General features: G+C 38.4%; 2 protein-coding genes across 2 annotated transcripts; both read right to left on the reverse strand.

Annotated features, from left to right (window-relative positions):
* Positions 1 to 15,604: 15,604 nt before the first annotated feature.
* SLC12A1 (solute carrier family 12 member 1) lies at positions 15,605 to 104,888 on the reverse strand. Its single transcript, XM_055319582.1, has 26 exons — positions 104,240 to 104,888; positions 93,213 to 93,347; positions 92,997 to 93,072; positions 88,154 to 88,249; positions 84,815 to 84,954; positions 83,620 to 83,730; positions 81,394 to 81,505; positions 78,996 to 79,123; positions 72,714 to 72,798; positions 70,072 to 70,223; positions 68,812 to 68,919; positions 68,371 to 68,494; positions 66,489 to 66,590; positions 64,403 to 64,558; positions 61,226 to 61,325; positions 60,349 to 60,460; positions 52,145 to 52,285; positions 49,521 to 49,627; positions 45,725 to 45,807; positions 34,652 to 34,795; positions 31,460 to 31,591; positions 31,131 to 31,242; positions 29,278 to 29,364; positions 20,327 to 20,462; positions 18,166 to 18,233; positions 15,605 to 17,182 (listed from the first exon to the last, which is right to left on the reverse strand). The coding sequence occupies exons 1-26, from the start codon at positions 104,657 to 104,659 to the stop codon at positions 17,047 to 17,049; spliced, it is 3,303 nt and encodes a 1,100-aa protein (XP_055175557.1). The 5' UTR covers positions 104,660 to 104,888; the 3' UTR covers positions 15,605 to 17,046.
* A 5,204-nt stretch (positions 104,889 to 110,092) lies between these two features.
* Positions 110,093 to 110,338, reverse strand: CTXN2 (cortexin 2). Its single transcript, XM_055319669.1, has one exon. It carries the CDS (start codon positions 110,336 to 110,338, stop codon positions 110,093 to 110,095), a length of 246 nt encoding a protein of 81 aa, XP_055175644.1.
* Between the last annotated feature and the right edge of the window lie 20,085 nt (positions 110,339 to 130,423).

Genomic DNA, 130,423 nt, shown 5'->3' on the forward strand with positions numbered 1-130,423 from the left:
AAAATCAAGGTATTGACAAGGCTGCCCTCCTTTCTAGAGTCTCTAGGAGAGAATCCACATCCTTGCCTTTTCCAGCTTCTAGAGGCTGACCACATTCCCTGGCCTGTATCGTTCACCTTCAAAGGCAGCAACAGAAGTTTGAGTCCTTCTTATGCTGCTGTTTCTCTGGTTCTCTGATCACAACTGGACAAGATTCTTTGCTTTCAAGGACTAATGTGATTAGATTGGACCTTCCCAGATAATCCAGAATACTCTGTCTCAAGGGCAGTAGTCTTAATCACATCTACAAAGTCCCTTTAGTCATGTAAGGTACTATATCCTTGGGTTCTATCAATCAAGGTGTGCATGTCTTTGGGGGCTGTTACTATGTTTACCATAAACACCCAGAACAGATATTTTAAATAATCAATAAGACTTAACCTTTAACTGGATCAATGGCCCATAAAGTCAATTTGGTATGGAAATGCACTAGAAGAGGTAGAAGAAGATAACTGAGATCAAGCATGAGTTATTTGGGTAATTTTACCCTTTTTTAACTGTTCTAAGACATGTGAAGGTCTGTCTGCCTACTGTCATTAATAGGAACAATCTGGTAGTCACAAAAGCATGAGTGTCTTAGGGAAGCTTCTAGATCTGGGATCAAAAAGCCTTATAAAAAAGCAGGCCTTGTCTGTTTTTTTTTTTTAAAGATTTTATTTATTTATTCATGAGAGACACAGAGAGAGAGAGAGGCAGAGACACAGGCAGAGGGAGATGCAGGCTCCCTGCAGGGAGCCCCATGTGGGACTCTATCTCAGGATCCCGGGATCATGCCTAGAGCTAAAGGACACCCAGGTGTTCCAGGCCTGGTCTGTTCTTGAGTGTTCCCAAGGGTGCATTTATTTTCTCACCTTCCCTGGGAGCATTGGTGCCTACCCAGTTGGCTCCTAGTTGCTGAGGACCATCTATCTCCTTCTGTTGCTCTTCTCCAATATGGGCCCCATCTCAGGGGGCTTCCTCGATGCTTCTTGGATGAAACAGGTCCAGGGAGCAGGTATGGAGAATGAATGTGGAAAAAGAAGATGATATTAGGGCCACACTGGACAATTCTGGTGTGAGTAGAAACCCACTAGATGGTTAGTTTGGGACAAGTGAATGTGTGACAATAATTCTGAGCAAAAAGTGAGCATGAGAGCCTTACTATACCATTGGGGGTGGCTCCAGGAGAAAGGGTGCCTAGTTAAAACACTACCTCAAACAGTTTTGATCTCTTTATTTCTCAGGTCTTGTTGGTTGCACCTGATTTCCTCCATGACATTAAACAACTGTTGTATGATTTCTCTGTTGGTAGCACAGTTTTTCCAAATTAAGGGAAAAAAAGACAGGAACAAAAAGGTTATGCTTTTCATCTATGTCTGTGTAAACAAACCCAGTAATTACCATAACTTAAATTGCTGCTGAAATTCTCCATATTTTAATGTGCACACTGTCGCTCTTGCTACTAAATCTCTGCATATATCCTGGGAAGTTAATCCTGAATTAGGAAACAGAAAAACTGATTAAATAAAATTGGGCCAAGTCCATGATTTTTATATTCATAAGATTCAGAATATCTGTGAGGAAATGTGAAATGCAAATTGAATTATCTTCCAGAGTAATAACCAAAAGAGAGAGAGAGACAGAGAGAGAAACAATGGTAAAATATGGGTATCCATGCAGAGATGTATGAATTAGGCTTTCTAAGGTTTCAGTTGATTGTGATTCAATATTCTGCTCCTCTGAAACAACCTTTACTTACTAGGCTGCACAAACTCAATTCTCTTAGACTATAGTGGATATTATCCAGGTTTCATGTAGCAACATTTTGTCAAATTTTATACTCTTATCAAAAGAGATTTTTTGCTGAACTTTGAAGATAGCATTATTAGTCCTTATAAGTGTTTCAATCACTGTCTTTCTTGATTGGCTTTAGCACAAAAGGGCAGTTGTAAACGTTCAAAGAAAAGTCAGGATGGCAAAAGAGCATTGTTTTTGTGCCTATAGGCATGGGGTAGGTGAAACAGTATTAAGGAAATAATGTAGAAAATTCAAGACATCATTTGTCTCTAAGAAAAGAAAAAAGAAAAAATTCAGGACGCCACATTGTCTTTTTTTTCTTTTTAAAGATTTTATTTATTTATTCATTAGAGACACACACAGAGAGAGAGAGAGAGAGAGGCAGAGACACAGGCAGAGGGAGAAGCAGGCTCCACGCAGGGAGCCCGACATGGGACTCGATCCCCTGTTTCCAGGATCACATCCTGGGTCCAAGGCGGTGCTAAACCACTAAACTACCAGGGCTGCCCTCCACATTGTTAATAAATTGGACTAATTGGAATGTTTTTACTGTATCTCTTTCTTTTTCCCCTCAGAGCCCCTCTGTGTCCCTCTATGCTCTCTGCCTCGGGAGGCTGAGCTCTTTGGACCTGACCAGGGAGCTCTCTTGTCATCTGGCTTGCCTTGGGGTCTAACAACAGAGAGCCCCAGCAGGAAGTCAGAGGGAGAGGGGAGGTTAAGTTCTGGGTCCCCTCTAGATGGCTGTGTCCCTCCACTGAAGACCACTGCTTTTGCCAAGCTTGCCCTTTTTTCTAAGCTCTGGAAACTACTTTTTTCCCCTTTCCCTTCAGGCCTGGCACTGTTATAAACTTCAGGGTACTATACTCTCCTTGGTAGTTTTGATTTCCCACATCCTGGCCCACAACTTTTAATACCCCTTTAGTCAGGAGTCCCACACTGGCCCAGAAGCACAGGGGCTAGGCTCTAGCATCCCTGATGTGAGCACTTCAGGACTACCTTTCATGTGGGACGGAATATGTCTACTGTCACAGGTTGGCTGACCTGTGTGTGCGCGGCCATTAGGATCTGTCCCACCACCTTCCAACCACTACAGGGAAGTCCTGGCTTCCCCCTCGCCTCAAGTGCATCCATCCCTTCTCTGTGTCACATGCCTCCCCATGCCCTAATTAAAAAAAAAAAATACCCCCTTTAGGAAACTCTGCTCGAATTATCCTGATTTGACTGTGCTCCATTTTATATTACCACGCCTTACAGAAACCAACTCTGGTTTATCCAGTCCTGTATTTAAATTCTCCTCCCATTCCTGGACCACCATCATCTCTTACCAGGACTGCTAGGAGCTCTCCACTTATACTCTTTATTGCCTCAAAGTCTTCTAAAGGTTTCCTATCACAAATATAAGATCCAAATCCCTCTTGTGGGCCAAGACCCCATATGGTTAGGCACTTAATCAACTTCATTTTGAGTCATATTCATCTTGTAGGTTCTAGAACACACCAACTTCTCTTTTGCCTGAGGACCTTTGTCCATATTATTCACTCTGCCTGGACTGTTCTGCTCCCTGTTCTTCATGTGGTTAGCATGATCAAAGACAAAAACTGAGTTAAGTAAGGAGATAGATTTTATTCAGTCCATTGCAGAAGGGAAAGTAACCCAGATCTAAAGATTAGAGTGTATATTATGCTTGTTGTAACAAATTACCACAGAATTAGTGGCTTAAAATGATAGAAAGTTATTCTCCTATACTTCTGGAGGTCAGAAGTCCAAAATGAGTCTCAGTGGCTAAAAGTGAGGTGTAGGCAGGGCTGTGCTGCCTCTGGAGAGTCTAGGGGAGAATCTGTTTCCTTGCTTTTTCCCACGTCTAGGGCTGGATTCCTTGGCTCGTGGTCCCTTCCTCTATCTTCATAACCAGTGTTGTAGCATCTTCTGTGTGACTCTGATTCTCTCTGCTTCTATCACATGACCACCTTCTGTCTGTGGTCAAGTCTCCTGCATCCCTCTCACAGGGACATTTGTGAATATACATAGGGTTGACCTAGATAATCCAGGATAATTGCCCCATTTCGGCTCTTTAATTACATCTGCAAACACCTTTTTTCATATATTAAAACATTTATAGATTTTAGGAATTAAGACCTGGATATCTTTTAGGGGTCATTATTAGCCCCTATCCTTTATTCTAGCACAGTGTTTTTGCCCTAGATCTTTATAGGAAGTTGGAACAGGAAAGAAGAAATGTATATTTCTGTGTCTAGCTCGTTTTAGGGGGACAGTCAATTCTAGTGTCAGCTAATTATTCATGAGACAAAGAACAAAGAGAATCTATGTCTGATTTTTGTCAGCAGATGTAGGCAAAAGGTTTGCTCTTGTCACAGGTAAACATGGTAGTCATCTATAAGTTTTAGGAGTTATAAAAAAGAGTGGACAGCAAGTCTTATCAAAGCCATGTGGGGAATGGTGGTTCATCAGTGAGCCATTTTCTGGAACACAAAAGGGTAGCAGACTTGAGGGAGGGGGGAATGTTGGGGAGATTTCTTAACCATCACTGTCTTCCAGGAACATGGAGTTCAGGTAGTCAGCACCTTCTTATTCTTAAATCTTTTTGCATAGATGCCCTCCCTGACCACCCTAAGTGCTGCATTTCCATTATTCTTTCTTACAGTTTCCTCTTTATTTCTTTCTGATAGTTTCCATAATTCATAATTATTTTGTGTATTTGTTTGCTCATCTATCAAGACCATAAACTTCTTGAGGACGAGTGTGGTGTCTTACATTTGAAGAGCTTAGAGGAATGTCTTTGTATCTATAGAACATTTTTGTTGAATTGACCAAAAAGGAAATATCAGATGACCAATAAACTCCAGGAGAAACTGTCTAGTAATTACCTCATTGGTAGTTAAAAAAACAAAGAGAAGAAGAAGAAGAAGAAAAGAAGAAGAAGAAGAAGAAGAAGAAGAAGAAGAAGAGAAGAAGAAGAAGAAGGAGAAGAAGAAGAAGAAGAAGAAGAAGAAGAAGAAGAAGAAGAAGAAGAAGAAGGAGAAGAAGAAGAAGAAGAAGAAGAAGAAGAAGAAGAAGAAGAAAGAAGAAGAAGGAGAAGAAGAAGAGAAGAAGAAGAAGAAGAAGAAGAAGAAGAAGAAGAAAGAAGGAGAATCACAGTGAAATAAACAAAAGAGAGTCAGAAATCCTGGGCAGGAGGACCCACATGTTCAGAGACACACAGAGGTGTGTGTGAAATGTGAGTCATAGCTGGCGTGGGATGGGGTCTGAGCAGGGTGGGGTGAGGCTCCACAGTGAGTCAGCGATCAGAGTCCAGAGGAGCTTGGGATTTATACTGTGCCTTGCATTCATTCACTCTATCAACAAATATTGTGTTTCATGTGCAGGGCACTGGTCTAGACTTTGGGGACAAAGCAGGGAACAGAACAGACAAAAATAAGTCTGACCCTAGGTAGAAATGATTGAAATAAACAGTTCTTTCAAGTTTTTTTTTTTTTAGATTTTATTTATTTATTCAAGAGAGACACAGAGACAGAGAGAGGCAGAGGCAGAAGCAAGCTCCATGTAGGGAGCCTGACATGGGACTCAATCCCAGGTCTCCAGGATCCCAGCCTGGGCTGAAGGTGGCACTAAACCGCTGGGCCACCCAGGCTGCCCCAAAATAAACAGTTCTAAGCATTAAGGAGAAAAGTAAAGCAGGAGAGTAAGATGTGGAATGTAGGCTTGTGATTTATAGAGTGGCCAGATAAGGCCTCAGTGAAAATAGACTCTGCCAGGTGTGGAGGTGAGGGCAGGGGGCCCTTAACCAAATTTAAAGGAAATGATATCCTGGGGAAGGGTGTTCCAGGCAGGGGGCACAGCAAATAGTCAGATCCTGTAAGATGGCCCAACTGGTCTGAAGAGAGTGATGGAGGGTCTCAGAGTTGTAGGAGATGAGGTCATGGAAGTGGGGTGCAAGGTGTAGTTGTAAGGCCTTGTAAGCTTCTGTAAGGACTGTGGCTTTTCCACGGAGTGAAGTAGAAGCCACTGGAAGGTTTTGATAAGAAGAGTGACATACTCTATTTCATTTAACAGGATCGCCTGGGCTGCTATGCTGAATGAGACCAAAAAGGATCAAGGCCTGATGAAGGAAGACCCTTTAGGAGGCTGCTCAGTGATCCAAGGGAGAAATGATAGTGGTAGCATGGGTTGGGAAGGTTGCAGTGGAGATGGTGAGAAGTGCTAGATTCTGGATATATTCTGAAACTGGGTCAGATGTGAGGTGAGAGAGAGATGTCAAGGATGACCCCCCAAGATTCATGGCAAGGATGAGGGTTGCCATTTATTGAGATTGAAAGAGTGCCAAATGAGCAGCTTTGGGAAGGAAGGTCAAGTTTTGGACAGATTAAGTCCAAAATGCACAAGTAATACTTTTTCAAAAGAGAATTCATTTTTTAAATGTACTTGTGAGCATTAGGAAATCATAGAACTGGTGATCATATCTCTCCAGTGTGCTGATTGCCTTAGTGGCTGGCTAGGGTAACACCTTTTGAGACCTGTTATTGCTTTCTTCCTTGGACTTTCCACCTTCCCTGAGAATGTTTCTACCTCTCCTTTGTTGGAAGAGGTACAACAGGAAATTTAGAAAACCCAAATATATAACTGCTTTGGAAATAGCAATTTTTTGCTGTTAAGCAAAGTCCATCTGTGAAATAACTCCTTTTCTTGACCTCTTGGACACCCAGAAGAACAGATGAACTGTATTCAGAAATTCAGGAAAGCCACTAGCTTGGGGGAAAGAGCTGTGTCAGGACAGAGGCCCATGCTTTGGCTTCCAGGGCTGTGTCGCTGAGTCCACAGCTTGGCATAGCTTTCTCCAGTAAGTCAACTGCTTAGCTTTGGCCCCAAATAGCCCTCTGCTGAGTGGTTGTCCAGGCTGAGAAAGCAAGCAAAAAGGCTTTTTGCTCCAGATATCATTGCTTTCACCTTCTCTGAAACAATGACATTCATAACCTGGATCTTGGCCTTAACCTCTGAGTTCCCCTTCCACTTTCCTCATCTTGAACTACCCAACCTTAAAATACACTCTCTAAGTCTTATGCAAGAGTGCCATGCATTCTGCTTCATCCGAGTCATTCCGTGTAAATTAATTTTCCAAATAACTGAAGCTTAGCCATCCCTTGATATCAACTATATGAAGGAGAATTTTTCTGAGGATGAACTATGTCTATTCTTACTGTCTTAACCAGAGTACATGGAACAAAATTGAACTTTCTGCCATAAGGCTGTCTTCTCACAATGACAATGTCTGAGGCTCTCATGAAGTATGGAGAGTCTATGTCTGTGTCTGCTACACTGGATGACCTCAGATTGCCATGTTTTTGAGGTGTGTATTTCTTCTTAAAAAGGTGTTTTTCATGTTTTATTGCATCATTCCTGCTGACATTTGTTGTGTAGTTGCTGCTCATTTAACATGCTGGAAAACACCGAAAAACCACATAGTCATAAATCATCTGTCTGAACCTTGATTTAGTGCTAGAGAATTTAGTGCACTGAGGTCGTTTTCAGCTTTATTTTTATGGTTCTAGATTTCCTGAAAAATAGGCATTATGGATTATGCATAGATAATGGGCTTTTATTTGGATATGACTTGAGCATTTTTAACTTATCTAATTCCCAACTTTACTCTTAGTGGCTGATACATGATCTTAGAAATGTGAGATAACATTTGTAATAGAATTCTAATATTGCTCTTCATGGTCACCCTATGTAAGCTCCTTCTCTTGAGTTTGGGCAAGACCTAGGAGTATGATGGGATAGCACTCTAGTGATTAGGTTACCTTATATGTTTGGCAAAGGTGAAGGGATTTTGAATATGTAATTAAAGTTTCTAATCAGCCAGCTTTAATTCAATCAAAAGGGAGATTGACCCAGATGGGTCTGGCTTATTCAAGTGAACCCTTTAAAAAAGGGTCTAGAGGGAAGCGGTCTTATCCCCTGCCAGCTTTGAAGAAGCAAGCTGCCATGAGTTTATACAGTTGTGAGTAAATTAATTTAGCCAGCAATCACGTGAATTTGAAGGATCTTGAACCTCAGATGAGACCACAGCCCCAGGCAACACCTTGACTGTAGTGGGAAACCCTGAACAGAGGACTCCCTTAAGCTATATCTGTACTCTCCATCCATGGGAGCTGTCAGATAATAAATGGGTATTGTTTTAAGCAGATAAATTTGTGATAATTTATTATAAGGAATAAAAAATTAAGACAGCATCCTATTTGGATTTTGTGTTTAAAAAGGTAAAAGAGCATATTGCACTTGCCATGCATGGGTTCACACAAACGTAATCACATTATTATAATGACCTCATCCTATTATGGATAATATAAATTCTCAGTTTTAGTTCAGGAAATAAAACCCAAGAATTTATTAAGATTATCCTTGTCCTTTCCTGAGCTTCAGTAAATAAAATGTGCAAAGTTGTAGTGAGTAGTAAGTCCAAGTCAACATTTCTGTATCACTGTTTTTACCCAGGAGAGAATCGTAAGCTTTAAAAAAGATCTCACTTAAAAAAAAAAAAAAAAAAAGCTAAACTAAACAGTGTGTAGGAGGTAGGATCAAAAATTTTTTATGGTGGTGTTTTTGTTGCTTATTTATTTTGTAGGTAAGTGCAACAGAATGTAATGATGGTAAAATATCTTACATTTTTCTGTGCTTTATAAATCTTTTTAAAGGTTGTTACATATGGCCCTCATGATATATGTCACTTCAACATGAGTTAATTAAGTACAACCTGGCAGGCAAGTAGTTTCGTTATTTATGGATTTCATTTTTAAAATTTTAATTCCAGTATAGTTAAGATACAGTGTTATATTAGTTTTAGATGTATGGGATAGTAACTCAACAATTCCATACATTATGGATTTCATTTTTAAAATATTTTTAAGGAGTCATTTCAATATAGTAGAAATTTGATCTCTCTCTCACACACCTGTCCTTGATTCATCTTGTTTTCCTCTTTAGAGTCCACCCTTATCGGTTATCTGAGCATTCTATGGAGGTATTCTATGTAGTAACAATTAAATATTCAAATAACTATGCATAAGTAAATGGTACCTAATGCTCACAAAGTGCGATTAATTAATTTAACTGATTTTCTGACAATAAGGTATATCTGCATTTCTAATTATGGCAAATTATTACTTGAATATATTGATAAAATTGAGTTATTAGTATTTTATTTGGGATTTTTCTATGTTTATTCATGCAAGAAAATTATTTGTCCTTTCCAGTTTTTATAGTCTGTCATCTTTTGGTATTGAGGTCATGAGAGTTTCCTAGAATAACTCAAGAAGAGAAAGACTTTTTATCTTGCTCCATTCAGCAACAGCTTAAATAGAATTGTAATTATCTTTTCTTTGAAAGTTTAAAAGGTATCACCTAAAAACATAAAAAAATAAAAGGTATCACCTAGAAAAAAATCCTTTGAGTTGATATCTTTCTGCAGCTAATTATTTGACAATCTTTGTGTTTTATTTTGAAGTATTAGATTTTGTCAGGTATTTTGTCTTCTTGTGTTAAGTAAAAAATGTAAATTTTACTGGAAATTGATATATTTCACTAGAATTAAAAAATTTTACAAGGCAAGGGTTTTGAAGAGCATTCTCCAAAGTTGTACCAATAGTCTCTTGCCCAAATGTAAATTTGTAAGTATTTTTATCTTTCATGCTTTGATGTGCCTTTTTGTTTTAGCAATAGCAACAAACAGCACTTGAGTTTGTTAACTGTACTGTCTCTGTCTTTCTTGAAAATAATAATGTCTAATGCTTAATGTCTACCACAAAGTGCTCAGCTTTTAATACACATTATCTCATTTCTATGCCACAACCCTCAAAGGTAGATTTTTAAAAATAATCTCAAGTTACATATAAGAAAATGGTTTCTTCAGGAGGCTAGGTCATGATCCTTCTACTGCTAAATAGGAAACTGAGACTCCGCTCTGTTCTTTGATTCCAGATACTAAGCTTTAGATTTTACTTCCCTGCTTTTCTTAATTTTTTTCTTCATGTTTTCCTCTAGTTACTTGGCACAACTTCTAACTTCTTTTTTTAATTTTTATTTATTTTATTTTAATTTTTTTATTGGAGTTCAATTTGCCAACATATAGCATAACACCCAGTGCTCATTCCACCAAGTGCCCCCCTAAGTGCCTATCACCCAGTCACCCCAACCCCCCGCCCACTTCCCCTTCCACTACCCCTTGTTCATTTCCCAGAGTTAGGTGTCTCTCATGTTTTGTTTCGGAAAAGGACAAACATTATATGGTCTCATTCATTTAGGGAATATAAAAATTAGTGAAAGGGAATAAAGGGAAAGGAGAGAAAATGAGTGAAAATATCAGTGAGGGTGACAAAACAACTTCTAACTTCTTGAGTTGCATGTTAACTTTCATTTTTTCAGGGCACCTGGGTGGCTCAGGGGTTGGGCATCTCCTTTCCGCTGAGGTTGTGATCCTGGGATCCCGGATCTAGTCTTGCATGGAGCTACCCGCAGGGAGCCTGCTCCTCCCACTGCCCATGTTTCTGCCTCTCTTTGTCTCTCATGAATGAATACATAAAGTCTTAAAAAAAAACTTTCATTTTTTATTTATGAATGAATCTATTTATAGGTATAAATCTATCTCTGAGTTCCACTTTTCTCAGATACATTTTATGTGTAATTATCAATGTCATTTTAGCTAAATATTCTAAAATTGCATTATTTCTTTTTTGAATTGAATTTAGAAGAATTTTCTTTTCCCAATGAGTAAGGTTTTTGATGTTGTTTACATGATGTTGTTTATATCTGTAAATAATGGTAGTTGGATTTTGATAAAAATAATATTTACTATTTCCATATTTGGCATTTACTGAGGTATCTAATATATAATTTGTTTTTAAAAACATACTATAGATTCCTAAAAGGCAATGTATTCTCTGTGCATAAGCACTGCTGTACCCATTAAATCTATTTTTAATTTTTATATTTATATATATACATATTTAAAGATTTTATTTATTTATGCATGAGAGACACAGAGAGAGACAGAGGCACAGGCAGAGGGAGAAGCAGGCCCAATTCCAGGGACTGGGACTCAATCCCAGGACCCCAGGATCATGACCTGAGCCAAAGGCAGACGCTTAACCGCTGAGATACCTAGGCATCCCTAAATCCATTTAAAAAAAAAGATTTTATTAATTTATTTGAAAGAGAGAGAGAGAGAGGGAGAGAAAGAGAGATGGAAAGCACAAGCAGGGGGAGCAGGAGAGAAGAAGACTCTCCGCTGAGCAGGGAGCCTGATGTTGGGCTCCATCCCAAGACCCTGAGTTCATGACCTGGACAAAGGCAGACACTTAACCTACTGGGGCCCCCAAACCCCCCTATTAAATCCTAATTAAATTTTTAAATGTAGTTTGAATTCTCTTATCCTTGGTCTTTCAAGGTTGTGATATAGATGAACTGTTTCCCAAGAAAATTGACTCTCTGTGACTCTTTTTGTTTCCAACAATTCTTATGTGATTTATGTCAATATTATGCTAGTTATTTACATAAAACTCAGTTATTATTATAGCTATCTTGTGGCTATACGTTTTTTGGAAACACAAAACGATACTCTCTTTTTCTTCCTAATTCTTTTAGTCCTAAACTTTTAATAATACTGCCAACTCTACTTTTTGTTTGGCTGTTTCTGTATTTTTGTTTATTCTTTTGTCTTTAGCCTTTTTGATATAATTTAGAATATGATGCTAGAGTTTGACTATTTTTTGTTAAATTTGAGAGTCTTCATTAAGAAAGTTAAATACAGATAGTTTCTGTTTCTTTGTTGTATGTGTGATCTTCTGTTGTATGATCCTCTGATAAGATTTCCCTTCTCTAATGAGAATTTTTTTCTGACTCTACTCCTGTAGATTTTTTTCCCCAGTTTTTGTGCTCTTTATGTATTAAAATTTACATACAATGTCTTACCTTCTACTGGAAGACAACTTTAAGTTATTTTTTAAAAAATCACGCTTAGACTTATAGTTATCCAAAATATTAATGCCAATAACAAAATAGTGTCTATTGGTTTTCCCTTGTAAGAAACTGCATTGTTAGCTCTCTTGGTGGCACCAGAATCCTGTCATGTGGAAAAATGGGGACATCAAATCTGAGTATAAATATGAATAGAAGAGTGGGGCGCTGAAGTGGAACCATATTTTACTTCTTTTCCCTTCTTTTTATATGCCTAAGAATGGTATATGATTTAAAATTCTACACTTACATAAGCCTTAAAAAGGTATCTCAATTAGTATAGCAAAAATGTCAAGTGATCAAATACCATGTCATAGTTTAAATGGCAGAGATTTTTTCACCCTTAGTGGAACCTCAAATAATGGTGTATTTAGGATGGTGACATAAGTGAGAAGAAATCTTGTAATTTTTTGGAAAACATTTTTCCTGCATGATAAAGGAAGGCTGAGATCATTGTTTCAACCTCGGAAATCCTAAAAGAGATAAGTAAGATTGGCCATACCTTGCTGTGGAGAGTTGGTTCCACCTGTTGACCCAGGCTGACAGGATGTAGGGGAGCTGGTGACTCTGCAAGAGCAGTTGGGCCACCTGCTGGGGCTGGAGCAAGAATCTAACTTCTTGGCTGTTACTGCAACTGGTGGGGGTGTCATGATCTGTCAGCAGCTGGGATATAATAGCACTAAAATGAGTTACACCACCAGAGAAACTTCTTTTCTCCTCTTGTGGAGTCTGGACAGATCTCACCCTTATGTCATGTGTCCCTAAATCTCTGCAGAGGAAAGCTTTAGAAATAAATATCTAGGTGACCTGGGTGGCAATATCCAGTAAGCATCCCCATGGGCTTTTAAGGACCCAGTGAGTCTTTTAAACCATACTGATGACAAGTAGATGTGGCGGGACTGGTGCTTGACACAGGGCCCTTTACCACACCATCTAGTTATTGTGACAGTGTTCCTATTTAATCTTAGCTAGAGGTCTGCTTGATAGCACCTTGCAGTGCCTGTTTAGTAACCTGGCAGCCTGAGAACAGAGACCAAGGGCCAAGATTGTCCATCTCAGTGACTTTTCTTTGTATTAGGAGAAGTTGTGTACTGAGAGTTGATTTTGTCTTTTGCTCAGTCTCTATGGCAAGCACAGATTTTTCTGGTAGCTCTCACAGGCATTCACGTCTGTTCTGGGCACTTGGGTGGCCCCTCTGAGTAGGCTTTTCTGAATATTCTTTGTATTCAGCAAAACAGATCCCACTCACTGCTGTACTCAGTCCCATCTCTAGTTTCTCATCTCCAGATGCAAACTGGGGGAGGGGTTGGTGGAAATCTTTCAGGGTCTTCTTGTGATTTTTTTTCTCTGGAGTATTGGTTACAAGCTGACCTTTGATAGTTTCCTTTAATCTTGTCCCAAGTAAACTATAACTTGATTTTTTTTAATGTTATCATAAGGATGGCATCCTTCCTTAGTTCCTACTGTGATACAGATCTTTCCTATTTTTATGTTACTTTGGTCATTTGGGGGGTGAGGAGCTGTAGACAATGGAGAAAGCCTTTGCTTCAATTGTGTGTTTTGGCTGTTTTTTTTTTTGTTGTTGTATTTGTTTTTGTTTTTTTTTTTTTTGAACAGAAGTCTGGTCTTCCTGCATCTGTAGGATTTACAAAGAGAAACACTGTGAAAATTACTAATTCCATACTTGTATTGAAGACTTCGGGGAGATGTGAGAAATACAAATTGGGGAACAGGGACACCTGGGTAGCTCAGTAGTTGAGCATCTCCCTTCAGCTGAGGCCGTGATCCCAGGATCTAGTCTCTTGTGGGGCTCCCCGCAGAGAGCCTGCTTCTCCCTCTGCCTATGTTTCTGCCTCTCTCTCTCTGTCTCTCATGAATTAATAAAAATTAAAAAAAATTAAAAATAAAATAAATAAATTTGGGGGACATCAGCCTATAGTGGCAGTCAGGTCACAGGAATAGGAGAGACTGCTGCGAGCAGGTTCCAAAACCTTGCAGATCATTGACTCGTCTCCCAGATTCTAATTTAGCAGATCTATGGGTCCCAAGAATCCACAATCTTTTTTTTTTTTAAGCTTCCAAATAAAGATTTCTAGAATTGGGTGTTAAGAGAAGAACTTATTAAGACAATGCTCCCAGAATGGTCCTATTTAGATAAGAAAGGTTTATGTCTACCACACATGGATATGTTGTAGGGATGACGGCATGGTCATCAATTGAAAAAGTGATGAAGATTTTGAGAAGTCATTGTGAGGAAGAAGTGGGCATGCCGATGAGAAATGTAAACAAAGTGAGAGGGCAGAGAAAATTTGACATCAATGCATGTGATTATGCAATTTTCTCTGTCCTGCTCTGAAAGCTGAGTGTAGACACAGAGATGAGTAGTTGGCTTAACTGAGTTGAGTGAAGCAAGGGACAAGGGCAGGACACCAAGGGCTACATGAATCTGCAGGTGTCTGACCACAGCCTCTATATGTTTAATTTTATGCTACCCTAACCTATTCCCAGTATAGCTACCCTGGACCCCAAAACTGCCAGTCCCTACTCCATTCACCCCTTTTTCTCAGGCTGTCTACCCTTGTTTCATTAACCTGGAGCCCAGGGACACTTCAGTCCATCTCTTGCATTTAGCCCTCAGAAAATTAAATAACTAGTTTAAGGCCAAACCACTAATAAATGGTAAGACTAAAATTTGAACTCAAGCCTGTCCAAGTTTTTGGGCTTTTTTTTGGTGTGTTTTGTTTTATTTTAGACCACTACTTTATAGGACTGCTGTGGTGGGATCGCGATGTCCCACCAGACCCTGTTTCAAGGACTACCCAGCGGCAGGGAGTGCGATCAGCAGACACACTTCAGCTGTCTGGCCCCTCAGAGATGCTTCTGCAGCAAAGAACTGCCTCACCCTGCTAGTGACCGATCAATGCATGAGTATAGAGGCTTGGCACTCTCAGCCTGGCTTGGGACAACTCTGAATGAACTTTGTCTCCAGAGCTCCCTGTGGAGGTGGCTGAGGCTGTCCCGGGCCCACATCACGCTTTCCTTCCCCTTTCCTGCCTCCTTCCCAGCCCTCCCTTCCACAGGCGTTGATCCCAAGGGCACTCCTTAATAAACATGCTCCATGTTAAATGTTCTTCGAGAGTCTGTTTCCCAGGGAACCCCACGTGCAACAGCTTCTCAAGCATGTAAGAGCCAGAATTCCCTGTTACAGAAGTCCTATGACTTCTCACCTTTCCCAGAGAAAGTGTTTCCAAAAGTGTTTCTGAAAATTGTGAGGTCCAGATGAAGCTGGATGCTCCTTCCCCTGGTCACTGGGATCATACCTAGTCTAGTCTTTAGGTTTTGGGGATATAGGGCTCAAGAGGGATGGTTTAATCTGGGGCTGAGTGAGGCAAATGTCCCAGATTTAGAGTGGCTAGCCTGCTACTTAAGTTTTGGTGACTGTTTCCTTTTTCCTCCCTCATTATCCTCCTGAGCTGAGTTGGGGCTTAGAATTTTGATTTTTTTTTTTTTAAGATTTTATTCATTCATGAGAGACACAGAGAGGGAAGCAGAGACAAAGGCAGAGGGAGAAGCAGGTTCCCCGCAGGGAGCCCGATGCGGGACTTGATCTTAGGACCCTGGGATTCCGCCCTGAGCCAAAGGCAGTTACTCAACCACTGAGCCACCCAGGTGCCCCTAGAATTCCAAATCTTAATTCCTGGTTTTAGGCAAGCATGAGACGAGGCAACTGATTGAATTTTTTTTTTAATTTTTATTTATTTATTATAGTCACAGAGAGACAGAGAGAGAGGCAGAGACACAGGCAGAGGGAGAAGCAGGCAGAGGGAGAAGCAGGCTCCATGCACCGGGAGCCTGACGTGGGATTCGATCCCGGGTCTCCAGGATCACGCCCTGGGCCAAAGGCAGGCGCCAAACCGCTGCGCCACCCAGGGATCCCAACTGATTGAATTTTTAATGCTTACATCTGATATGCCGTTGCACGGTGATCTTCATCAACTTGAAAGCAAAAATGTGACCTGGGCCAAAGCATACAAATTTCAATGCTTTTATTTCAGGTTCATTGTTTCCCTTGTATTTTATCAGTTAGAATAAGCAGTCAAATGTGTTAAGAAAAAAAAAATCAAGTCATTCATCAGAAAAAAAAATTGTTGATTTTTCAGTATGATTATTATAGGAATATTAACAAAAATAAAAAAAATCAATTCTTGTATGTTGTCTACAACACACAATTTTGTAATTTTGTAAGTTTCTCCACTTCACATTAGATTATTCCTCTCAATCCATACAATCAGTATATAGAGTAACTAAGTATATGATTCAGGATATATTTCTTTATAATGGTTTGAAAATCTGGGTATTAGGTTTTCAATTAGACATCTAAGAAGATCTCATCTGTGCTAACCACTTAATTAGAAACAAATATGCAAAGAAATACTATGATGGAGATTTCAAAATAGTAGGCAAAACAAAGTCTATATATTAAAAATGGAATCTAGTTCATCTAATTTGAATATTGTTGTCTTCTGATCCAGCTGACATACTCTTCAGTCAGCAGCAAATTGAAGCCATATGTTATCAATAATCACTCAGATCACTCTAAGTATATACGCTGTGTTACATTAAATAACCTTATTTAGGTAACTGCTTTAAACATGTTGTAGACTCAAGTACTTCTTAAAGTTTTCAGTTATTGATTTTCAAATCTTCTTTGTAGGTATAAGCCTCTCAGAAGGCCAAATGTAATCGAGGTTCCTGCCCAGTCTGTCTTTTCCTTTGATAACCACCCACAGTTACTCTACTAGCCTGTCAATAAGCATTTAATGAGGACCTGCTGTGGGGCTGAGGCCTCTACCAAGGCCTAGCAGCGAACACAAGATTAGGTTTGCCTGGAGATGCTTACAATCAAGTTGGTGGTTTTCATGAGGATAAGCCAGCATGGTCTCCTTAATTTTCTTGTTTATCAACAGCAACAATAAAGATGTTTTCCTAGGGGTAGCATTTCTAGGATATCAGCTTTGATACCCTCTTAAGCTGATAGAAAAAAAATAGCCCCCAATAACTAATAAAAAATAATGACAGTTTCTATGGAATCCTGTAAGAATGTCTCAGAGGTTTGTAAATCCATAGATCAGATTTACAACATAAAGTACCAGAACATGTTTCCTAATTTTTCGTACATTAAAATGTGTTCCAATCTTTCACATATTAAGAGTAAAATGTCAGAACATTTTTGTGGTTTCCTCTAACTAGTAAAACAGGAGGGAGGTTCTTTGTGAGGATTTCCAACCAAGCCATGTACAACCAATCTGATATAGATCCTTTTCTTGCCACTGGAAGGCTCCTGACAGCATGGAAGAAAAATTTAAAAAGTGACAATTACTATAGGCAGTAACATCACTAGTCATCTGAGCTATTTAATAACCAATGGTCTGAAACTTTTGTAACCCTCCCCCCAAACATGAAAGCACTGAAATTATTCTGAACATAGATATTAAACCAATGTATTTCTCAGATAAGACAAATATCTATAAACCAGAAAAATAGTCTTAGGCATTGTAGAGCAGCAACAAAATATAACCATAAATTTTTACTCCTCTATAAATAGAAAATTTGATCAACCAATATCTCTCCTTTTTTTGATGGAAATGATTTTCACTATATTTTAAAGCTCTTGTATTTGGCAGAAGCCTCAGAAAACAGCTACCCAATTCGGGAGACTGTTCTAGGTCTTAGATGGATAGTCCTCTGCTGTAGACCTGGAAGGCATATTAATCTTTATACATAGGAATCATATCATGGGGTAAAATGTGAAATAGCTGTTTTTCATGTTTAGTTGTCAATCTTTAAGTAAGCATTCCTATTTCCAACAGGTACACCTCTAAAATTTGTGAAGTGAAGGGCAAGAGTGGAAACAGGAAGAATCCTATGCCTTTTTTTCCTACCTTGGTCTCTTTCAACATAGCAGGGAGCCACATGCTGTGGACTCTACCTCAGGAGCACTACACAGGGAAGAAGCCCATGAGCCTCAGTGGCTGACTTGAGGCCTGTTAGGCAGAAGGTTCCAGGGTCAGGTTTCTGGAGCATGGGCTGAAAAGGGAGCCAAGATTCTATGTGGGCACATGCCTTGGCCCTACATGTGGGGCACACCAGAGAGAAAGTCCAAGTGGCAGGGTCTCAGGGTGACTTTTTTTCTCACTGTCTAAAATCCCACGTGTTCCAAAATTTTAAAACTTTCCACCTGAATAGTCATTATTTTTTAAGTCAATTAACCCATTTACCTAAGATTCCCCTCTAATATTCTTAAATGTCTGCAGTGATACTTACAGAACAATGAGATTAGCAGCTCTTGAGTGCTCCTGTAAGAGTTCATTCAGTCGAACTTGGCGGTAGCTCTGTGGACAACATTTAGATTTTGTTGAGAGCAGTTCCACCAGAATTATGAATGTGAATCTACTTAAATTATGGAGAAGTAAAAAAAAAAAAAACTCACTTCAAAAAAATTACAATTATTTCTTTCAGATTTGGATACTAGTAGTGTTTTAAAAACTCCTGGGAGGGGCACCTGGGTGGCTCAGTGGTTGAGCACCTGCCTTTGGCTCAGGTAGTGATCCCAGGGTCCTGGGATCAAATCCTGCATTGGGCTCCCCACAGGGAGCCTGCTTCTCCCTCTCCCTATGTCTCTGTCTCTTTCTGTGTCTCTCAGGAATAAATAAATAAACCTTAAAAAAAACTCCTGAGAAATTTTGGAAATATAAAGAATAAGATCAGGTTGTTGTGCTATAGTGGCTTATTGAAGTCTAAGGAAAAAAAAAAAAAAACAAGTGAGCAGAAAACATGGTTAACAGTAAAGAGAAGGTGAGAATGGCCAGATCTGGGAACAGATTAGAGGTAGAAGAACTAATAGAATCATGATACCAATTTAATATCCTAAGCACATAAATTATATCCTAGTCTACATTATATAGGCTCTTTGAATATTTTATCAGCACAGCAGACTGGTTTCAACTAAAATGTCAGCCAAAGACTCACTTGGAAAAATAACTACATTGACAATTTTGCAGGGATGAGAATAATACTTACCATTATACTTCATTGGTTCAGAAATCAAGGCTTAGATGTATGATTTGCTCAATTAGGTGAAAACTCTTTTTTAGAAGTGGGCAGTTTATGAAAGAGAGAGAGAGAGAGTGAGAGAGAGAGAAAAGAAAGCCAACTCTTGACTAGAGAATCAACAGGGTTGCTGGAGGGAAGTGGGTGGGGGATGGGCTAAATGGGTGATGGAGATTAAGGAGAACACTTTTTTTAAAAATTAATTAATTTATTTATGATAGACATAGAGAAAGAGAGAGGCAGAGACACAGGAGGAAGGAGAAGCAGGCTCCATGCCGGGAGCCTGACATGGGACTCGATCCTGGGACTCCAGGATTGCGCCCTGGGCCAAAGGCAGGCGTCAAACTGCTGAGCCACCCAGGGATCCCAAGGAGAGCACTTGTGATGAGCACTGGGTGTTCTATGGAAGCAATGAGTCACTAAATTCTATACCTGAAACTGATTATACTGTATGTTAACTAAGTGGAGTTTAAATGAAAATGTGAAACTAGGGGTGCCTGGGTGACTCAGATGCTTAAGCATCTCTTGATTTTGGCTCAGGTCATGTTCTTAGGGTTCTGAGATTGAGCCCCGCATCGGGTTCTGTACTGAGCCTGGAGTCTGCTTAAGATTCTCTCTCTCCCTCTCCCTTTGCCTCTGCTCATCCCCCAACTCTCTCTCTCTCTCTCTGCCTCTCTAAAAATTTAAAAAAAAAAAGTGAAACTAAAAATAATAAAAATAAAAATCTTCCCAACTTCCCCTAATAAACAAGCAAACAAATAACTGGCCAGTTTTTTATACAGTTTATCAATCTTAGTTCAGTATTTTCTCCACTAAATTTGAAAAGCTTTAGTATCTCTCATTCTAATTTGTTTCAAGTTCAGCTCCTAATGTAATTTATTATATCCATCCTACAAAATGTGCCCAACCCAACTTTGATAATCATTATTCCAATTATGTATTTTCTCAGATTACTTTGTTAGTTTTCATAACCTCATCAGGTTAAAATTTTTTGTTACTGTGTTAAATTGTGAGTCACTTACCTTTAACTTGGTACACATATTGACTTAAGTTATTTTAGAATGATGGATCTATCTCCTGGTCTATAAAATTAAATCTGAAAGGAGACTTTGCAATATATATCAATAATCTGATATTTTTTTTTATCTTTCAAGAAAAGCACTGATTTTATATTAAGAAATGGAAACCAGTTTCTAAATCCTCATATCCAGTAATATATGATTGAAAAGGACTTGAAAAATGCAGAAACCCTGGATCTGGAATAATGAAATTCTATAACAGATACATCGTTACTTCTTGATCTTTAAATCAACCACTGTTTTCTTTTTCAGCTAGTTAGACAGTAAAGTAAAAATTAAGGAAGACAAGTCCTTACCTTTTCCTTGACTGCTTCCAGTTCTGCATCTGTAATTTTCCATGGGGTTTCTCTCTTTAATTTCTCAGCAGTTGTTAAATCTTTGCAGCTTTCATGGAGACGATATGGTTCAATCATCTCTTCAAAGACTTTCCAGCTGAAATTGGAATTATAAAGGAGGGCTCACAGTGGGAAACTAACTCATTATTTCACAGATACTCCAGGTATGACTGACTCTGCTGGCTGCAGAATCAGAGCTGAATGTCATGCAAATCTTTTAAGAATTATCTTTGCAGTGGAATTACTGTGAGTAAAGCCATGGATATAGTACTGCCTCCCTACCTAAGGAAAGGCCTTAACATGTTTGAAGCCCTGTTAGCCTACTGCGCAATAGACCCTCAATAAAAACGCATCAACACATAGATAGTAATTATTCTGCAAATACGTTTTCTACACAGTATAGTCAAAGACACCATTGTAATGTAAACACTTTAGCTCATAAATAAGTTTCCATCTGCTTAAATGAGTTTCCATCTGCTCATTGTACAGACTGTCTAGGAGACATTCATGAATTAATGTGGGAGATGAACTAGGTTACTTGGGATAGGATTTGGCTGGGCTTTCTCTCTCCTTTTAGTCCAAAGGGCCCTTTCCCTGCCGGCAGGGGGCGGTGGATGGGCAGCTTAGAATAGCAAATTTTTTTTTTTTTTTTTTTTTTTAGAATAGCAAATTTAATGGTTATAGAGCAATTTGGATGTTTGCAGCAAATAATGCAGCTTTTGTCCTTTTCATGTCTACTGTTGCTGTCTGAGATGTTTAAATGACTATTTTTCAGGTGCATGTTAGAGGAATGAACAAAAATCAATAATATTTTTATGTCTAAAAATCTGAGGCCATTTTAGAGCAATTAAGAAGAAATCATTGAGTGGAAAACTAATAGCAGTATCTCACAGCTGTGGAACATTTTAAAGAGTGCCAGAAAATCTCATTCTTGTCTTTTGTAAGAATCTCAAAGATTTTTTTAAACAGTAGTATGAAACAAAGCTTACAATTTATGAGAATGGTTGTCTTCAGTGTGCTACTGTAAGATGATGCCAAATAATACAATATATTTTGATTTTATATAATATAGCTTATAATTTAGTAACTTTGGAATGAGAGGTAACTAGAATTAATGTGCTGCTGGGTTAAGGAATTAAAATATGAGTTCAATGATCTCATCGGTTGCCCTGATTTTGAATTTGCAGATCAAAGTGCAGAGATTATAAAGGAGAACCTGCCAGTGCCTTTATTAAGGGATTGAAGAGATAATGAATGAAGTAGATTTCTGACACTTTGGTTTATTTAGAATAGACAACAATGGGGAATGACTGATATGCCCTATTCTTTCAACTACATGATACTTTTATTTGCTATTCCTTCCAACAGTGCCATGCCTTCAGAGACCCTTGGCTGTAATCTGTGCAATGGAAAGGTGCCAGCCTAGGAAAGAAGAACCTGGGTTCTCACTCCCACACTTCCATTGTCCTCCTGGACCTGGATAACGTCGCCTATAAAAGGAGATAATGGTGGCTGCTGAGAGCTGGCCTGAAGATTGGTGTCATGGTTAGATGATGATTTGGGTGACAGTGTTCTGTAAGTGTATAGTGCTCTGTAAAACCAAGGTGTCTTGGTTATATAGTCATAGGACTGAGGTTAGCAGTTGAGAGGCTCTCTGTTTAAGCTCTCTATATACTTATTTTGATCAAGATAAAAGTTTTATTTGCATCTCAGCCCAGGTGCTTATTAGAAAAACCAGTTTGAAAACAGTTTCCTAAGAAAGGAAGTGGAGTGCATGTTGCTTGTTGTCTCCTTGGCATCCATACTATCCTCCCCAATGCAGTTTGGGTGAGAGTGACTCCATCCCCAGCATAAGCTAATCAGCACAATTCTATTCCATCTGCCAGAGCCCTTTGGCCAGGGTAGGCACATATCTCAGGCAAACTTGACCAAAGGGCACCTAGCATTTCACTGACCAAGTAAAATGGCTTAGTGGCTTAGGTAGGTGCAATGGAGCCCATGATGTGAGTTCAATGACTAAAGAAGAGACAAGCTTTCTGTCCCACTGAACATAAGTGAGCAAGTATGTAGTCCTGGTTGCTACTGGCTGTCATCTTGTTTTTATGAACAAAATCAATTTTGATTGATGCTTTCATAATGGAAGGTCGAGTAAAGATAATGGAAAAGACTTAGTCCTTGATTACAAAATTAACCTTCTAGATCAAGCTTTGCCTGAAAGCCAAAACATAATTGGATTTTTTCAGTTATGTTTACCAATAATTAGCATCATTTAAGTCACTTTTTATTTGCATCAAAACATGCTGAGTGACATAATGGGTTATAATGGGACTGTATTTGCCCATTTATTTTCTCTCAACTCTTACTGTTCTTTGTCTATGTTCATCTTGACTTCTTTCTCCTAAGGTTTATCCCTGAGCTGGCCATTTTCCATTCTCCTAGCTAGATGATGCAAAGGTGGCTCAAGATTTTTATTCTGATTCTTATGAAATCTGATTTTTTATATAAAAATTTCCAAAGAGTTTATTTATTTATTCATGAGAGACACAGAAAAAGAGGTAGAGACATAGGCAGAGGGAGAAGCTGGCTCCCTGTGGTGAGCCTGATGTGGGACTGATCCCAGGATCCCAGGATCACCACCTGAGCCAAAGGCACATACTCAACCACTGAGCCACCCAGGTATCCCTATAAAAATTGTTTTAATTGACTCCAGAATAGGCCAAGTTTTACATGCCATTGAATGTAAATGACCATTAGTTCAATTTAAAAAATTAATTTACACCTGCCCTGCCTTCTTCATCCTTGTTCTTCATGACACCAAAGTATAAAAATTTGTTAATTGTAAAAAAAAAATTTCCCCCTAAGTTCATATAAGATTTTTCTCAAATTAATAGGCTAGTTGTTTTGTGACCACTCTAGTATCTTTTTTTTTTTTTTTAAGATTTTATTTATTTGAGAGAGAACATGGGGAGAGGGGCAGAGAAGGAGGGAGAGGGATAGGCCGATTCCCACTGAGCACAGAGCCCCACACAGGGCTGGATCTCATGACCCTGAGATCATGACCTGAGTCAAAACCAAGAGTCAGCTGCTTAACTGTTTAACTGCTTAACAGAATGGGCCACCCAGGCACCCCATGACTCTAGTATCTTTAAAGTATCCAGTTAATTGCTTCTACTTTCTCTTTAATTTCTATGTAAAGATTGTTGCCTTTTTGGCCTATGACTTTTAAATCAGTATATTCAATAAAAAATAAAATTTAACCACAAGAGATTTTCAGTTTCTCCAGGCTCAATTATTTTCTCATTAACTTTGCTTTTGTACTCCCTTTCACCCATGCCCAGCCATATTTATAATGTTTCTATGATAAAATATCTCCATAATACTGATGTTTTATGAGTAGTCAAAGGATTTATTAGAGGCAATCTAGGTACATTTAACATTAGCCTCCAACATGGAAATCATTCTCAAACTATTTTTGACATTGTATGTCACATGATGACCAAGAAAAAGCAGTGTTGGGGAGATAATTATTAATGGTAGGTAGGGGCTTCCTGGCCAAGAGAGCTGAAATTGAGCTGGCACTCTAATAAGTGTTAGGCCCTTGGACAGGGCCTGGATCAGCTCAGAGGAAGATTCTTCTTTCTCTAATTGAATTCAGAGGAGTTGCCTTTTAAAAATGATCCAAAGGCCTCAACAAAAGTAGGTTTAGAGGGAACATAACTCAACATAATAAAGGCCATATATGAAAAACCCACAGCTCATTATAATCAATTGTGGAAAATTGATAGCATTCCCTGAAAGATCAGGGACAAGACAAGGATGTCCACTCTCACCACTTTTATTCAACATAGTACTGGAAGTCCTAGCCATAGCAATCAAACAAGAAAAAGAAACATAAAGCATTCAAATTGATAAGGAAGAAGTATTCCTTTTTTTTTTAAATTTTTTTAAATTTATTTATGATAGTCACACACACACACACACACAGAGAGAGAGAGAGAGAGAGAGAGAGAGAGAGAGAGAAGCAGGATCCATGCACCGGGAGCCCGACGTGGGATTCGATCCCGGGTCTCCAGGATCGCGCCCTGGGCCAAAGGCAGGCGCTAAACTGCTGCACCACCCAGGGATCCCGGAAGAAGTATTCCTTACACTATTTGCAGCTGACATGCTACTACATATCAAAAAGCCTAAAAATTCCACCAAAAAAACTAGACTGATAACTTAATTCAGTAAGGTCACAGGATATAAAACCAATGTACCGAAATCCATTGCATTTCTATACTCTAATTAGGAAATAACAGAAAGAGAAATTAAGAAAGCAATCCCTTTCATAATTACACCAAAAATAATAAAATATCTGGGAATGAACACAACCAAGGAGGTGAAACACCTGTACTTGAAAGTATAAAACACTAATAGAAGAAATTGAAGATGACACAAACAAATGGAAAATTATTTCATGCTCATAACTTGGACAAGTATTGGTAAAATGTCTATACTACTTATAGCAACCTACAGATTTAATGCAATCCCTATAAAACTACCAACAGCATTTTTCACAGATAGGACAAATAATAGTAAAATTTGTATGGAACCACAAAATAGCCAAAATAATCTTGAAAAAGAAAAACCAAAGATTGAAATATCACCATTCTAGATTTCAAGTTATACTACAAAGCTGTAGTAATCAAAACAGTATGGTACTGGCACAAAAATAGACACATGGATCAATGGAACAGGACAGAAAGCCCAGAAATAAACCCATAATTATATGGTCAATTAATCTTCAACAAAGGAGACAAAAATATGCAATGGGAAAAAGACAGTCTCTTCAACAAATGGTGTTGGGAAAACTAGACAGCTACGTGCAAAAGAATAAAGCTGGACCACTTTCTTACACCATACACAAAAAATAAACTCAAAATGGATTAAAGACCTAAATGTGAGATCTGAAACCACAAAAATCCTAAAAGAGAGCACAGGCAGTAATTTCTCTGACATTCACCATAGCAACCTTTTTTCTAGGCATGTCTCATGAGGCAAGGGAGATAGAAGCAAAAATAGATTATTGGGACTACATCAAAATAAAAACCTTTTGCACAGTGAAGGAAACAATCGGAAAAACTAAAATGGAATCCACTGATGGGGAGAAGATATTTGCAAATGACATATCCAATAAAGGGTTAGAATCCAAAAATATATAAAGAACTTACACAACTTAACATCCCAAAACAAATAATCCAATTAAAAAATGGGCAAAAGACATGAACAGACATTTCACCAAGGAAGACATACAGATGGCCAACAGACCAGTGAAAAGATGCTCAACATCACTCATCACCAGGGAAATGCAAATCAAAACTACAATGAGATATTACTTCACACCTTTCAGAATGGTTAAAATAAAAACAAACAAACAAACAAACAGGATGTGGAGAAAATGGAACCATCATGAACTGTTAGTAGGAATGCAAACTGGTGCTGCTACTCTGGAAAATAGTACGGAGGTTCCTCAAAAATTTAAAATAGAGCTACCCTATGATCTAGTTATTGTAGTACTGGGTATTCACCCGAAGAATACAAAAACACTAACTTGAAAGGATATTTGCATCCCCCATTATATTACTCAGCCATAAAAAAGAATGAAATCTTGTCACTTGCAGCAACATGGATGGAAATGGAGATTATAATGCTAAGTAAAATAAGCTAGTGTGAGGAAGACAAATACCATGTAATTTCACTTATATGTGGAATTATGAAACAAACAATTGAACAAAGGAATAAAAAGACAAACCAAAAAAACAGACTCTTAACTATAGAAAATAGACGGTTACTAGAGGGGAGATAGGTGGGAGGATGGTGAAATAGGCCAAGGGGATTAAGAGTACACTTATCATGATGAGCACTCAGTAATACACAGAATTGTTGAATCACTCTATTGTACACCTGAAGCTAATATAACTAATATAACATAGTTAACTATACTGGAATTTAGATTAAAAACTTAATAAAAAATTATCACAAAGGTACCAGATGTACTACCAATGGCCATCTGTGAGATTTACCGACTGATCATTCTCTGTTTTAAAGTAGGATTGCTTTTATATATTTGAATATCATTGCCAATGCCAGATATGTGACTGTTTGACAAAGCAATATGGTATCAGTTATGGTGGAAGGCTGAAGAGAGGAGAATGACTCTTCCAGCACCCCTTTCCTTGGTGGTATTTTTTCTTCACACCAGGGTACATTACCTGCAAAGATTCTTTTACTGCAGTAAAAATAGGGTTTTTTTTCCATTTTCCTCAAGACCTTGAACTATCAGAGAAAAATATCCCCCAAATTGTGAAATATAATTCATTTTGTTTTTCCTGAGAAAGGGAAATAGATTTCTGCATTCATTGCAGGATGATAAGGATATTTAAGAAACACAAATTAAAATGGTGTCTAAAATTAAATTTAGACACCAGTACAAGAACAAAAATGCCTGGTCCTTCATTTTTTACTACTCTCCATAATATTTACTGTCTGAAAAAAGAATAACAGGGGCATCTATTATAACTCAGAGGTTGAGGGTCTGCCTTTGGCTCAAGTTGTGATCCTGGAGTCCTGGGTTTGAGTCCTGCATTGGGCTCCCCACAGAGAGGTGTCTGCTTCTTCCTCTGCTTGTGTCTCTGCCTCCTCTGCGCGTTTTTCATGAATAAATAAGTAAAATATTTTTAAAAATGAAAAGAGCACAAAGTTCAGGGTTAGTAAAATAAATTGATGGGCACTCAAACAATGGAAAAGCATTAATGGAAGAGGTACATTGACATCCTTGGTGATAGGACAGATAGGATAGCTATGCAGGGAGTAACTGTGGCAGCATGGCAGAGACTAGCATGAAAGAAAGGGAAAGAAACTTGAGAAAATCAGATTGATCAGTAAAGAGGCAAAGGATATAGGAACAAAATTAATCAGCAAGCATAGACAGTCCTTAGTTGCTGTTAAGACAAATAACAGCAAGAAGAATTTGACTACAAGGAGTAGATGACTAATTTGTGCCCAGCGTTGAGCCAGGGCTAATAGAAAAACTGAAGTCATTAGGGGACACCACGACTACCCTCCAGACAACAGTAAATAGTCCTGTGCTTACAGAGCTCTGGCAGGCTCTGGCCTGTTGCGAAGTGGCACATGCTAGGAAATCATTGTACCTGCTGTGTTATGAAATAGAATGCATTTCCACCAATTAGAGACGTAAGAAGAGCCTGTTTGATCACATCATTGCCAATTCCAATGACTTAGGAATTAAAATTCTTCAAATGAAATGTGGAAAGCTACCAGAGAGTACTACATGACGACCCAGTTCATATCAGAATGTTAATTACATTTAATAAGAGGTATTATTAACTGCATCTTAATTTTAGTATTTAAAACTGTAGAAATATAGGAGTAGAAGGCATTAGTGGTTTATATGATATGAGGAAATATTGCATAATCATAGCCAGGGTGAACTCTGTTGATTATAGTTTTCTTATGACAATTAGGATGTTTTGTAAAGCCATTTTAACTGACCCACAGCCTTGGAGGCATCATGAATACCCTCAGATGACATGAAGTTCAAGGTAGTGTAGTTCCTAAGGTTGCATCTTAAATCTGGATGCTTTTCTGGTAGATATTTGGTTCATATAGGATTACAGTGAATCAAAAGAAGGGAAGAATAATAAGATTTGAGTGTGGAATTGCAACCCATCAAGAACTGCAGGAGGAAGGAGAAATGCTGGTAAACAGAAATAAGAAGACGTCCAATGGGCTACTAAGAACCTAAGCTCTACTAAGATCCTTGTGTCCCTTTTGTACTCTCAACCTTGAACGCCCCACTCCACACCAAATCAAATGTATTAAGTCATATGCAGATGCAACAGTAAATATGATTTTGGACTGTAAACAATTGAAAAATATTATAATTGGTAAATTATCACTCAAAGTAGTTTGTTTAACATCAGCTATAATTTCCAGACACTCTTCTTGCACGTCTGGGAATTCCTGTGAGGATCTAGCCTACAAGCTGTTTTCAAATACCATGGACTTGGCAAATCTAATAATTAATGAGGGTTAAAATTATGCCACGGTTTGAAGACATTTAGACAATTATTTCAATTTAGGCATTTTAAAAATTTGGAACCAAGACATTTCCTTGCCAGGTTTCAGATAGTTTTAGAGGACTCCCAAAATTTCATAGCTCTAAGGCATGGGCCCTTAGTACCTAAAAGTGAAAATAGCTGTGGAGGGTCGGCCCTGTCATTGTGCAAGGAAAACTCAAGCTGTTTCTCTCTTCTCTGTCAGAGCTCCCCATCCAAGATGTACCACCAGTAACTTAAAAAGAATTTTTTAAAAAGATTTATTTATTTTAGAGGGAAGGGAGGGACCGGGGCGAGGGGAATGAATCTCAAGCAGACTCCTCACTGAGTGAGCGCAGAGCTTGAGGCCCGGCTCCATCTCAAGACCCTGAGATCACGACTTGAGCTGAAATTAAGAGTGGATGCTTAACTGACTATGCCACCCAGGTACCCCACCAGTAATTTTAAATAATGAGACCTTGCCCTGACAGCTCAGTCCAGAATTGGCTGAGCTTGTGCTTCCTGCTACTCTTGCCACCAAAGAAACCAAGAACATGAAGGGCAATTCTAAAATGCGAACTAATCTGTGTTTCAACAAGTCTCTCTCTCAAGCTCAACTTTACCATAAAACCTTTTCCTCCTATTATAATTTATTTGATAGCTCTGCATGGTTATCTGAAGTAAGTCCCTTTTAATTATATCTTATTAGGAGGTCACTGCAGTTGATAGACAACATATTTACCCTTCAATAATCAACATAAAAGAAAATGAGACAGTACCAGCAGTAAACAACGGATCTTGTTAAATGTTTCATACCTCTCTTTGTTTGGTTTAATGTTGATGTCACCAATGATATGGATATCTGCAAATTTTATCCTAAATTTGCTCAGAAGGGAAGCCATTCTGGAAATATAAGAGAGAAATACTTCATCATTGCATAGGCGACTATTTACAGGCAAAGAGTTCACAGCTTATTTCAGCTTCATGTTCAAAGGCTCTGCTTAGTGTTTGATTTCCATCACAGTATATTAAATGCGACCAAGCTATTCCACTGATGGCAAAGACAAATTCTTGTAGGTGCAGATCCTAGGAAGAGCAAACCCAACTCCGCATTCGCATTTCAGGTAAGATAACATAGAGCTGTACATACTTCCTTATCATTTGGGAAAAAAGAGGACAAATTTAATATTATTGACTATCATCTTGCTGATAATTTTTAGAGTTACTGACAATGTACTGACAGACTAATAATTATGATATATTATTATATATTGGCGGTTCTTCCCCTGGCAACTGAAATTTTTGATACAATTTCAAAGTTACAGAAAAGCTGCAAGGACAGCATACACAAAAAAATCCCAGATCTTGCCAATTGTTTATATCTTGCCCCATTTGATTTAACACTTTTTCTCTTTATATACAGCTACAGCTGTCTATCTATAGCTTTCTTTCCTTTTCTTCTTGCTTTCTGCTCACCTACCCACCTGCCTAGCTAGCTTCCATCTAAAGTAAGCTACTGCTCTTAGGCTCCTTTATCTATAAATATTTCAGTATTTTCTAAGAATAACAACATTCTTTTATGCAAACAAAGTACAGTCTTTGAAATCAGGAAATTTAACGCTGATGCCATGCTATCATCTAATCCACCAGCCATCTTTAAATTTCATCACTTGCCCCCAGTAAGTTACTGGAGGCCTTAAGAAAATACAAATTATTATAGCCATCATGTTAGTTTTCATTATAATATGACTCTCTTTAAGAGGAATGAAATATATTAATCATATAATATATATAATAAAATTATATATTTAAGCATGTATAATATATTTAATATATATTATCCTTCCAGGATGGGGGAGAAAATATGACAAATTACTGAATAAATGTCTGCCATTATTTTGTGACTTTTGGAAGGGCTCAGGACTTAGGCTTGCCATGAGGGCTGCTGAAGGTCTCTCTCCAGATTTCCACCAGAGACGTTTAGATGCACCACATTCTCAACATGCTTGCTGCTTCCACAGCTACATATCAGGCTCTCCACAGTTAAATCGATGACAAAGATGCAAATTTAGTTCCCAAAGATCACTCTGAGGACTGATTTGAATTTTTTAAGTAAAAGAGTTTTCAATAGTCATCCTTTGAACTCTTTCAAGCCACAGATGAGAAACAGAGGGCCTAGATCTGTGCCCTGACTGTTGTTGCAAGGTCCTGCAGCTTATTGGGGGCAGGGCTGGGACTAGGACCAGGTTCCGTCTCTCAGTTCTATTTTAGGGTGCTCTGCTGGAGTAACCACCACAAATTAACAGGTTCCACCCGCCCCAAGGAAGCTACTGGACACAGATTCCTTTGGGCTTTTCCTTTCTTGGATAGTCACTAGTCAAAGGAAAGCAAACATTATACAAGACAATGATAGTCTCATTCAAGACTTGAGATGAGGCTTCTGTGTCAAACTCCTTTTTGAAAGCATTTGTGGCAGGGGATCAAGGGACACAAAGAGAGTGATTACAAGAATTATGCAGATAATTTAATGACCAAAAAAATAACTAAACACAAGGCCTATCACTATGGCTTTGTCTTTAAATCTCTTGTGTCTCAGAAACACTTAAAGTTCTTAAAATTAAAGCAACAGATATCCAAAGTGTTCTAACACAGAGTGATGAGTTACTTACGCAATTTTTTCTTCTTCAATGCGATTGATCTTCCCTCCAACATAGATTCTTAATTTACAGTCTTTCCATTTTTTTCTGAGAGTCAAGATATAGGGGATAAGGAGTGTTAACCCTAAAGAAAGAGTAAATTATGACAGAAGGAATTATGAATAGCTTTACATCTTTATTCATTCCCACATTCATTGCTCCTAAATAATTTAAAATCTTTGGAAAACACAGAAATATTATTCTTTAACTGATACTGTGTTTATATACCTTCCCGTGCTGTTTGTTAAATTGATCAACATAGTACTTCTGCTCCCTAGTGTATATTCTGGAATTGTTTTTACCTCCATCATCAAATAACCACCACACATCAATTGTGCCTTTTCCTTGCTTCTTTTTAAATTGGGTGCTGGCTTCCACCAATTTCTGGTTGAACTCCCCCACATGCATTGATTGGATCGTGTTCATGCTGCTATCTGTAATGAAAGAAAAAGTAGTATACACATTTGAATTTTGAAGAAAGAAACAAAATAACTAGCCAATAGATCTATTCAGGGAAATAGAGGAAGGGTCATGGATCTGTATTTTCTCATACTTACTGGTAAACAGTGAGCTCTGAAAAGAAGAGATAAAGGTCAAGTCCCACAGTAATTTAGGTCACCTTTAAAAGTTCGAAAAAATTTGATACTGGTTTCATGATTACAGTTTTTATAATAAAGCAGTAGATTATTTTCAGGTCTCTAGTAATCTCAGGGTAGAATTATTATTTAGGCAGGTAATAATGCTAAATTATCTGATACAATAGCTAAAATATCACCATTTTCCAAAATTTCAGATATAACAACTTAATCATATTTTCAAATTTACTTGAAAGTAGAAGATGTGGTGATTGGTTTTCTAGAGATAAGCAATAGAAGCAGAATTATTTCTTCATTAGAGCATTCATTTGAGTGCAATGGGTGTAAATTCCATGAATGTCTGGATTATAAAGTTGGCTAGGGACCAAATGCATCTTGATTCTATGCCCCTTAGGTCCTAATATCAGGCTGGCTTGATGCTTTTCTGTTTCCAAGGAGACTTGTGAAGCAAAGGGAAAGCCACTGAACTATTTGAATCTCAGTGAATGAGATGAACAAGCCAGGAAATACAGAAAGACAAAATTCCTTTACTTGAGGTAGAGATAAGGATGTACAGAAAGTTCTTCAAATTTTATTTTTATTCCTTTTTTAAATTTTTTTTACTGCACTTTCCACCCTCTCAAGGATATAGTGAAAGTATACCAGGGAACTAGGCCAGTGTTTGAGCAGGACCCTGGCTCCTATTTGCCAGTAGAGATTTTCATTGCTACACCATATATATTATTTCTCATTTCCACATCTTTTAAAGTTGTGACTTCATTGCTCTGTTTCAAAGGGATGGTGTCAGCAAAGTGCTTAGAGTAGGGCTGACAGCTGCTTCAGAGCTTCCTCTCTGATCTGAGGGGTTCTGAAGATGCTTTGTTCCGTCTTTTGCTGCTTCCATGTTTAGGGCCTGTCAGTTCCGAAGCAATTATCTTACATGGCTTCTATCTCCCTAGGACTGCTGAGGGAGAAAGTAAATATCTTGACAAAATGGACCAAACTCTGCCCCCACTTACATGCAAATCAAAGCATCCCGAGGACTCCTGTATTAGTGCCTGGAGGTAGGGCTTGTCCTGATCTAGAACTCAAAAAGAGTTGTCAACCAGTGAAAGCCCAGAGCTGTGAAGGAGCCTACTTTAGAGCTGTGTTTGAAATTTGAGGTGTTGGAAAGAAAACCTAACATTATTTTGCTTTTCTGAGCAATGAGACATGCTGACTTTCGGAGGATGTATTTTTGCCAAAAGATCTGTGATCCAGAAACAGGCTTCTAGAAGAAATAATAAGTCCCTTTTCATTAATAAGAACATTGATGCTTCCCTTCTCCCCCATCAGCCAAAAAACCAGTATTGGGCTATGACTTCTGAATTTTCCATTGCTTTTCCCAACTGTAACTAACATTGAATGATTGAATGGCAGAGCGGATTCAATGAATAGTTAACATTTCTCATGAATAAACCAAATAATTGAAAAGGAAAGAAGACTGTTAGCATCCAGATGGTCTTATTCTAATATTTACACCCTGAAGGTCCCGATGTACCTCCAGCTTGAGATTTAAACACATTATTTTCCTAGACAATGTCATGTTAAGGTATGCAATACTTAATAGGCTTTCCTATAGCCCATCAAATATTCCAGGAACCCAAGGGTATTTTAGAATTTGAGTGAGGGCAATGTTTATATTTCATGTTATTCTATGTAAATATATAAAAAATATTATATTACAGGTGAAACTTTGTCCTTGGGTGACAGTAGGAAAACAAGCAAAGAGAACCAAACCTCTCCTGGGGTATTAGAGAGCCTCATTGAAGGACGTCTTTAAAAGGTTGGAGCTTGTCAGACTAGACTGGAATTTTAAATGTTCATTTATATGAAATGAAAATGGTGTACATCTGGATCTTGCTATTTGACTCAAAAACTCTCCCAGAGAAATTATCTTTTCTGGGGCTCACACCAAGTGACTTCAGGAAGTAGAGGATTGTGTATGTTAACATTCTAATTTTCTACCAGCAGAGGTCGCTATGGACCTCATTAAACTCAACCTGCAGTGTTTCTGAGAAGGAAGCAATTTTCAGTTTTCAAAAAACTCAGATCACCTGTTTAAAAGTTGTACAAAAAGCTCTCAGTCTGTGGTCTTCTATTCCTGGGGTGCATACTGGACGTTCAGAGGTAAGTGTGCCACTCAGCTGAAATCTACAGGTAATCAGTATCAAGAAAGTTGCAAGGCCAGAATTCTGTTTTGTGTTAAAGACAGATGTTTTTTTGAAATTAGGGTTCTAAATGGATCCCTCATTTAATTGTACTGGTTACCTTTCAGTCTCCTGAAATGTCTGCAAGGGGTGTGTGTGTGTGTGTGTGTGTGTGTGTGTGTGTGTAGATAAGTCCACATGGGCATTGGTTCTAAAATTCCTATCCCCTTTCCATCTTAATTAAGAAATATCTATTTTATGGCACTCAAATCTCTGTAAGCACTATAGGACTCCCAAACCAAATACTGCCATTTTATACTTAAGTTTTTACAATAAGATGGTGCAAAGAGCTTAATGTTACTGATAAATAACATGCACATTTCATCTATACTACTGTCTGGAAAGAAGCATCTCTTAAGTTCTTCTCCAACTCATTGCCCCCAACATCTTAGATGCTGACTTCTAAACCCTAAGATACTTAAGCAGTGGCTCATTTTTGTCTATTTCTTGTGAATTTTATTTTATTTTTAAAAAGATTTTATTTATTTACGAGAGACACAAAGAGAGAGGCAGGGACATAGGCAGTGGGAGAAGCAGGCTTCCTGCGGGGAGCCTGATGTGAGACTTGATGCCAGGACCCCAGGATCACCACCAAGATCCCATGAGGGGAGACACTCAACCACTGAGCCACTCAGGTACTCCTTTACTTGTGAATTTTAAAAGTACTTACCTTTCTTAGGAGTTGGCTTAGTAATGTTCAACTTGCTAGCTTTTTTAAACAAGCCTCGGATGCCTCCACTTCCTTCTTCACATTCGTTATCTTTGATAGTGGCTTCCAAAGCCAGCCTCTCCTGTTCCAATTTCTCTAATTCATCTAATGAAAGAAGACAAAAAAATCACTTATTTAACTCAGAGTGACAAAGCTTCTAGTAGTGACCTTATAAAAGATTTTAATATAAAAAAAGTGTCCCATTTGCAACGACTTGGATGGAGCTAGAGAGTATTATACTAAGTGAAGTAAGTCAGTCAGGGAAAGACAAATACCCTATGATCTCACTCATATGTAGAATTTAAGAAAGAAAAAAGATGAGCATATGGGAAGGGGGAAAAAGGAGAGAAGGAAACAAACCATAAGTGACTCTTAATGATAGAGGACATACTGAGGGGTGATGGAGGGAAGAGGGTGGGGGATGGGCACTAAGGAGGGCACTTGTGATGAGCACTGGGTGTTGTATGTAAGTGATGAATCACTGAATTCTACTCTAGAAACTGATACTGCACTGTATGTTCACTAAATTTAAATAACAAGAAAATAAAAAATAAAAATGGTGTCTATGTAATAAAATCATACATCATATGGTTTTTTCCAAATGATTATTAAAAAGTAATATACATCAGCAAATTGTATTCAGAAAGTGATAACTAGCTCAGGAAAATAGCTCTATGTGTGGTTATAATACATGAAGTTGATAGGTTTTTATGTGTGAAGGTAAGGAAGGCTATGTAATGATATCTTCATTCACATCTGGCAAAACCCAAAAAAGATCCACGGTACATAAGATCTTGTACACTGTACACCACTGATTTACTGACCTACACTACTGGGTCTGATATTTGACAAGTGGAAGTGCCAAAATTACCAAAGTATACCGGGTATATATCAGGTACACGACAAAGCCTCCTAAATTGCAGCATAAAACTAGACAGCAAGAGTTAAGGAACGGTAACCAAACCTTATTATAAAGCCTTGTATGGGCTCCAAATAAAAATTACAGTGAACCATGTCCACTAACAATTCTTTTTTTAGAGAGAGAGAGAGAGTGAGTGAGCATGAGTTTGCACACGTGTGCGCTGGGCGGGGGCCAGGGATGGGGCAGAGGGAGAGAGAGATAGAATCTTACTCAGGCTTCACACCCAGTGCAGAGTCCTCACGACCCTGAGATCATGACCTGAGCCGAAATCAAGAATTAAACACTTAACTGACTGAGCCACCCAGGCACCCCAACAATTCCTTCTGATAAGCAAAATACTTTCTGGAATGAGTGACCCAAGAGTAAGAAAGAAAAGCTTAGGTTTCTGTGTGCCTATCAGATTTCAAACTGCTAGAAAGGGTCTCACAACACTCAAGTCTGGAATAAGAGGCAAGCCTTGCAGCTTTCTGTCCAGGGCTTAGACCTACTGTCCAACCTTTGATGTTGCATCTGGCTACCTTTTATCTGTTTTGGATTCTGATTGTGACGAAAAATTCCTAACTGTTATGTAATGCCTTGCATCTGTCTCTGACCTCAGCCTGCATTGGGTCAGGGTATATAAGACTTCAAAAGCAGTCCCGGGACAGCGCTAAAGCATGATGGGCATTCCTGCTTACAGGAATGGTGGGCGAGGTGGCCTCTTGTCAGATCCCCTCATCTTCTTGCTCACTGAGAACAGACACTTAGAAAATGAGCAATATTCTGAGGAACAGAGTAGAAAACCTAGCTTCAGTGTTACACAACTCTGGTAGGGCTTCTGTAAATGTCAACCCTTAGAGCCTGTTGCCTTATCTATCTGGGAAGCGAAGCTATACAAACTCTAGATTTATCAATTATGTACTAACTAAATCTGTCAGGACAGTCACATCCCTAGTCGGTGGTGTTATTCAGCTACACAGAGTTGTCTGGCCTCTTTCCAGGTCTTAGCAATTAATCTTTTGCCAGTGGCATGAGATTTAAGGTCAAATCACCCATGTGATTTCCCCAAAGCTTCAAAGGTTCTCAAGATCAGCAACTATAGAAAAATCTGAGAAATTAGACTGATGGTATTAAAGTTCAGACAGGAGTTGCTTACCTCTGACGTTCGAAAGGTGAACCCAAGCTGCATTGCACTGGGGGTCGTGACTGATTACAGCTCTGTTGCGGGCTTTATGTGACATTAAGCAAGTCATTTACTTTTCCTATGCCTCTGATTTCCTATCTGTGAAATGGAAAATTGTAACCCTTCCCCTTTCCAACTCTCTCAGCTCCACAAAAAGAAATAAACACCACTTTCTGCATGGTGCTTTGTTGCTCCTGAAAGAACAAAGCAACGAGCGTGTTCTATAGGCAGTGTATTTATGCAACTTCTGGAAATGGGCTCAGTCATGCAAAGCATATTGGGTATTTTGAGAAGCCTGGGAGTTATTTTAGCAGTTACTATTTATTGCGCACACTTTGGGTGCCAGGGACTGTGCTGCATATTACTCCTTCCCCAATGACTCAAGATAGTTACTATTACTACTCTCATTTTGTAGATGAAGAAACCAAGGCTCAGAAAGGTTAAGTAATTTGTCTGATGTCACCCAGGTTTCAAATGCAAAGAGGTCAGCTTGACTCCAAATGCTGCATGCTTTCTCCTCTGAAGACCTTTTGCTTTTTTTCTTATTACTATTATCTCAGAGCTGTTCCATTAACCTCCAACACTTCATCACTGGGCGAACCCATGCACTCTCAGGCAAATGGTGTAATGCCAAGTTCCTTCCCCAAACTACGGCCCTCACACATGTCATTTTCAAGGGAGGACCCTAAAAATATATGTGACAGACTGCCCCAGGGCAGCGACACTGGCAGCATCCCTGCCCTGGGTAATGGCCCCCTCACTACTATCTATTGTTTGGGAGGCTGTGGGGTCACCTCCTCTTTGCAGGTGTCTGGAAGGTGCATATTTATGAGCTTCTTTGGAGGCAACTGCAAGGGCCATGCCGGGGAAAGTTTCTTTTGCTTTACTTTTTTGGCAGGCTCCAGCACACCCTGAGATTAGGCACTAGTTGCCATGTTCTTTGTCTTCTAGGTTGGACAAGAGAGGAAAAAAGATAAATCCTCCTTTGTAACAGCTGGCTGAGTGAACCGGGAGCTCCTCCAACTATTTGCTCAAAGGTATGTAAACAGCCCATCCTGGACAGAGCAAACCGCAAAAATCCCAGGTCCCAGAGACAAAACCAGACCTTGCTTGAATGCGTCAGATTCAGCAGTCCCCTCAAAGACAACAGACAGAGGCCAACGGAGACAGTCTGTTCTAAGGGGCTAAAATCTGCTTGCCTGGCCATCTTGGGTTTTCACATTCACACAGTGATCCGATCACTTGCACAGTGATTTTGCAAATTCTTATTAGAGCTAATTCTTAATTATTCACTTTGTAGGTGATCTAAGGCCTCCTCCTGTGCAATCCATCCTTTTCTAATTTCGGTGCTAAGCAGAAGTGACGGTTTGATGATCTGTTCTGAATGATCTATCTGGTGTACTGCTTGCCTCTGCTCACGTGTGAGTCAAGAAGAGTAGATAGACTTTGTCAAAATCCTTTTGAGAGTACTGGCTAGCTGATTTGCAAAAGTGTGCCACTGGCCACAAGGGGGTGAGCCAAGGGGGTATGAATGGATAGATATAAACCTATTTCCACGGGGCTGACAATAAAAATTACTCATTCCATCACAATCACATTTGTAATGTTCTGGATTCACAAAGCCCTTTCCATGTGGTATCTTAAATTTTTTTTTTTTTATTTATGATAGTCACACAGAGAGAAAGAGAGAGAGAGAGAGAGAGAGAGAGAGAGAGAGAGAGAGGCAGAGACACAGGCAGAGGGAGAAGCAGGCTCCATGCACCGGGAGCCCGACGTGGGACCCGATCCCGGGTCTCCAGGATCGCGCCCCGGGCCAAAGGCAGGCGCTAAACCGCTGCGCCACCCAGGGATCCCCTCCATGTGGTATCTTATTTGTTACCAGTGCCAGTGCTGGGATGCAGGCAGAGCTAGTGGCATTCTCCCCATTTTACTGTGAAGGAAACAGGCTCAGACAGTTCAAGGTTGCACAGCTGGTGATGCAAGCTCCTGCTTCCAATTCTAGCATTCTCCCTTGTTACCATCCTCCCTCAGTGATATGCTCTGACTGCCAATATCTGCCTATTGAAGAAATACACAGTCTGAATTTTTTGAAGAAGCCACCCCCCAATTTCCCAAATGGAGAAATGTCTACATTTCCATGATACTCTGCTTCCACCTTTATTCCACTAACTATAACTGTATGACAGGGAATAGAGTTTTAAGATACATGTTTATTTTACGCCCTCTAGACCGCAAATTCTTGGAGGTAGCTTATGTCATATTTCATCGCCTCCATATATTGAGAGCTTATTTTGTGCCACATACAATGCCAAACATTTTGTGCAGCTATACTACCTTTAATCTGAAACAACAAATCTGTGAGCTAGGTGCTATGATTATTTCCATCTGAAAATGTGAAAAGTGAAACAGAGAAGATGAGTAATCTGACTAAGGCTACACAGACAAAAAGTGTCAAGCTGGAATTTGATCCCAGTTCTGACTGACTTTAAAGCCTATGCCTTAGACTTCTCACATCCTTAGTTGTGTCCATGCCTCCCTACTAGAGTCTACCACTGAGAAGAGTCTGTTGGAATAAAAGAACAAGTCAATGCTATTCAACACAGTTCAATATATTTGAAAGTATCTCTGGAGAGGAAGGAAAACAAAAGGATAGTTGTTAGGGATGAGCATGCGTAATGTACTGTGTTGCAAGGAAGCAGGGTTAATGCTGTATACAGAGTTATAAAAAGAGGGCCTAATAGGGGCCTAATCAGGGCTTCAAGGCAGGCTGGAATGTGACAGAAGTTAGGACAGGCAGGTTTGAGCCGAAGAATGAGAGGCAAGGAAAGGGATCCTTTTCTTGAAAAGATCCACCATCTGGGTATCAGGTGGGAATTTGAACTTTCCATAGTAGAGAATCCTATAGTTCTATCACCACTGACAAAACCACAATGTGAGAGAGAGAGAGAGAATAAAAGCCTGCCTGTCTCTCAGTGCCCTGATAATCTGTGAGGTTCTAATGATGGGGGAAAAAAAAGCTTAGACCTTTATAGTCTCTCAGTTGAGTGGTTTTTTTAAAAAATATTTTATTTATTTATTCATGAGAGGCAGAGACACAAGCAGAGGGAGAAGCAGGCTCCATGCAGGGAGCTAGATGTGGGACTGGATCCCAGGACTCCAGGATCAGGCCCTGGGCTGAAGGTGGCACTAAACCACTGAGCCACCAGGGCTGCCCCAGTTGAGTGGGTTTCTAACCAATTCTTTAGATACACTCCCCAAGCAGTTCTCATAATAAGAACAAAGAGTGACCCTGAGCCATGCCTTCATACAAATGCCAAAACCCCTTGAACAGTAGTTATCCATTTTCAAGTGTTTTATAAATTGGTTGTATGGTAACTAACTGGAGTACTACAGTTTGAAATTCAATTTAGTTGTCAAGATTGCTTCAAATATTCTATCTCCTGTCTTTTTTTTTTTAAGATTTTATTTATTTATTCATGAGAGATACACAGAGAGAGGCAGAGTCATAGGCAGAGGGAAAAGGAGGCTCCCTGCAAGGAGCCTGATGTGGGACTTGATCCCAGGACCCCAGCATCATGACCTGAGCCAAAGGCAGATGCTCAAACACTGAGCCAGCCAGTTCCCCTTCGTCTTTTTTTTTTTTAATTTTTATTTATTTATGATAGTCAGAGAGAGAGAGAGAGAGAGAGAGAGAGGCAGAGACGCAGGCAGAGGGAGAAGCAGGCTCCATGCACCGGGAGCCCGATGTGGGATTCGATCCCGGGTCTCCAGGATCGCGCCCTGGGCCAAAGGCAGGCGCTAAACCGCTGCGCCACCCAGGGATCCCCCCTTCGTCTTTTTTTAAAAGATGTTTTTAGAAATAGGCAGGAGTCTACAGATTACGATTCACTTTGAATCTCTCAGATGGAGAGCAGTCAATTATCTGACAGCAGAAGAGCTAGCAGGGAAACCCACTGAGGAATCATGTCCCCTCCCACTTCACAGCATCCTTACTCTTCATTAATTATTAAATTATGATTCTTTCTCGGGTCAATCAGCTCAGAGCTGTAAATGCTCACATGAATCAACGTGACTTACCCCAGGTGAAGTCTCGTTGAATTGAAGGCAGGAAGCAATCCTGCAGTGGTCGTCTTCCAATCAAGTAATTATTTACTACACTGCCATCTGTCTTTATTTTGCTAAGCCACTCCATCAGACACAGCAGAATCCCCATGCTCTGAGATGGCCATAAATCGTGTAGTACTTACATGGAACACTTGACCGCAATATATTGCGGATCACGTTTCATCACTTTATTCCTACCAGTACAATTTGGACTCTTTGTTGTAGTTGGCAAACTTGCTAAATACCCCTGGGAAGCAAACAATATGAAATACCGCATTTTTGGTGTTGTCAGGCAATAAATTAATTTATTACGAGAAACTATCAGCCATCAGTATCGGAAGAGTTGCTGCGGTATACAAGTTAGAATGTTATGAGCATCGATCTTATTTATATACAAAAGTTATTCTCCTCACATAAGCCTGTGACATGGTATAGAAATAATTGTCATTAGCTGGTAAATTACCTATAAAGCTGATTTCTATTCACTGCTTTATTAACTACAGTATATGGGCACTCTGAATTGCTAATATTTCCTTTAAATTATAATCTGTGATGACACTGTGGTGCCTGTGTTGGAAAAGCTATGATGATAATCATTAACATAGTGTAATGCAATACTTAAGATTTATCAGGCTCTTATTAAGCCCTATATTACAGTATAATATAATGAAACACAAGCTTATTTCTTCCAATTCAAAATCTAATATGAGGGTGGTGTCATAAATTACATAAACTTCAAAACAATGCATAGAAGTGTGGCGTAAAGTTAATTTCTATCATTATGCTGTTGTTTTTCTGCATGTTCGTCATGTATTTGTATAATACTGTTTTTCGTTTATCCTAGATAATTGGTACTTATAATTATTTTGTTAACATCCAACTGTATTTTTCCCTTTCTTGACTAAGAAGCAGAAATATTTCAAACATCAAAGTTGATATAAATTGGATACATCCCTTGGGAAATTAAAAAGGGATGCAGTTCACTGCCAGGATTCTTTCAGAAATACTACAAAATTTGCTTGCTGTATCACCTTACAGGACTATATTGATGGTTGCTTTTTGGCAGATGGAGAAGTGAAGGTGGGAGCAATATTTTCCAGCTACATCACATCTTTCGGCTTGAAGAGATCAAGATAACGTACAAAGCAAATGTGTAATCTATATACAAATTGTATTTTGTATTCTCATTTTTTAGATGGGAAAACACTATAGCACAAAAGGCAAAAAAAAATTAAAGCAAAATGTAGAAAGTTAGCAACAGAACAGCTCTCTTAATATTAGATTTTTGTAATCGTTGTTAACATCATGTCTATTTTATCATGAACAACAGGCAGTCCCTACCCCCACTTTAAAGGAATTGTTCCATCCCCATATCTCAGATTTCATCATTGGTTCTCCTTATCTTAGTCATTGTCCTCTCTAGATCTCCTTCCTAAAAGATAGAAGAGTAGTTTCAAATGGACATGGGTCTGAATCTTACCTCTACCAGTTGCTAGCCTTGTGCATCTTGGGTAAATTAGCCGTAAAATGGGGTTAAAGATAGTACATTCTTCATTCTTCATAGGGTAGTTGGGATGACAAGTGTTATGGGTGAACATTAAGTACCTACATGGCAATAAGTACTCAAAAATGGTTAAGAGTGCCTGGCTGGGCACAGAGCATGTGACTCTGGATCCTGGGGTTGTGAGTTCAAGCCTCATGTTGGACATGGAGCCTACTTAAAAAAATGCTAGCTGTTGCTGCTAATGTATTAAGTTCTACTACAAAGAACTATGAATTAATCATGAACACTGGGAATTAGTATATCCATCTGGAAATGTAAAATGTCCATAAAAGACAATAGGGACATAAAAAAAGGGAAGCCTGAGGCACCAGAGTATCCTCTTTGCTACAGTTTTGCACAGGATAGACTCTCAGTTTTATTTTTTAAAGCTATTCATACATAATCATAGAGTATACACATTGGATAGTGATTCTCTATCCTATGTAAATGCTTGATCTCCAGTTTCCTCTTCTTTCTCCTTCTCCCTTACCACACACCAGAATGGCTGCATCAGGAAGTTGGCCTAATCCTCGCACGCTGCCTGCTGTTATGATGGAGGTAATCATACATGGCCAGATAGAATCTGGACCGTCAGGCACCAGCACTCTCAGATCCCTTGGAGGCTTTTCCTTTCAACTGAACCGATCCTGCAAAATTCAGATCTTCCTCTATCTGATGACCAACTACCACTAAACAAAAACTGGACAACCAGCAAGACTCCTCCACCTTCAAAGAGACTTGAGAGCATTGTGCATGATCCTCCTCAATATACCACTCCCCCATATCTACATACTTCATAATCAATGCTCACCTCTCTTGCTCTAATTTTAGAAGATGAAGCATTTTTTAGTTTTTCTCTTTCAAGCTGCCTCTTCCATCCACACCCTTCCCTTGATTCATCCTGTTCCTCCAGAATCTTACTCCACGGGTTGCCTTTATTTTTTTTCTCCCCCTCTACCTTCAGTCTCTCACTTTCTCTTGGACCCATTTCCCCAATCTAAAATATCCCCCTCTCTTCCATTCTAAGGTCGATGGGTCTTCCTATGATAAATCTTCTCAATCTCACTCTCCCTTGCATCCAAACTTCTAAAGGTGTTGGGCCACACCCATATTCTCTGCTTCATTGTCTCATATTTTCTCTTCAACCCACTGTGATCTGGATCCTGTCAACACAGCTCTATAGATAATATTCTCACTAAGGTTATCTGTGCCATGTCAATTGCATTTCATTCACAACCTTACTGGTATTTCCTGCTGTATTTGACAATAGTGATGATTCTTATTTTGAGCACTCTGCTCCCATGGCTTCCATGACACCACAGATTCCTGATTCCTTTACCTTTCTGAATGCTCCTTTCCTGTTCCTTCTTTGGGGCTCATCCCTTGTGTCTTGGGTCTCTTGACTACATGCACTCTTTGGGTTATATTTTCCAGTGTCGCTGTTTCAATTTTCATCTTAATTATGATGTTTTCTGTATCAGTCCACTCAGCTTGCCACAACACATACCACAGACTGGGTACTTAAACAACAGACATTTATTTTCTCACAGTTCTGGAGACTAGAAGTACAAGATCAAGGTGTTGGTAGGATGGTTTCATTCTGAGGCCCCACTCCTTGGAACGTAGATGGTTGTCTTTTCCCTTTCCTCTGAGTGAATCTTCTCTTTTGATAAAGATATTGGATTAAGGCCCATCCTAGTGATCTTATTTTATCTGACTTACCTCTTAAAAGACTTTACTTCCAAATACAGCTATATTCTGAGGTTTGGATTTCACCATAGAATTCTGAGGGGACATAGTTTGACCTATAGCATCTCCTAAATCTGCATCTCTAGATCACATTTCTCCTTAAAGACCAGGACTAACTGGCTATGGGGTATTTCTGGTAGAAACTCCCAAAGGAGATTATTTAAATCTACTCTTCCTCTGTGTTTCTCATTTCCACAGGTAGCACTGTTTGAAAGTACTGTTGTTCTTTCCGCTCCATCCCTGGTTCTAGTTCAGGCTGTTGCCTTCTCTGCCTTTGATTATCATAAAAATCTTTTTTTTTGATTTTTGATTTGTCTCCCTGTTTCCATTCTAGTCCACTTTGAGTCCATGTCCCCTCACTAAAATCTCTTCAATTGTTCCTCATTGTTTGCAGAATATGTCCACACTTTTTAATATGGCTAATGAGGCTTTTTAAAATCAGGATCATGTATCAGCCGCCTCAAATTTCACTACTGTCTGCTTCGTAATTTCTATTTCAGTAACACATATCTGTTTTGGGTAGCCCATATACCCCATTCTTCCATAATCTCATGTATTCACACCTTTGCTGATGCTTTCCTCTTTGCCAGGAATGCTGATCCCCAAACTCTCTCATTTCTCTCTCACCCAACATTGCCTAGTTAATTCTACTCATCTCTAGGGTAATTTCCTCCAGAAAGACTTCTTAGAGTATGATGACCCCCTCTCTTTCCCATTATACTCTATTAATATACTTGTTAGTACATGAATAATACACCCATACCCATTTCTAGGCTGTGAATCTCCTGAGGATACAAACTCTTATTAGGCTTGGTTAACCCAGCACTTCATTTACACCATGCCTGGTACACAAGAGACATCTAGAAAAATATCCCTTTGTTTTAGTGTCAGTCATCAGTAGACTCTATTTTGAAGTTCATAGAAAGAGGTAAGTCACAAATTAGTGCCCTGTCCTAATTCAATGACTGTTTAGATGTGTCCTTTATTTCATATGTAAGAGAGTATATTTAAACCCTTAGGACTAAACAAGTATACTAAATCCTCTATAGGGAAAAAGCAGAATCACTAATCTGAATTAGTGTTTCTGCCTTGGACTTAGATTAGTGATACACAGTCTGATACATTCAGGCTCATTTCCATGTTAGCTGCAAACCAGATCATAGACTCTGAAAAAAAAAATACATGGTTTTTCAAGGAAATAATTAATCTTTGTTTTCTTAAACTTCTTGCAGAAATTAATTCAGCAGTTTATTTCACCAAAGATATTCATTTTCAGTGATGCTGGCTTTGTGGTTTTGTGATAAGAAGAATAATTTATGACTGTCCTGGATTATTCTGTTTTTTTATTTACCTAGACAAAGGCCTTTTGTGTTAGCAATGGAGAAAACACCAGGGGAGTGTACACATCTCAGATCAGCACAAGAATGTAAGCTCCATCGTTAGGGGTTTTATCTGTATTGTACACTGCTGTATCTCCAGCATACACCTAGAAAAATGCCAGGTGTGGAATAGGTGATCAACAAATATTTGTTGGTTAATAAAGAAAGTACATACCTTGCACTTGAAGAACCTGAGAGATGTCAAACCCTTGGCTGATTCTGACTATGACCACACCAATCTCAAAATCAAATGCATCACTGAAAGTAAAGGCAAAGTGGTTAGTGATTTAAAAGACTCCTTTAATCCTGAGGCTTTGTACTACTAATAAGAAATACTAAGATTCTCAATTCTAAGATTTTAATGGAACTAAACTGTGAAAATTCCCTTAGAATACAGCCAAGAGATGATGCCTTTTCTGTTAGTTTTTCTCCCTTTCTGCCTTTTAAAAATGTCTTTTGGCAAAAGGTAACTAATTCATTTACTCTGGAACCAATTTATTTAAATAATACTGTCACCTAGAATTTTGATTAAGAGTTTGTCACATACTTTTAAAATAATTGTTTCTTTTCTAATGTAAGCATATATTTAGAACAGAGAGTTTCCAGGTTGCAAAGACCCTTTGAAATTATTAGCTAAATCCCTACTTATTGAGAAAGAATCCTACAACATTTCTGACATCAAGTTCCTGGCTAAAAATATCTCCAGATCCTCCAAAGAACTTTCACCATTGACTCTGGGCAGAGCATTTGAAGTGATGCTTTCTCATGATAATCCTGTGCCATTGAAGTTGGCTGTTGTGCATTATCTACACTGGATTCAATAGATTTGGATTATTAGAAGGAAAAGAAAGTCTCTCTTTTATTTCTCTTCTTGTAGGATATTTTTTCTTAATATTTGCCCTAAATATGGGGCAAACCAATCAGTACTTTTGAGTTCATTTAAAATTTTCTCCTTGGAGGTTCCTTTGTTCAGTCTCGAATGAATCTGAAGCCTTGCACACTTCCCATCGGAGGTCACCCTCTACCAGAAATAATGCAGTTTTGATTGTCTTACCACAGGCAAACCAGTTTCTAATAGCCAAAGTGAGCCTGAATTATCAAATAATGATATAAATAAATTCAGTGTAATATGAACATCCATGCAAAATTCAAATTGTAAGTGATCTTCATCAAGCAACATAGACTCATTGTAGCAAAAGTTGCCACAAGACAAATTCATGGTAAATCTTGTTTCCAATTGTCCACAATTATAAAATTTAGACAATGCTTTCCACAAGAAATATTTGGATCCTTCCTGTATTAGGCAGAATAATTTTAGACACCCGCCCCCCGCAACCCTGCCAAGATGTCCACATTCTAATCCCTCACCTGTGAGTATGTCACTTTATATGGCAAAAGGGACTTCGCAGGTGTGATTAGATTAAGGACTTTGACATGAGGAGATTAACCTAGATTATCTGTGAAGGCCCAGTGTAATCACCAGGCTCCTTAAAGTGCATTGGGGAAGCAAGAGAGAAGGTCAGAGTAATCTGAGGAATATTTGACCCATCAAGAGCTTTGAAGATGGAGGAAATGGGCAATGAGCTGTGGGCTGCCTCTAGAACTTAGAAAAGGCAAGGCTAGGGATTCTCTTGTAGAGCTTCCAGAAGAGAATATAGGCTAGCCCACACCTCAGTATTAGCCCAGTGAATTAGTCTCAGACCTTGAGCCTATGAAATTTGTGTTGTTTTCAGCCACTAAGTTTGAGGTAAGTTCTTCACAGCAGCCAGTGAAAACTAATACAGATTATAATTAAAGTTAAACCATATCTAATAATATTATAAACATTTAAAATCTTTTACTCAAAGAAAAATGATAAAATATTATACTATTGTAACAATACCCTTATGTTAACAATTATACCATGCTTTAAGTCATAAAATAAAACCAAACAGAAAGGGAAATATAACACAAAATGGATGTATGTCTTCCTTCTATGTTGACCTCACTGCTGTGGTAGTAAAGTCATTTAACTTTATTAAGCCAGCTAAGTTTTATACTAGTACAAATTTGAGCCACCTTAACATTGAACTTTACTACCGAGAAGACCAATTATTAATTTGGTATAAAACCCAGAAGTCTCCTTGGCCTATTATTACTGGGTTTGATTATTTTGGTATCTTTGGATTTCTAGAATGTTTGGAATTATGGGGAGGGTGGACGACAACCCCAGATAATTTTGTATCAACTAAAGGACGTTTAATGACTGAAGGTTTACATATGTCTTTCTGTTTGCTCCAACCCTTTTCTTCTGGAAGATGAAGGTGAAATTTCTTTTCTCTCCACCCTTTCCCTCCCCTGGTGGTAAAGATGAAATTTTACTGAAGAATCTGGATAGCAGAGAGCAGATCTAAGCTATTTCCAAGAATGGTCAGCAACTGACTATGATTCTAAATATATCAAAATGCTGGTTGCTGAGCATGGTAAAATTCTGACCTTGATCACCTGCTTTAGCCTTAACCTACTGAACTTAAGGCATCAGCAGGGGCCACAGTAGGTGGCATCCAGACCTCATACCTTCGGAGAACACAATTTGGGCAAATGCATTTAATACACAGGTTTTCAAAAAAATAATAATACACAGGTTTTCCATGTTAGGAGGATTATTAAGTGAATTACTGTTTCATAAGTAATGCATATAAATTTCAGAAAATGAAAATTATTGTCTTATACTTCTTTTCAACAAACTAATACTCGAATGCTTTTGTAATGTTCCCCAAACCTCCCCCAGATAATGATAAATATGATGTTTGTTCTAGCAGGGGCCAGCAACACAGCCTGGTATAAGAAGCACTGTGTGTGTATATAATTATTTTGAAGATGTGAGGATTTGTTTCCTGTGTATTACAGACTTTTAAAGTACAGCCAGACTTCTCAGGGCACACTCTCTGCCCTGTGGTATTGAATCAGAGCAAAGCCAGACTCCAGACAGAAAAATCTTCCATTTTCAGAGTTGTTGACAAAAGATGGCTGTTAGCATAGCTAACATTGCTCCTCATGAGACAAATCTGATTAAATATTTTCAGGCCTGGAAGAAAGGCTATTTTCTAGAATGGTCGGTCACTGAGGACACCCTGAGCCTTTCCATATGTGAAGAATTTGTTTTCCCTTAATTTAGAAGAAAGAACTAAACTAGGTAATACTTTGGGTATACACGTACTTTGGGAGGCAGCAGAGCATTGTGGTCATGAGTCTGAACTTTGAATTTGATTGTCCTGGGTTGATATTCCAGCTCTATTACAACACTGTCATTTTCTGCAGGTTATTTAATTTTTAACATCCATATCTACTTATAAAATGGGAACAGTATTAGTATTACAAAGGCTCCTTGTAAGAATTCAATGGGATAATTCATGCTAAGGACACTAGCCTGGAACCTGCTAGTCTTTTAAGGACTATCATCATTGCCCTTGTTCTAAGATTTTCCCAATATTTAGATATTAGATGTCACATCCATTTAAAACTCCCCTTTTGTCTTAAACCAACACAGAGGCACTGATATATGACAGCCTCATATCAGCCAAAGGGGTTGCTGAGGCTCTGGGGTAATAAACTCTTGATCCCAAGGCTCGGGAGAAGACAATGAGTGAACTGGGCACACCAGCCAACCCAAGATTCCAGATGTTTTGAAAGAACATTTCCTTCCTCACCTAGCTGTCGTTTGCTTTTAATCTTATGAATTGGTTTTGAGATGGTAACCCTTAATATTTATCTTTTTCTTTGATGTCAAGTTTCTTCCACCCTACCACCTCTGACACTATGATCCCCCCTCCAGTTCTATTAGTGGCAGTATTTTTTCACTTTGGTAAAGAATTCAGGGTACTGGGGGAATGTCCTCCTCTTAGGCAATTTAATCTGGTACAGCAGCACCTGTTATGTACCACCCTGGGTAGTGTTTGTAAACAGAACCCGTCTCGAAAGCCATTACTTACTGTATGATTCCCACATAGTTCTCAATCTCTGTCAAGGGAGCTTTCCTCCATTTTTTTTTATATCCAATCACCAGAGTGTTTGGCTTCATTCTTCCTAAGCCCGAGGCCTAAACAGAGAAGATAAACACATTGGCAATCCTTTCCATACCAGGAAACTACCACTGCAAATGAAAAATAATGCCCACAAGAGCACTGAAGTAATGTCCTGAAGATTCTGAAGATTAGATTACATTTTAGTGGATGTCCTTCATGCCCGTACCCAAGCATAAAATAGAAAGATTAGTTCTAAATCATCTCAGCCATAAATGGATTTTAGATGACAGAAATGTAGCTTTTCCAAATTAGCAGTCATTTGCATTTCTTCTGACACACTCATTAAAATGGTTCAATAATTTAAAATCAAGTGAGGGTCGGCTTAACCGTTGGCATGCATGTTGTAACTTAGTGGTTCAAAGCTCATTTCCACCTGTTTTATCCATAATGTCATTAGCTATAAAATCCCTGTTTGGAAAATTCTTAGATACAAGGATCACTGAAACTTCTAGTTACATTATTTATTGACGAGTAAGTGAGCTATGTCTCCAGGACCTAATCCTCTCACATGACAGTATCGTTAATAGTCATCTTCCACCTCAGGTTTCACTCCCCCCATTAGATGGCAGGATATGGCTTCCAGTTAATTAAACTTCATTCAGCAATATTATTGAGCACCTATTAATTGCAGAGTGTTATGGTAGGTGTGGTGGAAGAGCAGTGAGGCATAATCTTTGGCCCTATAGAGCTCAGAGTAATGTGAAGGAGGCAAGATATACACAGATAATTATAATTCAAGCGCACATGCAGTAGGAACTCATCTGGAAGCAAAAAATGAAGAAGACTTGAGTTCCAGCTGTGGATTCATCGCTGGCTTCAAGGGAGAGGTGATATTTGTTCCAGATCTTACAAGTTGGTTAGAGGTTGACAAGCACAGAAAGGAGAGCAGTGTGAGTGAAGGAAGGACACTCTTGGGTTACAGGAAGAGGGAAACCAGTCACCAGAATGGGACATGTTAAGGGGGATACTTAGAGAGCAGGAGGAGACAGGCATTGATGGAAGGGTTCCTGAAATAAACTTTGTCTCCATGGTTGTTGTGTTTCTCCTAGAACTGTACAGGTAGCGGGACAACTCCTTAGGGCTGTCATTTGACGCTTGGCAGGAGGGAGCTTGTCTTTTCTGTGACTACAGTTTGCGGATGTGATCATTCGTACCTTAGGATCTTAGATGCAAAGAAGGCTTTATCCAAAATGGTGTAAAGACCAGTGCTTTCCTTTAATTCCACCCAATCCTGCTCTTTTGTCCTGGTCCCTCTGTACTCCAATTTTCTTTGAGGAAATTCTAGTGAACAAGCTTTCTGCATTGTCAATTTTTTTTGGCTTCTTCCAGATTAATATAACAATTATTTTCAAGACCTGTGTCTTTTCTCTCCCTGCTCATTCTTTATTGAAACTTCCTCGCTGAGATTTTTGTTTACCAATCTTTTGGGATAATTTTACCTTAGGTTGTGTAACCTTCTCAACATATTTCACCAAAGAGCTACTGAAAAGTAACTCACTACAGAAAATCAGCTTCTTAAAATGACATGTATTTCCATGGCTTCACAAATTAATAACAGATGAAAAAATGCTCACTGGGGGTAAGAGGTCTTTCAGAAATGGTTTCTCTACATGTGCAGCTACTTTGCAAGAGTTCTTCAGGAATATTAGAGACAGGAATGCACCAAATACTCTTAATCTCCAAAATATTGCAGTTTAATCAATGTTTTTTCTTTCCTGCTGCATCAGAGAGACCTGGACGCTGTCCTGAATTTTGACACTCCTGGAAACGGTAACTCTGAAAGTGAATACAAAATTTGGTAGATGTAGAATCAGGGCTTTCCAACCCCATAAAGCCAGAATGATTAGAAAGCCAACCCCTACAGTTTCTCAGGATCTCTTGGGTTATTTTAAGGATACTTCAACAGTCTAAGTTATGATGGGAACTCAGGAAAGATTCTATGTACTTATTATGGGGGGGGGGGAAGGAAGGAATAAGGGGGAAGAAGATAGAACTGCAGGCTTGAGTGTTGAGCCACAGAGATTATTACATTTTATTCAACATTCTGGAAATAATTTAGAGGAATAGGAAGATTTTACGCCCAGATCACCACGCATTTATTTAGTCGAATCTAGCAGCTTGCCCTCACGCCATTTGCAAAAGAAAAAAGGAGCAGAATGCCTGACTTGAGCATTGCTATATGCAGTATGAGATGCAAAAATAGTTTGAAGTTTTAATAGGATCCTGAATGTCGTCAACCATCAGAACAAATTTGCATTTCAATAAGTGTGGGGACAGAATGTATGCTGGTGGCCAAAGGCAACCTCATTTTCCATTTTCAGTGTATCATCCATAGTTCATTGTAATAGAACCTCTCTGCTTTTGTTTTAGCTTTGCCTCTCCTCAGGAATTCAAAATGAATTCCTTAACCATCTGCATTGATCTCTGGTGCTATGCTGCCTAACTGGAGCCATTCATTTTGGGAGCTTCATTAACAGAGGAGTGCTAATTGTCTTTTGCCTCTGTACTCGTTCACTCAATGCCAGCCTTACCTGAAGGAGACTTCGGACACCATCTCTGAAACAATCTGCCGCTACTGCAGCATAAAAAGCCTTGATTTTGTTCTTTATAAGCCAGGCCTGCTTTTTTGCCATGCCACTGTTCATCTCTTTAACGCACAGCTTGCGCGGTCCCTGTACAACACAATGAAATATTGGTTAGAAGCCCTGCTATCACCCATCGCGCTGCTGTTGTTTTCTAAAGGACAAAAATAGCCAGCAGTGCCCCACTGAGCTACGAAATGGGAAAGAGGGGAAAACACCTCACTAAACATGGTTCCTGCAGATCCAACCCCTTGGAGTGGGCCTTTGCTCCTCCCATCATTCACCTGCCACCCAGAATGTCCAGATGCATTAACACTTGCTTAATTAACTGCCTCGTGCCAATGAAAGCAAGAGTGGAGGGCATCACAGCACAGGAAAAAAATACTGAAAATGCGACTGAAGAAATTCAGGATAAATACACAATCAACCTTTGACTCAATAGCAAGAGGCATGTTTAGGAACACTAAGGAAATCTCAGCTGGAGCCCAATTTGAAGAAATGGACAGAGATCCTGGAAGCCAGAACATGGTGAGTTGCCAAGTCCTGCCATGAACTACCACATCTATTAGGCCCTTCATTGCTTTTTGTGTGTGGTTAAAACACCCTTGCACCATTATGTTGACTTACTCCCATCCAAATAAATTAAGATTTCCCTCTCACTTGATGAATTTGGTAGGAACAAAAGTTCATATACCTAATGCATAGGAAGAATAGGAGAGCTTAAGAGAGAAGGAGGCAGGTGTTATTGTGGTAGCTTTTAATTTTAAGATTGGAGTTCTGGAAACACATTTTAACTTAAATTTTGATTATTTTTCTTCTCCTCTAAGCGTCCAAGCTAGCTCTTTTCTTTGCAAGTTTCAAATCAAACCCAAAAAGGGTTTCTGGTGACCTATAATGTGGCTGATAGGGTATGAATCCAATATTTTAGTAGGAAGTTCTTTCAACTCATGGAGAGAGTAAGTATGTTGTTGAATTGTCTTAGATTTCTTACGAGCTACCTGGGATCTTTTTTTTTTTTTTAAAGATTTTATTTATTTATTTATTCATGAGAGACATAGAGAAAGAGAGAGGCAGAGACGCAGGCAGAGGGAGAAGCAGGCTCCATGCAGGGACCCTGACATGGGACTTGATCCCGGGTCTCCAGGATCACACCCTGGGCTGAAGGTGGTGCTAAACCACTGAGCCACCCAGGCTGCCCACCGCCTGGGATGTTGATGAAATGCAGTCTGTAGGTAGGTCTGGGATGAGGCTTAAGTTCTGCATTTCTAACAACCCCCCAGGTGACATGGATGCTGTTGGTCCTCAGACTATGCTTAGAGTCAAAGTCTCAGACGGTCTTAGATTGGAGAAAATGAGCTTGAGATGTATGAGAAAGATGCCAGGCTTTGTGATCTGCAGAACTGGTTTTAAATCTAAGCTTGGCCACTTTGGAAATTTCTGATTATTTCTGAGCTTTGATATATTTTTCTGAAAACAGGGATAAAATCTCTACCCTGAAATGTTGTTTTGAATAGTAGTGATAAGTGCCTAGTCCGATGTCTGGAATACAGTAGGTACTCATCCAAAGTTGGATGATTTTTATCATCTTAAAATGAGTGCTTACAATCTTGTTAAAGCCCCAGACCTTTTTCTACCATTGTGTTTGCTCTACGACAGAGTGCTGAACTGGAAGCCAGAGTATTGGGTATAGAGCTGGCTCTGGCACTGACTGGCTAATACCCCAGTGTGCCATTTATCCTTTCTTGGTGTGGGTTCTACATTTATAAAAATAAGAGAACTGTCTAGTTCATCACTGTCCAGTATGATAGCCCTTATCCATTTGCTGTTGAACATTTGTAATGTGTCTGGTCCACATTGAGATGTACTGGAAAAGTAAAAAACATACTGGATTTCGAAGCCTAGGATGGAAAAAAAAGAATATAAAATATCTAATTAGTATTTTTATATTGTGCTTATTAAAATAATAATATTTAAGATGCATAGCATGAAATATAATCTACTAAAATTAACTTCTTTGGCTCCTTTTACTTTTTTTTTATAGCTACTAGAAAATCTTAAATTACATATGTGACACATACTATATTGCTATTCCACAATACTAGATGACCTCTGTGGTCACTTCTATTTTAATATTCTATTTGAATTGGATCAGATTCTTTGTGTACTTGTTTTTACTAGTATACTTTCCAGAATTCACCAACTTTTCAAAAGACATTTCAAACAAGAGCCTTCAATGAAGATGGGGTAGATAAAATTATAAGGGATGGTAGTTATTAAACCAGAACACCTAACCTAAAGAAACATATGTCATTATGGATCAAATTTTGCTCAGGGTTCTAGAATGTCAATGCATTTTGAACCATTAGATCTCCTTGGGCATTCTAGACTCCATCAACTGCAAAGAAAGAAGAAATATTTTATTCAGGGAAGTTCAATGGTAACATGAGAGAGAAGAATAACCAACAACTAGAAAAGGTATTGGGCCATCAGTATATTGAGTTGTACCACAATGACTGTGAACCCCTGGGGAAAGTGGCATTTATTTAAATAAATACAGTCTAATGTATGTCTATTATTGCTACAAAAATCCAGATTAAGCATTAATTGTGACAGAAAGATTTACTCTAATGCCTGAATTTGCCATATTGAGAAGTCATAAAAATATTTCAGGCAGAAACTCTCTTTGCTAAAAGTGATTATAATATCTTTCTTGCACACTTATTAATGTGAGGCAAGGCTGTAATACAAATGTAGTAGAGAAAAACAAACTAACAAAGAGAGAAGACATACTGGAATATAATTATTCAACATTCAAATATATCATAGTCACAAAAATGGATTTTACCACTCAATTAAAACATTATAGAGATTGGCTCAGTTAGGATCCAAAATATCAATGCATAAATTAATTCAGAATTTGAACAAAGAAGGTCTAAAAATCTTGTATACATTATAACTTTGACATTGATTGAGAAAAGGGTAAAGAAATTCTAATTATTTAGTCTGGATAAGTAGTTGATGTGATGCTACTTCAAAGAAATGAATATTATGAGAAGAATTTGCAATGGACTTCCAATATCATTAGGATCAAACAGAAATTTGGGCCGAAAGCAATGTTCTTTCCAGCTTTCATTTTTTAAGACATTGAGAATGTTTCTGTTCTGTCTTTGCTTTCATTGTTGCTCCAGTTGGAATGGTGGGAAAGAGAATTTTTCCTTCCTGATTTGGGCTATATTTCATTTCACCATGTGCCTAGTGCCCATTCATAGGTCATTTCATTTTTCCCACACTGGGCCATGTCACTGTCTCATACACATCATGACAGAGACTCGACGGCTAAAAAGAATAGATGTAGCTATAAAAATGCATCAACTTGGTGGTTGTGAACGTTGAGATTAAGAAGAGGTTGAAGATAGAAGAAAAAAATGAGAATTTTAGTTTCCCCTGGTTCATCTGTGCTTGAACTGCACAGGAATTGGTTGTATTCCCTGGATTTTCTGTAGAGCATCTTTGAATTCAAATAGAGACTTAGGGTTTATGATGATATTTTATAAATTTCAAGAAAAAAGGGAAAGGCAAACAGTAAGGGTGAAATTTTGTTAAAAGGGCGGGGGGTGGGGGTGAATGGGTGACGGGCACTGAGGGGGGCACTTGAGGGGATGAGCACTGGGTGTTATTCTGTATGTTGGCAAATTGAACACCAATAAAAAATAAATTTATTATAAAAAAAGGGGAGGATCTACATGAGGAAACTGGCCAGAAACTGTCATCTCCTCTACTGTGAGAGGAAAGAACAAGACACTCAAGATTTAAAGGATGTGAAAGAGTAGGAAACATTAATCAAAATAGACCTACATCTTGGCACACTTAGGTGAAATGAGTAGAAGAATACCAATAAAACTCAGATAATATTGCCTTTGGAGAGGGAGAGAGTCATGAAAAAGTGGTTATAAGAGAGACTTCAGCTTAAGCAATGATGTGTTCCATTTTAAAAGTGAGAAGGAATATCTATGATAAATATGTTAACAGTTATTAATTAAAATAAGTTGAATATGGGTGTCATTTAATCCTATATAGTTTAATCATATGAAATTGCCAGTGTTCCACAGCTTTGACTAACAAAAATGGAAATTTCATGATTCAACCTAATAGTTTTCTTACAGTTTCAAAATAAAAAAAAAATAGAAGCAATCTAAATTTTTTAATTTTTCTTTTTTAGACACTGTGAGAGCAAAATGGACTTAATCAAATGTACCACAGCATACATGAGAGCCTTTTGCAATTTTAGGACAAATGAAATTTAGAAAAGAGGTAAGTGTTGCATTTGGAGGATAATAAAGGCTTTCTCTGATTTGAATCTAAAGCCCAGATGAATTGGATCAAGTTCCCATCTTTAATGTATACTTGTCTTTGTTTTGTTTTAATAAAAAATACCTGCCTTTAAACTAAAACTCAGAAGTGTATGAGCGACTGACTGTTGACGCATGCGTGACGTCTTCTTGCATGGGGAAGAGAAGCGTGAGCTGGCATCATACAGTTTTTAGAACCAAACATAGTGTGCCCAGAGAAATAAGCCCAGACTAAGTTATTGCAATGATTGGTTTTATCATCTTCCTAACTCCTACAAATAAGTGAGGAAACTGACAAAGAAAGCCAGTCTGTTTTTATGTCATGGTACACAGGGTGGAGCTTGCAAACCCTGACTTAATACTTCCGTTGCTGAACCCACTGAACTGGGCTATGCTTGACAATTTGAGAAGATACTAGAAGGTAGAGTCCCACTCCCTTTGATCTTTCTGTGATGATAGAAATGAGGCAGAGAAGAAGAAGAAATCACTTTTGTTCTGTACATGGCCTCTTGGGATATAAGTACGTCAATGATTTATCACAAGTAATCCAAAAGAGAAGAATAGATAATACTGTAAGCTGGATTCCTTAAAATAAAAAAAAAAGAAAGATGCCCACATTTGAATGATGAAGGATATTTCTAAAATGTTCAGGCTGGTTAGGAAAGAAGCAAAGAGGAAGAGGCTCTGATGGGTGGGTGTAAGAGTTAGTTGGAGAGTTTGAAGGACACAGTGAGAGCTTGGGGTTCAGCAAAAAGAATTACTCTTTGCATTTCAATTTCAGGAGCTCTGAGAGCTATGATGTCTAGTCCTTTAAAAATGTCTCTGTTTTAAAAAAAGAAGTCTCTGCTTTAGAAAATGGCAGCTGTAGCCACATGCTTTCCATCTACCCACCAGAAATGAAATACCAATGAGCTCTGAGTTTTGTTCCTTCCTTGTAGTATAACCGCAGTTCAAGTTAGCACCTAAATAACCAAAGACCACCAGAGGAACAGAGCACAGAGCCCGCAGTCCTATGATTAGTCAGTGGGAATACATAGCTCACTGTTCTATCATAATCATATTGGACAACTAAAAAAGTCCAAAATCCAGCATCGGGATCTGGTTTCCCTAAGAAAGGACGTTTCCAGTTTTTGTTGAAAGGGATATATTTTTGGAGTGAAAATGGCAACTATGGATACCTAAAATAATAATGGTGATGAAAATACAAGTACCAAGAGTAACAAGTACAGTTAGTTGAGCATTTACTATCTGACAGGTGTTGTGCCAAGCACTGGAAAACTTACCTGATAGAATTCTCACAACAGCTGTGCGACGTAGGTGCTCTATTGTGATGATTCCCATTTTATAAAGAAAGAGAGAAAATTGAGGCCCAGAAAGACTAAATTCTGTACCTAAAGAACTCACAGCTAACAGGTGGCAAAACAGTGATTCAGAACCTGACCGGATGTCTGAAAAGCCTGTGAGTACCAGCTTCCCAGGGTTAAGAACTGCATCGTCACCTCTCAAGATCATTACTCCCAGTTAACCTTCCAATAAGATTGGCCAAACTACCAACAACTGTGTTTTTGGAAAAAGTTTTCTAATGAAATGCTGCTGTCTTCCCCATGCCCCCTTCCATCTGTTTCTTAGCAAAGATGATTGACGACTGAGCCGCTGGTTGAAAAATGCTGATGGCATCTGCAGCCCCGGGGACTCACAGAAAGTAACCACCTGGAAAGTCATTAACTAATGCAGTAACTATTTTCTCTCCCCAAGAGAACCCCAGAACCTGGGAGCATGACCCATGGGCCCTACTCAGAGAGACGAACACAGCAATATATGGTATGGTCCAATATACATGTCACACAACAGGGCCATCGGAGGCACAGACACTGGTGCCTACTTCACATGAAGGTCCACAATTGCACTCTTTTATTAGAGTGAAAGCAGCAAAGGGTTAATTAAAAGCAATATCTCCTGTCTCTATGAGAAGACCTTTTCTCCCTTGCCAATATATATATGACTTTATACTCCTGGTTCATTTCTCCTGTCCTAAAGATATTTTATTGCCTGCTAAACTAAGTTTTCTCTAAATTGCTGGAGAAGAAAAACACCCCAAACTGCTTATTCCATCAAAACCAGCTCCTGTATTATATTGGCCAAAATGAAATTCAGTAATCCAGGGCACCAAAGTTGATAATATGAGGGAAGAGTGCTTGATAAGATTTTTAAAAATCCTCTGGAGTCACAGCTGGTCATTACTTAACCTGTCAATCTCATGTAGTCAGTAGAGTTCCTTTCACTCCCTTCCAGATAATTGCGTTGAGTTATATTATCTCAGTTCCTAGCATATAAGCACTGAGAGGAAGAAGAATACGACCAATTGCTTCATATAGCATTTAGAGTATTGCCAAGTATAAAAAGATGTTTAAAAACTGGTCATGATGATGTGTGGCAAATTTGTCCGCGCATCATGGCACAGCCAACTGGCCCCAGAATTACACAGGTCCCTGTCAACCTTGCTCCCTATTGGAATTTTGGGTAGTGGCACTTGATTCTTTCAGCATTCCCAGGGACACAAGTCTGCTAAGATTTTCTCCTCATGAAGAAAAACACAGAGCACAGTTGGGTGGCCTGGACTGACATCCTAGTTCTGCCACTTGCTTATCACATGACCCTGTGCAATAATTTAATTTTCTTTTTCTTTTTTTAAAGATTTTATGTATTTATTCATGAGAAACACAGAGAGAGAGGCAGAGGTATAGGCAGAGGGAGAAGCAGGCTCCATGTGGGGAGCCCAATGCGGGACTCGATCCCAGGACCCTGGGATCACACCGTGAACTGAAGGCAGATGCTCAACCACTGAGCCACTCAGGCATCCCAATAATTTGATTTTCTTAAGTCTCACTTTTCCAACCAGTAAAATGAAAACAGAGATTCTTTTTCCTTTCTGCCTCACTAGGCTCTAATATAGATCAAGTAAGAAAAATTGTAGGAAAATGCTTGGAGGAAGAGGTATGTACTAAAAAAAAAAAATACATTGAAGTAGCTAAGGATTTTGAGCAGTGTGTGTGCCTGTGAGCAAGAAAGAGAGAGACAGAGAAACTGTGATTATTATGGGAACACAAGTAGACATAGACTGGTTTGGAGGACCTACTATTTTGTTATAATTTTAATATTTTCTTTTCACTTTAGAGATTGGTGATTGGTCAATGATTTGGTTAAATTTTTAGCATCTACTTTGAATACCTCCTGGGAACACCACCAATAAGTTCCCATTAGTCTACCACAAACTTCCTGAACAGAAAGGAACTCATTTAACTCTGAATGTTTATCTAAGGCAGGGGAAACTTGGCTTAATTCCCTAGATATCTATAGCGTCATCAATTTTATCCAAATATTTAATCTAAATTCTATGTGCTGTCATTTCAGGACATTATGTCTGGTTTCCTCCTCATCAGTTAATCTATATAATAGCACTCTCTGGCTCATTCCATCCTTTTATATTTCTGTGGACAGTTACCACCCCAAATGCTTTCATTTTATTTCTGAGCCAGTTCTCTTTTTCTTGTCTCAAAGGCCATCATTTTGGAAATATTTATCACTTTTAGTTGGTCTCCTATGAAATCTGAAACACTTTTTATCCACTCATTTAAATTCAGGATCACGGCCCTTGCTAGTTCTTCCTCTATGAATCAAGGAAAAGGACTCTTGTCTAAACTGGCTTGCCACTTTCCTATCACTGCCTGTACCCACTTGGCTCACATAAAATAACACAAGGTGAGTAGAGAGGGAAGAACCTTCCCGGGATGAAGTGGCTCTTACCACAAAAACTTCACAGCAGATGCAAAGGCCACTGTTCTTGGTAAAGGCATGCGTAATGTCCAAGAGAGCAGGTCTTGTCATAGGTCCCCCTGTTAAGACAATGCATTGGGGCCTGGAAATGAGAAAAGAGGATGTGAGAACTGGCCTAGGACCAAGAACATCCCCAATGGAAATGGCAGGAATGGGGAGAGTTTGGCAAAATGGGACAACTTCTCCCCTAAATATTTCTTGGGTTTCTCATCGGAATTCTTGAACCATCCTGCTTGTTCATCTTGCCATCTTTGTATTCTTATTTCCTTAGTGATGGCAAAAATGTGAAGTAAGAAAAGGTGGTCTTGGGTTCCCCCTGTCTTTTATTCTCCAGGCACTACCATATCCTAAATCCCCAATTCAAACTATCACTGTCCAGCTGGTATCTTTATGCTGCTTTCCTTCATCTTCCTTGCAAAGCCTGTTTTTTTTTTTTTTTGGTTCCATTCAAAATAAAATATAACTAATGAAGAGTTTAAAATATTACTTTTCCTAAGAGAATTCAGTAAGCCACAGAGCCTTAAGCAGAATGGAGATAGCACCAATGATTAAGGTATTTGGGGACATCTCTCTGAAATCACACCCTTAGATAGCCTCTCTATCTCTGTGCATGGAAGGTGACATCTGACATTATGATGGTTTATAGCTGGAAGTGGGCAAATCTCAGAGCAGAAGAGAAGAAGCACTCATTCACAGAGATGTTGTGAAAATGAGGCATTTTTATATGACTCCTTATTCTTAGAATATACCCATAAAGTGTATCACTACTCTAGTGCATTGGTCTCCCATAAAGGAAAGCCACTTCTAATATGGAGCAACACTAGAATGCCTGGGAAGTAAATTTTACCTGAAATTTTTCACATGGTCTTCCACGGTAGTTAATTCCAGGGCATTGTCTAATGCACTGATGTAGGAAAGAGCCTGCGTGGAGGAGCCCCAGTTCACATCTGTGGACAACAGAAGAATTTGGCATTAAAAGCATTGCCCTTCCCTCTGTATATGAACAATTTTTATAAGTCATTGCCTTCTATGATTTTCCTTGGCCGTGTCATCAGTGAAGAGTGCCCAAGTTAGAGAAAACAGTGTACTATTTCCTCAAAAGAGCATTGTGTTCTTCTATGAACACTTTATGAATTCTTAGAAGTGAGAGCTCTCTTTCCAGTTAAGGATCAGACTTAGCCAAAGACCTAGAAGTTTTGCTTGGTGGGAGGGGCTATGTGATAACCACACTGCAAGTGGATAGACTTGGAAAAATGGTTAGCCCCTAAATAAATTAAAAAGTTCTTCACAAATTCTTCAATTGAAAAGAGGCATTTCTGTAGACACAGATAGTGTGCAGCAATCTTTATATTTTGAATAGTAAAACTGAATAGCTCAGAAATTCTTACTTTCTTGGGTATCCATGAAGAGGATTCAGCAAGCATTTTAATCTGATTTGTAATGAGGGAGGTAAGTACTACCATCTCCTAACTCCCCTTTTTTTCCTACACTTTTTTGAAAAAAGAAATAAATTGAATATTAGATGGAACTACCCACCAGGAAATGCCTGATGGGAATGTACAGATTTACTCCAGATGGCAGATAGAGTCATCTCCCTAATTTTGCTTGGAAGAATCAGGGAAATGGTGAGGACATAAAAAGGACTGATATTGCCTAAGGTTGACTATGCAACAGGTATTTAGCATACTTTAGGTTATTTTATTTTAATAGAAATCTTACTAGTTAATTAGATATTTGAAAGTAAAAAATGAACTTTGAACCATTCTTCATGCCATATGTAAAAATTAACTCAAATTGGAAAATGGACATAGATTTAAAAACTAGAGCTTTAAACTTTTAGAAGAAGTTTGTGACCTTGGATTAGGGAAAGATAGATGAGAAGTAAAAAAAAACATAAAAGCAAAAAATGATGTATTAGACGTTATAAGAATTAAGTATGTCTGCTCTTCAAAATAAACTGTAAGGAAAATTGAAAAGGCAAGTCATAGTCCTACAGAAAATCTTTCCAAAACATGTACAACTAAAGATTTGCATCTAGAATACATAAAGAACTCTCACAACTGAATAATAGGAAAACAACTAAAAAATATAGGCACAAGATTTAAACAGAAATTTGACTGAAGATGATAAATAAGAAGATGGTAAATAAGATGTTCAACAACATTAGTCATTAGGAAAATACAAAGCAAAGCAAAGTGATAGTACTCTACATCTATTAGAATGTTTTTTTTTTTTAAATCAACTGACAATACTAAGTGCTAACAAGGATGTAGACAATGAGGACTTCCATTTATTGCTGGTAGGAATAGAAGATGATACTGCTTCTGTGGAAAACAGTTTGGTCGTTTCTCGTGAAGATATTTATATATACGTATGTATGTATACACACACACACACACACACACACTTATTATATAATCAGAAATCCCACTCTTAGATATCCTACTCCTAGAGAAATGAAAACAAAGGTTCACATAGAGTTCTGTGTGTACATGTTTATAATAGCTTTATATAAAATCATCCCACGCTGGAAACAATCCAGATGTCCATCAACTGGTGAATAAATTTTTTAAAAAAATTTGAGATATATTCATATAATGAAATATTACTCAACATAAACCACTTACACATGCAACATCATGGATGAATCTAAAAATACCATGTTAAATGAGAGGAAGCATACACAAAGGCTATATGCTACAGGATTCTATAAAATATTCTGAAAAGTTGAAGCTATAGTGACAGAAATCAGAACAGTGGTTACTAGGAAGTAAGTTGAGGGAAGGAGATCAACCATGTAGGAGTGTTAAGGGAACTTTTAGCAATGATGGAATAGTCCTCTGTCTTGATTGTGATGGTGGTTACAAAAATGTTGAAGTCTGTCAAAACCTATAGACTATACATCTAAGGGGATGAATTTCACCATATGTAATTTATGCCCAATGCAGTAAGTCATAAAGACAAACAGCAAAAAATCCCTCAAAGGTAGTTAACTACCTTCTCTACTTTCCTTGTGCAATACAGGTAAGGGACATAGGAGGGTACTTCAGGGCTACCCGGCTCCTGAGACTGGACCTCTCTCTACCATGCTCTGTAGTCTCTAGTCTCTCCCAGCCTCAGTCCATCCTTCTCATCGATTCTAAAGCTAACTTCCAAAGTTCAGATACAATTGAGTGATCTCTGGCAGCCTTTTGTTCACATATTCCTTAGCATGACATTTATGTTTCTTATTTATCTGACCCCAACTACTCTTCTAGGCTCACCTCATGCCTCTTCTCCTTAACACCCAAGAACTCCATCCGTATTATAGGCACTGGAGCTTCCAACTTATGCCATGTTCTTGCATGCCTCCTAATTTCACTTATGCTTTTCCTTCTGCCCAGAATAACATTTCCTTGTTTTATCTGACTAACCAATCCTTAGTTTCTTGTCTCTTTTTTTTCCAAGGCAGTTTATTTGTTCATTCAACAAATATTTATTACGTATCTACTGAGTTTTGGCCCTGAGAATACAGGCCATGAACCCGAAGAGTCTTCTTGGACAACTCTAATGAGAGCTAATCACTCCCTCTCCTCTTCTCAGTACCTCTCTTATGCCACCGCATGTTACTTACTATATTGCATTATGGCTAGTTGCTTGTGTGGGGGTCAGTGAACTCCTTGAGGACAGAGACTATATCTTATTTATCAGGATTTTTAGAAGGTGATATAATGGAAAGCGTGGGGGAATTTGGTATCATACACTCTACTTAAAATGTCAGCTCCATCATGTCTGTTACCGTGGCAAGTGATCAACTCTTTGAATTCTAGTTTCTTCATCTGTAAAATGGGTCTAATAATACCTAATATGTAACATTATTGTGAAGATTCAATGGGCGCATGGTATATGATTATATTATATTATTAATCTCCACCACTCACATCGCATACTTAAGCACATAGGGGCTGCTCAATACACATTTGTTGAATGATTGAATAGGTAGGAAGTGCTTTCAAAACCCCTTCCTATACAGTCCTTATCTTACCTGGCTTCTTATAAGTCACATAGATATAGAGGAAGAACTCAATGACGTAGGTGATGACAGCTGCCCACCAGTTGATGACAAACATCACTGCACAGCACAAAATGGCTCCAAAAAGAGATACCCACATGTTGTAAATTCCATATGCAGGTCTCCATCCTGAAAACAAAAATCTCGGTGCATGACAAAAACTTTCACACTATAGCACTACACATGATTAGAATGCAGGCAACAGTTTTTCTTAGTATAAAAATCAGAACTTTTAGGTCAACTTCCCAATTCTGTTATTAGTTCTCTGTGATCTTGGGTCCCTGGCTTAGGAAGGTATACCAAATAAGAATGCTGTGAAATACAGAAAATGTGGCACTTAGGGCCTTTTCATATTTCCTGTGGGCCACAATTGTCTCCCCTCAACTACAAGACCTTAAGCTTTTGATATCTATACTATCAGGAGCTGAAAGGAGGCAAGGAGAGATGAGAAGAGTGGGGTCTAGGAGAAAGGAGGGGAAGAAACTCCTTGGTGGCCCAAGAAGGAGAAAGTTAAGACAATGGGCCTATTTTTCCCATGAAGAAGGCAGAGCATCATCGAAAGTCAAGCCACTAACTCCCTACTAGCTCTGTCTTTACCTTAAGAGGATAGTACCTGCCCTTTCAGAAATAATCATCTAAAAAATAGTAATAATCATATATGGAAAGGGTGTGTGTGTGAAATTTTTCTGCAATGGCTTCTCAAACTTGATGCATTAATAAGTTTTGCATTTTACAGTGAAAATATTTCTCATGGATAAACACAGGGAGTTTCCTGTGTTCTATTATTTCTCTGCAATACAGAAACTGGGAGACAGCACGGTCAGGCTGGGGAGACTCTGAAGGGCATTTGGCCTATGGGTGAAGTACATTTTACATTTGAAGTTGCCAAAACACAACAGAGCTTTCAAAATCTTCAGGAGCAATTCCTGAAATGGCCACAAGATGGAAATAGCACTTTGATAACATCTCTGGAAATGTCATTTTTCCAGTCTGGCTGTGCGTGTGTCACAGGGGCACTGTGTGTGTTGTTTTGTGGTTTTGTATATCTATGTGTCTCTACGTGGTCTTCTCTTTTTCTTCTCTCTTTTTCTCTCTTCTTTTTCCCTTCATCATTTCTACTCTTTCCCTTACCGCCTCTATTATTTCACCTTGTTTTTCAAAGACAAACATAACATGGCACAGAGGCACACATTTCTATGACTTGTATTCACTGACTAGAACTTTCTGTTCACTGCTTTAAGGAAGATGACACAACAGAAATCAAAATTCCTCAGTTTTCTTCTGGAGCTTAGTGGCCTTGGGTGGATGAAAGCTGTCCTTCCATCTGTATTTTGTCTTATCGGCAGCAGGTTTTCTGAAGGAGGCTTGAGACCACAACAGGCCCTAATGGAAGGGAAATGAGCTTATATCCCTGATAAAGGTCTTCATGGTGAAGAACTTTCTGAAGGTCAATAGTGATGAGTATCTATTCTGGTGGAAAGGCAGAAGGAATTCTAATAGCCAACGAAGGAAAGGAAGAAGTGAGAGGTGACAAGATAGGAAAGTTTCTTTGGTGTGAAATTTTGCACCTCTTTCAACCACAGTCTGCGGAGGGCAGGGATGTCACTGGCTTCAACACGAATCTGCATCGACTGTACTCAGCAGGTAATTATGGGAACTACTCATCCCTCTCTTCTGCACCATGGGCAGGAAACAAATTGATAGTAAGGAAGTTTCAAATATATACATTTATTCCACTTCTGTGGTCACTTTCACCCTGGAAATAAATAGTGGTGTTTTTCTACTGCTGAAATAAATGTGGTTTCTCTTGCAATGAATAATTTATTGCCGCAGGAGAAAATTGACTTTACGGTTGGTCAAAAAGGCCATTGCTCAAATGACTCTTTTTCTATTTCAGAAGTCCCCCCACCTCAACTCACCAAAATAAAGTGGATTACGTTGCCCACTAGGATATAGGGAAACATATGAACACCGATTGAGCACTTTTCACTGACTTATTTCATTTTATTGAGACAAACTGTCTGCTTAGGCTTCTTTTACTTTTGAAGAGTCAACTTACCCGGAGATTTGGCATAAGAGGCATGGAAACAGGAGAAATTAATAAGTGCGTATGAGGCCAGGAAGAAGTTGGAGATGATGGGGGCGATGGTATTCAGTTCCGCTGTGAATGAAGCAGAAGTTAGCATGTCCGCGTGAGTGATGAGACCAGGGGCTGAACAGCTGTCAGAGCCTGGAAGCTCGACTTTATTTGGCAATTGAAAACATAGCTAGCTAGCATCTGTCAAAGTTTAAGAAGTTAGTGATTTTTCTTTTGGATTGTATTTATTTAAAAATATTTTCTCAGGGTTTCCATAAAGCAAGAAGCAAGAAAACCTCCCAATGAGAAAAAGACAATATATAAGGCCTCTGCCTAGCAAACATTCAAATGGGCACGGGTGGAGGTTTTGGGTACTGGGCAGATGATAAATTTCCCAGTCACCCTTCTAGAGGTACCAAATCCTGCACTATTTCTCTGCTATGGATATAAGCAAAAAGCTCTACAGAGTGACAGGTTAGTTAAATACCAGGGTACCAGAAATGCCTAACTGGAAATCTCTATACCCATCTTGCTCTCCCTGGCTCTCAAAACCCTTGCTAGTCCTAGGCCCTTTTCTTTTCTTACCATTTCTAGAGAGTTCTACCTCTCAAGGTTCGCCAAAAAAAATGATTACCCCAGTAGCTAAATATCTGGTATAATTTAATCGTAGTTGAATGGTTTACTGTATGATATAAGAAATAATTTAGAGACATTCTCATTTATCAACCTCTGTGATGCAAATGCAGGTGGCAGCTGGGTGTGATTCTCGACCATGGATGCCAGCCAGGAAGTAGGCAAAAATAGCTGCCTTGAAGCTTGTGCCATGAAGCTAATCATTGTTCTGAGTGATTTTTAAGGATAATATTTAATTTGTACAATTTCTTTTAACACTTTGGCTATTCGATCACATACATGCATTACAGGGCAATGATTTGAGGTCTTACAGTTTAGGTTTTGTAATGGAAACATTTCTGTACATTATCACTTTTTGTTTAATTTTTTTTTAAAATCTAACAAACATAGCTATATTTTCCCCCTCTTCAACCCTGTAGAAATCTTATGACGATTCAGGAATTACAGTCACTTCCTGAGCTTACGTGATGACGATGAGCCTTTATTGTTTGGTGCCACTGTGCTGAGGAAGGCTTTGCCCTTCTAGGCAGAATTAGCGTGGCCTCACTTTTTGATTCTTCTCCTCTCATATGCTCACCAGCAAAGGTGGCACCTTGGGGAGGAATGAGGAATGTGCAGGCTAAAGTTGATGAATGTGCCTCTCCAAGATTATGCAGCAGTTTCTATGTTGCTTAGGGAGAGGGAGCCGAGATGATAGTCTTGGCAAGTGGTTCTCAAACCTCAGTGACCTATGAATCTCTGGAGGAGCGGGTACACATGCAGGTTCCTTATCACCAAAGACTCTGATTCTAACTCCAGGGTTGGGTCTGAAAAATTGGCACATTAACAAACCCCAAGTGCTTCTGATTCTGATATAGGCGGTCAATGGACCACATTTTGTAAATGACCCTTGGATTCTCCTGCTGGCTACAGGCCAGTAGACTGTAGAGACAGGTGGCAGCTGGGGAAGGCTCTCGAATTAGATGATATAGGGCAGCTTGGAGGAAGGATTCAGTTGCATTTGGTTGGATGGATTTCCAAAATTTGAATTCAAAGAAGAGATTGAAGTCTGAAGTCTACCTCAAGCCCTCAAAACCTCTACACACATGAACTCCTCATTTCCTTCTTAGACTCCAATATTACCAATTGGGATATTAAACTCAAAACAGGAAATTCCTCAAGCTAAAAGGAAAACCCTATCAGTAATCAGAAGAATTCTTTGGCTTCCAGTAAGCACAAGAAAAATACGAACCAATAAGAATGAACGCCATGGCTATAACAAAAGTGAGAATGTATCCTCTCAGGGGTTCATTGTTTTTCCCATATCCCTTTGCAAAGAACTGCAGGGCTTTGTAGATGTTGTCCTTGCACAGAGCCTAATGGAAAAGAAGAGGAGAAATTTGTCATTTATATCTATGCACAGTCATTTTCCCTAGGTGATTCAAACAAGAAGATTTGGAAAAAGATGAAGTGATACACAATATAGGCACAAGTTAACACTGCAGTTTATCATTCTTTATATTATTTGAATCGATCTTGACTATGTGGCAGACAGCATTTGAGCCAGATGCAAACGTTAAACTGTTTCAGAAAATGATGGAAAATGATTGCTGGTGAGAATGAGTATTTCAGCTTGATCCATGTTCAGTGGAAACAGACGTAGGGAGAAGCACATGCTCTTGGCCTGAATTACCTGGAACACTTTGGGTGCGCTGACGAGCGAGGCCAGGGCTGAAGAGAGCGTTGCAGAAAAGATGCCAGCAGTGATGAGGGGGCCGAACCCTGACACCATGCTCATGACCTTGAGAAAAGATGTTCAAGTCAGGAGACTCATCCAATGGACAATTAAAAAACAAACACAAACAAAGCCAAAATCTTATGCAAATGCTTCCCCTTCTGCTTTCCGTGATTTGGAATCTCCTTTATAAGCTAATTGCTTCTAACCAGATTTTTCTTTCCCCCTTGCTTCATTCTCAAGTTCTTAACATTTGTTGTTTCAAAATGGAAATGGCCATTTTGTTATCATTGTTTATAAAAATAGGAAGGGCTCACCACAATACATCCAGGAGATACTGGAAAGAATAAAGAAGGCAATGGTTTCAAAGAATTTGATGACATTTCCCTCGTGATTTGTGGGCATATGTTTCTTTGGCGATGGGGAAATTCTATCCAGCAGAAAGTGGTATTTTAATAGGGTTTGGGGAGGGCTCAGCTGTTTACAGGTCTTTTGAAAAGCTTCAGGCTTTCTTGTCCTTCTTGCACATAGAGGCTTTTCAAACCTTTGCTTTCTCTGTGCTCATTAAATATAATTTTAGATCTGAGACATGATGAGATTCTATCAGCTTAAGTCATATTTTGGAATAATGACTTCAGCTGAGCTAATTTCTTTTTGTTGGTTGTTAAACTAGATGAATGAAGCCTTCGTGACAAATTTGCCTCTCCCTCCACTCACCAATCATTCAGACAAATTGATGTTTCCAGTTCCACAGTTTTCCCAACTTCCCTAATTCCCCCCTTGTTTACCTCCCCTTCTGCCACTCACAATTTCCCTCCTGGCCTTGTTTTCCAGGCACCCGAGGACTGCATCAGAGGCTTTCCCAAAACTGAAGTCCATGCATGAAGTTCATTCCAAGTACTACCTAAGTCTCTCTTCTCCCCACCATGAAATCTTGCACAGTTGATTCGAAGATGCATGTCAGGTGGTATTCTTTCCCTGGTGATGCAATTCATAGGAGTGCCTGTTCTCTCCCCCCACCCCACAATAAATGTAACCACAGGATTTGGTGCCATGTAATGCCTATAGTGCTCCCTTCCCTCATGCATAAAATTTTCCTTGCTGAATTCAAATGGATCAATAATCAATCAGTTACAAAGTCAGAACTTTCATTATGCCTCACATGACATTCTACAAATGGAAACAATAGCAATGAACTTTTTTCTTTTCTGCTCAAACCTGGAAATTGTTCATCAGCCCATATTGACAAGGTTCATGTCGACATCTTGAGAAGTCGTAGCCCAACCCACAGGCTGCTGAACCATTGCAGTTCATCCCAGAAACGATGGTGTCATTCATGCTTCCGGTAGCATCTCGGACCACACAGGCCCCTGGGGAAACAATCATGGCTCATTAATTCTTTATAAGGGTGCTGCTCCCATGGGGTTTTCTACTGAAAACACAGTTTACTGTGAGTCTGAGCAGGTCCACTGCCATCCATCCTCTCTTGTCATCCTGGGGACATAGTAGGAGGAGGTTCCCATCCTCAGGGGCTTGAGAGCGCCCCCTGTCGCTGACAGTCTGCCACTGCTACTGCTCTGGGTGGTTTTGGTCCAAGCTCTCACCTACCTTTGTAGGACACTTGGGGATTGGATCTCTCTTACTTTCTGAAATGCACATGGCAGTGCTTTGCTCATGATATTCAATTCATATTTCTGGCTTGATGCTACTGAGTAGGTGTTTTTTCAGGTAGAAGGATTTATTTCCTCATCTGTGAGATACCTAAGGGATAGCATTATTGAATTCTGGTAATTAAGAGAACGGAGCCCTTGTTTTCAACTGATGATAGTCCTTGCACAATTTCTTAAACAGTTGCAATTCTACTTTATAGAGAATGTTAATCGTTTAAATAATGAAGAAAATGGAGATAAAATATTGAGATTTCCTGGTAATATTAATGGTCAAATAATATTCTATCAAATATCACTTTCTTCCATTATTTTTATCCATTTTGGTATTTCTGTTATATTCCATTATAAATATTCTAGGATGAATATCTTTGTGCCTACATTTTTTCTTGTGTATTTCAAAATATTTTTCTAGGATAGATTCCTAGAAATGGAGTTATTAACTTCTTAAAGATCTTTGGTACATATTTTACTAAACAACTTTCCTTATGAATAACTATAATCTCTGCCATTGTCTATTTGATAGGATTATTGAAATATATGAATATATGTGTGAAATCTGTAGAAACTTTTCTGAACTATGTGAAGGGTAAATATTTTACAAACTAAATCCCAACCAATAAAACTGTTCATTTTGCTATTCAAACTCCAGCCAGTATGAATTTTCATTATTTGCTAATAATTTTAAGAGAAGGCCCAGTGACAAGTACTAATGGGAACCCTCGATTTTACCCATGGAATTCACATCCTGTGAATCTTTGAAAGACTTAAAAGGATCTTCAAGCTGAAGGAGTCATTTAAAATAATCAGTACAGGAATCCTGTTTACAGAGCCCTGAGGGGTGGCCTCCCAGCCTCTGCTTAAACAGTTGAAATTATGAATGTTGGTTACCAAGCAAAACCATCTGTTCCAGATTTTACCTTTTTGTATTGTTCATCTATGTTGAATTGACTTTTCTGAATTGTAGATCTTTGCTTTTGCATAATACAGCTCCCTAAATTTTCATGAAGCCAAGCCATGAGCCATAACTTGCACTAATGACAGGCTATGGACCCCACGACTATCATCCTCTCCAGGGAAAAGTATAGAAATGGGATTTTCCCCCAGGCAAAGACTGGAAGAAACTCTGATTTCAGGTCTATAATTTTACTCATTTCTTCATTTTTACTTTGTGTGAGATAGGAAACCATTTGGGAAATTTAACTTAAGGTGATTTCAATGTCATTTAAAAATATGTCAATTTTCTAAAGTATTGGAATAAAATTTCTTTACATGTGACTAAACTTGGAAATGCCACAGCAATAGAGCTAACATTATCCAATTTCCTCAAATAAGAGATTGAGAGAAGCAAAAATTCAAGTTAATGGTTTTGCTTTTCTCTCCAGAAACCAATGAAGACCAATGTGCTTCCCCGATTTCCTTCAGGCAGAGGACAAGTGGGATGTGCCCTTCAGTAAAATGGTCATTCGAGCTTCCGCAGTAGGGAGCTATATTCCCTAGTGTGCACAGAAAAGTTTTCTTCTAACAGTGTTCCACATTTCTTCCTCTCCTCCTATGGCATAAGCATGAAGTGACCCCCAGCCAGAAGGAGGTGTGGCTGCAGGCAGCCCGTGGAAAGAAAGTCAGCTTCAGAACAGCAGGTGCATCCACACATTTTCTGCATACTGAGCATTGTGAGGGCTGACCCCCTACACTGCAGGCAGGTGGGTCTTGTTCTGATTTCCTGCCAACTGGTGACAGTGGCATTTCCATAGTAGGGACAGTAATGCAAGGAGGAGATACAGTTATCAATTCTATATCTTTCATACATTCCTAAGGCTTTTGTTTTTGTCTTGTTTTGTTTCTGGCTTCTTTTCTTTTGCTCTGTTTCTCACCTGTCTCCCAGGGCAAGGGAAGCAAATGCTGAGTGGTGGCTTCTTTGGCAGTGGGATTATCACCTGGAGTAGCTAAATGGGAATCTCTTTCTGTTCAGGTAGAATGACAATCTGATTAATTCTACCCTGGCTCTGACCCAGAAACATCTGTATCATAGCTTAATTGCATTCAAACCCCTAAAGCACCGAGGGAGGGAATTAAAAATATTGTTTTTTAAAAAAACTTTCTGTTTGTGATCCACAGAGAGCCCACTGGACATGAAGAATGACCAGATTCCTTGTAATTCTGGCATTCTGACATCAGAGATAGACAGCTTACCTACACAAATAGCAACTCCTATGTAGGCGACAGTGGTGATGAAAATGGCCAGCATGGTTCCTCTGGGGATGGCATCTTGGGGATCCTTTGAAGAAATAACATGGTGGGATGAAGAGACAGAGTGGGTTAAGAAATAGAAATGACTTGGATTTATTACTATTTTTCAAATGTTTAGGCTGCCCTTCCTGAGGCAGGTTCTAAAGAAAAGATCAGGCAAATGGCAAAGTAGAGAGCCTGAGCTCTTTTTGGACAAATATAAGGTATTCAAGGTGAATAAAGAAATCTCTAGAACTTGGTGCTTGGGCAGTCTCTAACCGCCTGTGATGGAGTTTTTATAGAAAGGTAGACCAGTTAGCTCACCCACAAAGGCATCTCCCTCCCTTTATCTCCTGTGAATTTCATGCAGATGTATCAGACCTTAAAATATTAGGGGAAAGACATAAACATACCCTGCATATTGATGCTCCTTGACAATTTCTGTGTGTGGGTGTTAGTTTTGTACTAAGCTTAGACTTGCCTTTGAAAAAAATAACTTTGAAGCAAAAAGGATGATCTACTAAATTCTCCAATCCCTCATATTCTCCATTTGGAACCTAGTTCAGGAATGACTGCAATGGGAGATATTTAATTTCCATAAGCAGGCATAAAGAAAGAGGCAAATTTAAGCTTATACCAGAAAATGGGCTTTTCTTTTGCTTATGAATGTATATAAATTCACGGGGCTGAGCTCACATCATATATAATATATCATTTTATATCCTATCTTGGGGGCTAAATCATATCATAATAAATTTCCAAGCAGCATAATTTCTAAATAATTGAATCCAACTTAACAGGGATTATTAAATAGAGATTTCAATGTATTCTTGCTTATAAGACAGTGCCTGGCATATAGTAGGAGTCAATAAATATTGAATTGAGGGAGGCACAATCTCAGTAGATATTAATTCCCCTACCAGAGGACCTGAGATTTTTCAATACAAATAAGCAATAAATGCAGTCAAAATTTGAGCTTTTTTTGTTTTTGTTTTTAACTTAAATCTGCTGATCAAATCCATCCTAGGGGGCAACACATGGTACATGCAGACCCAACCTGACAGCTGGGAATAACTATACATGTGAACTTGTCCTTAATGGGAGTCAAGTCAGCCCTATGGCGTTGCTCTGTGGTCATTGAGTCCTTCCTAATTTTTTAGGAATATTTGCATATAGGGCCAGTTCTGCTGCATACATACCTAGCCTCCTCCTTCCAAACTATTGTCTCCAAGAGTGGTTTCAGCTAATGGGTGCAGCTGAACAGTACGTCAAAGGAAGAAGAAGGTAATTGTGGTTGAAATGGGCCCCACTCAACCTCTCAACTCATGGTATGTTTCAGGTTTTATTTTATTGATTAACTATTTCTTGTGATCTGAGTGAAATGGGAGGATTAATTTAAGTGGAAAGAAAGGACATATATCTAAGGATTAGAAAGTGGCAGGCAGTAATGTACCTCAAACACACAAACTTAGTTTTTTATGTAGAACTATCCGCTACAAACTCTGAAATTACTTACTTAGAACGTACATGAGGGTCAGACTTGGCCCAATATAAATCCAGATATCATTATCTTAATGTATGATCATATATTCACACTGTCTGCTCTGGCTCCCTCTCCCCTAAACAGGGACCAGGACTCTGACAAATTCTTAGTTTTCACTCTAAGTGCTGGTTTCCATCTCCCCAGCAGTAACTTAAAAATAGAAACTTCCTTCATTAGATATTACAATTTTTTCTTAAGACAGAATACACAAGCAATCTACTAGGTTGCAGTTTTTTGAGTGTCAACCACGTCCTAATCTTGAATCTCTGAAGCCACATCTCAACTATCTTGATTTGAGTACCTCCCAAATCTTCTCCTTGGTGCATATTTACAGATTATGAATTAATGTGTTAACAAATGGAAAGCTCAGGGTGGGAGCTTTGTAGCATCCCTTTGTGCCAACTCTTGTTGTCACTGGCAACCTGAAGTGCCATCATGAGAAGGATTCTGAGGCTGTGAACAGAGGTAACATCTTGCATATCCCTATAGTATGTAAATAATACATGTTTACTAAGTTGAAATGAATCTATTATATTGTGATTATTTCTAGTTTCACTCTCAGAGAAATACTATCTTTAAGTAGTGAAGTTTCCTTGTCATTTCCCACTATGTAGTCACTTCTCAGTTCTTAACATATTTGACCACTCTGGCTTCTTGTCATGTTAATTACTCCTTCTCTCTCTTTTTAAAAATAATTTTTATTTATTTGAGAGCGAGAAAGAGAGAATAGAGTGAGCGAGAGAGAACATGAGTGGGGGTGGGCAAAGGGAGAGGGAGAATCAGGCTCCCCACTGAGCAGGGATCCCAATGCAGGGCTCAATCCCAAGACCCTGGGATCATGACCTGAGCCAAAGGCAGATGCTTAACTGACTGAGGCACCTAGGCACCTCCTGTTAATTACTGTTCTTAAAGCATTCTCCTCTCTTGGCCTTCATGATCCCACTTGCTGTTGCGTTCCCTTACCTCCAAGATGGCTCTGTCTTTCTTCTTCATGGCCACCTTTTCTACCATATATATTTTGAATGTTCCCTGGGCACTTTCCTGGTCCTTTTCACTCCTCCCTCTTGCACAGTCTTGGATGAACTCATCCAGGCCATGGCTCCGAGTCCCGCCTTAGTACCTTTCCAGAGCTCCAGACTCATAAATCCAGTGACCTACTAGACAGCTCCACTCTGATGTCCTTTTTTGCCATGCCAACCTAAATGGCCAGATCTGTGCTTCTTTATCCTTAGCAATTACTGCATGGAATCAATTTGGTAGGTTGCACCCAGCATAAAAAGAATACAATAAAATAGAACTGATGTGACAGTATCAGAAGACATCATTTGTAATAAAGTTAAGAACTGCTGGGGGAAAATTTTATATGTGTGAACTTGATTGTGATGTATAATGTCTTCTGACTGCAGATCATCGTAGAAAACATTCTTTCCATTTCCTCTCCTAACCCTAACAAAAGCTGACCCCTTTGATCCTTTCCCCCTGCCATGGCCTTAAATCGGGCACATGCCATCTTTTGTCCAGACTGCTGTGTTATCGTCTAACTGATCTTTCTGCCCCCAGCCTCCCTACCTATCACCCCCCTCCACCCTCTAATCCATCCTTACAAGCTGCTAGCTGGCTCTCTCTAAAACACACATCTAAACAGCTTGCTCCCTGAACTAACTGCCTTAGTGTCTCTAGCTAGTTTTGGGATAACATCCAAACTCCCTTTTCTGTAGTTTAAAGGGTCTCTGACTTCCACTTAATACAATATAGTAGTGTATGTGCTGAAAGTCACACTTAATTGCAAAATCACCTAAGTATTTTAAAGTAGAAAGAATGCAACTTTTTATAATACTATGATTACACATGCCTTGAAAATCATGACAGGGGGGTGCCTGGGTGGCTCAGTCAGTTAAGCACCTGCCTTCAGCTCAGGTCATGGTCCCAGGGTCCTGGGATCGAGTCCTGCATTGGGCTCCTGCTCAGCAGAGAGCCTGCTTCTCCCTCTCCTTTCTGCCTGTGCTGTTGCTATCTCTGTTTCTCTCTCTCCCAAATAAATAAATAAAATCTTTTTTTAAAAAGAAATCATGACAGAACATTCTCTACATTTTCTTTATGTATCAGCTCAAACTCAAAGACTCTCAGTACAGACTGGATAGAGAAATAAAACTGCTTAGTAGTATAGCACCTCTAAATCAAGTCAACAGTCATTTTGTGAGAAAGGAGCTTTATGTGCTACCATTTTTAGACAGGGATATCTTCTGGGTTTTTGCTTGCTCCCATAGCATCAGGACACACAGAAGGTCCTTTATAAACATGCTTATGAAAATTTTGCTAAAGCGATTTTACTTGCATACCCCAATCCACACATAAATTAATTTCCATCAGCAGCATCTTTCCCTGTGCCTTTTGACATGACACTCCAGGCCTTCTGTTCTGACTGTCTCCCTCTTCTTTGTTCTATTGATGAACCCCTGTTTGCCCCTTGAAATCTGGATGGAGTGTCCCCATCCTCTGAAAGCCTCCCCTTGCTTCTTCAGGGACAGGCGATTACTATTTCTTCTTTCCCTTGTGCATGATTCTGTTCTTGCTTCTTACGACTCATACAGAGGGAGTCTGTCTTCACCTTAGACCATGAGCAACTAGAAGGGAGGATTGAGTTCTTTGCTTCCCCAGTGCCTGCTGTCAGTAGGCACTCTGTAAGTGTTGGCTGAGCTGAACTGATGACTAAGTGTTTAATACGAACTTGTTTCTAAGGAAAGCACAATATTCTTTCATTTAAATGTGTGCTTACAGTTTGCAGGATTTTAAATCAGTGACCTCTGATACTTTCCCAAATCTGAAAAACTGGAAGCTCCACATCCATTACTAAATTTTGTTAAGCAGTGATACTTAACTACTTGAACCATTTTGAACAAATTAACTTAATTTTCTGAGCCTCCACCTAATCTATTTTATGCCGTATCTCAGCTCAAGAATTTACCATGGCACTGTGACCCCTAATATGACAAATCAAAATGCCTTTATTCATTCAATAAATAAATATTTATTGAAACCTTACTAGCTCTGAGGAAGTAGCAACGAATATAACCAAAGGCAAGGTCTCCACTCTCATGGAGTTATATATTCCAGGGCAGGCCTCTCTTGCTTAGGTTCCACCAATAGCTATTTCTCCTTATGTTATAAGGTCATCCAGCCTCATCAGAGCTTCTCCAGTTGAACTGTGAGGTATCCCTTACTGCCTCCAGCATCCCCATGACTGACTGTTCTTTTGTCTTCTCTACCTGGAATACCCTTACATTTTCTTATCAATAGTCAGTATTGAGCTTTTGCTCTAAGTTCACACTTAAAGATAGCGTCCTTGAGGAAATCATCTTGGACTTAACAACTATTATGTTTATTTCACGATTTATTTAGACAGTACATAAGATTTTGATTTATACCATGTCTCTTGATAGCTCTTGCAAATATTTCTTATCTTCCAAAGTTGATTATAAATTTATTTTTTTTAAAGATTTTTATTTATTTATTCATAGAGACACACACACACACACACAGAGAGAGAGAGAGAGAGAGGCAGAGGGAGAAGCAGGCTCCATGCAGGGAGCCCAACGTGGGACTCGATCCCGGGCCACCAGGATCACACCCCACGCTGCAGGCAGCCCTAAACCGCTGCGCCACAGGGGCTGCCCTGATTATAAATTTATTGAAGTAAAACCTATGCCTTCTCCTTTTTTGTATATAGTAGAGACTGTTTAGTACCCCCTAATACCCATTCACACCTTCTTCACCTTCTTCCCTTTAACACTAGAACTCTCTAAAATTCTAGGAACATGGCTGCCCAGCTAGAGATTACATTTCCCAGTCTTCTTTTCAAGTAGGCAAGGTCGCAGAGACTAAACTCTTGACCAGTGAAATGTCAGCAGAAGTAATACCTTCAAGGTCCAGGAATTGCTTGCCCTCTATTCCTTATTTCACTTCCTATAGGCTAGAACATTATCTTGGAAGTGACCAGTCATCTTGGACCTTGCAGGTGAGGGCAAACTCCAAGGTTTCCAAAAATCAAGAGAGAGCATCTGGGATTGTGGGCTACCTTTTGGAGCAGACTTTTCTTAATCCACTGCATGGCCTATGAGCTCAGATTTTTATTCACTAGAAAAATAAACTTCTATCTTGGTTAGGTCACTGCTACCAATCTTTTATAAAACATTCAACTCAATATTCTAACATAATGCTCCTTACAATACTTAACATCAAGTAATATGAATAGAGTGCTAAATATATACCGATTAAATGAATGAACATATCTCTGAATTTAATGACATAAAAATTCACTAATAAAGTGATTTGGTGGGAAGTGGGTGGGTTTTTTTTCTTCCTGAATGTTATGTGTTTTTGTTCCTTATGTGTTTTAAAAAGAGCTCTGATATTTTTTTCACTGAGTTATATTCATTTTCTTAGAAATTTTATATGGTGTTAATATACTTTATTTTTCTGATATCACTGAATAAGTCTTTTTGGAAGGACTCTTGGAAGTAGGATGGTCTGAAATTAAATTTTGGCATTAAAAGAGAAAGCTTTTAAATTACTGGGACTCTTACAGAAATTTTAGTTTTAACATCTTTAGGGAACTATGGTCTCCGTTGACCTCTATAACTCACGCTGCTCACCAACTGCACCACGACTTCCGAGTACTACAAAAGCAGAGGAAAACAACATACCTCCAAATCTCCTGAGATATTGGCACCAGCAAGAATCCCAGTAGCTGCTGGGAAAAAAATTGCAAAGACAGAGAAGAAGCCTTCACCTTTTGTGAAGCTTGGCCCAAAGTTTTCTGCAAATATTGATGCTGCAACACAAATAATGAGAATATTATCATGTAGACTTTCTTTACAGAAAAGTAGATAGTTACCTTTAGCTTCTATCAATGTATCACATAAATGGGTCCCTATGTGCTAAATGGAATTAATTTGAAAATGTTGGTGTATTCCTGGTAAACCTCGTGTTAATATTTGCTAAGAGTCGGCATATATATCACAAGGTTTTAGATCTCCAGAAGATGGCTCTGAAAAATTTTTGTGCCAATAGAGACCGAGGCCTCCTGACTTTTTTGAATCTAGAATATTGAGAAAGAGGGAAATGGAGAATTCTTCTCATGACCATACTGGTATATTCACAAATATAGCACACACACCACACACATACCCTGCCCTATACACACACATAACTACTCTCTTACATGCATAACTACTCTAATCAACACACAGCTTTTCTGCTTTTATATGCTTTTTTAAAAAAAAATCATAGGAGAAACTTGTGGGCAAAACTATCTTAAATTTTTGATGTTTATGTTCTAACCTTCCCACTCCTTGCTCCCAGAGATTAGATCTTAAATTCTTTTTTTTTAAATTTTTTTTGTTTTATTTATTTATGATAGGCACACAGTGAGAGAGAGAGAGGCAGAGACATAGGCAGAGGGAGAAGCAGGCTCCATACACCGGGAGCCCGACGTGGGATTCGATCCGGGTTTCCAGGATCGCGCCCTGGGCCAAAGGCAGGCACTAAACTGCTGCGCCACCCAGGGATCCCAGATCTTAAATTCTTATACTAAATTCTCATATATAGGAGAATAATAGTAATGAGGAATGCTGGTCATAAAATAATACTATCCCAGGGGGTCTCAACAAATTACTTAAATGAGAAGGGAATAATGTAGAAGAAAAACAGAAAAATGAGGGAAGGAAAATGCAAACAAAAGAATCTGGGATGATGTAAAAACAAGGAAAGAAAATTTAAGTCATCAGAAAAAATACAGCAAGAGCTAGAAGAGGGAAAAACATAGAAAGGAAAAGGATGTTAACCTGCAAAGCAAAAAAGACAAACTTTACAAAGAAGAATCAGGAAGAAAGAAATGATCTGATACCAAAAGGAAACAGATACTAATAACTGAATAAATAATAAAGGGAAATATTTTAAAAATATCATCAGTAGGGGATCCCTGGGTGGCTCAGCGGTTTAGCGCCTGCCTTTGGCCCAAGGGGCGATCCTGGAGACCCGGGATCGAATCCCATGTCGGGCTCCCGGTGTATGGAGCCTGCTTCTCCCTCTGCCTGTGTCTCTGCCTCTCTCTCTCTCTCTTTCTCTGTCTCTCTCATGAATAAATAAAATCTTAAAAATAAATAAACAAACAAAATTTCAACAGTGGATTCTTGAGTAAACTAGAGTGGAAAGCTCGGAAGATGTGCATAGGTGGAGTAGAATTTCATGCTTTGTGACATTCCCTCAGGATCCTACACCAATGCCAACAATCTTTTGTGCTTGAAAACCTGACAGTGGTGCTTAACTAGGTAATGCTATAGATAAGCAAGGTGCAAAAAAAGTTTAGCAGGGGGGTGCCCGGCTGGCTCAGGAGGTAGAGGATATGACTCTTGATCTCAGTTTGTGAGTTTCAGCTCATACTAGGTATAGAGATTACTAATAAATAAAATCTTTAAAAAAAATAAACGGAGAGACAGAGTACAAGCAAGGAGAGTAGTGGGCAGAGGCTACGGGAGAAGTAGACTCCCCACTGAGCAAGAGTACCATATGGGACTTGATCCCAGAACCCTGAGATCATGGCCTGAGCTGAAGGCAGATGTTTAACCAACTGAGCCACTCAGGTGCCTCAAAAATAAAATCCTTAAGAAAAAAAACCCAGCAGTAAAATGGCTATGTTTGGCTTTAGTGTTCTCAAGGGTTGAACAAATTGTCTGAACTGTGTTTTCTTTCCTTGCATGTATGACTCTACTTCTAGTATTTGACAGCAACAACAATTTGTCCCACACTTGAAGGTTTTCAAAGCACCTTTTGCATCCATGATCTTTTTTACTTCTCAAAAATCCCCTCAGTAAGTTATTGCTCACACTTCAAGAGAGAAATTCGAGCCCCAAACACATTATGTGACTGGTCTAGCTGGCAAGCAGCAGGGTTGAGACTCACTCCAGATTTCCTGAGCCCAACTCCAGGCTCTTCCCTGGATCACAATGGGATTCTCATGGTCACATGGGGATCACAGGGATGATGATGGAGACAGGCAGTGAAGAACCACTGATTGTGAAGCAACTCATCTGTCACACGTACCTTGGTAGTTAAAGAAACCTCTGGACTTCTTCTCATTATTGGATGGAATGACAGTTCCAATGAAGAAGTTTGCAATAGCAATGAGAAGAATGACCAGAAGTATCACCTGAGCCTGGAAGGGCAAAATAAGAGAATTATGTAACAATTTTTTACATAATTATAAAAGTCATGTCCACTGAAAGTCCACTGGAGAAAGACTCTGTCTGGTTATTCTGGTTAAAACTACTATCCAGAGTAGGTAATAGTATATCCCTATAGAATGGCATCTTAACAAGCCTTATCTGACTTGAGTGTGGAAGTTACATTTTTAATGGGGGCATATGTGTGGGCACTTGAAGGGGATATTTCAAAAACATTCTAAGTATTAGGTGGGTGGCTTACTGCAGGGTCTTCAGGAATAGAAGTGGAGCCCAAAGTTTTATCACTGATAGAATCTATTTCTTTTCTAGGCAGAGTGCCTATGGATTCTTTCCTTTCCCAGTGCTAAATGCAACAGCAGTTGCATTAATAACACAATAATTTGTAGAGTTCCTGTGATGCCTTGTGCATTTGATGTTGGGCCACCAGTGTGTGCCCAGCATATGTGGTTTGCAAGTTTGACCAATCAAATGGCCTTTCTTTTTTTTTTTAATTTTTTTATTTATTTATGATAACACATAAGAGAGAGAGAGAAAGAGAGAGAGGCAGAGACATAGGCAGAAGGAGAAGCAGGCTCCATGCACTGGGAGCCCGACGTGGGATTCGATCCCGGGTCTCCAGGATCGTGCCCTGGGCCAAAGGCAGGCGCCAAACCGCTGCGCCACCCAGGGATCCCTCAAATGGCCTTTCTTTATCCCCTACTCCCCCTGCTGACATTTCTGGGGTCTGTTGGCTTGGCGTTCCCATATGCTGTTCCCTCTGTAGAGAATGCACCTTTTTCCTACTCTTTGCATAACATTTCCTTTGTTTCATCCTTTAAGTCTTAGTTACTTACTCAGAGAAGATTTTTTTTGACCACTGAATCTAAATAATAGCAGCTAAAATTCGCTGAGGGCTTACAATAACAGACAGACTTAAGTTTACCAGTATTCTTTCAGATAAATAATACCACCAATAACTGTATGAAGTAGGTAATACTGTTATCATTTTAAAGATAAACTGAGGCACAGAGAGGTGAGGTAAGATCATACGGATGTAAACCAGAATAAAATCCAAGTGCTGTGGCAATAGAGCAAGAGCTTTAAACCTGCCCTCTAACTGCCACAAAGCTACATTGCCTCCCTCAGGGAATAAAGTCATTGAAAGCAGATTCCCCTTATTTTCTATCTCAGTGCCCTGTTTATTTCCTTTATAGCACATTCACAGTTCACCATTCTATATTTACTTGTTTATCTACTTGATTGTTACTCATATCCCCACAGACCATATGCTCAACTAGGGCCAGGATTGTGCTTGCTTGGGTCACAACTGAATATGCAGTACCTAGCAGAATGCCCAGCATGTAACAAGCACTAGATTAATTTTCATTTGACATGTGACTAAATAAACCACAAATAAATGCCATATAAGGAATGATTTCCATTGCCTTATGTAGGTGGGCGGGCTGGTGACCTCTTGAGGTCTAGGTACTGTATCTCCAGGCACTTAAGACCTGTTATGATTACACCCAGTCACTCTAGAGAGTCCTAAATCAGGGAAAAGATATTCTCCCATCATTCAGAATTTTACCTACTGTATTACTACTAGTTAAGTCCAGATATTCTCTAGTTCCAGGACCTACAATAATCTCAAATTTGCTCCTGAAGTACTGTGTCTCAGAGGAGAATGATAGCTTCTGCCTCTATTCCCTTGTCCCATCACATAGGCCATTTCCTTTGGGCTTCAGCACTCACAGTCAGCTTGAGAATAGGACCGCAGTGGGATTGAGGTGTACCCAGCATGTACCATTGCCACGATCATACGGGGTCTGTGTGTGATGATGGCAGCCACCTTGGTGTCTATGTCATGGTAATGACGGCACAAAGGACAGAGTTGAGGCCTGATCATGTGACACATGAGCGGTGAGTCGTGACTGCCTCAACATCATGCTTTGAGGGCTTGGGGCTCCCGCCCCCCAGTGTTAACCTGAAACTTCTGACATAGCAGGTAATAATAGCAATTCTTTTTGAATATGGGGTATGTTCTATTCCTGCAATTTGGTCAAGACCTGAGCAGCAGTGGCTGATAACATCATTTTGAGAAAATCACCTTTGCTTCCCATTCCATTCCAGCTACTGAAATCCCTAAAAGAATCACCACTGTGATGGAGCCTATTATCCGTATGTCATTGGTTGGATCCACCATCATTGAATTGCTCTCCTGGAACAACAACAAAAGTCGCCAAAATGGTTAGAGACAGAGCTTTTTTTGCCCAAATGCCGTAGTGTAGAATTGAACAGTAAAGAAGAAAAACTGTGTACTAATGACCATGTAGGATAATAGAAAAATGAAGTGCTCCTTAAATTTGAGATTAATATTATTTTGTCCTATTATAATAAGCCTTTGGCAGCCAAGGTTAAGAGTTGGAAATCCTAGATGCTCATTCTAGTCACAGCTTTAAAAACTATTATAGCACTAAGATAAGTAGGTACACATATAAATACAATGTTTTGCTTCAGAAGAATGACTATTTTTGTGTATCAAGGGGAATCTTAGATAAATGAAAATAAGTCATTTTAAATGTGAATATTGGAAAATAAATATTCAATTAAATAACAAACTCTATAAACGAAATAACACATTTCTTGAAGATAACATACCTTATGAACTATATAATTCACTCATTTATTCATCTAATTTTCAAATAAAGGTACTATTATTAATTGAATTCAGTGAATATTATCATGACCATGAAAGGAGAACTAGAAGTTAGTTCACATATCAACTAGTTAACATGCTCACATACATAATGCTGTGTAGACAGAGCACCTAAACTAGGAAATGCTTAATTCTCTCCAGTGAGTTGTTTTAACGTTTGAACTATCTTTCCTTTTGGAAATCTATAACCATGGTAGTAATATTGCTGCTGACAATAACTAACTCATTATTTATCTTTTGTTTCATATTTTACATAGTATTTCATGTACATTATTTCATTTGTTCTGTACCAAATTTCCATGAAATACATAGATCAATATTATTAGCCCATATGATAGATTTGAGAGGCAATGTTCAGATGAATACAGGGACTGGCTGAGAATGTCTCAGCTGATAAATAAGAGAGCCAGGATTCCAAGTCAGTTCTGAGGCCAAGCCTAGAATTTCAACTATATCCAACATCCACATTCTACAGAATAAAACTATTTCTTCTCTCTTGCCATAATGATATCCCCTAGCGCTCTGAAAAAGGCAAATTGAATTGAATTATCTTACTTGGTTGAAGAAAAGAAAAACTTGTAATTACCTTAAGAAGATCTACCACTGTTTCAGCAAATCCCACCACATACATAGCAACAGCCACTGCATTGGCAAAAGCAAAGATCAAGCCTATAGACCCACCGAACTCGGGCCCTAAGCTTCTGGAAATAAGATAGTAGGCCCCACCTAAAACAAAAAAATGAACATACTTTACTCTGAGGAACTGCTAAGGGATTTAGTTTATATGACCAAATAATTTTGGATAATTTTTATTCTAGTAAAAATATCGCAACTTCCTAATAATTTTAGGAATCTTGTGTCACTTTAATGAGTAAGTTAGCCTTTCCTTGTACTCTGAGAACTGTAACAGAACACAGTAGAACTATCCTGACATAGTAAATTCTGATTTATCGAAACCTAATTGTATACAAATGTTTCAAATAAGACTATAGCAAACTTTACCAAAACAAAGTGCTTTGCCTTTTCAAAAAAATTCACTGGTAAGTTTAAATCAATAATGTAGTCAAAGTAAAATTTTATATTCGAAATCTCCAGGAACAGGCAGGTCTAGGCAGAAAACGAAGTAGGTGAAGTTTATCATTGCTATTCTAACTTCCTTTCTGGTACATATTTGCAGCATAAACAGGTATCTGTATACACAGCCCCTGGGTGGCGCAGTCCATTGAATGCAGACTCTTGGTTTTAGCTCAGGTTGTGATCTCAGGGTTGTGGGATGGAGGCCTGCATTGGGCTCTGCTCTCAGCTTGGAGTCTGCTATTTTCTCTCTCCCTCTGCCCCTCCCCACCACCCGCAGAATAAATTAATAAATCTTTTTTACAAAGTTTTCTGTATAGTGCTACACATTATCCACTCTATAAATTGGAATGAGTTCTCTATGTTTTTAGCTCAAGAAGGCATGATTATTGCCAAATATCCATATGTATATGGGGATGGCAAATGGGAAGGAAGACTGGGAGGGTTTGGAACAATTGCTTCTCCTTTGGACCTTGAAAAGATGGTTCTGTGTATGGCTGTGAACAAAAGTGCACAAAAGTCTGTGCACAAAAGTCTGAGCTGTGTTGGTTTCTTTCTGTGCACAAAAGTCTGAGCTGTGTTGGTTAACTCCTAGAGGGTGCTGAGAGCAGGTAAAAAAGGCTAAATGTCAAGAGGCCTAGGTAGCTAGATGTTCCAACAGACCATTGCAAACTAATGACTTCCTATACCGAGCGAGTCTCAGAGGTGGACAGAACTGGTAGGGGAATGATACCAAACAAACATCTCAAAACAGAACAAAAACTTTTCCTTTTATGGAAAAGGAATTTCCTCCACTGTAGTAACTCCTTTGGGGTAAAGGGTCAAAGCTCTCTTTAGAGATGTAACCAGTTCTCTGGTGGAGCAAATCTCCATTATCCCCTTTGTCCACACTACATTAAATAAATTAGCTAGTCAGTGACTTAGGCTTCTCAAAATGAGAGAGGGGCAGGGGAAGCTGTGAGAGGATATGTGTTTGTGGGAGGGAGAGTGCTCTTAGAAGGGCCTGGGTAGGAACATCTGATTAAGATTGAGGCCCCAGGAGCCAAATAGAATGGGAGAGGGGAAGATGAGTTACAGCAGCAATGACAGACTCACCCTCTTCACTTTCTGCTAGTCCTGCTTATTCCTGGATGATTTAAAAGTAACTTTTTGTTCTGTTTATTTGCTTCTATTTTCTTTTAAAGGATCCTCTCAGGCCTGTGGGCCACTGGGAGCATCGTGTTAGGGTGAATTCTGAGGGCTTACCAAATGGGAAGTGTCAGCTGGGGTGTGGAGTGGGTGTGAGAGAGGGCCAGTGGGGCTCAGCCAAGGCACAAAGAAACCATATATTTTACTGTAATTATTTATTCCTTCTTTCTGGACACCTGGTCACTCTTTATAAACATGTTTAATCACAGGAAATGGGTCAAAGAAAACCTTCTAGAGATCTCTTAATTTTATTTGAGAGAATTTGCCTTGATGTTTAAATTTGGGTTAGTTCACTTTGCTTTAAGGCTTTGGGGACTAATTATGAATATGCAAATTTTGCTTCCAGCATTAAACCAATTCTAGACATGACTTTGTAACCCAAGCTTGTAGTCATAAGCAAATGAATTGGCTTACCTCCTCTTACTACTCCATTTGTGCAAATAGCGGACATAGAAATACCTGTGAGTGTTGTCACTACCACACTCAGGCCAATGATGATGACTCCGAGACCTGCAAAATCCCCCAAGAAAAGTGTTTGGTTCCGGTAAATCAAGAAGTCACCAGTACTTCAGGAAGCAGTGGTCTGAGTCTTGTCACAGCAGAGTTGGTCTCCCCATGAAAAACCTGAAATGTTCTAAATGATCCCAGTCCATGGAGGTCTCAGGAGCCCCTGAAATGTACTGAACTTTAAAACTGAAGCCATGTCCAGGGATCATTTCCCAAGACACTGCTGGCAAGGGGTGTGCAAACTGGCCTGAAAAAGAAAACATTCACCAGAGGAATCTGAGCATCTGGAAGCCACGAGCTGCAATGTGCCAGAGAGGTCCATTAGAGGAGATCCCATAGGTGACCAGCACGGACCAGGCCTGAACTCATGGTACCTTAGGTTCCTTCTGCATCCAGCTCACCTATGTAGTTCACCAGGCATCAGAAACATCGAGGCTACTTGCTTGCTCCAGTCAACAAGAAGTATATAAAAACTTTTCCTACCCGTGGCAAGCGATGAGGGCATTTAGGTATCTTAAAAATGTTACCTCCACGAACAAACCCGTTAGTCGCTATTGCAGAAGTTGACAACCCCGTAATAGAAGTTACCATGGTGGAAAGGAGAATTATGAGAACTCCAAGACCTGTTAGCAATGAAAAATAAAAGATAGTACATTTTACTTTTCTTACTTGGATTCCCTATTGCTGCAAACTATACTGCCTCTGATTTAAGTTTTCACCTCCACGCCTTGGGCCCCAGTGGAGTTGCTTTGTGCTCCGGAGAAACTGGTTTGCCTGGCATAAAGATCAAGTCGGAGGCCTGCTCATTATGATGAAGGATGGTCTCCCAAAGTAAACACAATCTAAAATGCAGCCCTGGAAAGGAAAAGTTGACTTCTGCTGGTGTCCTGGGAGAGGAACTACCCTGGCTGTGAAAAGAGAAAACATGACATTTGACCTTCTCTCTTGCTTGAGAGGAACCTGAATGAGAAAGTTGGGGGCTTGACAAAGGTTAAATCCTTCCCCATTTTTCTTGCATCTCTCTTGCCTGGAGGAGAAAAGAAAGAAACAGACTTGGATTACCTTTGAACACACTCCAGAAAGGTCAGTGGTGAGCTATCTGAGCCTGTGTTGCCTTTACCTTACAAATGATCATGCGGGTCACACGTTTAATTACCTCCTCTGACATATCCATTTGTGGCAATAGCAGAGGTGGATAAACCAGTGATACCAGTCACTGTCACGGCTAAGCCGATGATAATCACACCAAGACCTCAGTTGAGAGAGGAAAAATAAAGGCAATTAAACAGTGAAACAATCCATTAGATCGTTTACATAAAAGCCAGCAAATCTAGGGTAATCACCAAAGGACCATGTTTGAATTAACAAGTTGGCCTGGAAACCACCAGAGTAAATGCTCAGCTTTGAAGGTTTCTGCCTGTAGCAGCACAGATCCTAGAAACTGGAGAGCTAAGATGTGCAGTGAAAATTGCCCAGAACTGAACAACCATGGCTGGTCAAAATTTAATGTGAACCCCATTTTTTACGTTCTAGATGCCTACAGACATAAAAATTGGTCAATACAATTCTAAGCCGCTAATATCACTGGAGAGTAAATGTTCATCCTTCCAGGTAACTATCTTTTTATGTACATTTGGTTGTCTGGGAGTGCAGATTTATATACAATGTAGTAAATTGTTCATCTGGCAGATAAGTAAAGTGGAAAGATCAAAATTGAACTACATTTACCGATTGGCTATGTGACCTCTGGCAAGTTACTTATTTTCTGAACCAAAAAGAGCAATGAAATTTGAAAGCACATGTCTAAAGTGGCTGGCTGGCATGGTGAGTAGAACATAGTACACAACCAGTGGCCCTGCTTTTTCGTCATGTCCACGATAGCTGTAAATAGGTGTTGTTCACGGAAAGCCTGCTATACATCCAGCTGGTGTCAGGTAGCATGTGAGATGCGAGGAACAAATGAAATGAAATGAAGAAAGCTGCTTCAAGGATCTTATGGTGCAAAGGTCAATGATTCTAAGAGGGAGAAGGTGATAAATGGAATTCAGAGAAAGACAAGGCTGCTTTCAGCTTCAGAAAACATACAGTCAAGAGGATGCTGAAGGGTAGCATGATATGCTACCCCAAAATGTACCACTTTAGCAGAAAGATTATTTTGAACTGAAGGTGACAGAAAAAAACCAGATACCTCCCCCTTTTTGCCTAAAAACAAGATATAAGTTTGTAAAGTGGTCTCCACTTTCCTCTATACTGGGAAGGGCAGAAAGTAATGGTCAGAGCCAATTCTAGAGCCTTATCAGCTAGGGTAGCATAAGAGGAACGTACTAACAAACGTTACTTATTTTCCCCATGTGTCTGCCTTCCCGCAATTTGCCACCCTAGAAACTCAGTCCTTTCCATTGTCTTGTTCCTTCTCCAAAAATCTCTTGTTCTCTTAATAAAATGCTATATAAGGGCAGCCTGGGAGGCTCAGCGGTTTAGCTCTGCCTTCAGCCCGGGACCTGATCCTGGAGACCCAGGATCGAGTCCCACATTGGGCTTCCTGCATGGAGCCTGCTTCTCCCTCTGCCTGTGTCTCTGCCTCTCTCTCTCTCTCTCTCTCTCTCTCTCTCTCTCTGTCTCTCTCTCTGTCTCTCATGAATAAATAAATAAACTTTAAAAAAAGAGAGAGAAAAAATAATAAAAATATACTACGTAAGCCCTCTCCTTTGAATGACTCATTGTTGAGTCTTCTCATGTGTACACATGATGTGTGAGTTAATAAACTTCCAATTGTTTTTCTCTCGTTAGGCAGTTGGTTGCCAGTGTTACAGAAAGATGTGTGGGGTCAGAGGCACTGAAATCACCCTGGCTCTAGCCAGAATGCTCTCGCCTGGGTCTGTTAGGTATGCTCCCCCACATGAAATGGATGCTGCATAATTGTTGTTGGAAGGCTCTCTCATTCCAGAGATAATCAGAACAGGAGTCTTCTAAAGGAGGCTGTGATCTCTCTGGCCACGCCCTGGGAGAAGGAAGGACATTCAGAAATGGAAACAAGGCATTGGAGGCTGCCTTTCTTGATGCTCCATGCTATATCTTGGCTCTATAAGAAGTCTCCAGGCTCTTTTACAGTTTGAAGTGCAATAGGAAGAGACTAACTGTAGGCATGAGATGCAAACTTGGACCATACTGCTTCAGTCCCTAAAGACTCTTCAAGTTTGGTGTTGTGAGAAACAGTTGCACTAAATTCTTCAAATGTATGGCAGGGATTCTGTGGTGACCATCACCTCTGCATCACCATGCGGCCTCAGTTCTTTGCACCCCAACAGGTAATTTCTTCTTATCTTTTGCACACTACTGCTTCTGATTTTGTTTTGAGGACATTTGATGTCAAATGTTTAGCTCACCCCAGCAACTACACAGAGCTCTATAGTTTGCATTTCAGGACACTAAAGCTACTCTGACTTTATTATTTCCCTACCCTTATTTTCCCTTCACTTCTGTTTCCCCAAAAATTCTTACTTATTTGTTTGCATTGTATATATTTCTGTAAACCATTTGAAATCCTGGAACAAAGTTTTATACATTTAAACAGCAAGAGATTTGCTTTTCTCTCACAGTCAAACATGAAATCCCAGGGTAAGAGGCAGCTTCAAGAACATTCAGTTTGTAGTTGTCTCCAAGTGAGGTCCTTGAATCACCTACTTCAGGAAAGTCCTGAAGTGTTTATTAAAAATGCCCAGACTCACTGAGTATGAATCCTTCAAAGAGAATCCCAGGATTCTGTGGTTTTGTAACCTAACTTCCAGGGTAATTCTCAGGTACCCCACAGTCTGAAGACTACTGTGCTACCTTAGCCTATCTCAATTTGTGTCTGCCTAGACAGCAGGGTTCTTTAGCTTTATCTTCAGAGAATTGATTGGGAAATGATTAATCCAGCTCCTTAATTTTCAGATGAGGAAATGAAACTCATGGAGTATATAAATGACTTGCTTCAAGTCATACCTGTTTCATCATATCCTTCTTCCATGCTTGATATTTATTAGAAACTATCTTGCCCCAGCCAAGGTCTCCGAGTCAGAGAAGACCAATTCAATGGCATTTGTGGTTTATTCTATCATTTGCTTTTGGGGAAAGGACAGCCCAAACTCATGGCCCTGGAACGACTATCCAGGGGCTGTAGCTACAGTGACTCAGGGCTACAGCTTCCTTCTGGCTTTGTTCCCAGAATCTCCTCTTGAAAATGTATTCAGGTTTCTTCCCCAAACTATCCCCACAACAAAGAGAAACTACTTGTATTTGCTTCTTTTCTTACCCAATAAAGGGAATCCAAATGGGACCCAGAAGGTGACTTAATCAACTCATTTAGCTTTAATTTCACAGCAAAGGCCAGTAAAACTGAGTAAGGGTGGTAATAAGTTTCTATGACTCACTAAAGTCTATTCCGTGAGAACTAAACAACAACAAACAAACTCTTGTTCAAAGGAAAATCCACTAGACACCCATTTAAAGTAGGGTATGACTACTTAAATAAATAGGTCCTTGTTAAAACAATACTGATGTCTGAAAATACAGTACAGTTTAGCAGAAGATAGGGTTCTTCATATTTTATAACTCTGTAATAAGCATGAAACTGTGAAGAATAATGTAAGATCTGATTAAAGTTCAGATTATTGCCCAAACGCATGGATGTTAAATAAGTTGCATTAGAAAGAATTACTCTTGCCCTTGGCTACACTCACACCTCCAAACAAAGTAATGTTGCTTGATGATCTCAATAAGTTACTAAACTGCCCTTAAAAAACTAATTTTGCATGAAACCCTGGAGCAAACACTTGGCAATATTAAGATGCAGATTTTCCATGGAACAGCATATACTTATTTTGTACCCTGCGGCTATAAGCATTCATTTGATATGCATCGTAAAGCTGGCAAGCAGCCCTTTGTCAGGAACCCAACAGTTGCCAAACATGAAACATGGAAAAACTATGGGAACTGGTTCCAGTGTTTCAATTTACAGCTCAGCCCTTTCTTGTTGCGAGTTAGTCTTCTGGTGATGCTCAATATGTTTTGAGGAGCAAAGGCAATAAATAATGACCAAGTACCTTTGAATGTGAATTAAAATACATTCTGGAGCAGTATCTAAAAGCACATCTGAAGCTCTATGTTCTCGATACTAATGATTTATTTGGCTTCTCCAAAAGTGGATCTATAATGTATTTCCCTTGTATAAGGTGGAACATCATTAATTTGTATCACATTAAATCAGGGACTTTGATAAAATTCAAATAAATTTTTTATATAACTTTTACCAATATGCTCCCAATAAGATAAAAAGCTTGCCACAGGAAAAGATATTTTAAATAAAATATCACCTTTAAAAACATCAAATAATCACTGGAATAAATATCACTGGAAATAATTTCAACGTCATGCATTTTCCTTTAGAAAAATTAGTAATAGTTACATATGTTATCTTAGTCATTTTATCTATTATTTTTAAGCCTCTACCTGGCAATATTTTATTAACCTTTGTTTTCTTACCACTGGCACCTGAAAGTAACACAATTATTTTCTTTGGAAAATGTCCAACTAATTCAGCATGAGTCAGGTCACGCTGTTACCACTTTTCCCACAAGCTGTTTTTGTCAAGTGAAATTTTGCCAATAATCAATAAGGGGGATGCACACATGTCAGTATGTCCCCAAATCTGAACAGTGCTATTTCACATATACATGTCTCTATGTATTGGTATACCTAAAACTCAATGAAGAAAAGATAGAAATATTTGCGTGAGCATTTATCTGGTCGGCAAGCTGGAAAATTCCAGTCTCCCAGAAGTTAACGCTTCACTTTTCCTCTGTGACAAACATTGTCCAAGAGGCAACGTTAAAGAGCTGGAGCGCAGATTCCTTCTGTGACCTTGAGCTCACATTCAGCATTCGTGGTCAAAACAAGTTGCTTATGGAGTTTATAGCTGACATTGAAAACTCTATGCGGGAATGGGGAGACATGCTTACCAATTCCAGCTTCTCCAACAATCCAGGAGAGGCGAATGAAGAGCATGACACCCCAGATGTTCAGCATGCATCTTACCTGTGGGTTGAAGGGGCATGGAAAGGGACATCAGACATGATAGTGGGGCAAAACCTAGCTGGCTCTGCAACTCTGCTATGGACAGTCTCAGAGGACACCGAACAAACAGATTTCAGGTGGAAACATAGGAGCTTTCTCACCAGCACACCTTTCACCCATCCAAACTTCACAGTTCCGGCTTTATCCTCCCCTTCCTTGTTTTCAGCTTCTTCATCTCCAGGCATCCCATCACCGTTAGCAACCCTGTCAGCCGAGCCGGGCGCCACTGCCACATTCTGCGTTTGTACAGGTAGCAAAAACACAACGTTTGGTCAACACAGGGGCCCATAGAACTTCCAAAGGCAAATCAAAACAATTGACATAAAATTTTAGACATACACACAAAAGGAAACATTCTAGCATTTGAATAAGGTAATAATTTTTTTCCCCCTGGGAGCTGGTGAGTTCATTTTATGAGTGATTTCAGGCACAGTGAGACTGTGAGGGTGGCAAAGGAGCTTGGGCAGTTCAACTGGTGAAAATATTACTTTAGGAGAAAATGGTCAGATTTGGGTACGTCTAGAATACAAAAAGAACAAAGGAGAGAAAAAGAAAGTAAAGGTGAGGCAGAAAGCCTATCAAAAGTGAATGAAGCGGTACCTGGGTGGCTTAGTGGTTGGACGTCTGCCTTTGACTCCGGTCATGATCCCGGGGTCCTGGTATCCAGTCCGGCATCGGGCTCCCCAGAGGGAGCCTACTTCTCCCTCTGCCTATGTCTCTGCTTCTCTATTTTTCTCTCATGAATAAATAAATAAAAGCTTAAAAAAAAGTGAATCAGGGTCTTTGAGGCATGGTAGGAGGTTAATCTCATTGATGCCGACTATCTGGACATCTTTCCATTAACCTCCCTGGGCTTTACTTTATTCACCTAAAATAATGATAGTAAAACCTCTATAATCATCATCTTTAAGAAGATTGAATGAAAGAACACATAGAAGCATTTTATTCAAAAACAAGCAGAAAAAGGGTTACAGTTCTAAAAAGATTTAAAGGGACTATTTGGCAACAAGAATGTTATTCCTATAAAGGAAGTTTCTTTCAGACTTGATAGGCCTTTGCCTGAGAATTGCTGGATGTGCTGGTAGTATCGCACAAAGAGTAAGAAGTTCTCATGACTGACTGACTACTAAAAGGTAAGCTGAGTAGAAGTAAAAAATGAGTTGTATAAAAAATGTCAAAAGCTTATTTAGTGGTTTTTGGTGACCTGATTTTGAAGACCTTCCTTGTCAGTAGGATAATCTGAATTTAATGGGGAAAGGAAATAGCTCTGCTTCTCTCAAGGTAAGAACAACTCTAATTTCTCTGTTAGATGTGACTTTGAATAATTTAAGATGCATCTGCTTAATTTAGTCAGGCACCCACCTGACTCTCATGGTTAGACTGAGTTACCCACTGAATTCCCCCAAAACAAACTTTTCCAGTAAGGGGTTGAAACCACTGGGGAAGTCTCTTAGATTCAGCACTTAATTTATCATTATTAAAGAACAACTTTATCCTAGTTAAGCGGCCTAAATTATTTTAAGGCTGGAATGATGTATTCCCACATTCCTAGCTAAAGAAGTCTCAGACAAGGGCAATTATTTTTCCCTTCTAAAATGGGTCTGGTGTGAAATAAATATCCAATATTTATTAGAAGGACTTTATTTGAAGGTGACCAAAGTTCTCGTCCTTGCCATGCTTAAGGGTTATTGCTTCTTTGGGCTTTGGTGTATCATTAGCATACCTACTGTAAGCTGACTCTAATTTGGGCTATTTGCTCCAAGTGACTGACTTCTTGTCTCCATGTTTTTTGCACTTATCTATGTAAGTAAGGATTTCTTCCAGCTTTGTTATTCCACAAGATTTTTTTTTTTCACACTAGTAAGCCACTTGGGTAACCAGTGCAATACAATGTGGTAAGGATGTGGGCTACTTCTCAATATCAACCAAGAACCTACCATACTGCAGGTCATCAGAAAACATTACTGAATCCATAAAGTAGATTTGAAGGCCACCCAAGCTCTACCACTTAAGAACAGATGAACTAGTTTCTTATCCATTCCTGCCTCCTATTTCCTTTCTCTTTCTTCATCCCTATTGGGTATTTAATTTCTCATAGTTTCCTCTCTATAACCCACATTTAAAAAAGGAGGGGAAGGGAATGAATCTCAAGTCAGATCATCTTACTATTTTCTGGCAGTATTCAGAGTAAAACTGAATGAAATTAATAGTTATAATATTGCCTTTAATTACCTGAGGAATATCTTAATTTAAAGTATCCTCAGTCCCTATTTGCACAGATAATTGAAGGCTGACACAATATGTTCACACCAATATGAGATACGGGTAAACAAAGTCCACAGAAATTGAGGCTGAACCAGCAGGGCAGAAACTGGTTATTTGTACCAGTTAGAGATGCAAGTCATGTATGTAATTCAAAAATTTCCAGTAGCTCCTTTTAAAAAAGTGAAAGGAAATTAGTGAAATAAATGAATTCAGATTTGGATTTTTAAATTTTAAAAATACACTTAACTTTTGTACGATATCATTTTCTCAGTCTTTGCAATGTAATATTCATTAGCTATAGTGGCATCCCACCTTGTAGGAGGAACCTGATCATGGGCTGTTTTAATAATGTACTTTACGGGTAGCCCAGGTGGCTCAGCGGTTCAGTGCCGCCTTCAGCCCAGGGCCTGATCCTGGAGACCCAGGATCAAGTCCCATGTCAGCCTCCCTGCATGGAGCCTGCTTCTCCCTCTGCCCGTGTCTCTGCCTCTTTCTCTCTCTCTCATAAATAAATTTTAAAAAATAATGTACTTTACTCAATAGACCTATATAAAATATTATTTCAACATAAAATCAATAAAAAATATGAATGAGACATTTTACATTTTTTTTCACACTATGCCTTTGAAATCTGGTGTGTAGTTTACACTGATAGCACATCTCAATTTGTACTAGCCACGTTTCAAGTGCTCAATAGCCGCATGTGGCTGGCGCTATCATATTGGAGTGCACCTGTCTATACACTGCAGTCTATTAGAGATGGATGAAACATTTGAAGTTTTTTTTCCAGGCAATTAAAAATTCTATTTTTCTCTGAATAGATTCTATACTCATAAGGCAGCTGAGTGATTCAGATGTAACTTTCATTTTCTGTAACTAGAAAATCAATGAGAGCACAGAATTGAGGTATGTGTTAAAATGCCCATGAATGTTGAAGAGATTATTTGGTTAAGAAATTCATTTATTTGACTTGATTAGAGAAAAACTTTTAAAATTGTCAATATTCTAGTTAATCAAGATCTCACAGCCAGACTATCAGCAGCTACTCATTCAAGGAGAAGGCAATTTCCTTTTCCTCGGTTAATTGGGGATCCCATGAGACAGAACCCTAGTCACTTGCTTTTTAAAGGCAATCTTGGGAATAAAACCTATGTTTTCTGATTAAACCTGAACTTGAGGGTTTGGTCCAGGAAATTGCTTTACTCCTAGCTGAACTCCGAAGGTAACCGTGACCCTTACATCTGGATTAATGAGAATACCAATGATGGTAAAAAAAAATCTTACAAAAGAGGCTAAAGGATGATAAGATGTTTAAAATTTCCCCTTAAATGGACATTTTTATCCAGTAGATGCCCTTCTGGGCACAATTTAACAGTTCTTCAATTTATCACTAGGACATCACAATATGAAGCAAAAGGAATATTCTATGCAGGCATATCAGGGAAATCATCATTTATGGAAGTTAGTAAGGCAATAAATATCTAAAACTATTCAAAAATAGAGTCAATGTAGATGTTCAACTATTTCTTCGTTGTATGTGTTCAAACTGCTTGAGTTTCAAAGTTTTTAATATATGCATGCCATAGAGGGGAAAAAACCTTTAAATGTATATTTCTTCTTTTGGCTATAAAGGGCTGGTAGTAAATCTATAAGTACAGAATCCATTTCCATTGCTTACTCTCTTACAGGAGCTGAAAAATCACTGTACCATATGAACTAGGAGACTTGGAATCTAGTTTCAGCTATGCAATTAATTCAGGGTGTGTCCTCCAGCAAGTTACTTAACCTTTCCTGGATACTGCCAAAGAGGATAAATCCAATGGGTTTTCTGAAAATCTTACTTTGAAGTAATTTACTCTAAGGCAAAATCATTTTTCTATGTTTGTCATCTTCTCTTCTAACATGGCAAAGCAAAATTTGGTTTCACCCTTTAATAAATGCCTCCTTTGTAAGTCCATACAGCAATTATAAAGTCAACTTATCATCAAAGTACTGAAAAGACTTTGGGTCGAGGGTTTGTGGGTACTTGATGGCTGTGAGCTATAACCAGTGGCTGGCAGGCTCCTGGCTGGTGCATGTACTTGGGACCAAAGTCTCAAAGACTAAAAGTTTTATGATTGCTGCCTGAAACCAGTTTTCCCCTCATAGTTTGAATTAATTTGTTTGTTCACACTCCATTACCATAAATGATGACCCTTCCACCTTTCGTAAATGCATTTTAAATTGCATAGCTTTAGGGAATGATTATTTATTTACCAAAAGTTTTACCTGTGCATTAAATATTCAGAGAAGGTAAAATGAAGTGCAAAAGAGAAGAAAGAAAGAAAGAAGAAAATGAAAGAAATAGGCCATGTCTCCCCTCCAATATTGATAAATTAGTGAAGCTTCAATCACATAAATTATTTTATTTAACATAAAATATGTGATTTTTTCAGACCCCATAAAAATGACAAATACTTTCTAGCTGTTATCAAAGAAGAAAAAAATAAGTATATTTATTCTATAATTCTATAAATTATTCTATAAATTATATAAATTCTAACTAGATAATATTAGCTACTATACATGTTTTTAGGTTTTTACTGTTTAATCTTGGGATGGTAGAAATCTTAGCACATCATTGAGAAGTAGCTCCATAAATATTTAGGACTACAGAATTCCCTCTCAACTGTTTTAAACTTTCTTGAAATATTTAAATATATGCAGTAGTAGGGAGAATAATTAGATCTCATGTGCCTATCATTCAACTTCAATAATTATCAACACATGGCCAATATTATTCTATTTAAACCTCTCACAACCCTGGGATTATTTTAAAACCAATGCTAGTAAGAATCAGTTCCTAAGGTTCATTTCAGAATGAAAAGCATGAGTCTAGTCACATTTCTATATCTTGTTGATCAATGTTATTATATTTATACATTACTAGCCCTTTATGATATAGGGGAGTATTTAAAATTATGAAAATGCGGGGTTTTTCTTCCTTGTTTCAACAGATAAGCCATGCCTCTAAATCACTACCAATGGTCACCATTTATAATCTCAGTATTTTACTGTGTCTGAAAATATGTAGCTCACACACAAATGGACTTATATTTTTGATAACTTAGGCCAAAAGATAACTATGTGTGAAATAAACAGCATAAGAAAATAAAACTAAAAGATTCTTAATACTTTCCATATATACTTCAAGGAAACCCCTAGTTTACTCACCATCTATTACTGAATACTAAAAAGTACAACTAAAACTTCTAGTAAATATTAGATTCTGAGTCTCTAGTTGCAAATTTTCACTCCAACAAATATTTTAGAAGTGGCCACTAATCCTTACTGGATTTCAATTGAGGCATTTATTGCCTCAATTTTCATGTCTAATTTATTTGGCTTCATGATATTTCCAATTTTGGATACCCTCAATTTGAATGCTAAAGTTCCAAATTTGAACTTTGCAACACTTTAGAAACTATTATTTTTCAGAGAATGCATTTGCATACTTTTGTTTGTCATTTTACAGAATATAAGCATTTATACACTGTTTTCTGTGGTTTTATGTTTTGTGTGCATATTTGACTACATGTCCTTTATTTCTACCAATAACAATGATATTTGACATATAAAATTCTGGGGAGTAGAGATCAAATCTCTTTAGCTCACTGTGTACAGCAGTTCTTGTAAATAGAAAGCTAATAAATGCTTTTGATGATACAGGAAATGATTGAGACCTACAAGTAATTCTGTAGGAGAGGAACAGTGGGTGGCTCAGTGGTTGAGCATCTGCCTTTGGCTCAGGTCATGATCCTGGGGTCCTTGGATTGAGTTCTGCATCAAGCTCCCCGCAGGGAGTCTGCTTCACCCTCTGCCTATGTCTCTGCCTCTCTCTGTGTGTCTCTCATGAATAAATAAATAAAAATCTTAAAAAAAAACTTAATTCTATAGGAGGAGCAACATTATCTTTTGGCGCATCTACAGGAAAGGAATCAGAATCTCTTGTTCTACCCATTAGGACTGAGATACAATTTCTTCTTCGGGCCTGAGTTCCACTATTTCCTGTAGCTGTCAGATGAGCTAAGGCAGAGTGCTATGGGAGAGTAAGCTGAAGATGGAAAGTACATGGACTCTGGAGTCACGCAGACTGGGCTCAACTTATTAGACACATGACCTTGGCTTGACTTTGGAAGTTTATTGACTTAAGTTTTGTTTTCTCTTCTAAAGGATTCATAGGATTTTATAAAATCTTTGCTACCCATAAAATAGCAATAATAACAGTACCTATTTTGAAGAATCGTTCTAAGGATTGAATGAGAATTTGCCAAGTGTGAGCACCCTGATAGGTAAAGAATTCTCAATAAAAAGTTTGTTTTTATAACAGAGTTTGATTCCACAAATCACTATTCCTAATGCTTTTTATTCACAAATTACTTTTTGTTGCTAACAGCCTAATGGCCCCAGTGTGAAGTCATTCCATTGTTTTTGTTTCCGTTGGTTTGTAAATGGTTGGTTTCCTTAAAAACAATATTTCTATCTTAATTTTTATAGTATTTGATACTTTTTCATAGACAATTTATTTCAATGACATGAGAACACGGACTTTGATAGAAAGGCTATATATTTTCCCAGTTTCTATATAATATATTTTTCTGTAACAACAAGGGTGGTTAGTTAGTAAGGCTGAAAAGGAGATCCATTTTGGTTAGCTCTGTAGTTAGGAACTGTGTTTAAAAAGGTGGCCACAGGATTATACTGGACACAAAAAGTAGAATTATTTTTACAAAGTAAAAATATTAGATTAATCTTTGCCAGGTGTTTAATAATCATTATACATGTTTTGATATGGAAAGAAGTCCAATGTATATTATTTAGTGAAAACAGGACAATGTGTAAAATATGCTTCAATGTGTGTTTAAAAAATATAGACAGAAAATTAGATAGTAATATAGATACTTAAATAAGTATGTTTGTATAGCCATAGAAAATTTCTCGAAGGATTTATAAGAGACTGCCAATAATGATTGTCATGTAGAGACTAACTGAAGATCTTATGAGATAAGAGGCATCTCTATATTTTTTAGTACTTGTTAAGTATTTTATCAGTGTATATTTTACTTTTTATTTTATTTATTTATTTTTTTAAGATTTTATTTATTTATTCATGAGAGAGACAGAATGAGAGAGAGAGAGAGAGAGAGAGAGAGAGGCAGAGACACAGGCAGAGGGAGAAACAGGCTCCATGCAGGGAGCCTGATGTGGGACTTAATCCGAGGTCTCCAGGATCAGGCCCTGTACTGAAGGCGGCGCTAAACCACTGAGCCATCTGGGCTGCCCATATTTTACTTTTTAAATAAAAATCAGCTAATACAAAAATTTCCATCATCATTATCAGCAATCATTTATTGAGTTTCCATCCATTATAGTCAACGTACTAGACTGTATATACATATAAATTATAGTATGCACAAACATCCTACAATATCAGTTGGAGTTATGTAGCTTGTATAATATTGCAGAGAAAGCAAAAGACGGAGTCATTTTTTTCCTGCTTTTAACTAGAGTTTTTGGAAATCCATAATTCATAGCCACCCATCTAGGCATTTAGCTCTTTACTACATAGAAAATGAAAAGATTTATTTAACTATGATCTCAAATCATTGGGATTACAAATTTTGTCAATATGTACCATTCCTAGAGCTTCAGTTAAGGTAGTCTTGAAATAATGTCTTTTAAACCTACTTTTCATTTCTACTACTAGGTAAACGTTGTCATGTAATTTTTTTTTCTGACTTGGAAGTAATAACCAGGATTTGCACAAATCCAACTGGTTTCTGTCTAAATATGTCCTGTCATTTAGTATGAATGTATCATTACTATATGGCTTTTTAAAGCATTAGAATCATGGGTACAAAAAAAGTCACCAAATTTGTACTATGTCTATTGCTTCCCACTTTTAAATTGTTTAAGTAAACATTATAACTTAGGCATTATAATTTTTTTCACATTATAATTTTTTGCATACAAAATCTGTGATGTGTCTGAGCATTATTATACAATGTTTGCTCTATTGATGATTTCTAGCTGCAGTTTGAGGGACCACCATAAACATGTCAAGGACCACAAGGAGGTAGCAGCATTAGCAGCTCCATTCCACAGCTCCATTCCACTCTAGATCTTCATCTTTTATGGGGAAGTAAGCAGGGGGAAATAGGATCAAAATCACTAACAAGGAAGAAAGAGGTGAATTGAAGAAGGCCTGGATTGTTGATGTCTGGTATCAAAGGATAGTACAGAAGTAGAACATATAGAGAGGTGAACTGGGCCCTAGAGTTTTAGAAACACTAGAATGTAGATTCCATGGGTGTATTTGAATTCTGCTCTCAATTTGTTGATACTTCTGTATGATTTAATCAAGATGAATGTTGATGAGTGCGGGCTAAATTCATAAAAAGAGTGACTTATTACTAAACTCATTCATTCAGAATGATTAATCAGGGCACTGGGCCTAAACCTAATTTTTTGAAAGAATTTTACTTGTTTGTTTTAAAGATAGAGAGCACAAACAGGAGGGGCAGAGGGAATCTCAAGCAGATTTCACACTGAGTGCAGAGCCCATCTTACCATTCTGAGATCAGGACCTGAGCCAAAACCTAGTCAGATGCTTAACAGACTGTGCCACCCACGCACTCTAGGACCAAAGCTAATTTTTAAACTATTTAATTTGCTATTCCTTTGCAGATGAGAAGAAAGAGCTTTGAGTCAAAGTTAATTCTTTGTCTCATTTTATCTTTTCAAAAAGAATACGATGTCACAAACAGCTGTGCAATCTGTCAAATGCCATGTATTGCGTTTCTATCATGGTCATTCAGATGGCTTTTGAACAAGTGACCATTGTTCCCTGAGAATTTTTTTTCCCCTAATTTAAAGATTTACATAAACTGTGGCTTTAGGAATCGTAAATAAGCTATGTTTCTCTCAACATTAGTCGAAAGATCCATGTGAGTTTGCTCCATTCCCTTTTTAATGGAATTAGAGTTTTACTTTGCTTTGTTGTAAATTGGGGGAGGAATGTGAGTGGGAATATTTAAATTTTGATGGTGACTTTACAAAGGATGAAGCTTTAAAAATCATCATGTGTAATGAGTTTGATAATGGTGGGAGAGAATTTTAGGTTTTTTAAAGATAACTTTGGCTCATTTTACTTCTTCAGCATAAATTGAAAGCTCTGTATAATGTCCTAAATTTCTTTTTCTGCTCTTCCCATATCTTGAAAACTCCCGTGCTCCCTTCTCACAACCAACTTTTCCCTCTTTTCCTTCTCCCCTTTCTCTCTTCTCTCCTCTTTCCTACAGAAAGCCAAGTGACACCTCAGTCCGATTTCAGGAACTTCAAATCAACCCTTTTCTCAAAATTCTTAATGGGGGCTGCTATTTTTCTTCTGACATTGTCACTGCTAACTGCCTTTGATGAAAACACTAAATATCCCAGATAAAGCCTAAATCTTATATGTGTAAAGAAACCAGTATTCAGCCGAATGTTGCCAATATGGTATATGGAACAAGTAAGACTTGTTGCGAGAAAGGTTAAGGTAGAGTTCCCAACATGGGGTTTCCTCAAGAAGTCCCTCAGTCTCTGGTGGTGGGATGCAGAGTTAGGGGCCCTGTGTAGTTTTAGAGATGAGTTTCCTTGTGGAAAGAAGAATGAAAAGAAACTAAAAGGGCATTTTCACTTTTATTAGTGTCTTTCGTGAAGCAATATTCCCAGACTCCCGAGGGTGTGTAATTGATTAATTTTAAAAAATTGTTGAATGAATGAATACGAAAGGAATTGTTTCAGTCCATTTTTTATTTTACCTCAACACTTGAGCAAAAGTAAACTCCATTTGGCTATGTGACAGCTAATTACTCTTTTTAGCAAGTAATTATATCCATAAAGAATGATATTCAGGGGATCCCTGGGTGGCTCAGCAGTTTAGCTCCTGCCTTCGGCCTAGGGCATGATCCTGGAGCCTTGGGATCGAATCCCACATCGGGCTTCCTCATGGAGCCTGCTTCTCCCTCTGCCTATGTCTCTGCCTCTCTCTCTCTCTCTCTCTGTCTCTCATGATAAATAAATAAAATCTTAAAAAAAAATGATATTCATTCCAAACTGTGCTCTAGGAAGATGAAGTGCTTCAAACTATTTTAGAGCAAGGTAGAGAAGAAGAAATCTACCAAGTTTATAACTGATTTGCTACAAGATTAGAAAAAGTGCTGCCTCATGCTTCTAGCAGATTTGGGAACCCTGGCTATATTCCTTAAATAATGAAAAGTTTAGCCACGTCTGTTGCTTCTGTACTTAAATTTAATTTAGTTACTTTTACATGCTTAAGTGCATTCAGGAGCCTCAGGCAAAGTTTTGAAGAGGAAGGGATAAAACGCTGAATCTTACAAATCTTCGCTCTCTAAAGAATATAAAATACCTATGTGCTCTAAAGGCTGGCACCACAGTATTAACTACTGCAAGTGCCAGTGATTCCCCCCTCCCTTTTTTAAACTGTTGTGGAGGCATTGATACTACCGTGAAACCAGCTTAGTATTTAGCTGGACGTGTTTAACCAAGTGTGCAAACGAGTGGATGAAAACATAAACAGGATACGACACATTGCCTAACTTTCAGAGCTAATTCTTGAGTTCTCTGTGCTTAGTCAGTGAGTATTTGTGAGACACCTCTCTGCATTTTCTGGTTATTGGAAACTAGAGCCTGTGGTGGAAGGAAGAAGGGTGGTTTGGAATAGACCCCTCCACCAGACACTGTGACATTCATTGCACTATTACAGAGCAGGAGATCACCTGAAGGAGTAAGGGAGGATACTTGCCTGTGCCCTGAAGCTTACCTTTGCAAGTTGCTCGTGAATCTCAAGCAGGCTGGGTCGGTTGACCTTGGGCCCGCTGATGCTACCCGTGTTGCGATAGTACTCAATCTTGGGAACAGCATCCACAGTGTTGTGGCCAAAGGTTTGTAGGTAGTATGTGTTTGTGTGAGAATCGTAAGCATGAAAACTGGCATCTGTCTTAGCAGTTTCTCCATTCTGAAGGAAATTGTCATAGCATTCCTGATTCCCAGGCCTAAAGCTGATTCTGAATCTGTTCTGGGTTTCATCCCCAAAAGAAGTTTCCTCATAATGTGGAGGGTCGGTGTTGTTATCCACAGCCGCGCAGCTCTCATGGCTCTCATTTATGACATTAACTTGAAAGCGATTGCTATTACCGGGCACTGAATCCAGAAACACATTGGAAGAGTTGTTCAGAGACATCTTCCAAAGTGGATTTCTTTCTTTCTTTCTTTCTTTCTTTCTTTCTTTCTTTCTTTCTTTCTTTCTTTCTTTTTTTTGGACTAGTCTATTCTTTTTTTAATCTTTGTATTTCCTCCTCAAAATAAACACTAATGTGTTTATATTAGGGAGTTCCTGGCTTTTATTCTAGAAGGACTCAATAAATAGATTCTTGATGCATTGTCCCCTATATAATCTTCAGAATGTTCTTCGAAGCTGCCATTGAAAAAGAAAATTAAACTTGTTTCAAGAAATAGAAATACATTTAAGTAGGGATAAGGGTATGAGGGAACAGTTTTATGTCGAAGACATACAATTTTAAATTCATTTCATTAAAAATTACCTGTCCAGGAACTTTAGTCACCTGAGCAATTAAATCCAATAATAAATAACTAGGGACCTGCTTAAGCAAACAATTTTCAATGCAGTCATGAAACTGTTATCTTTGTTTATAGGACTTGCTTAGACTCATTGCAGTTGGATTTAATATGATTTTAGAAAAGAATAACTCTACCAACTGAGTATAGTAAGAGCCGATAAGAATATTCTCAGTCTGAAATAGAGTTCCTTGATAGTACTGAATGTTGAAACTGTATTTTATCATTGATATGAACACATATTATGTGATAATGATGATTATACTCTATGATGAATATAAAATTTTAAAAAATATTTTTAAAACTTCTAAAAATTACAGGTTATTTGTTTATAAAAATACATCCTGTGAAGAAGATAGCTTTGTAAATTCTTGAATCTTTTACTAGCGTTTCATTTGCTCAAACACTTGAATGTTTTAGAAATGCTATCAAGGAATCTTTAAAAAAAATACGAGTATTCAGTGTAAGAAAATAAATCTCAATCCTTGATAAAGTTTTATGCTCTATTTAGGTAAGATAACCATGCCCTATGGATTCCCTTTAATGAAATAGTCTCAAATTCATTGAGAAGCTTATTTTTGACTATGAGATAAATAAACCACATAATCACTTTACAATCCATGATATGAGCCCATATTAGAACATTCTTTCATGAGAGTAATATGTCTTTATTGATACTTTAAATTTTGGCTTTTTAGAAAAACAGACAAATACAAACAAAAACGCACCTCCCTCTTGAAGTTATTAGGCTATTTCTTTGAACTAAAAAAAAAATCTTAACATCAACTTGCAAATAAACTTTTATGGGGAAAATTATAAGTGAAGCTGTCATCTCCTTAGTTTTTGTAGAACATCTCACTTCTCTTCATAGTCCTTGACATCCTTTGCCTTTATTTCACTACTCAGAATCTACTTTATGACATAATATTAAGTGTGATTTTTATCCCACCCAGAGAGGTTTTTAACTTACCACCAGAAGAAGGAACCTTCTTCTCAGAAGAACTTTTACCTGTTTCAACATCACCCAGGCATATATGGGGCACTTAGCTTTCAGCCCAGAACCATAGGCTTCTTCTTATTGGTTAGAATCTTCATTGAAAGAGGTGATTGAGCAGTGATTGGTGTGGAATAATACTGTGGGCCCTCCCCAGTCATTAGCCCTGAGTACCACCTCAGCTAGTAACCAGTAGTAAACCATTAATCCATTTAGACAGGAAGTCATATAAAATTTCTTTAATTTGTAAGGGGAGTTGGATTGTTCAGCATTAATCACCCAACAAAATATGAGCAGTGCTTCAGTTGTTTGGTGCTAAATAAATTGAATCCCACTGTCTTCACATGATTCCTGGTGACCTCCTATTGCTTAGCACATACAGCAAAATCTAGGCCTCCAGAGATAATTTCTATACTTTGTAACTAGAAAGTGGTATTTGAGATCATTTTATCTTGCTTGTAGTAGATATTAGATTAATTCTTCTCTGCATAGGAAGTGAGCAGATTGAATATAAAATCAGTGATTTATTGAAAATATTTCTACCTAATGGGAAAACTATTTCAAGCAAGAATGAAACTGTGACTAAGTTTCCCAGTGGTCTTTTTGTCTCTACCCGGCAAAACATGTATATCAAACCTGGTTTTTTGGGTTTATTGAGAGAAAGATTTTGCTCAAATCTGTGAGGTGGTGATTACTTAGACAGCACAAACAATTCCGCTGTGCAGGTTCTGTCATTGGTTTTCAACTGAGGTGATTGAATGGATCCTCCTTGTCTTTTACATAAGAAGCTATCCAAGTGATTTCCAGTGCCTGAGCAGCACACTTGGAGCTTGACACAGTGGTTAGGAGCAAGACTCTGAAGTGAGTCAGTATACTCAATTCACAGCCCAGCTGTGCCACTTCTGTGTAAGCTCTGGCAAATTAATCAATCTCTCTCTGCCTTAACTTTCTCATCAACCAATAATGGTGGGTAATAATGTTACCGACTTTGCTGTACAGTTATTGAGTGGATTAAATGAGTGAATTTGTGTGTTGGATTTAGATCAGTACTGGTTTGTACTTCACACTTTTATTATTTTGGAAATATTTACAATTGACTGAAGACTTTGAGGGTGTCTGGGTGGCTCAGTGTTTGAGTTTCTGCCTTTGGCTCAGATTGTGATCCCTGGGTTCTGGGATCGAATCCCGTATCAGCTCCCCATGGGGAGCCTGCTTCTGCCTCTGCCTATGTCTCTGCCTCCCTCTGTGTGTCTCTCATGAATAAATAAATAAAAATCTTAAAAAAAAAAAAACCTTTGACTTAGTCAAAGATTCCAGGGTGAATCATTAGAGATTGGGATAGGTACTATTCTAATAAAGTAGGAGGAAAGGTAGGTGGGTGAAAAGATGCTGGATTGTAGAAAAGGATTTGGAGACACCTAAGTAAAATGCCCTAGACTCTACTAGATAAATGTCATACTAATCAACTGGGCTAATGTCATGAGGCTGTTTCAGAAATTGAGACAGAATTACAACTATGTACCACTAACTCAGTCTGTTCTTAAATACAAGCCGTTTATCCATTCAACAAAGGGTTCTGACTCCCCGCATAGAAGGCATAGGAATTATGCCTTTCAGATTCAAATTCATTTCAGAATCATCTGGCTGTTGCTATTTAGAACAGCTAAGATGGGGCTAGGACTCAAAACAAACCCTATTGATTGGCCCTGGATGGAAGCTGTGAACTCACTGGCAGTTATTTCTACTATCTCTAGTCCCCTTTTCCTTCAACCATTTCCTCAATGCCTCTTTCAGGAGCCCACCTATTTGTTCCTTGAACTTTTTCCTCTGCCAAGGACTGTGAATGCATCCAAAGGTGGTCAATTTCCTTTATCCTTGCTGCTTGCCTGCCTTACTACTGTGTCCTGTGAATTAGTTTCAGTCTTGGTCTTACATCAACCAGACATTTTCATTCTAAGCCTTTTCTCTCTAACTGTGAAATGAAAGTCTTTGTTCTCTATTAAGGGGATTCAGACATTCTAGAGCAGATGGGAGATGGTTTGGGGGATATGGATGAAATTACACCATCCATAAAGCCAACCTTGAAAGGTAAACCCAATTTAGGCTTTTCAGGTATGTGGGTAAGGTAACAGGAGGAAAACTTCTGGAGGTATGCTCCTCTAATTTTCCTCTTGTCTTTCCTGCAGGGCTCTGGGGAAAGGGTAGCTGGAGAATGATTTAACTATGACATTGGACATTCCTAAAAGAATTAGCATTTCATGAAGTTTCCATGATGTATCCATACTATAACCATTCCTCATATTTTTTGTATTATTTCTGGTTCTGAAAATATAGACACTGACCACTCTTTCCCATCTGCTGCCCCCCCAAAATCTAAGGTGAACATTATATCATGAATAAATTCCATGGATGAGGACAATTTTGGTTAAAAGAATTTCCATTTAGTAGGATTGAAAATAATACTATGGTCGAATTGATGATATCTGGAAAGCTTGTGAGTGGTGAACTTTCAGAAACAATGCTCATACTTCATGAAGTTATCTTATGTTTTGGGTCTTAGAGTCTTTCTTCTTTGAAGGGTAGAGCTGGTCTTGTTATGTTCTAGTGACCAAAATGGACAGTCTTGTTCAATGTCTTCCCTGGGGAAAATGGTGCATCTTGTACTTGGGCATATATCTTAACAAGTACTTTAGAAACCTGGGTCACGAAGGAGATACCTAGCATCCTGGGCACGTACAACTCCCAGTATGTCTGGCTGACTTGGTTCAATGAAATGTTCTTGGACCAAACTACTGACTGGCTATAAGGTGTCCTAGGCTGACACTCCTCTACCTACTGGGGTTCAAAGAGCTCCTTGAGGTGTGAGTTTGGTCCAGAAGATTAACAACCAACACAGATGTGTTCTAAGTCTATTAGGAGTTGGAAAGTATCAGGGATGAGACAGCTTGTTTTGGAGTGCCATAGACTTGAGCAGTAACTATCTCTGTAAGATATATAAAAATGTTGAGGGTAGTGTCTTGGAGTATAGCATGATGTTTACAAACAATGACTTTGACATTAGACTGCCCACATTCAATTCCTAACACAATCACTCTCTAGCTTGATGACCTGGGGAAGCTCTCTCAACTTCAGCTCCTCATCTGGGACATTAAGGTAATAAATAAAATGGAAATAGTACTTTTGAACTCAAAGGATTCATAAGTATGTCAAGTCACATAATAAATGGAAAGCATCCAATTTAGTGCTAACTCTGAGTAAGTAGCAGTCATTTGTTTTTTTGGTATGTTTGGCAGTTTTGTGTTCTGGTGACACAAATATTTTTGTATTGATTTATCTCCTACTATATTCCTCCATTTGGTAGTCATAAAGGGTCAGAAATTGTAGTTGGAAAGAATTTTAGAATAAGATAATTTTGTATTTTCATTTATCAAATGAAGAGAATTAAGATAGAAAAGAGAATATCTTACACCAGGCTAATGTTTTTTGAGGTTTGAGAATCTCTATTACTATTGCCAACAAGGGGAATAAATAATAATTTCAAGGTATCTTTTGACAATGTTTTCTGGTTTTCAAATTGCTTTCCCATTCATTATGCATCATTTGGTCCTCTCAACATTCCTGCAAAATATGAAGGATAGGTTTATTTATCCTTGTTTTGCAGATGTGAAAAGGTGCCCCTTAGCTAGCTTTCTAGGTCATAAAGCTAGTTCTTGACTAAGTCAACATTAAAATTCAAATCATAAGAGTTTAGATTCCTAAACTGGAAAGCTTTTCATGATATCTTAAATCTTCATTGATCTCAGATTTCTGGGTTTCCAGAAACATTCACAGAGTTCATAGAGCACTAGATTTGAAAAGGACATTAAAAATCCTCTGGTTAGCTTCCTCACTGAAGTCCATAGAGATTAGATGACTTGTCCAACCACACATGTTTATCGAATTTAGTGAATGAAATGAGCCTCTTCCAGCATGCTCAAGGAAATTACAATTGTATCTTCCATGTGTCCCAGTGGTATAAGCCTAAAAACCATAAAGGTGGAACTCTCACGCAAGTGCATATTCAAATGTTCCTTTATCAAACTCTTCAACTTCATCTTCCCATGTAGAGGAAGGCATGCTACTATATGGGTCTAAGAGAATTTTGAAGCATCTGATAATAAGAAGTCCCAAGAAGATACACAAAATTCCAACAAAAGCAAAGCCAGTTTTTTGCTCCAGAGTCAATGAAAAAGCTGATACTTCGTTGACACTCATCTTAGCTGAAGAGTTGCCACAGTAGGTACTACTCATTATTCACTGTCACATCATTATGGCTCTTCAGAATTCCTGCTGGAGTCACCTCTTGGCCTAGATACAAAATTGGACTCAGTTTAGTCTTATTCATGTATATTAGTGAGCGGGTAATTGCTTTCTAAAATCTGGCAGTTTTCAAACCTTCTTGACTTAATTCACAAAAGACACACGAAAACATCATCAGATATGGATCAGGATCAAATTATCATTGGAGATGCTATTTCTATTGTAGTAATGACAGACTACAGTAATGACAGTAATGGCCTTTGTGGACATCCAAAACTTACCTACATGCACTAAATATAAAATCAGGTATGAAAGGGAATATTCAAATAATTAACCCCAGAAGCTTTTGATTCATTGTGAGATAGTTAAGTCACTGCCTCCTTGACCTGAATTGTCATCTAATCTTTACTTCATTTTTTCACGTGCAGATAACACCATAAATAATCATAGGGTGTGAACTGGTCAAGCTCTCTAAGGTCCATGTTTTAAGGTCTGTCTCCAGTGCCTTTTGTCTGATACAGACTCTGATACTTTTAAATAGGTATGTCTTCGTTCTTTTTCATTCTCTTAGTTTTTTGACTTATGTACTTGTGTTTTTCTTCCCACTACCACTCTGTAGTGGTAAGTATTAATTTCTTAAAGATATATATATATATACATATATATATATTTAAATTATTTTAATAAAAACAGTACCTTATTATAGCATCCTGCAAGTAGCAGGCAGCAATAGCTGTGGATCATTAGCCATCTCCCCACCATCCCCATTAGCTTTCAGAACACCCTAAATAAACATAAAACCCAAGTTAAACAGCATGTTTTTTATAAACATTCAACTTCAAGATGAGCTTCCCAGTTCTCTTCCCAAACAGATTCCTAGTCCTAAGCTTCTTCTGTACTGAGATTCTAAAACTACAGCAAAAGTGTTCAGAAAGTATGGGTTGAATTAACAAAAAATAGATTTTCCCATTTGACTAACAATAATTAAATTAATTAATTAAAATTAAGATCAGTTAATTAAATCAAATGGTTACTAACCCACAGCCACCCTTCTTGAGAGGACCTTTTACCAAATAGTTTGTCATCCAGTAATAAAGAATAATTGAATCTTTGTGTTTGAGTTTTTATTATTGCTTTTTCTAATAATAATTGTAAATAATTATTTATTAAAATAACAGACCCTTCAGATTTTTTTGGATTCAATTTTCAGAAAGCAATTGAGACAGAAGAGGGATGGCATGTAAGGAGTAAAGAAAGGAAGTAATTAATAAGAACAAACCCTATTGCTTTCAAAGTTATTTACCAATGAATAAACCAGTTAATATTAAAAATATTTTATTTTATAATTGTTTGTATTACAAAATAGCTTTATATTCAAATCTTAAGGGTTAGAAACATTTAATACACTTGGGATATACTGTTTGTTTAATAAATGGAAAAAATTGTTTCAAACTTCTCTGTTAAACTTCTTTCCATCAAACCATTTTTCTTCCCTGTTATATATGGCATAGTGACTATACTCTAAATTAAAAAAAAATTAGTATCACTTATGTGTCTCAGAGTGATTTTTCTAATTGAGCTCTTGTTCTATTTATCCTGTGGAAGACATGAGACCTGACTGAATATCTAACGACCTTGGGATTTAACAAGAACTAACTTTCTTTCTTTCTTTCTTTCTTTCTTTCTTTCTTTCTTTCTTTCTTTCTTTCTTTCTTCTACGTATAATTATGATATTAGTTGAATGTATTTGTTTTTAAGAATCCTAATGCAGACAGAGACACAGGGTCATAGCTGATCATTAGATGAGTTAAGTCAGCTCTAAATGATTAATCTACTAGACTGTATTATTTGTATAAAACCCATCAACTGAACAAACAAACAAAAGAGGTATTTTCTAGCTGTAGCAATAGAACACTCAACTCATTTGTTACTTTTAAATTAAAACACAGTATCTTCCTAGTTAGAGATACAAAATTCCTTGTTAAATTATCTACCATACCATATATTGCCTTGTTCTGAGAATCTCAGACAATCTGTGAAGGGAATTACTTTCTTTTTAAATGGAAAAATAACTACCTCTCAGGTGCTGAATATAGTTCCCAGCATATCATGGGTATCCAATAAATATTTGAACCAAATCAAAGTAAATTTATTGAAAAATTTAATTTTTGATGAATAAAGTTCTGGTTCTGAAAATCTGATTTTTAGACATCCAGAAAACATGTCAAAAAACATTTAACATTTAGTTGAAATGAATAAGAAAGCTTTAGTTTGATTTAAAAAACAAATTGGCCTTGAAGTAAATATCAAAATTCAGAAGCTCAGAGTTCAGTGTTTCTTGCTCGTTTTTATCAGATTGATTAATAAAAGCATTCCCACAAAGATTTATATGATTTTACTGCAAATAATTCCAGCCTGTAGGGGAGAGGATCCATGTACAAACAGGAAGAAAACAGCATAGGCTTCTACAAAGGCAATTAAAAGGAAGAGGGAAAAAATTGTATTTAACATATACTGGATACCAAACATTGCTTTACATCTATTATTTTATTTTATTTATTTTTTAAAGATTTTATTTATTTATTCGTGAGAGACAGAGAGAGAGAGAGGCAGAGATACAGGCAGAGGGAGAAGGAACAGGCAGGAAGCCCGACATGGGACTTGATCCCAGGTCTCCAGGATCACGACCTGGGCTGAAGGTGGCGCTAAATCGCTGAGCCACCCAGGCTGCCCTATTATTTTAATTAAACCCTATAATAACCACATGGGATTAGTATTATTGTCTTTAACATCTTGATGACAAAAGAGATGCGAAGATCTAGAGGGAACAGAGATTTCATTCATTTAGAGATCAGGAAAAGTTTTTCTTGTGAGAGATTTTATTTGAGCTGAGTCATGAAAGAGAAGATTTAGATATTTGAGGAAGGAAACAGCATTACAATAAATATGAAAGCAGAAAAGTACTGAATTGTTCAGAACAATTTGGCACAAGCAAAGCGGAATATGAGAAACAAAACATTGGAAAGGTAGGTTGAGCCAAAATGTAAAATCTTTTGACTGTCAAGCTAAGAGTTTACAATTTCTTTGCCAAAAGTCTAAACTTATGATGAGGCCAAAATAGACATAGATTTCAGGGAAGGAGCATCAAGGGAAAGAAATGGTCCAAGTGAAAAACAATGAGGGCTTGGACTATGAAGTAGATGTGTGGGAGAGGAAATGAAAGATATTTGAAAGATATTTATAAAGATATCAGGGATAGTTTCGGCAAATGATGGAAGGTAGTAGGCCATGGAAAGAGAGGTATCAAAGATGACTATACTCCATTAAGTCTGGACAAGTGTGGAGATCCCTGGGTGGCTCAGCGGTTTAACACCTGCTTTTGGCCCAGGGCACGATCCTGGAGCCTCGGGATCGAGTCCCACGTCGGGCACCCAGCATGGAGCCTGCTTCTCCCTCTGCCTGTGTCTCTCCCTCCCTCTCTCTCTCTATGTCTATCATAAATAAATAAAATCTTTTAAAAAAAAGTCTGGACAAGTGTAAAGATAGTGCTTTCACTAACCAAAATAAAAAAAAAAATGAGCAAAGTGTAAATTTAAAAAGTAAATGAGGGGGATCCCTGGGTGGCGCAGCGGTTTAGCGCCTGCCTTTGGCCCAGGGCGCGGCCCTGGAGACCCGGGATAGAGTCCCACGTCGGGCTCCCGGTGCATGGAGCCTGCTTCTCCCTCTGCCTATGTCTCTGCCTCTCTCTCTCTCTCTCTCTGTGTGTGTGTGACTATCATAAATAAATTAAAATTAAAAAAAAAGTAAATGAAAAGTTTAGTTCTAGTCAATAGGCAGTTTTAAACAAATTGATCCAGATCATGTTGTCCAGCATAAAATTGCTGGTGGGGAGACTATCTTAAGGATATTATTGTCAAATAAAGTTAATACATAGAAGCATTTACAGATCAAAATTTAAGGAAAGAATTGCTGAAGTTTGCAGAAAAGGGAAGATCAAAGAGGATGACAGCTGCTTTCAAATATTTGAAGTGTTACTGTAGGAAGCCAGATCTACTCATTCTGGATTGATCCAGAAAGCAGTTTTGATGTAATCGCATTAAGGTTCTATTTGCAGTCACCAAAAAGGACTGAAAATGGAAGAATCCTAGCAATGAGCCTCAAAGAATCCCTCTCTTACAAGAAGAAAGCAGGATCTGCTAGTGGAATTGTATACGGAATGATCAGAGTCATAAGTGGATCTGTAGTAGGAAGTCACCTGGAATAAAGGAAGCTAGAGGTTCTGTAGGTATTGGTAAACAGTGTCAAATTCTGCAGCACTGGTGGAAACTAAGTGCTGAAAAACAGGGCATTGGGTTTGGCATTCAGAAGTTTTTCATCACTGTAAAAATTTTGGTTGAATGACCAGGGGTGACACTATATTGAAGAGGGTTTTGGAGTGATGGGTAATGAATAAGTGAAGCCAAATGATAAAAGAAACCTGACACAAAGGAAGTTTTACTTGCACAAAAATTTAAGTGCAAAAGTTGAGATCGTGAGACCAATTATTTCCGATAATAAGGACATGATTATATATTCAGCTTTTAAAAGTAGAGCCAAGTAAATTCACTGGAGTTCAAAGAACTAGGAATTTTCCATTTTTAACCAAAAATTGGAATGATAAAGAGGAGGGAAGAATTCTTCCCTTCTTAAAGGGAAGAATTTGGACTTCTACATTCATTTTAAAATTCTACCTTATACTAAAGATGAAAACAAAGTTCAAGTCAAGGAAAACAACTTAAAAGGTAGTATTTAAAGGTTGAAAAGAAGTGTCTACACAAGCAAATAAGTAAAAAGTTAAGTGATTGCCTAACAGTATGTTTGGCAAATAGATGCTGTTGGTGATTTAAGCGATATGTGTAGCAGTTGAAATACCAGTATTTTCAGCCCTAAATTTTTCAAATGTTTGCCCAAACTTTGCATTTTACTTGTTGTGTGAAATGAACAACTTGTCTCATTTCAACAGCAAGCCTGAAGTTGTTGAGACTATATTGTTAAGTGCAATGAGCTTTGTGCCCTTCTGTTGATATAGAGCACAATTTGATAAAAAAAAGTATTGCTAATAACAAAATACTGTTAAAAATAAGTAGAACTCTCCATTTACGATACTGACTTCTTCATAATTAATAAGATATCTGGAATTACTCAATGAATGTGAATGAAAGACATATTTTCACTTTCTCTAATCCATGACAGAGAGGAGAAAGCAAAACAAATCAATAGGTTCTGTAAAACAGACATTTTAATGCCTACCTCAGAGAGAAAGCATCATCTTAATATCCTGTTTACTGGGAAAAAGAAAAATGAGAGACATTTAAATTGTGAAGTTATAAAACCAGGATAAATAAACCCTGTTAAGAAAAAAGAAATGAATTTTTTAAAAAAGAGTAGATGTAAAATAGTGTGGTAAAAGTTATTTTAAATATGCTACCCCACAAAAAATGGATATGAAGATCAACATTTAGGTACTTTAGAAATGAGCAATTGAGTTGAAAGTACATCATTTCCTTCATGGCAACTGTCAGGAACCGGGATTTCTAAGTCCTGATGAGTCATAGGATTGGGCCAATGGTATACCTGTAGACCAAAAGGCCAAAATCCCACTCAATAGTCTTGTGGTTAATAACCAATAAGCAAAGTCTTTCTATGATCAGTCATACATACTATTGTGAGTAGTCAAAAATAACAGTATTTTAATCTATTTTTATAATTTTATATTTTATAGCCTTTCATACACATGAATGTTGTGTATTTTTGTTGTGATTTTTTTCTTCTATGAATAGGTTTACTGATTAGAAATATAAAATTTCACTTTCCAGAAACCTATAGTTTGCTACAATGTGCAACTACAGGAGCCAATATTATTTTTAAAGTAATCTCTACACCCTATATTGGGCTCGAACTCACAACCCCAAGATCAAGAGTTGCATGCTCCACCAGCTGAGCCAGCCAGGTGCCCCATGCAGAAACCAATATTGAAAAGTATATGCCCATTAAAAAAAAAAGAACTTCCTGCATTTTATTTTAATCAACAGGTTTTTTTCCCCTCTGGTTTATTTATCTATTAATGATAGTCCAAACAGTATATCTGAAATAACAACTATTATAGTGGAATATGGCATTTTCAGTGAAAAGTATTTTGATATTGGTTATCAGATACAGTAATCTTTGATGCTAATAATATGAAGACTCATGATTTCATGAAATGAGGCATATAAGAAAACCCAGGCTTAAATGAATCCTCCCATAATACATACACAACATACCCTACCAAATATCAAGATTATTAAATCCCATTCCAAGTAAACAGGGAAAAGAAGAATTATTCAGGCCACTTCTGCACAGAGCTAGTTAATCATTAGGAATGGAATGTGTTGGAATTAAAGGAAAACCTTAAATTACAAACCCAGATGTCTTCATCATGATGAAGTACATAAATTGCAGGCCTTCCCAGAGATCCAAAACCCTGGAATTTGTCAGAATCCCCCTCTCTAACCTTTCAGATTTCAACCTTAAGAGCGTCTTCCCATAGCTCCCCAAGGACTCTGACATTGGATCTTTTCTAAGCACTGGATATCAGGTCTGAAAATTTTCAAAATGTCTCACTAGAGAAACCTGGACTGTCATCATCATTCTGTCTTGTTTGTCCCCACTTCTCTTTGGGCATATTAAACTAAAGAAGCATAGAAACCCCCTACAAAATATTATAGGAGAAGCCTCAGCAAGCTAACTGCAAACACACATTTTTTTTTTTTCTTTCCTTTTTGGCAACAACAGCTGCAGCAGCGGAAACAGGGCTCTTTTCTCCTTTAGAATTTGAACTGACCAGACCTGCAGGCTCCATCCCCGCGCCCCCCACCCCCCTTCTCCGCTCCCTAGCTTCAGAAATACAAGAGAATGAGAACAGGCTTCATCTGGACCTGCGCTTGAACCCTGTCGGCTACTGCGGAGGGTAGGGAGAGAAAGTTACTTCGCAGACAGCGATGTCTCACCTTCCATGCTTGTTGCCATGGAGATGAAATCCAGCCAGTAGGTTTAAGTGTTGGCAGGTTTGTCTGTGTTCGCTGATCGGTTCAGTAACAATGTATAAGGCGTGTCCTGGGAACCTGCGTGGAGTCACAGGACCGTGGTTAGCGTCTCCTGGCCTACGTGTGTAAATGTCTGTATCTGTCGGTGAGAAAGAGAGGACGTGGGCGGCCGCGAAGTACGTGTGCGCGCGCGAGTGTATTTGCAGGAAACTGTGCCTGGATTGATCTGCTGTGGCCGAGTGTAAATATTTGCGCGCGCGCGCGCGTTTGTGAAGGCGTCTGTGTTTGTGAGACAGAAGAGTTGGTAAATGAGAGGGGGAAGGGAATGGGCCACCGCAGCAACAGGCTCCATCTATTCCTCAGTGTTGCAAAAAAGAAAGAAAGAAAGAAAAAACGCTGCTCATTTTCACTCCTATCACACTGCAGGTTAGCCATCGGAGTTCGTCACCCATTTGGTTTCCTAAGGCAGTGGAAGTTTAATTAATTTATTGTTAAAATCCTTGTTTTCTTCTCCTCTGCATCAGTGGCTGTGCCGCGGGCATTTGGCTGTGCTTCTTGACCGCAGTCTCAGTCGGGGAGTAGACGCTGCTTACATCTTTCTGCTCATCCGACGAGAGAAAGATGAGAGTGAAAGTGTATTGCTTTAACTGGGGACCGCATGCGTCATTTGGAGTTATTTTCTCCTACTCCTCACCTTTCCTTTTCCATGCAAACCCAACCAGATCCTTCCCTCCCCACCTCTCTGCCCCCAAACCCCGCAAGCTTTTTAGGGATTGGTGTAGGCGCTGTCCGAGGTGCTGAAATATTGCGTAGCGCGACCTCTGAGCTAGAATACACCAAGAATGCTCCATAAAAGCCCATATGTAGTTGCAAGGCACGTTTTCTAAACAGCGTTGAATACATAGAATCCAAATTTAAATGACATTGAAAGCAAAGCAAAACAATACCAAAGGGAAAAAACAACAATAAAACCTCTTCCCCCATCCTTACTTAGGGGACTTTTTGTCCAGCTCAATTTTAAGGATCCAATTCTATTTGTGTTTGGATACTATATCCAGAACCTTCAAATTCCAAACACCTGTAGATTCTCTAAAAACTTAATTATTGACCTTGTAAATTATTAAATTTTCAGAGATTGGGGAAAATGTAGATGCAGAATGGGGTCATTGTTCATGTAAAAAATGCTGAAAGCACATGATGTAAAGATGTGTTAGAATTCAATAATAAGGTGAAGACAATGTATATGGTCATTCAGAGTATTTACTAATTTAGGAAATTTCATGGTCTTACAAAATATGGGCAATGTATAACTGGGAGTTCATGTAAGACTATACTCAAAAAAATTTTTCTTTTTCATTTAAAACTGCTAAACATGGGATCCCTGGGTGGCTCAGTGGTTTAGCGCCTGCCTTGGGCCCAGAGCATGATACTGGAGTCCCTAGATGGAGTCCCACATCCGGCTCCCTGTATGGAGCCTGCTTCTCCCTCTGCCTGTGTCTCTGCCCCTCTCTCTCTGTCTGTGTCTCTCATGAATAAATAAATAAAATCTTAAAAAAAACTGTTAAACACTTTAGGGGTGCCTGGGTGGCTCAGTTGGTTAAGCACCCAACTCAATTTCAGTTCAGGTCATGATCTCAGGGTAGTGGGACTAAGCCCCACAGTGGGCTCAGCTCTTAGCCTGGAGCCTGCTTGGGATTCTTTCCCTTACCTCTCCCTCTGCCCCTCCCCCATCAAATAAATAAATAAATCTTCAACAAATAAAACTATTAAACACCCTATAATATAGGTGAACTGCCCACCAATGAAGAGAATGGAAGGAGTTCTTCCAGTAACATGTTCCCAGCCATGGCTTTATTGACTTCTTCTTTTTTTTTTTTTTTTTGAGATTGCTAAGGGCCCCATCCTGTTTTGGTAGTATTTGCTAGAGCAATGCCTCCTGAAATTTAATGTGCACATAAGTCCTCTCAGGATCTTGAAAAAAAAATGTAGGTTTTCATTCAGTAAGAGTGAGTTTGGGTCTCAGATTCTGCATTTCTAACAATACTCCACATGATGACAGAGGTTGCTAGTTCAGGACCACACTTCAAATAGCAAGGTTCTAGAAATATTGTATTCTCGCAATGCAGTCACTCATAGAGTATGGGAAAGGAGGTAGTTTTCTTCCACCCATGATTCTGTATGTTTCTGGACTGTTGCAAGAAAGTTCTATTCATATTAGTTCAGAAGTTAATTGCACAATATTAACAAATTATTTATAACTCAAATTGCTTAAAAATTTGATCATTTGGTTTTGATTTTGACATTGTCTGGAAACATACTATAGTTTACATCACTCTCTATATCCATACTATAACCTGCAATCACGCATCCTCTTTGCAATCCAAGCTCAAGGGAAAAAAAACAAGTTACATGATTTTATGACTCATGTATGGGCCCCATGCCAAGGATTTGTTGTCATGATTGAAGATTTTGACTTGTCCTTCTATGGCTTCATAATAACTGTTTATTATGCTTATTTTACAAATCTGAATGTTGCAGATCTAATTCTCATCCAGTTTAGAAAGTAAGATAAGACCATTGTTTTATAAATCATTTGAGTATATGCTGACCTGTCATGTCAGTGACATAACACATGTATAGTTAGATTTTGAAGGTTCTTCTGGATGATTTTCTCCTTTTTTTTTAATTTATTTTTTTTATGATATTCACACACACAGAGAGAGAGAGGCAGAGACACAGGCAGAGGGAGAAGCAGGCTCCATGCACCGGGAGCCTGATGTGGGATTCGATCCCAGGTCTCCAGGATCGCGCCCTGGGCCAAAGGCAGGCGCCAAACCGCTGTGCCACCCAGGGATCCCCAGTCAATATATTTTTAACCATTCTATTAATTTTCTATTTTCTTTCCTTGGAGTTCTTCCTGTTGGTCATTTTAACGTCTGATCTTTAGAGTAGCCAATGCTGAATATGCTCCTATAGGATTAGAGAGTACAGTAATAGGATGATTAGATTTGATTAGAAAATGACTGAGATTTTTATCAACAGTGAAGAAATTAAAGTAAGTGGACTCACAAGTGAATTGAGCATGATGACACTTCAGTGTAGATAATGATCTAATGCTGGTCTGTTTGATGAGTACCATTGAAAATGAGATGTTATATTTTGCTGGTAAACTTCTCTGCAAAGAAAAAATGTGCTAAATGTTTCAGTTCAGAGTGATCTATTTAAATGAAGTTTCATTTAATTGGTTTTAATTTACAGCCTGTAAGCCTTAAATTGTTTCATTTAAAGTATACTTCAAGCCCTCTACTATATTTACTGTTGAATCTAGTATGTATGATAGAATACCTTGGGTACAATCTCCACAAACATGTGAGCCATAACCATGGTGTAAAATGTTTAATTGGTTTATTTTACTAGGTTAAAGAAAAAAAAGAAACAAAAGCAGTTTATTTTGCTGCAGTGTATGTTTCTGTAATATGAGTTAATACATAATTGGCAAATATATATGTCAATAGAATGTGGAAATCAATTAGTTTATATAGTTTTCCTCCATATATCAGGGTTTGACTGCCAAGTAAAAGCAGCTTAATCCCAAGTTCACACTAACAGCTGAATGCAGTAAACTATGAAGGAAAGCGGTCCTGTACACATGCCCATTCACTCCTTTTACTCCTGGCTCAATTTGGCCACATGGTGTCTTGAAAATGCTTACTTATCAGTTCTTCCTAATCTTTGTGCATTTGTCCCTATTTTCAAAATTTAACCTTTCCTTTCACTTTTTCTATCTTTCTTTTTTTTATTTTTTTTCTATCTATCTTTCTTTTTTAACTAAATATTTTCTTGTGAAGTTCTAGATATATTGCAATGTATATTTTTAACTGCTAAATTTTCATTAGGTTTGTAAATGTTTTTGTGGTGTTCTGGTTGTGAAGTTTCATGGATTTTACATTTTCCCCCCAATATGATTTTTCTTTTCCTAAACACTTTCAGTTATTTTTTAATTGAGTTGGCTTTTTTTTAAAATTTTTGATAGAGAAAGATGGTGGGGGTGCAGAGGGAGAGGGAGAGAGAGAATCTTAAGCAGGCTCCATGATCTGCTTGGAGCCTGACATGGGGCTTGATCTTACTACCCTGAGAGCAGGACCTGAGTCAAAATCAAGAGTTGATGCTTAACTGACTGAGCCACCCTGGCAACCCAAGTGGGCTTTGCTTTTTTAAAGAAGTTTTAATATTACAGAAAAATCTATCAGAAAGTACAGAAAGGTCCCATATACCTCCTCTCCACTTGCCCCACAGTTTTATCTATTTACATATTGCCCCACAGTTACATCTATCTACAATATTGCATTAGTGTGGTGCATTTGTTACAACTGGTAAACCAATACTGATACATTATTATAAACAAAGTCCATAGTTTACCTTAGAGTTCATCTTTGTGTTGTTCAATTCTGTGGGTTTTGACAAATGCTTAATGTCATCCATCTGCCATTATAGTATTATAACAGAAGAGTTTCACTTCCCTAAATATCTTCTCTAAATATCTGTCCCCCACCTCATTTTCACCTACCTGCATCATGAACCTCTGGAAACCATTGATCTTTTTACTTTTTTTTTTTAAAGATTTTATTTATTTATTCATAGAGACAGAGAGAGAGAGAGAGAGAGAGAGAGAGAGAGAGGCAGAGACACAGACAGAGGGAGAAGCAGGCATCATACAGAGAGCCCGATGTGGGACTCGATCCAGGGTCTCCAGGATCACGCCCTGGGCTGCAGGCAGCGCTAAACCGCTGAGCCACCGGGGCTGCCCGATCTTTCTACTTTTTCTATAGTTTTATCTTTTCCAGAATTATATGTATGGAGTCATACAGACTCTGTTATTTTTTCAGACTAGCTTTTTTCACTTAGCAATATGCATTTAAGGTTCCTCTTTGACTTTTCATGGCTAGATGCTCATTTCTTTTTATTGCTTAGCAACATTTCACTAGATGGATATACCACAGTTTAGTCATTCAATTACTAAAGGGCATTTTGGTTGCTTCCAATATTTGAAAATTATGAATAAACATGCTGTAATCATTCATGTACAGGTTTTTGTGTGAACATAAATTTTCAACTCATTTTGGTAAATACCTAAGAGTGAGATTGCAGGGTTGAATGGTAAGACTATGTTTAGCTTTGTAAGAAACTGCTATATTACCCTTTAAAGTGACTGTACCATTTTGCATTCCCACCAGCAATGAATGAGAGCTCCTGTTGCTTCACATTTTTCATCAGCATTTGGTACTGTCAGTGTTTTGGATTTTGGCAATTTTAGTGGCTATGTTATGGTACCTCATTGTTTTAATTTTCAATTCTCTAATGATACGAGATATGAAACATCTTCTGCTTGTTTTTCATCTTTATATCTTCTTTGGTGAGATGTCTGTTCAGATCTTTTTTCACTTTTTTTTTTAAAAAAAGATTTTATTTATTTATTGATGAGAGACACAGAGAGAGAGAGAGAGGTAGAGACATAGGCAGAGGGAGAAGCAGGCTCCATGTAGGGAGCCCGACGTGGGACTCGATTCTGGGACTCCAGGATCAGGCCCTGGGCCAAAGGCGGCGCTAAACCACTGATCCACCAGGGCTGCCCTTTTTTCATTTTTTAATTGGGTGATTGGCTTTCTTATCATTGAGTTTTGCAGTCCTTTATGAGATACATGTTTTGCAAAGATTTCCTCCTAGTCTGTCTTTTCATTTTTTGAAGTGGCTAGTTATTTCTAGGGGATAATTTTGTAAAACAAGAGTTGTTTTCCCCTCAGAAATGTGTGCATTGTTAAAGAAGAAATACTTGCATACTTGATATCAGATTTCTAAAATGAAGCTAGCCAAATAAAACTCACACTTCTCATATTCTAAGCAAAACTGAACTGAATGAGTGTTTAGTAAGATATAAATTCATTTTAGGCAACTATCAAAGATAATTAATTAGAAAGGCTTACATATGGGCCTTATCTTTCAATATTACCTAAAAGTCAGTAAAAAAGTTGAAGTTAGTGACTAGTGCATAAAAGAATACCTGAAAGTATGAAAATTTTAAGGAGAATATATAAACCTAATATTTTGAGGACTGATTAATTTTAGTAATTTTTTACATAATCTCTTTCTATATATAGTAGCTCTTATTTGACTGTTCTTAGATGATGCTCAAAGCAGTAAATAGTTGCGAAGAATAAGGTCTGATTTTTCAGAAATATTTTTGACACTGGTTTCCAGAAATATTAGGAGTCTAGATGTAGAAATCTAGGTTGAAGTAAATGGACACTTATGTAAACCTACATTTCCTCAATGACTTTGGGGCTATCAAACAATGACCTTGACATTACTACCATGCAGTTTCCCTAATAATCTGAAGGGTAGCTCAAGGCACTTACAACTGGGGTTTGTTGATGAAATCAAAAGAGTAACATCATGATAAATATTTCTACATATTCAATCTTATTTAGAGGCACAGATATTTCTAAATTTAACAGATACAGTGAATGAATCGATGAATGAATTGATGAAAAAATGGACATAATAATTCTGTTTTGTTTTGGGGTACCTCATAATGTATGCCAAATGGCTTAGACATTGTGCCAAATATTGCCTATTGATACTCAGCACCATCCTCATCGTTCTATGTTCTCCCTGTATGAGATATTTCTCAGATTCTGTGGTCAGTAGTATTCCAACCTAAATTCTACCAAGGAGAGGCACTGGTGTAAAATTTAAGAGGAGGAAAAGAAAAAGAAATCACTAATCTCAGCAGCAGTAACCTTATAGTTATCAACAAGTGGCAGATGAGGTGTAATACCAGCAGTTTTGGGATGTCAGGAAGCTCTGAGACTTACCTTGCTGCCACAGGGACAAAGATCATTGGAGAGATACTCCATGATTCCTGCTCTTCCTAATTTTTCAAACCCTAGCAATAGCTCCTAGACCTTGGTTTCCCCATCCCTAGTTATTGTGTAAACCTCTACATCTCTGTGCATTAAATCCTACATGAAATACCAACTGTGTTTGGCTGGATTTTGGCTAATGTTTTTAGCATGTTTAGTTTGTGAATGGAAATGTAATGACATGAAACCACTCCAGCTTACCATTCTGTAATACATTATGAAAAAATGTACCACATTTGTATACTACTGAAAAACCACTATTTCCAATGAATTAGGCTCATAAACAGCCATCAGGAATGGCGTGTCCCTTGTTAAAAGGGGTTGCAAAACAATAGGATTTTTGAATTCTGTTCAGTTTCATGAAACTGAGATAACAGAAATCCAATGGCAATGCCTAAGGCAAAGGGAGTTCTTTTTCTCCCCAAATAAGAAGTTTGGAGGCAGCCTGAGAGTTTTACCATGGCTCTGTAAGGTCATAAGTGTTTCAGTCCCCTATTTTTCTGATCTATCATCCTTAGCTGTGGCTTTTGTTCTCATTCCTATTCTCTCATGGTTTCCAAAGGGAAGCTGGGCACATTGCTACTCTAAACAAAAGTGTGGTTCTGTCAGTAAGGTAAAAAGGGAGAATGAATACCAGATAGGAAATTTGTAGTGTTCTAAACCATAAAGCAAAGGAGCAAACAAAAAAACAATGTAAATGATGTCTTCAGAAAAAAAATTTTGAAAGTAGTATTGTGTGACCATAGTGTAGAAGGAACTATTGAAGCAACTCCATCATTTCAATAAAAATACTGATCATCAGGATTAAGTTCAGCTGTATATGAGAAAGACTCCAGATGGTAGCAATTTAATTAGGATAGAAATTTATTTCCTCCTCTTGAAAACAGTTTTGGGTAGGAATGTGAGGGTTGTTAGTGTCGCTATCTAAAGATGGGCTGATTAATCTATTAGTCTATTTTCCTGTTCCATCATCCTCAGCACTTAGTTTCCAATCACAAGGTCACTTCATGGTCAAACATGGTTTCTATTGCTACAGACATCATTCCTTCATTTCAAGCCAGCCAGCAGCAGAAGGCAACGACAAAAGAGCTATTCTTCCAGTTAAGTCAGTTCTTTCTAAGGCCTATTTGGTCCTCACAACATTTTTGCTTAGATTTTACTGGCCATAAATAGTCACTTCGCCATGCAGAGCTGCCAGTGAGGCTAGGGAATAGGGGCTTTTTATCAATTTTCATAGTCACCTTAAATAAATTCCTATTATCAAACAAGGAGATGAATATGGATTATGTTAGTTGTTCTATCACCACCATTTTAGGATTACCTTCAAATGTGCAGGATGGCATGTGGATTGAATCTTATTATTCATCACTGTAAGAAATCTATTTTCCCTTCCAAATGCTGTAATTGAAAATTGAGAATAATTGTTCTAAAAAAGGCAATTATTTAAATGAAAAACAATATTTGTTAAAATCATTTTCATTAATACTCTTTAGATTTGGACTAAACCTAGAATAATTAAAAATGTTATCATATAGTACCCACTGCTTTGGACAGAGGAAGCCCAGTTCATGGGATTATTAAAAAGGAGGGAACAACTATGCCTATACGGAAGGAAGGAGGTAAATTGGCTCTTCTGATCCACTTTTTAATGGAGTTACTGGAATGAGATTGAAGAAAAAGCAGGATGATTTAGGAAATTAGTAAGTAGACAAAAATTGAGACAAGTAAATGTCTAGGAGTTATAGGAGCCTTTAGTCTTCAAAGAAAAAAATGTCCAAATATTGCTTACAAAAATCAAAATTAAATCTGTTATTGGGTGATAATCCTGGCATCGTAAAGTTGAAAAATGAAACAGTTATCTAAGGAATTCAAGCAAAACCCTTGGTATTATCTGAGTTATTTGAATAATAGAGGGGAAAGTGGGATTTCTGCTTGGATTATTTAGATAATTGCCTTAATTCTAAGATTCATTTAGTTCATAGGGACCTTTCCTTAGGATATATTTTTAGAATGCTAAATGGGAAAATTAGACTCCTAAATTAAGCAAAACAATAGAACGAGGGAGGGCAGGAGGAGAGAGAGAAAAACAATGAAAGAGAGAGAGAGAAAAGAAATAGTAAGTAGTTCATTATCAGAATAAATCCAAACTTTTCTCCCCCATACTTTTTCTAAAGATAATAACTGACATTCACATTTCATCATAGAATGAACTTCCATGATGAAAAACAGAACTATATATGGATCTCAGATATAACCCATAGCATTTTTTAAAGTTTAAATCCTTTTTGGGTTTCAATTCTTTAAAGTGTGGAAACTTAACAGCTCCAAATTCAGCCATTTAATTTTATAAAGCCAAGTAAATTGATTTAAAAATCACACTATACTTTCTGCTGACTTCATATTGTTGGCATTTGCCTCCAATTCTTTTTTTAAAATTTTTATGTATTTTTATTCATGACAGACACAGAAAGAGAGGCAGAGACACAGGCAGAGGGAGAAGCAGGCTCCATGCAGAAAGCCGGACATGGGACTTGATCCCGAGTCTCCAGGATCACGCCCCAGGCTGACGGGCGCCAAACCACGGGGCCACCGGGGCTGCCCTTTGCCTCCAATTCTTCAAAACAAATTAAAAGGGGATGCCCGAGTGGCTCAGCGGGGGCGCCTATCTTTGGCTCAGGTCTAGATCCTGGGATTCAGGATCGAGTCCCGCCTCAGGCTCCCTGCAAGGAGCCCGCTTCTCCCTCTGCCTGTCTCTGCCTCTCTCTCTCTGTCTCTCATGAATAAGTAAATAAAATCTTTAAAAGAAAAATAAAAGGGTGATCCTATCTGAGTTGCCACCCCATTCTCTTCTTTGGTAACAGAACCGTGGGCAGTGAGGCCAACTGAAAAAATTCTTTGCCCACCTTCCCTATAGGTGAATGCATCATATTACCAAGTTTTGACTGATGAGCTGAAGTGTTGTTTGAGACTTCGGGATAGGATCCCTCTTTTCTGGACTGCTTCTGGCCTCCAGTGAAGACAAGATGCATAGATCTCCAGTAGCCATCTTGGGCCAGAGGGCAATTCTAAGAATGGAAGCCACATGCAAAGATTGTGAAAGATTTAGAAGGAACCCGAGCCCATGATGACCATACCTGCTCTGCAATGCCTACTTTCGTACCACTTTTACTTAAGAAAGTAGTAACTTCTATTTTGTTTAAGACTATTATTTCTAGTCTCTGTTACTAGCAGGTGAACACAATTACTAAATAATACATATTAAAGTGTTGATTGAAAATATTTTGGAATTTTAGGGTTCAATTTCCAGATATGTGTAATGGCCTCTTTCAATTGACCCTCCCAACCCCATTTTCACACACACACACACACTCCAATTCATAAGAAAGAAAATTAAGTGGTTATGAGAAGTTGTACCAGTTATACATTTTGTGCAATTGCAGATAATAACATTTGCAGTGGAAATTGTAAGAAGATAAAAACTAAAGTATTACTCAAGAATTTTTCAGTATGTATACGTAGACTTAAAAAAAAAGCAAAAAAAAAAAGCAGAGGAAGGAAGGAAGGAAAAAGAACAGTACAGAAATAGAATGTAGCAATAGGTTTTTTTATTTTATTTTTTTATTTTATTTATTTTATTTTATTTTATTTTATTATTTTATTTTATATTTCAGGTGGAGGGAGCGTGAGATGGAGAAGCACACACCCCGCTGAGCAGAAAGCCTGACAGAGAACTCAATCCCAGGACTCTGGGATCATTACCTGAGCCCAGTGAGCCACCCAGGTGCCCCTGTATCAATAGAATGTTAACATTTTTTTTATTTTTTGCAGATTTAACTAAGGTAAGTATAATATTGATAATAAGAGAGGAAGGAAACATCTATAGAGCAGTCTGATGGAATAGTATTCATCATTTTCTCTTTAGAAGCTGTCCCAATTTTCCCCATCTTTTTTTTTTTTTTTTTTTTAAAGAGTTTATTTATTTACTCATGAGAGACACAGAGAGAGCCAGAGGCAGAGACACAGGCAGAGGGAGAAGCAGGCTCCATGCAGGGAGCTTGACGCTGGACCCGATCCCAGGTCCCCAGAATCACGCCCCCGGCTGAAGGCAGGCACTGAACCACTGAGCCACCCAGGGATCCCCAATTCTCCCCATCTTTTAAAGATCTAGCTCTTCTATGAAATGTTCATCAATCCCTCTGCAGGAATTACCTCTGCCTGTTGTTGCATTTATTAGGACTAGGACTAAGTTAGATACAGTGAGAGAAGTATTTGTCTTAGGCACAGCATTTTAAGGGAGAGGCAAAAAACTCAGCAATCAAGAAAAATATTTTAATGGAATATTTTAATTAGCACACTACAGTAAGCAGGTCAGTCTCTTGTTTTCATAAATAAATTTTTTTGTAAATAAATTTTTAATTATGCTTCACACTTATCTCTATTATAGCACTCAAATAGTGCTTTTTATAAATTTTCTCTCCAATAGTGCCATACTCATTTTTCATATTTCTCATGTGCCTACTACTCTTTTAAGCATAAAGTCTCTTAAAAATATTAAATTCGATTTATTGAAAGATTTTGCAAGAATATACTGTATTAGGGACAGCACGATTATGTTTTCATCATTAAATTCAACTATAGCAAAAGAATAATAGAGGGTAATGAATGTTTTGAAAGTACTTATAATTCAGTTCTATGGGAAAATCACCTGACTTCTCTTTGACTAAACCCTGCTCAGCCTTGAGAGGGAATTGTAATTCTACTTTATATTCATATAGCACTTTGCCCTACATAAAGTGCTTTCTTTTAATTCTCACCTTAATCCCGTAAAGTAGGTATTATCACTGTTATTTATTACAGAAAGATTGAGAAGTGACTTGCCCAAGGAGTTACAGGCAGAAAGTGGCAGAGCTGGGATTGTAACCCAGGTTTTCTGAATCAAAATCCAATGCCTTTCCCCTATTCCAAATGCTAAGTCTTGGAATTGACCAAGAAGTAGTTCATGCAGCAACTACAACAGCATATATGTGTTTATGAAATAATGTCCGTAGCACCCAAGACAGCAGTATTTTACCCAGTGTGCTCCTCATGACTAAAACTGTTCTGATTTTTATGTGTGCATGTTTGATGAAGTAGCTCAACTTTTCTGATATTGGATCAGGTGTTCTAAGATTTTTTCGACGGCAGAAATCTACATAATTTAAATGTCAAAGAACAGGGGGAAATGAGGAAATTATATATTACTTGAATATTAGTCCTTCCTTCCTTCCTTCCTTCCTTCCTTCCTTCCTTCCTTCCTTCCTTCCTTCCTTCCTTCCTTCCTTCCTTCCTTCCTTCCTCCCTCCCTCCCTCCCTCCCTCCCTCCCTCCCTTTGACAGAGAGAGAGGCAGAGACATAGGCAGGGGAAAAATAGGCTCCCTGTAGGGAGCCGGATGTGGGGCTCCATCCCAGGACGCCAGGATCGTGACCTGAGCCAAAGGCAGATGCTCACCTACTGAGCCACCCAGGTGTCCCTGAATGTTAGTTTCTAACTACCACTTTACTACTAATGTGTGTGTGATACTCTGCAAAGCACGTAAACCATACAGGTTTGCTTCTTTATTAAAAGAAACATTTGAGAAGGTCTTTAAACTTCTCAGCTGACAAAGGCTAGTTGAATGTGAAATATTATCAGTCTTCAGGAGTTAGTAGTTGATTATGTTTAACGGGTTACTTTTTCATATTTGGGAAAATCTATATTTTAAAACTCCATATGGTAATTAAATGTTTGAAAGCCCATAACCGCTTCGAATGTAATTTTCATCAACATAAACACAACTCCAAGCCAAAATGTCCATTATCAGCTAGTCTAGCAGAAGATTTCTTATTAAAATTATAGATTCTCCTCATTGGTTGCTGCCCAGAGAATTCAAAAACTTGAGCCTTCTTTTTGTAAGCTGATGGCTGAGTTCTAAAGCGTCTGTCTTAAGAACAACCAGAATGCAAAGAAGTCCAAAGCTGTTCATTTCGGTGAATTGCAACCTGTCGTCAAGAACTGTCTATTGGATGCGCACAGAGTGCCTAGGCATTGAAGTAGCAAGTGATTTATTTGCATC

Source organism: Nyctereutes procyonoides, unplaced genomic scaffold, assembly GCF_905146905.1.
Source record: "Nyctereutes procyonoides isolate TBG_1078 unplaced genomic scaffold, NYPRO_anot_genome, whole genome shotgun sequence".
Taxonomy (NCBI): Eukaryota; Metazoa; Chordata; class Mammalia; order Carnivora; family Canidae; genus Nyctereutes; species Nyctereutes procyonoides.

Coding starts and splice junctions, on each gene's coding strand:
- SLC12A1 (XM_055319582.1), bottom strand. CDS start 104,659: ATGTCTCTGAACAACTCTTCCAATGTGTTTCTGGATTCAGTGCCCGGT. Junction 61,326..64,402: donor TGTGACTTATAAGAAGCCAG/GTAAGATAAGGA, acceptor TGTTGTCCACAG/ATGTGAACTGGGGCTCCTCC. Junction 49,628..52,144: donor GTGTCCGAAGTCTCCTTCAG/GTAAGGCTGGCA, acceptor TTCTCTGTTTAG/GCCTCGGGCTTAGGAAGAAT.
- CTXN2 (XM_055319669.1), bottom strand. CDS start 110,338: ATGAGTAGTACCTACTGTGGCAACTCTTCAGCTAAGATGAGTGTCAAC.